This window comes from Triplophysa rosa, linkage group LG15, assembly GCF_024868665.1.
Source record: "Triplophysa rosa linkage group LG15, Trosa_1v2, whole genome shotgun sequence".
Lineage (NCBI taxonomy): Eukaryota > Metazoa > Chordata > Actinopteri > Cypriniformes > Nemacheilidae > Triplophysa > Triplophysa rosa.
This window is the reverse complement of record NC_079904.1, coordinates 4217146-4352188: the sequence shown is the minus strand read 5'-3', so window position 1 is coordinate 4352188 and position 135043 is coordinate 4217146. Positions and strand designations below refer to the sequence as shown.

General features: G+C 38.4%; 1 protein-coding gene across 1 annotated transcript; it reads left to right on the top strand.

Annotated features, from left to right (window-relative positions):
• The first annotated feature begins 49343 nt into the window (after positions 1 to 49343).
• Positions 49344 to 134350, top strand: man1a1 (mannosidase, alpha, class 1A, member 1). The gene is made up of 12 exons (XM_057352878.1): positions 49344 to 50044; positions 70604 to 70700; positions 83873 to 83988; positions 87266 to 87346; positions 108185 to 108279; positions 116835 to 116958; positions 117356 to 117449; positions 121502 to 121617; positions 124595 to 124814; positions 125749 to 125921; positions 127118 to 127233; positions 131892 to 134350. The coding sequence occupies exons 1-12, from the start codon at positions 49544 to 49546 to the stop codon at positions 132016 to 132018; spliced, it is 1860 nt and encodes a 619-aa protein (XP_057208861.1). The 5' UTR covers positions 49344 to 49543; the 3' UTR covers positions 132019 to 134350.
• Positions 134351 to 135043: the final 693 nt, after the last annotated feature.

Here is a 135043-nt window from a genome sequence, read left to right as displayed (position 1 = left end):
ACCAAAATGGCAGGATAATTACAAAAGGCTAATTATGGACGGTTAAACTGATTAAATGATAATTGAGGCATATCTGTCTCTGTATTACGCTCGAGAAATTGCATATAAGCCTGATTTTCCCGTGTAAATATAATTTATTATTCCTTCAATTCGTCGTTAAATCGGCCCTGGCATTTTTGACCAGCTTCGGCCCTTGCGAGTGGTAGGTTGTGCTGCTGTCATTGCCTTTCCTGCATACATGTCCGATTCGCAATTGCATTCGTGTTCCGTGCATACGCGCCCGATTCACGCTTCTAATCCGTCCATCTCTCCGGCCCATGCGTCCGTTTCGGCCCATAAAGTACATCGGCCCACCCGGAAAATGCCCGGTATGCCCGATTACCAATCCAGCCCTGCACTTCATGAAGAATCTTTTTGACTGATTTTTTTGGGTCGAGTGGCACGGTTTGGATTGATGTTCGGTTGTCAGTCACTAAAGATCAATTTAAGGGTCTTTTAAGAAGCATTTTTGTCTCAATTAAGCTCCTGGGGATGAATCGGTGTTCTCCGTATTCATTCTCGGGTTTGATTATCCTGCGATTATAATGCGAGACTGTAGCTCTTCACCCAAAACCCTGACGGTCGGTTTCTCCTGCAAGCGATTGAGACGGATGCGGTCGGTTTTTCTTCCTCCTGGAATAAGGTTTAGGAGCAGACGTTGAACATGAGAGTTTCTTTCTTCACAAGTAGGACGGAAAACGAAAGTGAAAAGTGAAAGAGGCAGAAGATTACTTCACAGGCCCAACACATCCATTTTCTGTCAACACAGAAGTAGCCAATAATTTACAGCGGACGTTTCGTATTGTACACGGGATCTGAATCGTATCGCTGCTCCGCAGAAGCACGCAGACGCCCTGCTAATGTATTTGGAGACTTCTTTGTGTAAGTTCTGTTGGTTCGATGATTGTGACTTCCGTCAGGCCCACCTGAAGAGACCGCCAGGTTAATCGCAAAAGTCACACTAGCGCTATCGTAGCCTACAAGCAGACGTTTGCATTACTAAAATACAATACTTGTCGTACAATACCGTACCAGAACACGGAGAGAGTTGGATGAATAGAATATAAACGAGCATGGAGATGAGCTAGATAACCCGGGCACTCTGCAAATTCTTTGTCTTCTCAGGCCGCAAGAGCACAGATTCCAGATAGTGAATTTATCACAATACATGTGTACGAAAATAAGGAGATGTCTGGGAGGGGAGGCGGTTCTGGACTGCCGTGTGATGTCACAGCTGATGTTCTTTGACCCTAACAGAGGCTCTCTGGAGGACAGAAGTAGACTACAGCTTTATAAAGGTGCAATAGTGCATTCCCAAGAAAGAGCCAGCAACCATTAAAAAGTTTCTCTGACTTGCCACTTCATTATTTTAAAGTACAATTTACCATAGTAAAAGCTGTTACATTTTCCATTAAAACTGCTGAAAGTTTCATAGTTTTTTAGACTTATATATTTTAGACATATATATAGACATATATTTTTAACTGTTGGTCTCATGTTCAACTGATCTGAAAAAAAAGGATTCAAAAGAAAAATGAAATAAAACGGTACAAAGAGCGAGGCAAATGGAATTGTGGGTGTTGTGTGAGAGCAACATACCCTCACATTCTGCGTTGACAGCTGAGAGATTTGTTCATTGTGTCTCCTGGATTCTTTGAAGTGTGAAGTGCCTATTATTGGCAATGATTTTACATAATGTATTGACATCTTGTACTGAATGTAAATGCGGCAGAAACTGAGGAAACCGTTTCATGGGGGTGTGATGGTTGTCATCGTTCCTGGCAGAAGTTCAGGAGGGAGCAGTTGCCAATTCAGTCAAAGCATAAGACATGCGGTTGCTAAGGTGCTGCGGGGTTGCTAGGGCATCCCTTACAAAATCATTATTCAAGTGTGCTGTTAGTAGTATACTTATTTTAATCTAAAACTACTTTCTTAGAAATATACTTAAAATGACACTTTACTTACTGACAGAAAAGTCCCAAATGATGAACTATATACACTATGCACTTAAAGTATGCAGAGTGCATCTTACTGTACCTTCTAGTGTATCAATTTTCAAATGTTCAGATGAATGAGTGCATCATCCAGGTGCACCTGTGCACTTCTTTTTTTGGACTTTTTAAAGTGAACAGACACTGTACTCACTTACTTCGTACTTAAAAGTATAATGAAGTAAGTATACTTGGCTTGTAGTGTTTACTCTTTTGATTGAGTACCATATTAACCAAGGTGGAAAAAGTGTACCAAAATAAACTTAAAGTGCTCTGCTTTGTATTTAATATACAAAAAATAGTCTTTAGTACTTTTTAAAACTTTTTAAAACCTAACACCGTCACACGGCTTGTTCTAATGGGATTGTCGCGCTACGTCCGGTGGGACGATATAATATAAAATTTAAATTTTTAATTATAATGGGTTCTAATGCGTTCTATTGTCTCTTGTCACGTCGCATCGCGCTGCATCCGGTGTAGACACGGTGTTACAAGTTACACGGTGCTAGTGGCTAGTAATATAACAATTTATTTTAAATTTAAGTTTATATTTCATAACATTCATTTATATTAATATTCTATTGTATCTTATTATTTGTTTTTAATTTAAACTACTGAACAGATATTAATTATTTGCGAAGATCTACCGGAAGGTTAAGTTTGGGGGCGGGCCACATAACGTTTGTTTATAATGTTGCCGATGAAACCGGCTAGACCTACTACATACTTTGAACTTTATTTAAGCGAAACTGAATGAAACAAAAAATGAACTGAAAGGATTTATATTTTGTACGAGATTTCTAAGTGGTATTCTAGGGTATCGCTGAAAGGTTGTTGTTTCAGGCCCAAGTCCTGATTATATTCTGGTCCCTAGATATGCCTCGGGTCCCTCCTCCAATGTAAATCTATCAGATATTTTACAGTCCACCAGGTGAAAGTCTAATCGCTCAGAAAAGTAATAACACCCCTCCAAAACAAGCCGCAAGATTTAAAGTGTCATTCATGTCTGAAGCACAAACAGCGCTAGATAAATTACACGCTGACGTTTAATACGTTGGAGTTTGTTTAAATGAGCGGTAGTTATAGTGGCGTGCCATTTTTTTGCCACCCAAACTTATTTAACAATGTAATACAAACCCACATACAGTAACTCAAGCATTTCCAAATATAACTAGGATATTATTATAAATGTTTGTTAAAAACAAACATGAGCACTGTTTGTTTGAGTGCTTTCAGACAGCATGGAAGGAAAGATAAATGATGGGTGTAAATTGGTATGCCAGCGGCTTCTGTGGCTTCCTCCGCTGAGCTGATCAAACAAGCTTCTGCTTAATGCTCTTCATTCATCAATACCAGCCCATCAGCCGACAGGCAAGAGTCTCGCAGGAGCGCTCGCCCCGAAACATTAATGACCGACATCACGAGTAGGACAAAGACCAGAGATCAGATCGACGACAGCGATCCCACACACATAGGCCTACCTACCCACATACCGTCGCCTTTAAATTTAGATGCTAGACTGGATCATTTTCTCAACCCAGAATGAAAATATACAAGCCGACGTTACGAACGTTGTTTACTACGGCTCCTAAATTCTTACAAATGGCCTCCCTGGTTATTTCTGACCGGCGCTGTTCGTTCATTTCCCGTTGTCGGTGGCACGGTGCTAAATCATCTCGGGTTATGAATCCTTGGGATATAATCATTAGACTGTTTTCTGTGATTAGACCTATGACTCAAAGAGCAATTTTCTTGGTTTAAAGAGGGCCTGGAGCCTCGCGCTACAATAACTGACGCAAAAGCTCCTCAATAGGAGAAGCCTGTGGGACGTTAACCACCAAGTGTGAAAACGATAAATTGTCATACGTTAAAGTGACGCTTCGTTTCATTTCCTCAGCAGTTGGATGTGATGATACATGTTATGAGACCCGGTCCGACGGTTCTCAGGGGGGAAATAACTGCAGATACGTTCAGGTACTGTAGAGCAACTGGTCTTCAACTGGTTTTGCTTTTGGACATACAGTAGTGTAATTGGACATGGAGTGGTCAGCCAAAACTTCACTGTATTTTTGTCAACAAAAATGTTTTGAATTAACCATGAACTCTATAAGCCCAACAATGTGATCATTTTTTAGTAGTAGACTGAATAGAACAACCAAATTATCATCGCTGTCCTTCTGAAACTTCATATGTCCAAATTTGCTGTGGTTCAAGAACTGGAAAAAACACTGTATGTTTTATATGATTAAATAGTTGAAAAGCACTTTCAAATACTTTTTATTGGTTAAATGTTTGCAAAACCCAATGACAAACATAAAGGGTGACTAATAATTATAGAACAAACATGGGCCAAATATTGTGTTGGTATTTGTTTTTCACCAAAATACCATATAATTGGACGCGTAGCATTCAATGTCCAAAACAGAAAAGAAACAATAAGCCGAATTATTTTGTTATCTTAACTATGCACGATTATACGGTTACTTGCATTTATAATCTTATTACCTTCTGTTTGTAACAGAACAGACCAATTTTAAAATTGTGATCCATTGGTTAATAGCCACTAAACTTAACCTGAGACCATTTAAAGCTGGAAGTTTAATGGCTGTACTGAGAAATATTTCACCACCGTGACCCATAAGGTGCAGATGAAACCGTGAGAGATTGCTCGTTACATTCAGAGACGCTGTTGCATTAAACATGAGCCTCTTTAAGAAGCTCTCTGAAGGGCTGTTGTCACCTAGTCCTGACATCTGACACTGAAGCTGTTTTTGGTTAATATTTTTTGTTGTGTTTTTATGTCTTCCGGTGCTCCGCCACAGCGATTACCCCAAAAGCTGCACTTTGTTATTCGAAGCATATTTTGTATGCATCGCTTGCGTGCTTGTGTGCCTACACAGTAACTTCGTGATGCACTCGAACACTTAAAATACACTTATAATGTATGAGTGTCATTGGGTAAACTATCAAAGCAAGTGGCATTTATTTTCTTAAGACTGCACGCGAACACTTTAAAGCGAAGTCATTAAAACCGAAGTGAACAGGTAAAATCAGTTATGTAAATAGTTTTGAGAAACGTTTTGCCGTTGTTGGTGCGCAGATGAAATGCAATCCATACATTTTTAAGTGTTCAGATGACTTTGGGGTCACTACTCAATTACAACTTTGACATTGAACTTATTTAAAGTAAACCGTTTATTGCATTTTATATCATATTAAAAACTACAGGATCAGTGGCCTCACAGTACAAAACTGAATCATGTCTTAATGTGCATAAAGGAAATATATAGTTGTTCAGAACATATTGTCGCTTTGTCCCTCTTAATAACACTTCTTACAAGACGTGAGTCATTCTGTACAATTCTGATTGGCGATATTTTTATGTTTTTTTCCATAGATGATCATTACTGAAACATCATTTCTTATCATTTAAAGTGGACAAAACCTTAAAAATAAATAAAAAATACAATTTGTAAATTGTAACTTGGGGCCTTACGACAGTACAAAGTTGTTTTCATTCTCATCTAATGAAATGCCTTATATACTGAAAGCATATTAGTCCTATACAGTATGTCTAGGAGCATTTTCTCACCCATCTACACCTCCAGTTTATCCTATAACGCCATGACACAATGGATATATCAGTGAATATCAGACTGCGAGAGAGCCGAAATGGCATCTTTTTGTAATTCAACTGATTTAAATAACACATTGAAATGCATACATTTGCATTTGCACAATACACATAATTACTGAGAAAATGCAGGTGAGCAGATCCTAATTTCAGCCCTTCTTGCTGAATGACACATTGTCACCTGGAGGTGAAATACTCACACACGGCCATGTAAGCATTCATTTCATAAATGATTCATAAAGTTTTTCTATGCCAGAACAGATACTCACAGATTTACAGTTCAATCTCAAGGTCTCAGGGTCTCGGTTGCACAGTTAAAGACATAGAGAGCGTCTAATGAGGGTCTTTCAGTCATATTCCTCAATGTTCCGAGCGATATGTTGCCTGACTCAAATCTGAAAACCAATTACTCCGCAGAGTGCCTTTCTGCAGAAGCGTCTTGCTGAACTGAAAGTCAAGAATTAGTTTCATATATTTAAATGTGCTTCAATAAATCTTTGATTTGGTAAATCAGAGTTTGATTTACTTTGGTTCTTCGCTTTGGGATTTGAAGACCGGCGGGGTTTTGCAGGTTATGGGAAAATTGGTTGAATGAATGTTGCTATTTTCAATTTATCCATTTTCAGCGTTCTGTTTTCAAATTATTTTTTCATCCCCTGAAGATCTCTGAAGAAATTGTGCCTAGTATATTTGCCTGCGCTGGCTGGGTTGCTTTAACTGTTCATTCATGAAGGGCTCTAGAAATTGGGTAATGATGTTGAGAACACGCGTCGAGAAAATCTGTGCTAAACATTTGTGGGCAGTAATGCCACGAGGTTAATCATACTATTGTATATAATGCTACAGGTTTTGTGAATCATGCACAATCTGTGTTTTAGTGCCAGGTTTAAATGGATATTGTGTATTTGTGTACATGTTTTGCTATAGACCGTTTTATCGGACGCAGGATGATCAGTCTGGATAGTGGATAATAATATAATTTAATTTATTTTAATGTTATATCGTATAATAATTATATTACATATACAATTGGTTGAATGTGTTGTGTAACTTTGTCCCATTTAAATGTCGCCAAGTAAGGTTCTCCTATACTGATAACCCCAAATAATCTGGCTAGACATACTATTAACTTGCTAGCTAATGTAATTTACTTGTTTTGTTTTCTTTTTATCAGAAATAATCTACAGGTCTTTATTCTTTGCGGATGTGTGCGTGCATGCGCAGTGATGTTTCTTTATGTTGTTGTTGCTTTGAAACCGTCTATACTTGCATGGGCCCAAAGTTTGCAAATGTCCTCAACATGTCAAAAACCAACCTCAGGGCCATTTAATTGAGTTAGGTTCATGTGAGGGTGAGAGGTATGATATGAAAACAATGCAAGTCTTTGAAATGTCCTCACTAATACAACAAAACAACCTGTGTGCCTGCGTGTGTGTTTGTGAGAGAGCATTTATGTGCCTGTCAGCCCATCTTGTTGAGGTGAAGGTTGTTCTTCCTGTGATGGATGTGTTTCTATGACACCCAGATTATTATTTTTTCATCGGTCTATACAGAGGTATAGCAGGTCTAATGATAATGCTCGAGGGGCAGGTCAGGGCTTTCTGTTCAAACTGTTTGATGCTTTTACCCTTTTTATTTTATTACCGAGCTCTGCCGAGGCTGATATTCTTACACCTTTCACAAAGCTGCCTATATGGCGTGCATGTCATTTTTTAAGGGACAGTTCACACAAAAATGAAAACTCTGTCTTCATTTACTCACCTAGTTGTTCTAAGCCTGTATACATTTTTTTGTTGGGTTGAACAGAAAGAAAGATATTTGGAAGAATGTTAGCAACCGACAGTTCCAAGGCATCATTGACTACTATAGTAAAAAAAAATTAAATAGTCAAAGGTGCCCCAGAATGGTTTGCTTTCCTAAATTTATCAAGATATCTACTTTTGTGTTCAACAGAACAAAAAATTACACAATCCTTTTCCTACTATGGTAGTCAACGGTGCCTCAAAACGGTCTAATATTCTTGTAAATATCTTTCCTTGTGTTCGACCAAACAAAGAAATGTATACAACTACAACCAATTTTCATTTTTGGGTGAATTATCCCTTTAAGATCCAAGGTTTAGATCCAATTCTCTGCAGTAGCGGATCTAAACATTAGATCTGTAGACGTGTTTGTAAATATCATTTATAACTAGGGTGGGATAATGGACCAGGCCTGTGGCCCCAGACCACCAGGGACCTCCATAGCCTCAAGCTGTTCTGGCCAAGATGCCAAGAAGACGTAGTGTTCCAGTCAAAACGCTGCCTTATTACTCGACTGATGGAGAAGGCCCTGTTTTGTCACCTTGTGTGAACAAACACAAGTCCTGTATAGGGCTTTGTTATTCACTATTAGATTTGTCAAAACATAACAGCAAAAATCCATTTTCATTTGCATGAGCTCCGCTGTCGCCGCCTCATCGAAAATCAATGATCTCTGGTCATTTTGTCACCACAGATCTCCGTCAGCGCGAAACGCCTTTTACAGTATAAACATCTTTGTTGATTTTAATGGGAATGTTCCGGTTGTCACGTCGGGGTGCCCGCTCTCAGTGTGGACGTTGTGTTAGTCACTGCTAATGAGCCAACGTCAGTCTGTGTGTGGGAAAAGTTAGGGGAAGACGTCGCTCGAGAGCGATAAAGTTTTTGATCAATTATAGGCTAGTTTCTAATCTTCCGTTTTTGTCTTAGATCTCTTCCGGCTGGGTTTGTGGTGGCTGGTGGTCTCCAGTACTGCCATAAATCTGCCTGACACCGGTATACCAATAAAACAGTAAGAGGAACGTCCGGCCTGAAGCAACACTGAGTTTCCACCATTAATTCACCCAAGTCTGTAATCCTGCCACGTTCTCCGAGCGTGTGCGGGCAAACCTAACAAAGACATACTGCACTGTACGTCCACGGGTTTATAGTTTATTTTAAATGAAACATGTATCATCGCAGAAGAATAAATGATTTTGGAAATTGATGCGCATTGAGACGTACTCTGTTCTGAACAACCGGAGGCGAAGTCGTTTCTGGGAGTTTTAAATCACCGGCAAGTAAAAAATGAGGCTTGATTGTGCTTGGATAAGAAACATTTCCACTGTGTGTGCTGGAGACAGATTCATCTCTAATGCCAAATGCACACAACAAGCCCTGTGCACAGTCAAAAAAGACTCATTTTTAGGGGTGTTGGTACGCACGCCATACTAAAAGAATGTTGTGTTTAACAATCTTGGTTTCTAATAGTTAATTAAGCAATAAAATAATAAAAAGATAGAAAAAAAGAGAAAATATAAACATTTTCATTGTCTGTACATGTTCTCTGGCTTCTCCTGAGACGGATTTCTTCCCGTTAGATACATTTAGATACAGGTGATGTTGGCTGCTCTGTTGAATTTCAGATGCGTTTGTTTAGCTCCAGGTTAACAAAGAATTGTAAAAGTAATAATGTTGCACGCAAGAGTTTATATAAATTAAATCTTAATGTTTTTGATAACGGATTATGAGAACACAATTTCAGAATTTTTTCATCATGTTTTGGAGCCTCTGATGTGACTGACCATTGCATTCACATGAATGATAATGTGCAGTGTTGTAATACTCGGATACGAATTTGGGATAGTTCACCAAAAAGTAATCTTGATTTAATGGATCAATTTAATGTATTTGTCTCTTTTATTTGTGTAACTCAAAAGAAGATATTTTGAGAAATGTGGTTTTGTGTCCACACAATGGAAGTCAGAGGGGTCCAATATTGTTTGCTTACCAACGTTCTTCAAAATAACTTTGTTTGTGTTCTGTAGAAGAAAGAAAGTACTAGTTTGAAATGTCATTGGGGAATAAATTATGAAATTTTCTTTCATTTTTGGGTAAACTATCCGGTAAGCCTTTTTGTGAGAAGTTTGCTCTTTTTTCTCTTGCAATATATTTAAAATATATTTTTTAAAACAAAAAGTCCAGTGTACCAGGCAAAACAGATTATAAAAGTGTTGTAATTCATTTTGAACCACATAATCCACACAAGAAATCATACATCTTATTCTTTTTAATGTAGTGAGTAAAACGACTTTCTGTAAGAACCATGGCAGCCTTTCTTTAAGTTTCATTGGCTATTTTTCTTCCACAAAGTTGTGTCTCAGGAGACCTCCAGGTACTGATTCAGGAACAGCAAAGCAGATCAACTCTGTGCAAAAAGAAGATGGATTGCTTTGACAAACATCCCAAGCGGCAAACCTAACCAGTTTTTCTCCTTTGAAGCATACAGTATATGTTCACAAATGAAATATGAATCTGTGATGACTTTATTTGTGTTTACAGGTTGATTTTGACATTTTATCCAATATGTATCCAAAACCTGCATGCATCCATGAGGTAATATGCATGAGCTACAACACACATGCTTTATGCATGAATAATTTATCTTTGTTGAGAAAGAGAAATAGTTTACTTCAGGCTCTCTCAGTTTTTGACACCGGGTACCTGAGATTATTAATCATGTTATCAATAAAATAATCAATATTAAAGATCCAATAATAGTTGTTTCAGGCCTTTTAGAAGGCAATAAGCAATGCATGATTTCAGATTTGTGATGCATCCCTTAAATCTTTCTCAAGCTCAATGATTCTTGTGAAACAAGGTAGTATTGTGAAGAGTTTGGGGAAGAGATTTCACTTCTCATTAAACATACAAATCCATTCAGGAGCCAATTTCTTTCATTTAAGTTATAATGCATGGTATAATACGTTAAGTGAAGGGAAAAAATGAAATATTAATATAATGATATAGAACAGAACAGAATTATTACTTTACTTTACTTTTATATGATTAATTACGTTTTTCAGGGTAGAAAAAAGCTGATAACTGCTAATATTAATGGCTATTTTGTTAATTTGCTTCTACTTTTCCTCATTTTCAAGGCAATTTTTATTTTAAGTAGTTCCTTTGTTTCCAGTTTAACATTGACCTAACATGAAACATCCAGCCTCCATACGATAAGCAGACCAGGGTGAAAATCTGATAAATGGGAAACCTAAAGATGTTGGACAGCAGAGAGAGAGACAGCGATCATCATTCAGCGCACTGGGAATGCAAACCATAATAACACCTCCTTACTGTTCTTATAACTGGTAATATCTGTGCACATAAGACCGCCAGCTTCTTTGGGCATTTCTCATTTCAGTAAATATGTTATCCGGCCTCATTAAACAGGGACGTGCTCCTGCGGGAATGGGAGTTTCTGTGAAGAGATGTGATATAGAACCCCGGTGCGAACCTAACTGCATGGGGGTCTCACAGGGTGTAAAGGTAGCTCATTTTTATGTCTGTAGCTTCTTGTCTTTACCAACAGTAATATGGCACTGCGGGGAAATAATATGTGCACATTCACACACGCACAGAGAGCAAATTGCCATATCTCTTCCTAACAGTGGTGACATTTTATTTGACATTGCTCTTGATAGAAAAAACACGTTATATGCTGAATCAGGGTCTGAAGTGAACTTTTTACCTGTTTCGTTTGTGCTTTTTTTACAGGTAGCTTACCTGTATGTGACAGACGACATAGATCACTCACAGCATCAGGTATGTAGGTTTTGACCCTTACGAATATTAACTACAATATGGTTTAACTATAATGCTGTGTTCACATCAAACGCGAATTAAGCGTTTTGCATTACTAAATGACATAAAAAGTCAAATCAATGACGCAAATAGATGCAAATTCATCTTGTCTTCTGCACAATCCGCGCCTACTGTTTGACACATCCGGACGCGTGATGATACCCCCAGTCGTGCGATGTCTTCCACATCACATGCGCGAAAAGTAATCAAGAGCAAGGAATGCGATCGTTCGCGTTTGGTGTGAACACAGCATAACAACCATACTCTTTTATTGTTTGTTTGTTTTATTTATGATAAATAAATAAATACGTTTACCATGGTCTCACTATAGTAATATAGTATATGTGTAGTCGGGTCGGCTGGAAGCGAATCTAAATACACATCTAATGGATACATTTTCGACTGAGGTAAATTATTTTCTTCTTCTTCTTGGGGGTTTGTCATTTTTTCAAATCGCTCAAGTCACTTGCAAACTTGCTAAAGTTCAACTTCAATTAAGCTCCGCAAGTGTTCATTTGGACCCTGCGCGCATCCCAGCATGCCCTGGTGCAATCCACAATGAGTGACATCATTAATTATTTGCCTCGGAGTTCAGATGAAATAGCAGGTGAGGAGGGAGGCGCACGTTTCACTCGCGCCTCGTGGACTAGCTGTTCAAAAAACGTCTTTCATGCCGACCTGACAGCGCGCGTTCGAATCACGGGCTCATCCAGGTCTGAAATTGCGGATAGTTCACCAGCTGTGAGCATCTGGGTGAGATGTAATGTGTTCAATGTGAAGCTCACCGAGAGAAAGAGATTAGTTAAACGACATGATATATGACATGGATCTGTATTGACAGCGGTATAATCAGAAGGCCTGGAGGCATATTGAATAGATTCAATTGGATTAATCGAGTAGTCTTTTGAGAAATGCCTATTGGCCGGGTGTCGTCTACAGATTTCTTACGTGGAATTCGTGAACTGGAGAATATTTTGAAGTGCTGCTTGTTAAAGCAATAAGGCAAGCTTTTCATTTACAAAATAATTTAAGTTAATTTACAATGTTCAAAAAGAACACTTGCTTTGATTTTTTTGTAATTTCTTAATACATCTTTGTACTGTTTTTGGTTGAACCAGTGATTTTTACATAATTCTCACCCTAATGTCATTCCAAACCTGTATGACTTTCTTTCCTTAGCACAACACAATAGTAGATATTTTGAAGAATGCTGGTAACCAAACAACATTGGACCCCATTGACTTCCATTGCGTGGACACAAGAGACGTTTTTCAAAATATCTTATTTCGTGTTCCACAGAAGAAAGAGTCAAATACGGTATACTGGTTTTGAACAACATGAGGATGAAAAATGTGATAATCTTTGGGGGTTAACTACACCTTTAATATGTATTGAGAAAAGATGAATGAGGACCGGTAGAACAGTGGTCTAAATATTAAATCGGATGTCCTTATAAGGAACACACGACTGTAAACCGTAAGTAAAACCATTATACGCAGTGTAAAATGATTTAAATACACTGTAAAGCCCTCGGGATTTCTTCATCTTCTTTGTGCAATGATCCTAATAATAGGTTCTTCATGCAGTGTAATTTTAATCTCAGAAAGTTACCGGATTTATTTTGGATCCGCATGCCGATAAATCTATGGGAATTCTTTGTTTGTTTATGTGTTCATTCAGTTGAATAAAGCTATTTGCATTATAAATGAATAAGCCATTGACGGTTCTGAGGGACCGGTGATTTTCCTCCGTGCTTGAATTGCTGGCAGTAATCACTGTTACACTGGGATTGCTTAGATTTCGCACGTATATTTAATTATTGAACAGTATAGAGTTTAATATTTCTGCGCGGTGGTGAGAGCTTTCATAACTCAGTGATGCTTTTAGGTCCCTCATATTTCTCCCCTGGCTGATGTAGGCTCGGAGCTATCTTCAGGCGTGGTATAAAATCTCTACGTGAGGCGCTTAAGTAAAAAGATACGCTTGTACAAGAACTCCCACCGGCCTTTGTTCCTATTCTGGTTATCGTTGCGTAAGCCACTTCAATTCAGCCTGCACGATATTTCGGGGGTTTGCCAATTCAAAGATTTGCTATTTCAGTGTCATTGATAAATTCACGGCGTGACTTTTGGGGGCTCGCTGATAAATTCATGTTAAATGTTAACATTTACCTACGCAAATGAAAATTTGAATGGGTGACATTTACCGTAGAGAGAGATGCTTTGCTGAAGACGTCAGCGTGTGAGAACGTAGATCAGGTTGCCAACAGACCGAAAACCTGACTGATTCAACTCAAAGATCTGTCAGACCTAAGCTATATCGCCCTTATCTCAGGTGATTATGAGTTCTCATCTGGGCAGCCATCCGCTGGGAATTCCCTTTTCAAAAGGTAAGATCAAGAGTCACACTCCACCGGTTCCATTTACAACACCGCTTTGATCTGAGACTTTCCATCAAGCTGTTATCATTAGTACATGACCGCCAGGGCAACGAGATGTGAAGGCTGTTGTCATTCCAGTAGTGTCTTTATACAAGTGTTTCTCATCTTTTGTTTGGAAGCAAACAGGTTTCAGACTAGCCGCAAAGCCCCATTGGTAAACCAAAGAAGTGCAGTTGGTTGTGTCGTGAGGGGAAATCAGGAAGAGGTTTCGGTTTTGGTGGACGTATGGGCGTGTAATATATAATCTGTATGCATTATTCATAGAGACATATTGGTTTTTGTGCTTGTACAATGATCTTTCATTTGGAAAACAACAGTAGTCATGTTGTCATACATCATACTGTCAAAATACAGTATTACACCCTTAATAGATGATTTTCTTGATAAAACTGTTCGTTCGACAACACTACATTCTTGCTGTAAGAGAATGACTGTGATATCTAGAATATTAAATTGAAGTTTGTGAAAATAAATGCATAGTCGCATGTCAATTGAACCATCCTCAATATCAGATACTGTGACTTCCATCAACGGTTTGTATTTCTCTTCCCATTTGAACAGATTGTATTGTGGTCATCTGTCTCAGACTCAAGAAGCCTTTGATGTAAGCAGAAGTAAAAAAAAGGTACAAAAGTTGTTGTTTTGTGTGGCTGAATGCCATGAATCCTTCAGAGACATCGTGAGCACCTCTCAAACACAACAGCGTGGAATTAGGCCACAATAATGAACTTATTTTACGGAAATTAACTGTATTTTTACTACAGTTACTCTAGTTCAACTATGGCATTTTTACCATTAGAGATTTGCGTAAAACTTGTACAACATTTTCTAAATGTCGATAAAAAAATTGCAAAATTTACATTTATGCATTTGGCAGACGCTTTTATCCAAAGCGACCTACATTGCATTACACATTTGTTTCTATGTGCAATCCCTGGGATCCTACCCATGACCTTGGCGTTGCTAACGCCGTTCTCCAACCACTGAGCTACAGGAAAGCAGGAAATGACAGCATTTCCGTTCAAGTCACCCTGCGTTCCATTCTAAAGGGCTCATCCCTACGCCCTAATCCCTTTTAAGGGTTTACCCTCCGGAGTGAGAGCTTTGAAGGGTTTAAGGGACCAAACAACTGTTTCTTGAAGTGCCCTTCTGCGTCATGATCCCATGCCCATAAGGAGGCACCGTCACCACGCAAAGAATCATGGGAAATCCCTTCGAAATCCTTCTATACCCAAATGGCCGTTTGAAGTGGCCAGTTTTAAGCACGACCCTTTAATATGGTGGCCGTGCCTCTCCCGATATATCCCGTTTGGATGCGCCGTCATTCTTGCAAAACTTCTTTGGGCTTTATGATGCGTTACGAACTAACGTTAGAGGTGCGTACCGCCACCTACTGTGAGGTAGTGTGAAGAGAGCCCAACCATACCTCGCTATCTTAAAAGAATGATCATGTGACGTTATTCCTTTATAAACATTCCTTTATCAAATTGCCTGAAAAAACACCTCATGCGAGCGTGATATACTGTATGGGAGTTTTCAGTTGCGCAATTTGAAGGGTATTGTAACCACAAATGTACACCATAGTAACAATATTGAACCATGGTATTTGTAGTAACATTATGGTACTATACATCGCAATCAATCTGACAAAAAGAAACGCGTGCTGTACATTTATTATAATAAAAACGTGTTTAATTGTATTAAGGGTTTTCATTTAAGAGCTGTATTTACTTCAGCATGTCCTATGGCATGTTTTTGAGTGCACAGACATTAAAATGCAGTATGTCAGATTTATTTGTAAAGGATCCTTAATTTATTCATGCTGTTTTGGAAATGTCAGCTTTGTGATGCCGTGTGCGATTCAGCAAAACTAACACAATTATATCTTATTGAGAAGAAAGATTCTTCTTAATTGTAGATCATTTTAAAATGCATGGCTTCGGGATGGATTGGACACATTACCCCGGCTAACCCAGCGACTTCGCTGTGATGTATGTAGCCTGCACAATTACATTCATGTGTGAAATTAATTACACACCTAATGGACCTTAATTTTCATGCGGAGAACCCAAATGGTGAGACGGCTGGAGACATCGAGCCGGACTTATTAGCATACTTGCTTATCTGAGAGATTGATTTGCTCTCACTTGCTGTGGGGGGAAAAGAGAGACACTCAAGAGAATTTTTATTTTCTTGTCCCATCATCTGGGAATGAAACGTTCCTTTTAACAGCAATTAAATACATATTGGATATCCATTTTAATTATAACATGCCAGACTATGGAGCTAATGTCCCTTATTTCGGAAGTACTAAATCCAACCACCTGCAAAGCCGTTTACTCATTCCACACAGTCAGAGATGATAAAAGCCAGATTTAGTGAGTTTTGTAGGGTCCTTCGGGGCATTCTGTAGAGATTCTGTTTTACTGAATCACAACTAGACTATGAGGTGGATTATTGTTCTAACACAAACACCAGCTGTGAAACAATTGCCGCCCCTGAAACAATCCCACGAGCCTCTCGCTCTCTCTTATATAGAGTTTTTATTTGCTACCCTTGTTTTTATTTGTCATTATAGTTTCGAGTCATGCTTAAAAATCTGATTTCCACCTTACTTTCTTCCCAGGCCTCGAGCACATAACGTGTGACGGGCGAATTTGGTTCGCAGGCGTGAGATAATTGTCAAATGGGATTGTGAAGATAGAGAGAGATGGAGAGATGATTACAACAGATTCAGAAGTGCCAAAGGGCTTTCAGGTTGCCGTCCCTGATCTCTCATCCTCATTAACAGTGTAAGTCACTCCATCTCAACACCACGGGCTGCCACCTAAGTGCGCTGACACCAGTCTTGCTTACAAAACCCGCAGGAGTTGCGTACCTCATGCAAAATGTAGGGCAAAGCTTTGGGAAAGTTAGGCATTCACAAGTTTGCACATCTAATTACATCTCCTGCAAATCTGTTTTTATAGCTTAAGCTACAAACTGATGCACCGTAGTGGGCAGAAGTGATGTCTGGGGGGGTGTATTTGTACAATATTTGATTTGAATGCCCCCTTAGGTTAGATAAAACCATCAAAATATGAGGTACATGAGAAAAAATGGATATAATGATAAAAGTGGGGGGTATTTTGAGGTATTTTTATAAATGATTTGGCAAGAAAGCAAACTACAGCATTTCAGGGAATATGGGTTTTATTGAAATACACAAAAAATGCACAGAAAAACGAAAACTCACAGGAAATAAAGCATACGTTTGCCACGGTTTTATTTATTAATACCGCTTCTGTCCTTCTGAAACCTCGTAACGCCTTATTTCGTGATTTTTATTTTTTGTCATAAATCATTATTATTAGTCACCCCTTATGTTTTTCACTGAGTTTGGCAACTATCTAACCAATAAAAAGTATTAAAAAGTGCTTGTCAACTTTTCCATTTCCTGAAAAACAGTGAATTTGGACATACGAGGTTTCAGAAGGACAGCAACAATACACCGATTTATTAATGAATATTAACTTAGTAAAACTTGTGTTTTGCCAAGCCACCTTAAATTCTTCATGAAAATGAGCTTTTAGTTTACACTTCAATGAACAACTAGACATTGATCAGTTGTGGTATTGATAAACTGTATAACTGGTCGGTAGCGATAGCCCAGTGGGCAGCGTGTCCGGATGTTGCGCAATAGCATTTCAGTCTGGGCTTGTGGTCATTTTTCGACTCCTGTTCCCCGTCTTTCCCACCCCGCATGGTTCTCTTGTCATCGCTTCATTATCCTGTCTAATGAAGATTTAAAGGTGCAAATGAAAACTGACAGCTGTCCCAGCCAACTGAGTTCCTAGCTAGTTTCACGCCTCTCACATCAGTCAAAAAAGACAAATGTACTTCCACTTTGAAATAAACAAATACTGTAGGAAAAACGCACTCTCACTCCTAAAAACCTCCTAAAACTCCTAAAAATTGAGTGAGGTTTCCTGTGACATCCATCATTTTAATCTTTGTGCATCCTCACTTTCCACCCCAATGATAGTGTTCTCACAAACACTTGTTGTTTTCCGCACAATCCGGCACATTTGATTTCTACACACGTTTCAGAGCTGTTATAGCTTCACGCTTACAGTCGGAAAGAACAATCTCCTCTCCAGGCCTATAGGTGTAAAGTCTCAGAATGTATGTATACACAATCCCAAAACGCTTGCCATTGTAAACCAGGATACATAGAGAATACTTGCATTCTGCTGCTGTCATGGTGGACATTCATTGGGCACATAACATAAAGCAGTCGTAATTAGATCTTTTTTACATTATAGTGTTTGTAATATCCAGTAACTTTTGGCATGCGAATTAGGTTCGCCTCCTCCATCATAGGTCATATCTCATTATGCATTGCTTTGAATAATAGATAGTGTAACATGCAATAAATCCCTCCACTGAGACGAACACCTCATTAGAGATGAATTTGCATTTATGGGGAAAAGCCGGTTCAGCACAAATACTGTATTGGTTCATGTTAATAGATATAAATAGGGATCGACTCAAGCAGATTCCTAGCACAGCAGAATTAGTATTGGCGTATATTTTGCTGCTTTTTAAATAGTAGAAGCCATCAGGGTAATCGTAACACCATATATTTCTTGTGATGACATTTATATAGTACATACTGAGTTCTCTCTAAGTTTGATTTATTTTTAAAGTTTTTATTTGAATTGAAAACCAGATTTTGGATGTTCATTTTTTTCCCTACTCTATAGACGGTTTAAAAGCAATATTAATAGTCCCTCCAGATTATTTCTGATAACAAGCAAAAGAAATAACAAGTAAATTACATTAGCTAGCAAGTTAAAAGAATGCCAAGTATGTTTAGCATTAGTAGAAGATCCATTACTTAATTATTATTAAAAAACGGTCAGTTCTGGTCCTTGATTCTGATTGGCTGGGCGGAGTTCTAAGCCGTTATAAAATACCTCAATATATAACGGCTGACCGCACCACATAGCCTAAATATCATTTTATTTACTTTATCTTATGAAACCTTGCTAAGCATATGGAATAACCATTTTATAAAAGCAATAAGCGCCGCGAAGCAGTGGGTTACAGTGCATTTTATAACAGCTACGGGGTTTTAGGCACTCCGCTTCGCGTCGTTCCACAACGCCCTTAGCTGTTATAAAATGCACTGTAACCCACTGCTTCTTGGGGCTTATTGCTTTAATCAATTACAAAAAATGCAACAAAGTTACACAACCCATTCAACAAATTGTTTATTTAATACAATTATTATTCTATAAAATATTGAAATAAATCATTTTATTATTAGCCACTAGCCAGACTGATAAACAAACACAGATCGGAAGTTAACTTTGGGCCAGGCGCGTGTGTCTGATGAAACCATCTATACTGAGCCTTTGAATAGAACGTATTTATTATTTATCTCTTCTGTTTTGATTGCTGATGAAAATATATTGTTTCAATGTGACAACATAAACAAACATTACTGCGCATGCGCACGTTCATGGACTGCCCTTAGATTCCAGTACACATTCACAAACAATAGAATGCCTGTAGATTATTTCTGATAACAAGCAAAAGAAACCGAGAAGAATTGTTACTTGGCTAAACTTGTCTCTCCAATATTTTGAATTAAGACTCCGATGCCAAGCTCAACCGCTAGATGTCAATGTACCATACGGTTTGTTTAAAGGGGTCACATGGCGTGAACACGTGTTTTTCTGTGTCTTTGGTGTGTTATAAGTCGCCCATGCATGTATTAGACACGTAAAATTGCAAAAATGAAAGTGTGGGAACAAAAGATACATTCTATCTAAAAGTGAATGCTCACCCAGACCTGCCTGAAACGCCTCGTGTAACCACACCCCCACAAATCTACGTCAGTTGGTGGTATGATTTGACTAAGACCGCCCAAATGTATACGCAAGTAAGGTGGGCGTACCTGTCAGTAAAATTGAAGAGGAACCTGATGTTCCAAATATGGTAAGAGGCGTTACATTTCCGTCACACGCTTGCAGTATTCGACCAATCACTACGCACTGGTTAACTGGCCAATCATAGCACACCTCGCTTTTCAGAGCGATGAGCTTTGTAAAAAATCTGCGCGTTTCAGAGAGGCGGGGCAAAGAGGAGATACAAACATGCACGGTATGTGGAAAAACAGCGTTTTTGAACCTTAAATCGTGTATACACATTGCATTACATCTAAAACAAACCATAATATTAGTTTTAGCCGTGTCATATGAGCCCTTTAAATGCGACCAAACTACAGGACCTATTCAAATAAATGTTTATTTAATAAAATGAACAAACTACAAAATTCTACAAATCATTTATTTAATACAATTATTATACAATAAAATAATAATTTAATAAAATAAAATAGAAATAGTTATATTATTATACACTAGCCAATCTAGCCAGTCCCGGTGCGCGCGTCTGATGAAACAGTCTATAGGCATAAACAACAGATACAATTTGATGTTTTTTCCTACTATGGTAGTCAATGGGGGGCAAAATCTGTCTGGTTATAAGCAATCTTCCAAATATCTTTCTCTGTGTTCATCAGAACAAAGAAATTTATACACATTTAGAACAACTCGAGGGTGAGTAAATGATGACGGAATTATCATTTTTGGGTGAAGTATCCATTTAAAGCTCTTATATTCTAGATGTAAGGCCTGTATTATTCCTCTTACTGTGACAGATAACAGGCAGGTAAATCTTTTAGTATGATTACAGCTGTCTCTCTTTGACAGGCATCAATCACAGAGACCACACTGCTATTAGCTAGACTTGCTACTTCTGCTGTATTGCGGATTATAAGCAATGTTGGGGAATGGGGATTGCCATGAAACTGTGAACCATCAAAATGTGATGCAAACATCATCACAAGCAACATCAAGCCAATATAATAAACAAGAATCACACATTTCAAAGATCCTGGGAAACTGGAAAATAGTATATAGGTCATAAAACCAATGGGCTTCTGTACTGATTTTTAAACAGGCGGTGTTATTATAATCAGACAATGGAATCCACCATTGCTATTTCCCTCCAGCAGCAAGATTGCAGTATTTTTGGTAACATAAAATAATATTTGACCACAAGTATTACAAACAATGCGTAACATTCGTTAAAAAGCCTCAAAGCTCTCGTTTCCTGTGTCTGCATTGAGCGCTGATATAGAAAAGCTGAATATCTTTTGTAGTTAGTGCCCATCGAGTCTCTTGGGTCTTTTTCCCAATGATTCATTCAAACTAATTAATCTCTTGGCAAGTTTTGTCACCCAAGGCCATCCGCTACATGAAAGATCACTTGAGAAAAAAGCGCCGGGCCGGAGTGAAAGAAACACTAATTATAGTGCACTGCTGTATAAAGATGAATGAATTTCAATCTTCAAAAAAGAAAATTGAGTTCATTGTTCACACTTTATACTTCATACTTTGTATTCACTGAAAAATCATTCATAAAATTCACATTAGGTTGGATAGCTTAACTATAAAACGGTTGATTTACAGATAAAGAAATCCCTTTTGGGCCACTAGTTGAAAAATAACTTTTTATGTAGAATGTGCATGTTCTTTGCCACGATGCAAGGGTGTGTTGGTAGTTGATATAGTTTTCTGTGTTGTTAGAGCGTTGCTTTAGGGTTGCTAGAATGTTCTAAGCTATAGGTGGTAACTCCCCTACCCAGGTCAAGACTCTATGATAAATTTCAGTCTATTTTATGGTCTGCCATGGTGAAAATGAAAAAAGTCTTGTCACAAGATTTGAGTTATCACTGTGAAGTCAACCTATGAGTGGCTAACTTTATAGGTCCCTTTATATTGAACCTGGTTTAAAGCACAGTTTAATACAAATAATTAAAATAACATAAATTTTGTCACAATTAAAACTGTGATTTTAACTATGAAACCGATGAATCTCGAGTAAACAAAATGCATGTTAGTTTACCACCTGGTTATCAGGGTTCACAGCGGTCCTGACTTTCATCCAAAATAATAACAGAATCTTTAAAGAAATGTGTCACAGCTCTGTCTGACAGTTCTTTCCCTTACAGAAAAGACACACGAAATTCACATGTGCAAAACACGTGATCACATGTTACATGTATATTTATGGAACATTTTTGGTGAATCCATGTGAATTCCCAAGTGAAACCCATGGGATCATATGTAAAAACCCATGGGATCGCATATGCAACATGTTGCACATCTCATCCTATGGGTTTTTACATTGGAATTCAAATGGGATTCACACAAAAAATGTTCCAAAAACACACATTTGATCACACGTGAAACACATGTGAAGTTCATGTGTCTTTTCTGTAAGGGTTTGATTTTTAAATTCTTCGTCAAGCTCGGTTTCTTTATTATGAATACCTGACAGACTTGGGAAATGGGTATTACAGGCAGAAGTGAAAGAGATATATTCAGATATGACTTTAATGCGTCTTCCTTCCATTTGGGTGCGGAGCTGGTGGATTTGACCTCATCGCACAAAAGGTTTTAAAATGGCTGCTGAATTACAAGTAACCCAAAACATCTCTTTGCAGCACAAGAGGATCCTGAACACTGAGAAAAACAGTCAGAATGGATCAAAAGTCAGCACATTTTAAAGGTCCAGTGTGTAATTTTTTCCTGTATCTTTTGGCAGAAATGCAATATAATATACATAACTATGTCTTCAGAGGTGTATAAAGACCTTACATAATGAAGCGTTATGTTTTTATTACCTTAGAATGAGCTATTTCTATCTACATACACCGCGGGTCCCCTTACATGGTATTCGCCATGTTGTTTCTACAGTAGCCCTAAACGGACAAACTGCTCTACAGAACGCGTTTCGTAAATATAATAATAATAATCTCCTTCCGCAAAGAAGCGAAAATGTGACGACATCTTAGTTTTGTGTCAGCCACCATAGTGCTTCAAAAGGGAGGGGTAGAGTTGCAATTCGCATCCTCAACGCTAGATGCTGCTAAATTTCATACACTGGACCTTAAGGTAAGGAGATTTTTATTATGTGATGTTACCGTCCTGTATCCTTTATAATCATGCATTGATTATCGTTCTCATTCGTGAAATATGTTTATGCTTTGTTAAGCAAAGAATTCCCTTGCAGAATGTTCACTTTATTTACTGTCAGTTGAAATAGAATGACAATTTACCAGTAATATGTCTCATTTTTAACAGATTTGCAGAAACTCCGGCCAGTTTTACAACCTACCTATAACATCAGCACAGCTAGTGACAAGAACGCCTACTAGAAACCAACAATCAAGGAACCCGAACTCCTGTTCTCCAAAACTGAAATCCACGTTCAAGATCCAAGCATTAGGCAAAGTTGGAAGACCTTCTCATATCCATCTGGAAAACAAGCACAGTTCTGGTAAGGCAATATGAAACAGCACTTCTGTTAGATGTTGGGTTAGACACTGGTGATGGAGGCACAGCCTTTCAACTTCATTTTTATTGATACTCTTTGTATCCATTGTGATTGTTGTTTCGCTGCTGCTGTTTGTTTTCTGAAAACTCGGCGAGGACGAATCAGACGTCCTCCGCAACTGTGATTCAGGATCTGTACGCAGAATGCAAAAACAAAGTTTTAGTCAATACAATACTTGGAACAAACATGCAACGAAGATTATTACGTTTGTATGGTTAGCAGCATTGGTAACTCTTTAGATAAATGGTAATGTTACAAGCTATGCTAAAACAATGTCCAGATAGGGAACATAACGGCCTTCGGGTTATAGCGCCCTCTGATGGTGAACAGGGAACATTAGCAGACAAACAAACAATGACTGCCATTGGGGAAGACATGAATCTTCTTCCCTGTCCCTTTCCAATCCCTGGAGTGCTCCACATCTTGACCAATGTCTGATCCATAACATCTATTCTTTTGCTTTTATCGTCTTTTGTTCCAGGACAAAAGCACTCTTCATTCAACCTCTTATAGTAAAGACTAAAATGTCAATGTCAAAGACTTTGCAGTGTCACGACGACTGGACAAACAAGTTGATGCTATCATCCATATATTAACTGTTATCAGTCTCTGTGAGTGACAGTTCCGGGGAGCTAGTAGGCAGCTGTAAAGTATCTGTTTAAATAGTTGTATATATCTGTGGAGCTTTGATTGGCAGGACTAAAATGAACGCAGACCTCCCAACGTCAATGTGAACATAACATTTTACGTGGATCAATCTGAAATAGGGGAAACAACAATAATAGACCAAAAACCCATTCAAACTATTACATAGTAGAGTGAGTCTGTGACCAGTGCCACAGAAAACACCACAAAAACTGACACAAATGTATATAGACCCGCTAACATTTTTAAATGCTTTAACCCTTTCATGCATAGATGTCAATACAGTGGATTGGTATAAAAAAGTAATGTGTTGCGTTTGCATGGGTTTTGATGGTATACAATAGTTGCACATCAGAGGACTACACTATCTCCGTTTTAAAAATACAAATGGAAAAGTGAAAAATGTGTAAAAAGCAAAATGTCTTGTGTTTCATATATTAAAAGTAATAAAAACATTTCTAAAAACATTCACATATCATAATTAATGCATTAAAGAGTTAATCCTAAGAAGTGTTGGGTGTAACTAGTTACTAAGTAATTCGTTACTGTAATTTAATTACTTTTCCCTTGAAAAAGTAAAGTAAGGGATTAGTCTTATATTTCTGTAATTTAATTAGTTACTTCTGATGTAATTTGAACGAAATACTGTGTAATATATTCAACAGTGGAAATGACATCAAAATTCTAAGTCTAACTTTAAAATGTATGCTTTAATGTATCCTTCTCACATTTGTATACTTTGGTCAGTTAATAAGTATAATTTATGTAGTTATTTATTATTTATTTGAATGAATTAAATAAGCCGTTCCATGTCTATCCTTGATTCACTTAACTAATCGAGGTTGATATAGGATATAGAAAGTAATTAGTAATAAGTAATTAAATACGTTTTGGAGAGAGTAATTTGTACAGTAATCTAATTACACTATTGAATGTGTAATTAGTAACTAGTAATTCATTACTTTTTCAGAGAAACTTACCCAGCACTGATCCTAAGTGACTTAAAGTGCATAGGTTAAATTTGATCTATATGGGCATCGAACCTGTTACCTTTGCATTGCTACCTGTAACACAATGCTCTACCAATTGAGCTGTGTAAGTGTATGAAGTGCTTGAAGTCTTACTGTTTTATGTGTGTAATGTACGTCAGATAGTCAGGGAATGAACGGCTATGTTGCTATTCATTTTATTTTTCTAGAAGCAGTAGCCGAAAGTATGGAATTATGATATAGCACTTGCTGTTGCATTTCTAAGTTTGTGTAAAATAGGCATTAACTTGAATTCATTCTTCATTCTTTATAATACAATAACACCATCATTTGCCATGACTGTAAATAGTAAACATAATTCAAACAATAAGCTTATTATGCAAAATTGTAATGTGCATAAATATGGATGGGAAGCTGAGTAACCATAGCAACATTCTCATTAAAAAAAACTGGCACTGTTATGTTACAGTACATTTTACAGCATTAAACAGCATTAAATGATTTGTCAGTCACGGTAAATATTGTTCCTCATTATGTTTCGTGCATGTGAGGATTTGATGGCATGCCAAGTTTGCAATAATCTAAATTGATTAAAACTCCACAACACATAAATGTTTACTGTAACCGAGTGACGTTATATTACTGCTAAAACGGCATATGACAGTCGAAGGAAGATAATGGACATTATAAAAATTGGGGTCTTTATACAATGAAATTGATTATTAATTAAATTGAAAGATTGTATGTGAATAAGTAATGAACTTTGGCAGAAATGTGCACTGTCACACAGAAAGCTATTACTAACAAATGTGCCGTAGCACAGCTCCATCCATCTCTATTCACTGAAGCGTGTATAACTCAATTCTCATCACAATATCAGAATGTATCAAGTCATGTTTTTTATTCTGAGTGAGATTCATGCAAGTCAGAAGTGACAGGAGGTTTAAGAAGAATTGTGATGTTTGATTATTACTTATTTAGGCTGATATGTATGACAGTGCACAGTTTATCCCCGGTCACGCTGTTAACAATTATTAAGAGAATACAATCACTGCCAGGAATCTGTATTCATCACTGACGTCTGGTGATGTCAAACAATCACACAGAGTGATCAAGTGTTCACGCAAAGCTGCTCATCCCGTGTCGGAGCCGTTTGCAAATGAAGAAAATTATGAATTCCATTAGGATTTGGAAATGGCTTTCCAGCAGTCCGGGCTTGCGTGCACGTCGATGCACATTCACAGCTTTTAATTAAACTCAGTGATTATGTCCCAGAATCAGCCAATACTGAAACATTTAGAAGCCTTTATTGGAAATCCGAATGAGTCCTAATGGAAGGACGGTCACAGCAGAGCTTCCTTTTAAAATCCGTCACACTTAAATGGCTACAGCGTGGAATGTCCTCAGCAGAAGACCGTGCAAAACGATCCGGCTCATTTCTTGGCCAAAGGGCCAGAATATTCAACAGCTTGAATATTCTTTTACTGAAATGTCATGCTTGTATTTGAGTTTCGTGGTATTAATTCAGAGCAGAAGAACGCGTCGAAGGCAACAAAGGCAACAGGATTAGAATGTAGCTACAAAAACACCGGACTCTCTGTCTGTCAAGCACTTGTTATAGAGTTGGTTGGTGGTACCCAAAATGAAAGACAACAATATTATTTTCAAGAATATATCTTAAAGTTTGTTCTTCTTACTCCGTTGGCAAAATGTTTTTTTTCTTCTTTTTTTAAAGTATAAACCTGACAAATTTTATTTAGATGTCTGCATGAAAAAATACCACGATGATGTAAAAGAATAGACTTCTAAGAAACTTCATACAACTGTAAAAAATGTAATCAAGTGGTGATTTAAGAGAAGTTTATTGAAAGATTGATTAATTAAAAGTAACATTTATTTATTTATTTATTTCAGGGCAGTAATATGTATTCATGGTGTGTTCTACAGAATGAAGACACTCCAGTTTTGTGAGTAAATATGACAGAATGTTTATTTCTAAATAAACGAATGTTTTAACATCCAAAGTCATGTGAATTCGTCACCTCAACAGATGGCCATTACAGAACCTTCTTGTTATTTAAAGGCCTCTTTGTTTTTCTAGATTTTCTCTCCATTGTTATTAACTTGACACTGTTTTTCTAGGAGCCCTGTGATATGAAAGTACTTCAAGAAGCGCTTTGAGATTCACCTTCGACTGTGCACTGTTCTAATCTTTTTTTTCTTATTTGACAGACAATTGAAGATTTTCCTAACATTGTCATTCTGACACCATCAGGTCAGGGCATATAGATGACTTTAAGCATGATTGACACAAGAAAACAATACGTTTGATGGAAATGAAAGAATGAACTGTTATTTGGCTTGACATTCTTTATATGTTAAGAGTGTCATATTCCCAACACCTCCCTCAGCTCCTCACACTCCTTTATAAGAGCACTCACCTCAGACAGTCCACGTGTGATCTCCGTACAGCTGTCGCTCAACAATTTACTTTGTGCACCTGTTTATTATATTTATGAATTTGAGTTCAAAGTGACTTAAAGTGCAGTCAAGGTATTTTTCATGTGTGTTGAACCCATGACTTTGCGCTGCTAATGCAATGATCCAACAGTTGAGCTACAGAAACACTACATTAATGTTTGGAATAAGAGGTGAATATAATATTTAAATGTATTGTAGACGTCAATTTGATGTCTGCTTTTACATCTGCCACAGCAGTGCAGTGTTGGCTTGCTCACCGGGAGACTGCATTTATTTATTTATTCATTTATTTATTAGATATTATTTATTATAATGATCTTGCTTGGTCTATAAACACCATGCAATGTGCTGTGTTTTACCTTTCTGTGTTTTTCTTATTTGCTCCTGTAAAGCTGCTTTGGAACAATGCACATTGTGAAAAGCGCTATATAAATAAAATTGAATTGAAATTGAATTGAATCTGCAAGGCTGTTTATTGTTTTATTGTTTGCTTATCTGCAATAAACGTCTCTAAGACGTTTCTTTTCAGATGTCATTTAGACATCTAGAAGATGTCTGTAAGATGTTTATGATTTAGAATGTACTGTATGTAAAACTGCATTTTCTAAGACGTTTATGTCTGCTCAAACATTCTTTTTTCAATAACCACTAGAGTGTTTTTTAAGAGTGTTTATGGGTTCATATAAACAGACTAATGTACCTCAAACATACTGTCACTTTGGAATAAAGCGTCTGGCAAATTCATACATTTAAATTTCCAAATAAAATTTTGATTATAGCTCAGAAGAATTCTAAGTTTTGCTCTATGATATTCACATATTGTCATGCGTGTTTACAAACACCAATTCAGTATTCAGTAACACCCTGAAGAACAACAGTAACATATTTAATTGATAAGACTTCAAGATAGTTTGCTTAATTTCTAGATTTGCAAGAAGACTTAAAAATGGTCTCGCTTAACTGTGACTAGGTGCAAAAAAGTAACATTATTATTGGACTGTCTGTGGCCCTTCAAAACAGAAAAACACTCCGAGCACGAGGCCCAGTATTTACATGTGCATTTTGAGGACGGATAATTAAGAATTCATTTATTTCCAGAGAAACTTTTCTCCATTTGTTCTTTTTAAACAGCAGAGCAGAAATCGGGGGAGGATTAAATACAGGCTTTAATTTGCAGGCTGTGAAATGATGGTGCTGACAAAGGAAACAAAAGTTTCATTCCTCGCCCGCTGCACAGTTCCAGGAGGAAATAAACTGCATTATTATTTGACTCATACACCCAGTCAAGCCTTTTGTTTTTCAACCATTTGTTCTATTTGCATTTAAATTCACTGGCTTATATAAATTCTTCCCTGGCACTTGGAACATATCATGCCTGTGATTATGTTAGATGGATTTTTCGCTCTGCAACAAATAATATGAGAAAACGGTGCACGCATACATGCAACAGAAAACATGTATGTAAAACGCCTCGGGTAAAATGAATGATGTGATTCTACTGACATGGCTCTAGTCCTTTAATTTAATTGGCAGAGAAGCATTGCAAAGATTTGCATATTTTTAATATAATAGCACTGGGATGTGGGATGCTTGTACCAGCGTCCTTGACTCGAAAAACTTTGCATATGTGTTGTGTGACTTCATTTTTTTTGTCAAGTCTCCTTATATTCTTCTCAATACTGAGCTTCAGTTTACACTCCAAGCACAACTACACACCATGCATACAAAATGTTTAATACAATTTTTATATATTAAAAAATAAAAATAACTTTTGGCCACTACTGTACACCCATGCTGCCATCTTAATATTGTAAACCTGTGTGCAGTAAACCTGTCGTTGCATACATGCTCACGTCATTTTCTTTAATCACAGTCCTCATTTAGATGTTTAATCACAATGATTTCCAGTGCGTTTCGTTTTAATTACATTATTTGGGGTATTTGGGATGGTTCGATTGTGTCATTAGCAGGCTGATTCATTGAAGAACAACCTTTTGTTTTTTTAACCTTTCAGCTACGTGATTCACATCAGAGGCCGAAGCGAAAGACCGTGTGCAGGGTAATGGCTTTGAGTAATTTCCCCGGATTCCAAACTCTGTAAGTCTATTAACAATGTCTGAAATTTGCCATTATCTGCTGCGGCCGACTGGCCGAACCCGACTCGAATTAAGCAAAAACGATTAAGAATGTATCAGTGGCTCATTTGCACAATCCGGCGTGTCAGCCGCTCTCCCTCAACGAGGCGAAGATAAGATGCATGCCACTCATTTTTGTCTGTCAGTCATAATCCAGCCGAGAAATGACATTCACTCAACAGTCGTTCTGTGAATACAGAGCAGAGACATCAGCTAACAATACTGAATATAACGCATGGAAATAGAGCGACGGGTTACAGTTCTATTAATGATTCTTTTAAAGGTCCATGTGACAGTCAGTGAGTAATATTCTGGAGCATCTATTGACAGAAATGCAATTTAATATACATAACTATGTCTTCAGAGGTGTATAAACACCTTACATAATGAAGTGTTATGTTTTTTTTTACCTTAGAAAGAGCTATTTCTATCTACATACACCGCATGGAATTTTCCATGTTGTTTTTACAGTAGCCCTAAACGGACAAACTGCTCTGAGCGCGTTTCGTATATGTTATCTCCTTCGGCAAAGAAGCGAAAACGTGACGTCATTTTAGTCATGTGTCAGCCTCCGTAGTGCTAAGGTAGGGGGAGGGGTGGAGTGGAGTGAGCCGTTGGTTGCAATTCGCAACCTTACCACTAGATGCCGCTAAATTTCATAGACTGGACTTTTAATAATTTTTTTGCACATTTTGCGTACAATTTCCACATTACACAACTAATAATAAAGCTTCCTAAAAGATTCTTTACAGTTATTACACGGCTCTCTGGAATACTTGACTCTGATTGGTCAATCGTGACGTTATTTGATGTGGGTGCTGTGTGTGGCCTTGACTTCTGTGCGGTGAGAATTCATCTGTTTATTATAATCTGTTCAATTTGGCATAAACCTGCATCCGGACAGACAAACCTTAATTTGAGGGTTATTTAGAGAGTGACGTGTGAACCGTGTGTTGATATACAAGTCATGATTGGACTGAATACTTTTAAGCAGACACTGTCACACAGATGGTGCAACATGTGTTAGGAGCAACAGAAAACATCTGTGTCATTTTCTCATAGATTTACACATGAAGTAGTGTCTGCAAGATAGTCTTTCCGGTAAAGAAGCTCTGGATAAGTTAAAAAATGTAAGCACACAAAGAAAATTGCAGCCATTTTGTAGAAAGGGCCTGGATTAGTTTGTACTCGGCGGATACTATTGGATTATTTTCTGTTTCATTTGCTCTCTGCATGTCACCGTCATGTTAATTGTAGCTACTTGTACTACTTCTTGGGTAAATCATTGAAATTATCTTTTTCTGGTCCAAATCTCAAAGCTCAACCTTTATTCTGGATGCGATTAATCGCGATTAATCGTTTGACAGCCCTAATATATATGTATATATATATATATATATCAATAAATACTCATGTCTCGCATACAAAATACAATAAATAATATGTCTCCAATTTGAACACAAGCTCAAAAGAAATTTTGCTTTTTACATTATTGTAGTAGAGGACGTGAAGGTGAAACAAAAAGGTTATGTAGATTGTAGCATAGACAGGAATATTTGACAACATTAGAAGCCCAAAAGACAAAACTTAATTGCCTATAGTTAAGCAAAGCCAAAGTCGCTTAAAATAAATGGACATGGCAACACGGTCAACAATGCACAGGCTTCAGGCAGTACTGAAAGTTCAAACATGCTCGAAGGCTTTTATAGTCTTGGTCATCGCCCTCCACACATCTGCTGTGTAAACTTGTGTGTCGCTAATGAATGCTTGTGCAGTTTTATGTTCATGAAGACGGCCGGCCTTTCACAAGGCGGAGTGTGAGTATTCTGTAGTGTTTGCTTGTTAACTGATGATGGGATTGAATGTGACAGCATTTCAACTGTCAGGTTCAGAGATCTGACCAATGACCCCAACAATATGACATTAGTATGTGATTGGATTAAAACTGTAGAAAAGTCCCTGGACGCAAGTATTGAGATGCAGTTGTTTCAGTATGGCTTACACACGACTCTTCTGAATCATTACAGATCCCTAGTGTGATCCCCAGAGATTTGAAGTTTTATTTACATAGTTTTATATAAATATTTTTTGAATTAGCCTTTATTTTTATATTTTTGGTATTCATGATAATTTTTGTTTAATTTTTGACAACTTTGTTATGTGCTTTTTCATTTTACTATGCATTTGTTCAATTTTATATTGCTTTTATTTTTATTTTGTAATTATAATTTTTATTTTTATAATTATTTACTTGTATTATTTTTATTTCAGTTTTACTTAAGTTATTTAGTAATCATTTTATTATTTTATTATTAATATTGGTTGTATTCATTTTAAGTTCTGCAGTCTCTGCTGATTTGATAAGCTTTTTTGTTGTGGCAATAATAACCATGACAAGCAATAAAAACAAATAATAGCATCAAAATATTTAACAACACTAAGATTTTCAGCAATACACCAGACTGTTAAGGTGATCATATGCTTTTATTTCAGACATTTTTGACAGTGATGTGTTTGTAGTTGAAGTCTGTGTAATGAAAAGTGACAATGAGTTTTTGTTAAATTTAAATTAAATCAATTAAAGACAAATTACATTGACAGAATGGTGCTGTAAAAGGTTTTCCTTATTAAAAGTTAATATAATTATGAGAAACTCTCTTTTATAATGTCAACACACTTTATCTTTAAGTGACAATGGCTTGTTTTGATAGAGGAAGGGGCTAGTCGTCAGACTTTTTAAGTTAATTATTTTTAAAGAGTCCATTTCTATTAGCATGCCAAACAAGAGTGCCAAAGTAAGCAGACATCAGTTCTCTTCTGGTGACGTACTTTCTGCATGAGAAATAGGACTCAAGTCCCAGAGAGAGCAGGACTTCCTTCTGTGGACTTAAGAACGGTAACTTGATGTAAATTTTCTCCGATTACTCCAGCAGAAGACTGTCTCTCTTTCTCTCTCTCCAGTTTTATCCTGAAGAATAAAAGCATCAAACGTTCAATCGCCGCTGTCTTGGGAATATTCATTAATTCAATCCTTCCAAGCTCCACACAAATTTAATGAGGTCAACTCAGTAAGTAATGAGCTTGTTTTGACAGCGATGTGACCTTGCATCAGATGCCATGTTTTTGCTTTGAAAACCTCACTGCATGTAACTGAGATAAAGGTCATGTCTCCCAGGCCAGCGTGTGATAGGACTCGGCCCGTATGGGTCGAGGGTTCATTTATGGGTCTTATTCCTTACACACGGCCTGTTCCAAGAGCATTGACCTTTAGTGATGCTCAAATGACTTCATTCTGCCTCCAATTAGAGATGGAGGATCATGGACTGTCTATGGCATTCGGCCTTCGTCTCGTCTTAAGATCCCCTCGATGGCTTTTGTCCCTCTAAAAGGTCTTCTGCACTGAACTTTAACAAATAGGGTGGCGTCAAAGATGCTCGCTTTGCCACTTCATCATTTCTGCCTCTCTGTTCCATTGGTTGATATAATGGTCCTTTGTGCAAACATCATCATGTTCGCAGTCAGTATTTTGTTTGCAGGGTTTATTTATTATTTAAGGAGATCATTAACCTTTAGAAATACACTTTATTATATGGACAATTTTGACTCTGAAATCTGATTGGATTAGACACATACTCAAGAATGCGCTATTTCTACATTCACTGCGGGTTCCCTTACATGGAATTCACCATGTTGTCTCTACAGTAGCCCTAAACGGACAAACTGCTGTACAGAATGCGTTTTGTAAATATGTTATCTCCTCCGGCAAAGAAGTGAAAACGTGACGACATCTTAGTCCTGTTTCAACACCAGCGCCCTGCGTTTCCGCCATTTTGGGGTGAAAGCGACTCAGCTTTTTGTTGTCGTGATGGCAATATCAGCTGCTTTGTTAAAACAATAAAAACATTCAAGCTGAAATTCAACCTGAATGATTATAATACATGATGACAAAAGCCTTGGCTCTCTAGAAACCAAGTCAGTTATCAAGCATTTTCACCCCTAAATGGCGGCCGTGCTGTTTCCCAAAAAGCACCAGAGTTTCACCTCTTGGTATCTATACTCTTTGGTGGAGTGAGCCGTTGGTTGCAGTTCACAACCTCACCACTAGATGCCGCTAAATTTCATACACAGGACCTTTTAGATGGTCCAGACACCACCGCTTTAAATCCAAAATCAAAAGCTGTACAGTATTTCAAGCAAAAAGCAATCAGATTGACTTCTTACCAAACTGTTTTCACAGAAATATGGCAGTCCTCATCAAAACATAAATTAAATCAGCTGTAATATGTCAATGCTCCCGTTTATTATGCTTGCAAACAATGTTTTGTTCTGCGGCTAATCTGTTTATGGTCCCAGTGCAGTACTTTGTATAAATCCAGGCGTTGGTCACCTATTACACCCTGTTCTCATCCATATGTATCTTTATCCAGCATCTGTTTTGGCTAACAGTAGCTCAAAATAATGCTAAGTACCAGTAAATGTTGTTCTTTTCTCAATAAATAAACAGCACAGCAGCTGTACCATGAATTCGCTTTGACATTTATAACACAACCTTGGAGATTTAAATGATTCAATGCACATGCTTTTTTAAACATTTAAAAATGAATATTAAACATTTTTTATATTCTATATTCTGTTGGTTTATGGTGGTCAGTGTATTGTATTATCTAGTATTTCATGACTAACAGATTAAATCATCATCAACTGTAATTAGATTAAAACGAAGAAAAAAATACACAATCAATCCTTATCAACCAAGACTTTACGTTATCCGTACTGTAAGTGAACTAGCAATGTACCTTGTGTCATTATAACCGGCAGAAAATGAGATCCAGATGGCATCAAACCAGAGGACAGCTTTATAATTAAACCATAAACTGCTATGGGATGGGAGTTCGGTTCATTTCACTTTCAGGCATGAGCCCCATCAGACCAAAAGGCCTGAAAGAAACACGCATGTTTGAAAAAATTAATCGAAGATGGCAACAAACGGGGAGTACAAGCCTCCCGCATACAAGAGTGTTGTATCATTAACCGGAGACGTGTCTGCGGATCACTTACGGCTATTAAAATCAATGAGCAGTCCGCCCACAGACCCGTCATTGCTGCGTGCCTGAATTAAAATCTAATGAACCCGTAAGACTGTCACGAGTCTGAGCCAAAGACTCGCTCATAATGAACAAAATAAAACGCAACATGTGAGCGCATGGAGATGGGTTAGATGGGTTGGATTTCGCTGTGCTAGCAGTGGCAGACCTCCTTTATGTTCTACTAATGTGCAATAACATCCGCTGATGTCCAAACTCACTGAAATTCATATTAGTTAAAAAAATCCCATCATTTTAAGACCGCTGGGATCTTTGATTTAACCGACCCTCCAACAAGTGGCGTAATAAAATAATAATAATGTTGTGAAAGCAGAACGTGAAACACAGCATCAATTGAAAATGGTTAAAAGCACCAGTGCTGGGGTATAAAAATGATGGATGCGGGCAGCAGATGGGTGTTTTACGGCCTGACCCGGCATTCCATTTAGGCGCTCTTTAAAATGATTTGCTGCTGTAGGTGACCCCTGTAACCACGTGGAGTACACTGCTCTCCATCAATATCACAGAAGGAAAGATTTTTGAGTAAACACACAATGTGAATTCTTGTAAGTCGCTTTGCGTGCCTCTCTAGTTGCCAAAGTTTAGAAATCTGGACAAAGATGTCTGATCTTTCTCTAATTATTTAGCAAGTGTTTAATTTTATTGGCATTATTCTGTGAGCCTGTAACAATAAATGCCAACACTGAAGACCTCATAGGCCTCACAAAACATTTACAATTGTCCAATTGGCAGACGCTTTAATGTAATCCAAAGCGAGTTATGAATTAGTAAACCCATGGCTTTGGCATTATTAACTCCATACTCTGCCAGCCGAGGTAGAGGAGTATGGGAAAGAGAAACCTTTTTGTAGGGGTGTATCATTGTAAAAAGTGAACTATAAAAGTGAGCAGATATTGTAACAGATATTGTACTTGGTAAGGTTTTCAGTCAGGACACCTTAGCAACTGCATAGCAACACTGGCAGTGATAGTTTTGCACAGGCAAGATTTAAAATCAAGGTTTAAAAATCTAGTTTCAAGTATTCACCCCCCCAAAAAAATGTAATTTATTCACCCTCATATCATTGATAACCTGTAAATAATATTTTGAGAAATGTCTCAGTGGTTTTGTGTCCATACAATGGAAGTCAACGGGGGCCCAAATTGTTTGGTCACTTACATTCTTCAAACTATCTTAATCTGTGTTCTACAGACGAAAGAAAGTCATACAGGTTTCGAATTATATAAAAGTGAGTAAATTTTGAAATTATTTTAATTTTTGGGTGAACAGGTAGTTTAAATGGTTGCAGATTCCTTGGTCAGGCATAGGTCTTATATTATGTTAGAAACAGCGTCTCACAGCACGCATGAATCACATGTTACATGATGGCTATTTCTAGCAGTCTGCTGTTAGAGCTGGAGGCGCTCAATTTGAAATAGATGGATGCCCCTTCCATGACAACCTGACATAGTTCATCTGACAGCAAACGTCTTGAATTCTGCAGAGGCCGTGTTAAAATTCAGCGACACTGGCATTGACTTTATGTAAGTAATGTTGATAACATCTTTGTTTCAAGACAAGAAAACAGTAATGAGCTTGACTGTTGCACTGCAGGGGTTTATCAAATGATGATTTTCTGTGCTGTATTTTTCTCCTCGCTTAGACATAGAGATTAAATGCAGTATATTAAATATATATATATATATATACAGTATATATATATATATATATAAATGTATTTCCATGCAATGTGTGTGCGTGGGTGCGTGTGTGTGTACTATACATATGAACTTATTTTTTAACTATGATATATTATAAAATAGCTTCAAATGCCTAAGCCAGATCTCATATTTGTGAGCATCATTTTAATGTAAAATAAAAATATTATAACAATAATATTTTGTTTTTTAATATTTTTGTTGGTGTTTAATTCGATTTGAGGAGCAATTAAACACAAGACAAGCCTTAACAGTGTTTTACTTTTGTATGTGTGATTTTGATATTTCCATTGCTTTTATAACACTTTTTCATTTCTGACATCAGTAACTTGCCCTGGTGTAAAATCTTTGTATTTCCATGCCAATAATTATTCAGAGTATTCTAAAACTTTTCTCTTTTCCATTTGCTGCATATACTGTATATTAGCTGTCAGTTTGATTTAAAACGCCTTTAAATAAAACACCTTCCTTACTATACTGTATTTGCTCTTTAGATTACAGATTCAATCGAGAAGATGAAATGCAACGCCACACTTTTTTGTCCCAGCCAGACTGCTGTTGATTTCTCATTCATACGAATCGTGTTATTTCTAAGAAGGATGCTTTTCGATGTCATTGCTCAGAGTTTCTTTTTATTCCATTATTTTGCAGCTGTGCATCCTCAATGAGGACAATCAGAAGTGTGTGACAAAAGGTCACGTCGGTTTGCGTTTGGATGACTCACTTTTTTCTCGTCTCCCCTTGCAAACACCTACAGCGGCCTCAACAAGAAAATTATTTCCACTTATTGTGTCCTTTTATAAGACATCTCCTTGGATGCACTGAACCAGCTCTAAAGGAAATGGCTTTTCATGCTCCGTGTTTCGTAACGGGTTCTGACGCTCACAGAAGCGTGGTGAGGTTTCTAAACCGGGCTGTCTTGTGTTTTGGCTTTAGGTTGACATGTCTGTTGGCGGTTTACCGTGATGACGTCATCAAAGTTGCCATTGCCATTGCGTCTGATGCGCCATTGTGTGTTGACGCGGGTCAGGGGCAAAAGGAACCTCGCCGTGAGGTCTCGGAGAAATAAAATAAGAGTACAAAGTTTGAAGCAAAGCAGATGCTCCACTAGAGTAAAAGTGAAGATCAAGTCAGCTGGACACAAACAGCCAGTCGTTTGAGATGACCGGGGCTGGACGCCAATGGTTCTGGCCATCTGCTCTGGTGTATTTGGGCCACTTTATCCCTCCATATCTAGAAATGACGATGGGGATGCGAGGAACGTGATAAATAGAACAGCTCAGAGCCTCCGCAGCACTGAAGTCCTTCACAGAGGGCCTGCCGTAACCCCTCATATCGTCGTCTTCTGGACCCAGATCTGTAATGAGCCAGCTCGTATCTTCGCGAGCCAAACTTCAGTTCTGTTTCAGCCTCGCTGAACCGAGTTGCTGATTTATGGCTCAATTCAATTAGCCTCATTTTGGCTCATCAGTCAAGATGGCTTCTGAGATCCAACCTGCTGTCACATCGACTCCTTCTGCAGGGATGAAGCAATATCACACGTTTCTATATCAGATGGGATACTCACACCCCGTTCACACATGGTGGGAAGAAGCGGGCCAGGAGATCCAATCACATGTGGACGGTGCTACACATGCTAAAAGAAAACAGGAAATTAAATGTTTATAATCTCAATTGTTTCTCACAGACGCCAATAAGGATTAACGATGAAGACTTTATATGATTCTCTTGTTAATGTGACTTCAGTCAATCTTGTTTTTATTTTTTTTCTGTGGACATTTTTTTCGCCAAGATAATAAAGTTGTAAAAAAATGGGTTAGTTAAAAAAAATTCACCCTTATGTCATTCAAACCATGACTTTTTCTTCTGTGGAACACAAAAGAAGGTATTTTGAGAAATGTCTTGGTGGTTTTGTGTCCGTACAGTGGAAGTCAACGGAAGCCAATTTTGTTTGGTTACCAACGTTTTTTCTAAATATCTTCTTTTGTGTTTTGTAAAAGAAAGTAAGTCATACAGGTTTGCATGATGAGTTTAAGGAAATGATAAATAAAACGAATTCGGTGAACTATCCCTTTAAGTAGGCCTACATCTCATATAAACAGTGTGTTGACTTATTTGAAGCGTTATTATTGTCAACATGCTTTTCTCAAACATTTGTTAAAAAGTCATTGCAGTATTATAAATGTACTTGATCAACACCTCCTCCGTCCTTTAATTTTGAGTAAACCTTTACATTTTGTATGTAAATACCACGGAAACTCACTCTTTGTCATTCTAAGCATGTACTGTTTTCCTTCCTCAATTTCTCCAAATATGAAATAGTCATTCTCCTTAGTAACTTTGACAGGCTCAACCACCAGAGAATGACCAGCTGCTAATCTCTCCTCTTCAGGTATCCAAACAATTCTTGCCGGAATCTTGGAGACACTCACTTCCACAGTTGAGATGCTGGGATACAGCTAATAGAAAATGTTATCAACTCTGCAGAGTCATAATTTGGGAAGAGATGTTTAATCTGGGATGGCGACTCAAAGTTTCGTTTGACCTTGAACCAATATTATAACATGCAGTGACCTTCTGCAGTGTGTTTGTTCTGTGACAGTAATGCAGAGAGACAGTCTTGGCGGCAGGGCTTGAAAAGAAACTCAGCACATTTGGAGTGAAAAAAGATTATATTGCTCAAGCATGAAATGCGAACTGAGAGGTATTTTTTTGAGTAGGACAGGACACAAGGTGATTTAACTCCTGCTATATCCCCAGCGGTATTAAGCGTATAGCACTTTAAGTTGTGCTAAAATGACACAACAGCTCTGGGATTTTCAAGATTGAATATAGCAACTCTATATATGGTATTCTCCAGTGAGGATTGACTACTTTTTGTTCAGTTTTGTTCATATACATAAACTGGTTCGCCGGATTTTGGGTAGTAGATGATCTGCAGTGTTTGCTCCATCATATTCTTGTGTTAGAGCTATTTACATTTACGCATTTATCCAAAACGAATTACGTTGCATTATACTATACATTCTGATTCTAAGTATGTGCAATCCTTGAGATCGAACCCATGACCTTGGCGTTGCTAACGCCACGCTCTAACCACTGAGCCACAGGACATTTTATGTAAATCTCTTGGTTGTTTTCGGCTGTTTTTCATCCACCAAATGAAAATAATAAGCCACATTCCTTAAAAAAGTAACAGCACACCTCTTCACAACAAGCCACATGACTTTAGTAAGATTCGTGTCTGTAGCACAACTGATGAGGTATGCATTTAAATCACACATTAATTTGAACAAAACATTCCATTTGAATGAATGTGTTGATGATTTTGGCTTTCACTGACCATTGTCACATTATTTTTTTATCTGCTAAATTATGCAATGCATAAAAGTGAAGATTTTGAACATGAACGTTTTGTTCATCTAATATGTGATTTAAGTGTTCCCTTGGTTTTTTTTGCAGTATATTCAACATTAGGTGTTTGTTCAATTTACAGTGTGTTCACTAAAACAGAATGTGCAATAAGGCATCTTTCTAGCCTGCAATGCATTATTTTATACAGCTGTTGTGTTTATCTATGTGGGGTTTTTTATTCGCTTAATATGCTTAAAGCAAAACTGACAATATTCCCATACGGCTTTTCCTTCACTCTCTCTTAACAAATCAAATAAAGTCAATATTACTCTGAGCTAGTCATCTATCTGAATTCAATTCAGGCTTACCGAAATCATTGCCATAACCAAATCCCAAAGTTACCGTTCTGCTGCCAATATGTCTAATTGCTAACATTTATCGACCATAAATATTTATTTTATACAGGTCGTGGGTTTGAATCCCAATAAATGCACATATTGATAACATACACCTCTGAATGCACTGTAAATTGCTTCGAATAAAAGCTACATAAGCAAATGTAATTTTTCTTGCTTTGGGATGTTCAAATTCCATACTGTTATTTCTCATGGGCTAGTGAGCAGACAGACAGAGAGACAGACAGCGCTGGGTTCCGGTGTCTGATTGAGCTTCATGTGAGGTGAAAGCGCAGACCGTTTGTTATCTTTCCCACCGCATGCGCAGACAGCTCCTCCTCTCACCAGCAGACGTGTGAAAGCAGTTTTCTCACCTCAGCTGTCACAAACCGAATCGTCATCCACTTATTTTTATGCAAATGTTTAGATATCACATTTAAATAAAATGCTGGATTAAAACACACATTTACCCAAATTATTGTGGGTAAAATGTACGTATATGCTGTATATATATACAGTGCCCTCCACTAATATTATTGGCACCCTTGGAAAATATGAGCAAAGAAAGCTGTAAAAATAAATCTGAAATGTTTCTGGTTTTGATCTTTTATTTAAAAAATCTACAAAATTCCAACATTTCATTCAAGTAAAACAATTTGAAGTGGGGGGAATGTCACTGTCATGTAATGCTGGCTATATAGAAAGCGCATGACAATGAGAAATATTCCACAAAGGTATTTAATGATAATCCACAAATGTAAATCCGAAGGAGAGAACACAGGAACCCAAAACAATAACCGACAATGAACTAAAGGAACAGACAGGCTTAAATACACAGGGGGAACATAATCAGGTAAAACAGAATCAGGTGAGGGACTAATTAACTAATCATGAACACAGGCGTGGAACACAGAAGACAAAACCAAACAAACTAAACAGACTAAAACTGTGACAGTACGCCCTCCCTCCCCGAAGGCGCATCCTCGCGCCGTAAAGGTCCAACTGAGGAGGAGGGAGCGGGTGGGGGTTCAGGAGGTGGACAGTGGGATAATCCAAGGAGAAGCCCAGAGCAGGAGGGGCCAGGTGGTGGTCCAGAGAACAGCCAGGAGGAGGCCCCAGGGCGGTGTCGAGGGCGGGAGGAGCCGTGGTGGAGCCTGACGGACGACACCCTGGGGACGAGCGATGGAGACTGAGCCGATGAGGGAGGATTCCAGGGTGGACCCTCGCAGACAGAGATCCAGGGTGACACCGCGGGGTCTGGAGGGCCAAGGGGAAGCAGACGGCTCAGGTGACCGAGGCAGAGGTGGGGACCCGGAAGACCGCGGCGGAGCCAGAGCGACCGAGGATGAAGGTGGAGCCGGAGGGAAGGACGCCCCTGCCATCCCAATCTCCAACATGGCTCCTCCCTCCATCGACACCCCCGTGGTCCGTCACCCTGCCTGGTCTCTGGACCTTCATCAGACTCCTCTTGCTCCGGGCACGCCCCCCCTGGCCCCTCCCACCATCCTCAGTTGGTCCTGTATGGCGCTAGGACGCACCTTCCGGGAGTGGGCGAACTGTCACATTTTTTATTTGTTTGGTTTTATTTTCAGTTCCTGTTTTGCCTGTTTTCCCTCATTAGTTTCCCTGATCTTTAATTGCCCCACACCTGTTTCTGTTCTCCCTGATCATGTTCTCCATTGTATTTAAGCCCTGTGTTTGCCTGTGTTCATTGTCCGGTTTAACTTGTGTTACGTGTGGTTGTGTTCCCGTGTTTTCTCTAGTATACTTTGTGAATTCATTAAATACTTCTTGTGGAATGTACTCCGTCGTGCGCCTCAATACGCTACTTCCCGTGACAATCACATTGTGAAAAAAATGTTTTTCTCTAATACACCCTGGCCACAATTATTGGCATCCCTATAAATTCTAAAAATATCTCCCAAGTATATTCCCATTAATATTAAAATTTTCTGAGCACATCAAGGTGACTAGAAACATGATGCCCATTCATGACTTCTTGTTTCACATGAGAATAATATTAAGTAACACAAAGCCCAAACCCCCTTAATCATTCATCACAATGGGTAAAACCAAAGAATATAGTTCTGACGTGGAGCAACAGATTGTTGAGCTACACAAATTAGTGTATTTAAAAGGAAATGGTTGGAACAATAAAAATTCCAATTTCCAACATCAGGGCAATAATTAAGAAGTTTTAATGGACTGGAGATGTTGCAAATCTGCCTGAAAGAGAATGTGTGTCTACATTGTTTTAATGCACAGCAAAGAGAATATTTTGAGTGGCCAAAGACTTTTCAAACAGCACAGATGGAGAATTACATGTCCATGTCCACAGTTAAATATACCACCAGATCTTCATTGTTGTGAACCTACTTTTATACCAGAGGTTCTGGACATCTTGATCAGATACATGGCTTCATGTATTATATCAAATACCAACGGATATAAAAATCAAAACCTGACTTGCTCTTATAGAAATATTATAATGGGTCGTGGTTAGATCGTCCATCAGCACATTGGTTCAAAACAAACATCCAAATCAATAAAAAATGGGTCACTGAACACAAAATAAAGATCCTGCCATAGCCATCCCAGTTCCCTGACCCGAACCCTATAGAAAATGAGTGGGATGAACTGAAGAAGAGGGAGGACCAACATTGGAAGGATCTGGAGAAATTCTTCATGGAGGAATGGACTCGGATGACTCTCAATGTGTTCTCAAACCTCATCAGACTGAAAAGAAAACACTTAGAGCTGTTTTTCTAATAATTTGAGGTTGCAGAGTGTATTAAATACAAGGGTGCCAATAATTGTGGCCAACATGTATGGAAGAAAAAATACATTTTACAATGTGATATTCCCCCTACTTCAAATTGTTTTCCTTCAATGAAATGTTGGAATTTTGTAGATTTTTTAATAAAAGATCAAAATGAGAAACAATGCAGATTGATTTTATAGCCTTCTTTGCTCATATTTACCAAGGGTGCCAATAATAGTGTAGGGCACTGTATATATTTATATTTAAGAAATCGTTCTAAATTTTTGTTTAAAGTAATCCAACAGCAATGGGAAAGACGACAGCATGACAAGACACATGAAAATTGAAATAAAAGTCCAGGTTATCACATAAACAAAATAATGTAATAAAAACATGTAATATTACTGTTTTATTGATTAAAAGCGCATTTTTTCTGTTATTTTGACCTGTCTCTTAGTTTTCATTTTCTGAAAATAAATGCAAATAAAAACAATACATTTATTGACATTTTGTAGAAATAGCAGTTCACAGAATGAAACAAAAATGCAAATTTGAAATAAACACATACCAATAAATAGTAAAAAAATATTTTAAAATGGTCTCTTATTTTTTCCTACGGCTGTATATACTGTACTTAATTTGGTCATATTTCAACTGGTGATATGACCAAACACCACAATGCAAATGCTGAAAACCAAATAAATTTCTAGATGTGCATCGGAAGAGTGCGGCCTGCAGCTCAGTTATAGATCATTGTGTTAGCAGTGCAAGTCTGGGTTTGATTCCCAGTGAACACACATACTAATATAGAAACGTACAGCCTGAATGCACTGGAGGTTGCTTTGAAAAGCAGCATTTGCCAAATGCAAATCATAATCGTCATGTGACTTAGCCTGAAAAGGATTAGTCTTTGCTAGTGTTCACACAGACGGGAAGGCGAGATGAAAGTGTGTGAAAGATCACATACAGGGTCTTAAAGGACACCTTACATGTGCTTTGCTTAGAGCTAAAATTACAAGCCATAGATTTGCTTACATCCACACTCATCATAAAACTGTGAAACTTGTTTGACGGGTATCGGGGTTGAAGCTTAACCTTCAGGGGGTTAGTTTCTTTAAGTTAAATTGTACATACAATAAACATTTTTTATATAAAAATATCTATCCAGAACATTGATTCGCAACCTGAACCTGCTGCATTTCAACCATCTCCTAAAAAATCACAATAGCACATTAGTAGCATCTTCGTTTACACTGTTTTGAGATCTGTAAATGGGAAAGCTCAAGCACAGTTACAGTATAGTCAGAATAAACGGTATCTAGCAAAGCCGGAGAAAGCAACATGAAAATAACAGCCTGTTTTCATGTCTGGTTCTGGTATTAAATGTCCTGACAAATGGCTGTCGCTCCGCATGCAGCGTTAGATTCTGACGGGTTGTGACTCATGACATGTGATGCTTTCAGAAAGCATGAGGAGGACGTGTGTTAGGATTTGCCATTTGGCTATCTGTTATGAAAAATGCACATATAAGCTCAAACCCTAGAGGTACGATTCGCTTTGTAATCACGTTAGTCTAATTTAATCACTTTAATGCTTGAATAGGTTTTTGAATATAGATGTATTTTATTTATACAATCATAAAGAAACATAGTGGGTCCATATTCATAACAGAGAGTGTCTTGTTTGAATAAATCATCATTGAGATGTGTATTTGGCTTATTCACACCAATTTACCAAACTTTTTTAATAGATGCGGGTCTGTACACCTTGGAGACTCACCTTGGGATATTTATTCATGATGATAAATAAGATGAAATGTTTAATTTGAATCTTGATCAAGTTTGACCCTGCTGTGTCCCCGGGATAAAATCTCCTCTTTGGGATTCCAGACTTGCTACGGCTGAACATTTCAATATTGTGATCATTTACTGAGTTTGTAGTATTTCTTTGATCGTTTTTTAAACAGAAAAAATAGAATAGAAAAGTCATTCAGCTTTAGTTATTCGTTTATTATTTACTCAAATGCATGCAATACATTAACTTTTCCCAGTAATAGTCCAACTGCTGTAATGTTAATATGTCATTGTACAGCATGCACAAGCTCGATAATTAAACTCAACTCATTTGAATTCCCCATTTATGGTTTTACAATTGGGCTGGTGTGAACAGAAAGCAGAAATATATCTGTACTGATCCTCAATAGACTGCTTAACAAACCAACAGGCCATCTCAGAATTCAAAGGAATGCAAATGAACTCGAATGAATTGCAACTTTTGATCATTTTGTACCGTATCAAAGCTCGGCATATCGTTTTGCACCTGCACTCCTTCAATTGCTCGATTCATATTTGAGCACAGCTCAGACTTCCAGCAAGCACAAGCCTTCGAGGTTTGTTTTCATTGCCGTACACGTCCACCTTTCCCTCTGAATAAACCGTTACACCGTGCCACTCATCATGCCGAAGTTAATTTTGTGCTATCACAATGAAAAATCACAAGCCATGGGCAACAGAGAGAAGAGCAGCTCTTTAAATAAAGCCAGGCTACAGGTTCATATAGGGGAAAGACATACCTGATAAGAGAGGTAAACACATCACGCCGCCTCTGGAGAGAGCGACAGCATGTCAGGCTATCAACTGTTATGCCGTCTGTCTGTCAAACCTCGTGCCTGGACTATTTTCAAAATCAGAAGGACAATTCTGAAGACGGTCATGCATATGGTGTAGTTGAATGGAATTGAGATGTTCCATTAAAGGTTTTCCGTTCTTGACATGCTGTGCGATGTAAGATGCACTCCGAACACTTTATTTCTCAGACATTGGTTACTGTTCTTTCATAGTTTGGTAGCCTTCTGAGTTTTACTCAAAGGGATAGTTCACCCAAAAATAACCAAATCTGTCGTCATTTATTAACCCTCATGACATCATTTAAAACCTGTATATGACCCTTTCTTCTGAGAAACACAAAAGAAGATATTTTGAGAAATGTCTTAGTGGTTTTGTAGTCATAAAATGTAAGTCGATGGGGTCCAATGTTGTTTGGTTCCAACGTTCTACAACATATCTTGTTATTTATTTCTCAGGAGAAAGGTCTGACACTTACACACGTCCCACTCCATACATTCTACTGAGACACAAACAGATAAAAGTGAACTTTGCATGCCCTGTACGTCACTTTGGATACACAGTAAGTGTCCGCGAAACGCATTCACGTAAATGTAAAGAGTAATGTGAATGCAGTCGTGATTTCTCTACAGGTGAATACAGGCAATGTTGGGGTTATTCATGGAAATAATACCTGCTTTGTGTTTGAATATAATATTTGCTCTTAATTGTTTTCTCCTTTAAACATAAAACGGCCCATTTTATGCGTGCCTAACAAAGAGTTTCACCTGTTGCTACACAACACTAACTTCAAACAGTACAGGCATTAGCACCATTGTGAATGAATTGATATGGCATGAATAGAACTAAGAATAGGAGTTTGTTTCTCACTCAAGGGGGAAAGTCATGCACATGCTGATGTATTGTAGTTCAGTGTATTATTGCTTATTTGGGTGGAAAAGGCAAAAATAAATGATTAACATTAATGTATGCTTACATCGTGTTTCATGTACCTCAACTTATATTGTCAAAACATTTCAAAATGATTCGTTATTTTGTTAAAAGTCCAGTGCATGAAATTTATCGGCATCTAGTGGTGAGGTTGCGAATTGCAACCAACAGCTAACTCCACCCCTGCCTTTTGAAGCACTACGGTGGCTGACGCAGCACAAAGATGTCGTCACATTTTCATATTTTTTGCTGAAGGAGATAACGTATTTATGAAACACACTCTGCAGAGCAGTTTGCCGTTTAGAGATACTGTAACAACACGACGAATTCCATTTATCTGGACCCGTGGTGTATGTAGATAGAAATAATTCATTCTAAGGTAAAAAACAACATCACGATTCAGTAAGGTCTTTATACACATCTGAAGACAGCTATGTATGCATTTCTGTCAATAGATCCTCCAAAAACTTATACACTGGACCTTTAAGGAATGTCCAAGATGTCATGCTTATTCGGGGATGTGTCTGTGAATCAAACAATTAGTTTCTGTGGATCATCTCGTTTGAATGGGAAATAATTTCCCTAAACACACTATAGGGCGTGGAACGCAAACGTGTTATGCTGTCAAAGAAAATCATATTATATGATAGAAAGGTCGATTTGAAAACAAGAGTTTTCGTATGCAAATTGTCGTAACGGAAATGAAGTCTATCTGAATATATCCTTCAAGAGGGGGGCTGCTGGGGGTATGTGTAATTTTTAGCTGACTTGCAGAAGGGTTTCTTAGTAAATGTTTATTAAGTAAGGCTGCTAGTCAGCCTTTTTCAATGCTCTATATGTATGTGTGTCAGGGGTATTCAACCTCTACAGACGAAGCCCCCTGGCCCACAGCTTCATACATTTCAGGGGAACTATGGCTTATTTATAACTGGAATATGAGAAATATAAATAAAACATGTACACACATCACCTTTAACATTACCACATTACAGTATATAATGCCGAACAGATGATTGGCAATGTTCATTCAGAAATGTCATTAATGTATCCAGACTCACTGGAGTACCTTCATAGACCTGTAGGGGTTGATAATGCAAAAGAACATGGTTACAGCTTTTTGGTTCTTCATCATTTTGAAAATCATAAAACTCATGGAAACAAGGTTGTCTGCTCACATTAAAATATTTATGTGGCATGCTGATATCCAAACTCTTAAGATTTTAACATTATGAATGGATATTCATATTTCATTCACTTTTTATCACTTCATTTCTAACGACCAGAGAGAGAGAGAGAGAGAGAGAGAGAGAGAGAGAGAGAGAGAGAGAGAGAGAGAGAGAGAGAGAGAGAGAGAGAGAGAGAGAGAGAGAGAGAGAGAGAGAGAGAGAGNGAGAGAGAGAGAGAGAGAGAGAGAGAGAGAGAGAGAGAGAGAGAGAGAGACTTGTCTCTCTTTGTTTGGCCAGTGGCTATTGCTGAGTGAAGCATGTGACATTGAAAATGAAAAGCCAAAATACTGTCTCATAAGAATTTGAAATTTATTTTTCGCCTCAGTGCATTCTGATTCAATTTCTTTCACGCTTACTTTACTTTTTATCTTTTACGCACACTGATAGTTTCACTGTTTAGTCGAAAACTCTATTTGTTCAGCCAAATGAATGCTACAGCATTTAAATTATCAATAGTTTTGCATCTCCACATTTGGCTCTATAAGTTGAATTTACTATTTTATTATCCCTGAATTTCCATCATTAATTTTTACTTACTTGCCCACAGCTCCCTTTTCAGTTAGGAATTTTACAGCTCTACCTGATGAGCTCTGCTGTATATTTTCTTATTCAAAAGCTGGAGGGCTCTTTTCATTCGCATGCCTGGCGTTTCTGAGCAGGTGCGCAGATGCCATATGGCTTCCATAGAAATTTCCTCAAAGGCGGCACAAACATAGACTAATTTGAATTTTCCTGTCTTATTGTGCACACTATAAATCAAGAAAATGTTTTTAAGCTGTATGATTAAGGTTCTTTCATACTGTTTCAGAAAACACACGCATTTATAAAGCTTCATTCCAGCAATTGGTGGCAAATGATGCGCAAACTGTGAATGATACAGTTTCATTGAAAACGGTAAATCAACTAAAGCAGATTTTGGAACCCTGTGCACGGCAGGTGGGGCCGCAGCCGGCAGGTGTTGCGCTTTAGACATCCCCCCCACTGGAAACTCCTAACCTCAGGAACAGGCTGAGCAGAGAGGCTTTGGAGTTACTTATGTTAAATGTGCCTCATCACTGTGGGTATTGACAGCAATGCACCCTGCTAAAGTTGATATTTCACTGGGAGAGGAAATGAACGACTTAAAACACTGATCTTGGCATTTATCATCAAAATATCAAAAAACAAATAATGCCTCAGCTCTCTGGGTGTGAGGAGCGCAGCATCTTGCTCTTAAGACAATGAAACCTTCAAAGCAATGACATATCAGTCTCTCAGAACCCTAAAATCATCAGGCATGAAGCAGCTGTCTCCTCTTCATCTTGTTGGCAGCATGCTTAAAGAACATGCTGTGTGCTTTCAAAATAAAAGGCAAAGCTGAATTATACCAGCGTTTTGTTTATTTTGCAATCACGTTCCAGGAAATCCTTGGCCAGAAAAACCAGTCTTGCGCTATATGCAGTTTATCAAGTCTACAGTCTATAGTATATTGTGCTGTGTTCCCTCTTCTCTGCCCACGTCGCATTGTTAAATATTAATTGTTTTTACATTTACATCGCATTAAATGTTTGTATTTGCAGAGTATTTACACCTTTACATCACCATAACGATTCGTATGTCGTTACAATCGTCGCTAAATAAACCGATTGAGTTTGAACAAGATATCACGCGTCTGCACTTTAAGTCCGGAAGACACGCCCACAGCGAACTTGTGCACGGGGGCACAAAGCGATTGGCCAAGGCACGCTGTCAATCACGCATCTCTGCCATCCCTTCCGCTCGATAATCCGTCCACCAGCGAGACTTCACACAGATGTGTGTGAGGCGTCAGGCGTGCTCAGTTGAGGCGGCGGGACATCGTGCGCATACTGGGATCAACTTCTTTCAAGGGATCTACAGCGTCCTATTCAAACAGCTCGAGTTCAATGTAAGCCTTATTTTAAGGAATATAGATCAGAGTATCGGATAGTCACTTTCGTTTAGATTTTAATATATATTGAGGTGCTTTTAAACGCTGGAGAAAATGCCTGTAGCGTCTCTTCTACCTTTCACGGTTACCCCGAATAGGAAGTCTGCCAGCCCGACCTCCTTCAGGCTTACGGAGAAATTTATATTGCTTTTAGTTTTTAGCGGCTTTATTACTCTGTGTTTCGGAGCTATCTTCTTCTTGCCGGATTCTTCTAAGCTCCTCAGCGGAGTTTTCTTCCGCTCGTCCTCGGTGGAGGCAGAGACGCGCACAGGTACGGTCAGCGATCAAAACCCCGGGACGGGCAAGGATGAGAAGATACTGGCCAAGATTAGAAAAGATCACGAAAAGGCACTGCTCGAAGCCAAGGACACCCTACAGAAACGACCGGAAGAGATTAATCAAGACATTAAGCGCGAGAAGGAGAAAGTTGCTGGACAGATGAAAGGCGTAAAAGCTGACAGTTTGCCCCTCGTTCAGTACGTGCGGCCGCCCGGTGCAACAGGGCACGAGCCGTCAGATCCTGATATTAAAGAGAAGAGAGCCAAAATTAAAGAGGTATTTTTCTTTCTCTTTATTATTGCTTTCTCACAGTGTGTCAATTTCTTTTACAGGTTTCCGTTTACGTAAAAAGTCTGTTACGTATTATTGCGAAAACAACTTTTTAACGTAATGTTTAACGTCACGTCAGTCAGGATTTATTTGGTTTTTATAATATTCAAGTGTAAAATATTAGCATGGTTGTGTTGCGTAATAAAGGTAATGTTGTTGTTATTATTATTAGTGTAATGTTGTCATTGATATTTTAATTTACTGTCTGAATAATATGACTCGGCTGTTGATAGTGTCAGTTTAAAAGGCATTTGACTTTTTGTTAAACCAAATGTGTTTTAATACGAGTGATTAATAGACGAGCAGTTGTGAAACCAGTATGTTCTCACAGGTCGGTTGATTGACACGTAGCTCCCGTCACTCAGAAGCGAGCGCGAGCCCATTCATCATTCTTCACACACTGGTTTGCATTGTTGCTGAGAACTGACGGATAATATTTCTGTATTATCTGCAAGTAAACTGCATTTTAGTATTTAATTGAGCATTGTCCGCATTTTCAGTCCCTATTTCCTGTTTTTCTATTGTCATTATTTCCTGCTTCATTTATCGTTGTGTGTAGGATAGTTGTGTCCTTTGACTCATTATTTCAGTACCTCTCTTGTTCAGTCAGAATTCCTGTTGTTTTACTCTGTATACTCTGTTTTTACCCAATATTTCAGTTAACGTTAAATGTATTTAAATCAGTGCTGTTTTGTTCAGTCAGTATTCATTTTGCTTTAGTCAGTAATGTCTATATTATGATCACTATTCCGTGATTTTTTTGTCAGTATTTCTTAAATTGTTATCTGTGATTTTGTCTGTTCAGTCATAAGATGTTCAGTAGGTTTTTACATGAGAGCGTCCTCCCGGTGTATACATGCATTACACATAGGCTATTTTTTTCTGTCCAGCTCTGTATAATGTTGAACCTATATTTGTCAGTTTTTAAACTCGTTCTTCATCCCAAAAGTCTGTTTTCCCAAAGTTTCTAACAAGATACAAATCAACAACATAGGTCCAGCTCAAAGGCCCATTAGCGCTATAAGATACCTGTGCAATATTGTGAATATAGTTACCGCTTAAGGGCAAAGCAGTGTGCCTGCATCCCCTCTGGCCAAGAAGACTGTATTCACATTCTTGTGTTACAGAATACAGTGTTGTTCTTTTAATCAGTTCTTGTGTTACTTCTATTTTGATCTTTTAATACTGCTCTATTAAACCGATTTGACTGGTTTAGTTGCATACAGGTTGCCCCACCCTAAACTTACACAATTTGATTGGGTCACTGTTGGGATACCTGTTGGGTCAGCATGCTCATATAAACAGAGCATTAGTTCAAAGTGCTAAAGGCACCAAACAGCCACATTGTTTACACTTTTTAGGAAGGTCAGTCGTGGTCTAATGGTTAGAGAGTCGGACTTGTGAGGTTGCCAGTTCGATTCTCGGGGCCGGCGGGTAACGACTGAGGTGCCCTTGAGCAAGGCACCTTACCCCTACTTGCTCCCCGGGCGCTGCAGTGATAGCTGCCCACTGCTCCGGGTGTACGTGTGTTCACGACTTGCTGTGCATGTGTTCACTACTCTCTGGATGGGTTAAATGCAGAGGGGTCACAATTCGGGTATGGGTCACCATACCTGACAAATAGGTCACTTTCACTTTACCCATTGCCTTATAAAGAAGCATAGGCAATTCTGTCATTTCTTGGGTTTAAAGTTTGTCAGTATGATCAAATCTAGACTTCGTGTTGACTTGATTAAAGTAAATTATGCTATTGATTGAAACTCTGTTTTGCTCATTTAAATCAGGGCTGTCTGTTGTAAAGATGTAGATGAAAACTGACAGCATGGCATTCAGTTTAAGGCGTAACATTTTCTTTCAGTTGAATTGACCTTGTTGGTTTTTTTGTGTATGAGGAAATGGTTGGTTTTGAACATTGTTTGTGCTTTTTTCTGCAACGCTGGCAGCCATGGTTATTTCACTTATTTGCATACAGACATTGTGTCTATGTCCATATGGTGTCCTTAAAATTTACATAGATTGTGCTTTTTTGCCTTTCTTAGTTATGTCAGTTTATGTGTTAAGTTTTCTGGTGCTTTTCCTCCACATTTTGTGATGCAGATCAATAGTTGGATTCAGCTCAAAGGGTTCAGAGGTCATAACACCAGAGATTGGGAAACCCATTACTTTAGTGCCCTTCAGACTGAGCAAAAAACACGAATCCCAGAGCAAGTAACTTTGCTAATATGTATTCAGCCAGCTGTCATTTTGGTCAGTTAAAGAGTGTGAGAGAAAGGGTATCACAACTAAATCAATGGGAACCTGTTGGAAAACCTGTTACTATTGTGACTTCTTTGAGTTTGTTGTAGTTTGTTAGAATTGGGTGAGTTCTCATCTCTGATATACAGTTAAGAACATTAGTGTATGCGGATGCCTCCACGTTTCCTTCGTAAGAGCATAGGTGTGCCTGTGGATCTGACAAGCCCCTCATATCTTCTGCTTAATGCAACAACACAGCATGAGAACAGTGATAATTCACCCTTGAATAGGATTTCATCCATTGACCGCTGGCATGAGGGAAATAAACAGTCACAGCTGGACATTGTACGGTCTCTTTTGTGAAACATGGCAGTGAGCACTCTGCCTCAGCCTGTCAGAAAATCTGACCTTTGAGCACTATAGAGTTGTTTTATAATAAAAAAAAAAAATTGATTTCAAGGTTGTGATGTAAAAAAGGGTTGTGTGGAATTCTTTTTTTTTGCTTTTATAGACGATAGTTGTCAACACCTACAATGGATAGGCCATGCTGACATTTAAAAGGCTGTTTTTGCCTCTTTTGAGTTCGTTTTTTCCACACGTAAGGCATAATCAGAGCTAGGCCATGGTGATGTAATTAAATGGTTTTGATTCAAGTGCCTCAAACTGTAATTCCACCTTTTTTTGTTCCTTTTAGCCATTAGTAAGAGACAGATAGAAACTGAGGTTGGGCAGTATATGTCTCATTAACATCCACTCCTCAACTGTTTAGGCTTCGCAAAAGTAGTTTTGTCGAGTGGAACCTGTTTGCAAGGTGGCAGCTGCAGGATATGTTCGCAGGCCACATCACACACCTACCTGGGCTCTGAGCTCCTCTCATTCATTATAGATGACTGAGCTCTCCATTCGCTCAGACCTGATTGCACTTATTATTAATTATGCACAATTCAGGCTAATAAGAAAAATTACTTTTCATCAAGATGATTACATGTTATCAATGAGGAGGGCAAAGTAGTAAAACATTCAATTATGTAAATTAAAGTTTAAAATCTATATGGTGGAACAAAGTGTGGAGTATGATTGATTCAGCTTGGTGGTTGTTTTGAAAGGTCCTTCGTTTAGCCATATTCCTGCCAAAGCAAGAATATTATCCCTAAAATATTTTGTTCCTTGCATGTAGGGCTGTCACGATTATGAAATTTGATTGACGATTAATTGTCTGATAAATCATTGCGATTATGCCGATTAATTGTCTGTTTTAGGGCTTTGATGATTATGTCGATTAATTGTCTGTTTTTGAGCTTTGACATTTAATTCTCATACATTTTTGATTCAGCGATTGAAACGACCATATTGTTCTGAATACAAGACTATGTTTTTTTCTTGGAAATACATCCGAAAAAATTGGGTCATCATATATTTAAGGTTTAGGCTTTTACCTGTCAACCGCCAAATACTTGTAAATTAAGAAAATTGATCAGGTGTGAATTGAAGCCACCATTAAAATACTATCAGTCATAGAAAAGCTTCTAGTCTGTTTTTATCTCACTTGCAAGACTACAATAAAAGTTTACTTGTGTGTTAATGAAATTTTGATAGACTGGTTTTCACACTGAGATTTGCTTAAATAATATTAAATTGTACTGCAGGTAATTTGTATATGTTTTAGTTTTTTTTAAGTGATTGTGTTGTGGTGGTACATTTTACAAGTATTACCATGCTTTAGTAACAATATATACACTAAAATATGCAATATGCAGATGCACTACAGCGCCCCCTAGTGTCTTCTATAGAGATGTGCAATAATTGCGATGATCTGAAACCATCGCGATGAGGTCAAACAATCGCGATGAGACGATTATTTAATAATCGCGACAGCCCTACTTGCATGTTTGTTTTGCAAATTTGATTATGCTTTTAGATGTGGTTTGTTTAACTAAATTTACCATAAACGCATTCTTCCAATTTTTCAACATAGTGAGTAGGGATGTAACGATTCACTCAGCTCACGATGCGTTGCGATTCACGATTCTGATCTCACGATGCGATTTATTCACAATTTACTCACGATTTATTTTTACAAAATGAGTTGAAACAAATTAGAAATGAACAACTTCCCTTGCATTATTTCTTAAATGCTTCACGTTTCTTTGTATAATAAAATTGTTTTATTTCAATTAGCAAAACTAAACTGCAATTTTATAACAAACTAATAATAGAAAAAGTCTCTTTAATATAAACTAATACTGTCTGTGCTTTTTTTTTTGGATTTTTTTGCATTTAAGAAATATCAGCATGTCCACGTTTAGGTTTGCAGTGAACATGGCGGCCCCTGCTGTTCAAAAAATGTATTGCGATTCAGTTCACACTTCAACCGATTTGAATCGTCACACATTATAATCGATTTTCAACCGGCTCACGGTGAATCGTTACATCCCTAATAGTGAGTGTAGAAATTGCTAAAACAGTTGGCTTTGGCTGTAAAACAGTCTAGCATTTTTGTGCCCTGAGCAAGCATCTAAACATGTCAACACTTTTTCTTCGTGCCAAGAAAATACTTATACTTGCAGCATGTTGCTTTTGAATCTAACATTTCTTCTTTTGGTTGTGGTTCTTATTTCAGGTTTGTTTTCCATCTATCACATAGTGACTTTTCTCAAGAACGCTGAAGTGCTGGTATGCTGAATAATTCAGGGTGCTTTCTTTTATTTTTCGTCTTGTAAATAAGGCATGGTAGTTAAATCTAATGGAGACGAGAATGCTCGGTCCTGATACAACCTTTCGTCTCGCACAAAACCCACCTTCACCCTTACAACTCCAGCTGTGATCCACGGTGGGCGTCTGTAGACCGAAGCCCGCCCTCCGATTATTTAGGTCAATCTCGCTTTAGCCAGAAGCAGCTTGACTGACCTGAGGTACTGAGAAATGTAATGCATGCCCCCGAGCAAGAACACAGCTGCTGCAGGCATGGTTAGTCCCCAGCCTGTCTCGTCCTTTTCTTTGTATTTTCTTCTTTCTGCTATTGTGGTTGTTGGAATACGTTCTACAGTGGCCTTACCTGTTTGAGATCTGTTCGAGGCTGGATGGCCATTATATTAAAGCGCTTTTGACAATGAATAGTTTGGGAACCTTTGAAGAAATGTGGAAGAAATCAAAATTTAACACAAGAACAGCGTAAACCCTGTGCTGGAATTCATGATGTATTGCATTTGTTATACAAATTGCATTTCTGTCTTTTCCCACACTAAAGTACAGATTAAAGTTAGCAGATTAAAATGCATTTGTAATGGCTCGCGACAGTAGCTCAAGGGAGGTTCAATCACTGCGCTTTCAGGGGAAAATTAAGACTCTTGTACTGCAGTTGTGATTGCTTGCTTTTCAAGTAATTGAATACTCGGTTTTGGAGTAATTGAATACTCCAAAGCAGAGTCCAATGCTGATTAGATGAGCAATCAGCATCAGCCCTGACAGATACATTGATCAGGAGACGTAGAGAAGTTTCCGGGCGTGTGTGAGCCACATGTTTTTTTGTGCCTGGTAACGGCTGAGGTGTAAAGTGACTTGTCATTGTCTCATTCTGTTGTTACATGAACGGGACTCTGTTAGAAGGATCTGTATTATCTTCATCCCGCCCTGACCCACCCCGCTCAGCTCTAGAGTATTGTTGGCAGCATGAGGTGTTCCTGAACGTAATAAGAAATGCACTATTCTAATACGGTGTTGGCATCAAACTGATCTTTTTAATCACATTAGGTTTCGGTCAGGCGTGACCAAAACAGTCTAAATTCAGATACTGTCTTTTAGTTATAGTCATACACACAGATGAATATAAATTTTGTAAAAAAAAAACATACATACATTTTTTAATGTAATCTAATGTATTTTTTCCTTCTTTTATAATGAAATGAAGGACGTAGTCGAACATGGTTATACACATATTAGAGCAAAATATTTAAATATTAGTGATCCAGCTCTTAGGTATCAGTTTTGGAAAATTAAATGAAATGCAGCCATACAGCTACAACGTTGATGATTTATATATTCTAATGTAAAATTGAAATAGCCTATGAGGCATGTCACCACCAATGCCATTGTGTCTGTCTTTGCTTCTTATACCAATTCCATTAAAGAACAGTTGAAACGTTTTATGGCTGACCAATTCGCTTTCATTGAAACATAACAATAAAAACCAAATGATACAATAAAGCACAGATATATTAAGAAAGCTACACCACAAAGTTAATTCTGATTTTAGTACAATGTTCTAAGTCATTAATCCCATTTAAATATTTGGCCTTGTCTGTTTTACTGCACTTCTTCAGTCTGTTAAACAAATAATGAATGGCGCTGCCTCTTATTCTCTATTGGAAGGGAGGAAAGAAATCGATTAGATTTTCGCAAGGTCTTCATTAGTTTGCCACATGTCAGCTGGAGAGGGTCAAATCTTGTTCTTCTGTTTTCCATCACTAATAAAAAGGTCATGTCATTACGTGTTGTGGCGGTTTTGAATTGCTCTCATCAAAGTGCTGTTGAGAATACAAAGGCGAATGTCTTGTATCTAGTAGAGATGAGCAGCGGCAGTTGACAGTGATGCGTTTTTCTGTATAGGGACTGTGCTGTCCAGTTTGTTTCATTCTGGTTGAAACTATTGTCAGAAAGTCTGAGGACTTGTATCAAACTTTTAGACCGGCCTCTCTTTTTTTATCTGTGAAGCCAAAGGGATGAAGCAAAAATATAGATTTTTTCCCCTTCAGTGAGTAGAAGGTTTTCTTTTGTTGTCAAAGTCAGAGATTCCTAAAGCTCTGGCTGTTAAAGTTTTTCCTTCTTTTTATGACAACATAGCAGGTTTATCAGTGACCATAAATGTCAGAGTAAAAAAATTTGATCTGATTTCATTTGCTACCATTGAGGAGAATAATAACAGAGCTCCTCACTGCCCACGTAGAGATGTATGATTGTGAGAATTGGCTTAATTGTGAAACATAATAGGCTCTATTTAAGCTATATAAATTTGTAATAAATAATGCAGGACAGCACGATCCCAGTCATACAGTATGCAGTACAAGAATATTTTTCTTTCCAGCATATTTTGTTCGTGATAAAAAGCAAAGTGCATGGCAGTGTCATAATCATGGGATATACATCAGCAAAGTTGACTGCACTGCACAATAAATGTCCTATTTATACTGTGGCTACATCTTGTTGAAATGGTTATTTGGGTCTGTTTAAACAGGACATGGTCTTGCGATGCATAAGTTTGTTCCGGTATAAATTTGTCTTTGTACCTAACAATTTGAGAAATGAGATTCAGATTTATAAAGGATGAAACTGGAGGCACGTCATTGTCCAGCCATCACGGTTCCACTCTTGTTCAGAGTGCCAGGCAAATGGCTGTAACTTAACTCTGCCTCCCTGTTTTCAGCTGTGGGACTGGGTTGTCTCCGGAGAGTGGGTTTTGGCAGTAGATCAATGTGTCTGTGTGCCTGACAGAGAGATAGGGAGCATGTGTGGTAGCGTGAGCGAGGGTCCTGCCAGGCTGGCCATTGCTCCAGTGCCAGAGAGGCACATGTCTGCCCACTTGAGCAGCACCTGTTTTCTGGCATGCGGTATGCAGGTGCTTTTTATGTGACCAAGAAGGGCAGAGATACTCTTCCACAGCATTTTCTTTATTGTAATGTGCGGTGTCTTCCTTCAGGGGACTTTGCTTATGTACACGCAAAGTTTGTTCTGGGTCATTAACCTTCAGAGCTGCCTTTGGCAGTCAGTGATTTGCTGTCAACATCAGTATGTTGGTAATGTGTGGCAGCAATGTGGTTGTGTGGCTAAATCTCAAATTTGCTTTAAAAACCTTTACGGGGACCCCACACTGGGCAAATACTTTATCTTCATAGCATGTGGAATGCTAATTCATACTTTTCACGGCCTCTGCATAGGTTCAATACACAATAAGCTCTATTTACAGCATGCTGTCGATTGAAAAAGAGAATTTCATTAGTTTGTAAAATCGAGCAAACTTTGTATAGTAAAGTAGTTAAAATGGACACGACATTTGGAAACGTTGAAACGTGAATATGTGCATTTTTATTTGTGCTTTTGCTTCCATTGTAAGTTCAATATTGTCCATATAATTTCTGTTTTGATTTGGTGAAATTAAGTCAAATAATTTTTCTATACTGTTCTGCTGCCCTATATGATCTGACACAATCTTCAACAGGCCTTTTTACAAGAGAAAGCAATAATCATATTCTCATTCAGAAACCCAGCCTGGACTCTTTACAAGCTGCAATCTGAAAGAAATCCATCTTCCTCCCTTATCTTTCTGCTCATTAATCCCATGGAGATCCTCGCATGGCTCCCTTTACATCCACACTGCTGTAATATACAGTAACCACACTGAAGGATCCTATCACCTACTCCCCAGTCTCGGGTAACGTATTTTATGATGCCTGTATTTGCTCTCCTCAAGTCTGTAGTGATGTTTTGTGCAGAAACAGGCTTTAGCGTGTCTTGCATGTCAACCGCTTTTGATCACAGCAAATAATTTCACTCTTTGCTGACACTGGTTGCTGTAAAATTCAGAATAATTTTTGTTTGCTGTTTTTTACTTCTGTGTTTTGGATGTTACATGATCTATACTTCTTTTCAGTTGCAGATCACAGACAGTCAATTATAGATAAAGGGCAGGTTCTGTTGTAAATACTCCTAACGTGACTTCTTTTGGGTCTCTTAAATAAACTTTAATTCCCTGAAGCTCTTTCTTCATCTCTGTAATGCTGTGGAGCAGCAAGAAGTGGAATCATGTCCGGCAAAGGATAATCTATGGTTATAGTTATCACCTGACTCTAGTTAGTTGTGTTTTATATGATCCATATGACTTTGTGATGACAGACATTTACAATGTTTTGCTTGTTCATGACGTGCGTTTTCTGCTGTATTATAGACATCTAGATGGAGTTCAGTCTCATCATCAACCCCTGTTGACTGAATGACATCAAGCTCATTACTGGCTCAACCTCTGTGCCTGTCATATGATACCGCATTTCATTTCCCATATCAGCTCAACATGACACTTGTTCGGCCGTTTTGTGAATGCACCGTTTTCACCCTGGCACAGCGTAGATCGCAATGTTATCATAATTGTGCTTTCATATCTTTAAGGTATGCTTTTTAAGTGTCATTACTATTTCCAAACAACCTACTATTTCCAGTATAATTTACAGGGCTGTATAGAGAAGTGAAATTACAGGCGTGGCACTTTCATAATGGCTAATTACAGCATCGCGCCTCTTTGTAAGCTTTCAACTTTACAGCTGAAAAAAAAAGACACAAAGTTTCAGTCACTCTTGTGGACACAGTGTAAGTCAATCATTAGTTTATGCATTAGACCCAAAGCGCAGAATTAGCATACCGTTGCCTGAGGTTGTAATTCGTAATTCATCTCCGTTGATATTTTATGTTGAACAGGTATTACCAAATTATGTTTAGGTCATTTCCAGTCATCCAGCCTCAAGAAATCAGTCACAGCTGAGCAAACAGCGACTCGTAGTAATGCGCTCACGTTGTGTGTGTGTAAACTTGTCAATGACGTCCTAGATTGTGCGCGTCCGCGGCAGCGTGAAACATCAGTGACGCGGGTGACCCGTGCAGTTGACTATCGCAAAATGCGACCATTTAGTTGCAGTCTGGAGTCCTGGCATGCATGTGTGCCTGCATCTTTCAATGTGTTTACAGAACAGTTCGTCAACATTTACCTAATTTTCATTTGATTCAATTTTATTTATATAGCGCTTTTCACAATGTGCATTGTTCCAAAGCAGCTTTACAGGAGCAAATAAGAAAAACACAGAAAGGTAAAACACAGCACAGTGCATGGTGTTTATAGACCAAGCAAGATCATTATAATAAATAATATCTAATAAATAAATAAATGCAGTCTCCCGGTGAGCAAGCCAACACTGCACTGCTGTGACGAGGAACCAAAACTCCAATGATGAATAAATGGAGAAAAAAAAAAAACCTTGGGAGAACCAGGCTCAGCCGGGAGGGCCAGATCTCCTCTGACGTGTCATAGCTGCACTCATTGACCCCGACCAAAGCCACCGAGCAACGTCAACGAAGAACAGGGAGAGCCCACGAGCCGCGACCCAGGAAGCCCCACCCGCCGAAACCGTGCAGGTCCAACCCGGTCCCATTCCGCGATCAACAACAGACAACAACCTTTTTACCAACATAAGCCATAGCTTTAAAGATCAACCGAGTAGGATATCTAATATGATAATCCTTTGTTAATTAAATTATCGTTAAAACCTAGTTTAGTATGGTCTCATTTATGAATAGACTCTTCCCTCAGGCTATTGCTGAATACAAAATACATTCTTGGAATTTACTATTCTTCCGTGGGATTCTTGTGTGCCTAATCGTAGTACTGTGGAAATAGTTTGCCGAAGGTAAAAGGGTAGTGGAGTAATCATGGTGAATATTTGATGTTTGTTTCCATGCATATTTTTTTAACTAATATTGCCCACAGCCCCCTGCAGTGTGGACGAGAAAGACAATTCACAATTTAATTTATTTTTGTAGCACCGTTTTCACAATATATGTAGTAGTTCAGCAGCTTTACAAATCCTGCAACCCCCAGTGACCAAGCTAACAGCCACAGCGGCAAGGAAAACTCCCAAAGATAATTTAGCTACTTGCTAAAATTACATGCAAATTTAAAGACTATGCAAACAAATTAATGTGGCTTGCTATGTGCTCAGATGTATGTACTTCATCACCAGTTTCAGTGCGGAGTTGATGTGTCTTATGAGTATCCACAGTTCAAGGACTATCAGTCTTTTTGATGTTGGTTCATCATGCCAAGTTCCCAGAAAGTGCATCAAACGTAATGCAAAAATGATAAAACTCAATTAGATAATCAGTTGCACAAGTACTTCGCTCAAACAAGTTACCCACACTAGACAGTTTAAAAGTTGTTGAAAGGCGAAGCTGCATGTTTCCTTTGAAAATGCATTCAAGTTCCAAAGAAGCTTATCCCGTCCTCCCTTCTGTGTGAACTCTTTGGTGCTGACTGTGCAGTTATAGACAGTCATATCAAACTTGCCTTGTCATCTACTTATGAGTGCGCTCTCTTGAATACTAAACCTGAAGAGCACCGTACACTCTCTCTCACCCTCTCTCCGCTTTCTGAAAAACTGCATCTGTTAAAAGAACTGTTTCCTGATAATCTCGTAATGCTTTTATTCAATGCCATTTTAAGTGATGTCTTATTTATGTGTAATTTTTTCCGGGTGCCAGCTTTCTGGGACACGTCAAACATGTTCATATTGAATGTACAAAGCTGGCTATGAAAAATTACTTATCTACTTGGTTTATGAGGTGACAGGCTGGGAAAGTTCATCATTTACTTAGCCTCATCTTATTGCAAACCTGTATGACTTTATTTCTTCCACAAAACACATAAGATGACATTTTGAAGAACATTGATAACCAAGCAACATTGGCCCCTTGTTGACTTCCATTGTCTTCTTTTGAGAAATATCTAGTTACCAAAATTGATTTTGTATTCCACAAAAGAAAGAGTCATATACAGGTATTGAATGACGTGTGTGAATAAATGATGACAGATTTTTTCTGGGTGAGCTATCCCTTTTAACATTTTCCAGCATTCTTTGTGTTAGCCAAAGAATGTGGTAGTTTTTTATACTAGTGCTAAAATAATGTTCTGTCCTTGTCCAACATGCGCAATTACAAAAAATACATTGAAAAACACATTTGACCAAAACGACTTCATGTATATTTGTTCTTTTAAACAGTATCTGTTATCCTACTGTACAAGGAAAACCAAAATTGAAATGTGATGTGAGCTTCAATAAACATTTCCTGTTAATTACGCTACTGGCAGTTTTCTGTAGATCAGTATCACAGCAGACCTCTCAGGCCCTGAGGTTGAGTAAACAGTCACATTTAAACAGGAAGTTCCTTCTCAGTTTGTCTTCCCAAAACGAACAGGGACTGTACCTTTTTGTTGACACGACCAGTTTCAGAACTCATTTTTGCAGGTTTAATTTGACTAGTCATTCATATTTCGTTCTTCCTCTGATTTGTCAAGGTCCTGTTTCTCTGAGAAAATACCAGTGTTCTTCCTCCTCACAACGGCTGCCAAGGCCACCCGTGCTGCAGACGGGGACATGAGTAATACGTTTCATGGGCCATGCGCTGTGTTTCTCCGAGTGTTATTTTTGAGAGATGGAGGTACTACTGCATGCCAGAGCTTCCCCCTGACCTATTATCTCTTAGCATCTCTCCCATAGCGAGGGAATACTAATATCTCCACTGGGTTGTTCAGACCCCAGTGGATGCGTTTTGGTAAGTTACACCACGCGATGAATGGTGTTGCGTCGTCTTCATTGATTTCTTCCAGTTGATTTTAAACACGGCTCCAGCAGGGCGGTAAACAACGAATTGTAAATGAGAATGAAGCCGAGTGCCTGCAGGGAACAGATTGTGCGTGTTGTGAGAAGGGATGAAGATCTTACCGAACGATAAGCCGCTAAAGAATCTGTGACTGTGTAAGAATATACAATCGGGCAGAGAAGCAGAAAGACTCAAGTTTGTAATCCTAATTCTCTGAGTAGCAGGCGCACAATCCCTCAGATACTCTCTCTTCTCACAGTGGCGCTTGTAATTATGTAACACAATCTTTCTGGATTTTAAACCATGGATAGATAGATAAATGGATAGATTTGTTGGATTCGTGGCGAGATGTTATGAAAATGCTTACATGTCTCTGACACTTGACACCGAATGGTTAGTTATTTTACTGTCGGCAACTTGCAAGTCAAATGAGATGCGTTGAAAGGTTACACTCAAGAATGGATGAAATAGTGCCAGTGCGATTGAAAGTAGAGGAGACGTTTGTTTTGGGCTGTTTCGTTAAGAAAACAAGCTGGACAAAACCAGGCTTGATGCCCAGATAGAGCTGATTAGATTTTTATGCTTAAGCAACCCAACATTGGCTATTTTGATCATATTTACCTCAATGTCTTGTCACTGTGCAAAACTACATGTTTTAAAAAATGACTAGCCTGTGGGTTGCCTGAATAACAAGTGCCCTAATCAGTCTTGAGGACAGCTCGAGGTGTTTTTGCATTTGCAGGTTGAGCACAATGGAATGGGACAGAATGTAGGGTCTTGACACACAGTTGGACTATTTTTAATTTGACACAACCTCTTAAAAATGCAACATCAAGGACAGACATGATGTCTGGTGGTTGTTGGAAAATCATCTAGCAGCTCAGCATGCAGAGTTTTGCTTTTTAGAGGTTTTCGTGTTTTTTTCTGCCTTTGGCCGGTTAACATTAACAAGCTTCAATATCTGGTATTGATTCGACTGGCTGATTTTACACAAACTCACTGGGCGTTCATGCATAGCAGAGCGCAATTCCTGAGAACCAGTGGGACTGTCAATGTTACTTCTGGGAACAAATGTAGATCCATGACTTGTTGTTTTGAAATCTTAAACTACTTGCAAAACATTGGTTGCTCATTGTGTAATAAAAAAACAAAGTGTTACAACGATTAGAACTGAAGGGTTGTGGAAGAGACGCAAATAGAAGGGGTGGATTTTTAGAGTTATGGGCCAGCTCGTATAGTTGAAATAGAAAGTATTCAGAGCAAAAGTGTGTAAAAAGTCCAATTTGATCAATATCAGCGTAAAAGATGTGAAGACATGTGGTAGAAAGGGTGTGAGACCTCATGCATTTTACAAGGTAGTGAGAAGCAACGACAGGCTGTGGTTTTAGTTTTTGCTTGCATGCATGATGCATCTATTGCTTTCAGATTGCAGGATTCTGTCTCTCCTTCTTTCACCCTTTATGAGGTTCAAACTGCAGCCCATTTTGCTGCCATTTCATTCTGCCAAGATCACACAGTCCATTTCCTGTTTCTCATCTGACCTAAACACAACCCCCCCTAAATCTCTTCTTGGATGCCATGCCAACCCCATTTCCTTGTCATTTCCCTCTAGACAGGAAAAGCCTTTAACCATTTCACCCAATGCAATTGAAACACAATGGCAAAATATAAAACCGCAAAATAGTTTGTTTTTATATCCTTGATTTTTTTTTTTTTTTTTTTAATGTAAGACTATATATTTAGGGGAACACAAAATGATATCCGTCTCTCCCCTGAAAGAGTACAGTGCTCTGATGGGTACAGGCCTGTGTGGGGGGAAAACAACATGAAAACTTTTTTGATAAACTTAAGAAAAAAATCTGTTCCAAATAGGACTGTCAAACAATTAGTCACGATTAATCGCATCCAGAATAAAAGTTTGTGTTTACATAATATATGTCTGTGTACTGTGCACATTCATTTTGTATTAATAAACGCAAAAACATACACAATACACATACACTAAAAATTTACCAATAATTACATTTTTATATTTTTCTTAAGTATATGCATGTATGTCTATGTGTTCATGGATACAAAACGAATATGCACAGACAACAGACATATTTTAGATAAACGCAAACTTTTCTGAATATGATTAATCGTTTGACAGCCCTATTTCCAAGCACTCATAACACACTGAAAAAATATTACGCTGAAGTTACTTAAAAATATAGTGCATCATTTTTGCGACCAATTTTTTAAGCCAGTTCTACATGAAATTTTAAGCAGCATTACCTTAAATTCTTTAGTAGGCATTGCTTAAATTTTTGAGTAACCCTAACCCTATTCCCAGCAAGGGATTTTGCTTAATTTTTTCGGTTGGTGTGACTCACAATTTTAAGTTGTTTTTTTACTAACACATTTTTGTTATTTCTACCAAAAAAGTGAAGTTTACCCTCATGATCAAATGTAAGCTCATTTAGAAGAATAATTTTATGTTCTTAACACCTAAAATACAGAAACAATGGACAGCTGTGAAATGTTAAAAGCTTTATTTTTTCACTGAATAATTTAAACATGAAACATACAGCAGTTCAGAAATGTAAATTTCATTGTACAACAAAAACAAATAAACGATACTAAACAACAGGCATTCTGACAACATTATAACAACAGTAACCATCAACATGGCTAAGGCTAGTGGTTTTTAATATTTCTGGTGTTGTATGCATGAGTGTGTATGTGCATTTGATAACCGTGTAGAGTTATGTTATTTATATAAAGTTTGTGTGTGGTCTTGTATGCTTGCATGTTACGTGTGGTGTTGATCTGAATATGGAGATCTGGAGATCCCCCTCTGGTGATTACTGTGTGCTCTGCAAGGTTGATTAACTTCACCATTATTGTCCTGAAACAAAACAATATGATATTAATGTATAATATAAATTTAGAATAGTATAAAATATAGACATATGCATACTGATAATTAAAAGAATGTAAAGAATCGATATGAACTGGTATGTTGCACAGGTCTGCTGCATCATACATAATGGAACTTTACCAGAACTTCACAACATTGCCATAGTGTAATGTCACACTAACAAAGTTGATTGTACTTAACACTACTGTGTGTTGTTCACTTACACTGCTCAGTAAAAAATATGCGTTTATGACACACACAAACAATTATATAAGTACTACAATAAAAGAAAAATTAATCACTAGCCTTAGCCGACACAATTCTCCTCTATCGTGTCTGCAAAGTGACAGTGTGCCGTTTTAAGGAGGTTTCTAACCAACACGATGCATAGAGATTTGAGCCCGCTGTTCCAGCCTCCGCCTCGCACTTCTAGCTCACGGTAAACGGTCACACCCTGTCCCTCAAGATGCCACATGACAAAAGCTAACAGAAACCATTAACAACAAGGCGTTTGTCGCGATGCATCGCAACGCTCGCACGCGGTATAGATAAACAGATGAAAGGTTTGAAATAAAGCAATGACGGCTTCGCGCTCTTTTTAACTCACTTAAAAACGTTGTCTGTTAATGTGGCGCGTTGTGTCAAATTGAAACTAAAAAGCTCAAGGAGCTGGACGGCGAATATAACTATCAACTTGTTTTCAATGCCTTCATAAAAGTAGGCAATCGTGATTGTTTACCATAAATCTCATTTAAGCAACGTAAATAAACTTTCTTCTCACAAAAGTTGAAGTGGGCTGTGCACGCACGTTTCTGTACATTTGATATCTAGGAGCTTATTTAAAACACCAAGAAACGTGCAGCACCACAATTAAACTTATTTCAAATGAAAACACTAAGAAACATGTATCTTCACACTATTGGTGGGATTTATTTTATGAAACATTTTAGTATAAAACAAGTTAAGTTTACTCACCTTTATCGTCTGAGGAGATGATTTTCAGAAAATGGCCGCTGCTGTGTCACATGATCTAACTGAATCTTAAAATGTTTTGTCAAATTGACTAATAACCAGATTCATGTGACTTTACTAAAAATTACTTGCTGTGTTTACTCATTATTTTAAGCAAACTGCAATCGCAATAAATTTAGTAACATTTATAGCAAGAAATTAAGTAATGTGCAAAACTTATTTTTTTGAGGAAAATCAGCCTATTTAATTGAGCCATATTTACTAGGGCCACGAATCATTTTTTATAGTGCAGGTTATATGGCACCTTTCCACGGTGTCTGACATAAGCCACTCAGAGTCAGTCCCAGGGCATCCAGACCTCACCCTCACCTCTGCTTGTGTTTAAGCCTCTCAAGGATGTCTGGGGTTGTGTGTACTGTTTGCTCTAACCTGGCTCTTTGGGCACCGCCACCGCAGTAATCACATGTAGACTATAACCTTGTTGCTTGTTGACGTCACCGGCGCCCGCTGCTGTCTGAGAGATGGGAATCGCTCAGCCGAAGCACTGCAGACAGATGGCAGGCACATTCACACATTATAGGATTATGCTAGACATATTAGAATTTGCAGGTATTAAAATCCTCTTGGAAAAAGCAATTCACATAAAGCTATAAATAGTTTTATGTAGTGCTTTATTTCTCTCATTTTTAAACACGCCATAAGCGAAAACAAGTTAACACTGATCCAGTGTGTTGTCGGTCCAAGTTTAATTCACACGCATTTGTGGATTAAAACATTTTTAAGACTTTGAAGTGTCCATCAGCTCTCCCTTTATTTATAAAGGGAGTGATGTAGTTTTGTTTTGCCGCAGTTGAGTTGTTGTTAACACCAGCAGATTTTAGGCAACAGTGTTGAGCATTTCTTTCTGTAAAGTTTCAGATCTATAATAAATAATAAACAAAAGAGTGATTTGTCCACAAACTTGACATCAATAGTTGATGTTACTCTGTCACGCTGTTTGTTTGTTGTGTTGCATGCTAACAGAAAAAAACAATTCAACAGACGCAGACAGTCGTTCATTTCACCCTGTTCATTTCTGCAAGCTGAAAATATAATGAGCCAAAATAGATTTTTCTTTTGATCGTACAATTCAGCCGCAGTGCCTTGATGCTATTCCATAGAAGTTTAGAAAGGTAAGAGAATAAAGGCGTCTTCTCACCCGTAATGGCCCAGTTGGGCTTATCTGGAACCTGAACCCTGCGGCGAAAGACTTCGTTACCACTTCTTTATCTTTTCTTTTTCAATCAGTGTGTTTGGTGTTGAGTGGCTATCTTTGAAAGCAAAGAGAGTTACATGATTAGGATACACTTAAAGTTAGGCTAGCAGTCGATAAACTGATCTAATTTCACCGGAGCCAGTTGGCTGATATTTGAAGACTGCTGCGGCTGCAAATTACTTCATCCAGCCTTGAGGAGTGGCGAGAAGCTTTCCCCCTTCTTTGGTGCTGTCTAATGCTCTCCGGGGAGAACAGCGGGTCTGTTTATTTTGACCTGCTAACTGGCACCCCTGGGGCGAGCGAGCGCTGTGGTCTTAAAACACTTTGTTTGAGATCTAGAATGAATGAACTAGAGATGGATTATTTAACACGCAAATTACTGTGAATATTTCACCCTTTTCCCCACAATCATTGTTTCTGTAGGATCATCATCATCTTGTCATGGTGAATAATGAGTGCTGTTTATTTCTGCTTATCTTTGTTTTCTTCACACAGCGCTCATCATTAGCAAATACTGCAGTCGTTTATCTTTTTCTTTTTCTTCCACTTAAAGAATTGTAGTTGTTTTCAGTAAACAAAAATACAATTAAAGAACTCTACTTTGACTGTGGCCAAATTGAGTCAATAAAAGATTTGAAAGCTTTCCAGTTGCAACTAGGCCTCAGTGATCCTCTCTATGTGATGTCTGCGATGTCAGAGCCATTTACAAAGTTCCCTGTTTGCCTGTTTTCTTTAGTACTTGTTTCTTTTTTGACAGCAATGTCTCCATACAGTAATATGTAACTGGCACCAAAGTGATAGACAAATGAAAATACTCTGAAGACTCTGTATGAATCTGTATTGTATTGCGCATGTGCACATATATAAAATATAATTTTGTTGGTCTATGTACAGTAATATTGTACTGTGTGCAGAAAAAGTATTTTCAGCAATTACAGTGATTTTGTTTTAAATGTAATATGGTAATGTTACAAAACTGTCTTTACTGATGTTTACATTTTGCCTTTGACACTTTTATCCAATAGGGCTGTCACAATTATTAAATAATCGTCTCAAAGCAATTATTTGACATAATTGCAATTATTTCAGATAACCCGCAATTATTGTTAATCTTTCGAAAACAAGGTTGATCTGCAATATTTTACATCCACCGTCCTTGATCTGCACTCACTGTTACGTTCGAATGACATTTCTTCATCACTTGAGTTGGATCCGATTTGATTTTTTTGTGTTTATGAGTTTTATTAAAGTGATTCCAGATTTCATGCATCTACAAAGCAAGACGACATCATCCTCATATCTCCGTTTTTTCTGAAAAGGTCACTCTAAAGAAAATGTGACCAGTTATTTACAAAATGTTTACATTTCTTAATGTATCTATATTTTATTCATTGAATTAATTAATTGTAATTAATCATTATAATTAGTGATAAATAAAAGCTGAAATATCACGGTCACTCTAGCTGTTATCAAAGGATGATAAGGATGTAAGCAAGCCATAAAAAAGGCTAAAACTAATAAATATAACAAGAAAAACTCAAAACCAGCAGACAGAAAATGTCTTTGTTTCTTTATTGTCGGAGATCACACGCATTGACTTGTGCGTGTTTTAAAGCCGAACTTTAAATGCAACCAACTCTTCACATGTGAATGATCAGCGGAACGATCTGTCAGTAACTGATGATGTAGCACACGTGGTCCGGCAGGTGCTGATATCACTGATGCTCATTTTAAGCCTGTTTACATGAACAGACTCGCTGCCCCTCTGCGTGTTGTTTTCATTAAAATGAATTTGCACCATATATCATTTTTTTATTATCAAGAACTGCTGAGTTTGACTATAACTTGACTACTGTTATGCATATAATAATTCTTGAATAATTCTACAACTGCAATGTTTAGATGATTAGTAAAAAACGTTATATTTGATTCTGTTGCAATGACCAAGGAAGAATAATCTATTTTGTATCGTTTTAAAATATGTTTTTCTTAATTTGTGGGGTTTTAGTGTGTGTAAATAATACAGTTATATAAAAACTATTTTTAAAAGTAATTTTCGGTTTGCGGCCAAGTGCACCATGAATTTTCGGTATCGGTTTCGGCCCCGAATTAATCGTCAGCCAAATTTCATAATCGTGACAGCCATATTATCCACTGTAAGTCAAGGTACATTTAATCAGTATGTGTGTTTCCTGGAGATCAGACCCACCACCTTTGTGTTGCTAACACACAGCTCTACGGAAACACAACTATAAGCCATTCATGGGTGGACTTCCACATTTTGAACTATAGAAGTTGAATGGGCAGTTTTGGAAACCTGCTTCACCTGTTTGGAAACATTCTTTAAGTTGTTAATGACTTTCTGTATCACAGTTTTTTTAACTTCTGTTTGGTGTTGTACTTCTTGAGTAGTTGCTTTAAGCAACATTTATCATTATAACTTTACACATCTGTGGTTTTTAGATACTTAAATAATGTGATTTATTCAGAAACACAAACCTTGTGGAGAGCTACACTGGCAGCTCTGTTTTCAAGACTTTATTTTTAAACCCAGCTTGATTCTATCAAATATTTACTGACAGGGAATTAAACCATAGTACATTGTACATTATTATCAAAATTTATTTTCATGTCTGGGACAAGAGGTCAGCTGTGTTTTGCAATATATCTGTCAAAACGAGGCCAAAATCACAAATGTAACCTCTCCTTTCTGTCACTCTCTCTTCAGATGATGCAATTTTCCTGGGACAATTACAAGCGCTACGCCTGGGGCTCCAACGAACTGCGTCCTGTCTCTAAGCAGGGCCACTCCAGCAATCTGTTTGGTGAGTATGTGTCTGAAGTGCCTCCCTGACCATGAAACTATGATTCATGCAAGCACAGCGGCCGTCGGCTTCACATTTCTTACCAACAGTAAATTGGTAAGCAGTCAGAACTGTCAATCAGTGCTGTGCAGGTGTTTTTTGGGTGACCTCCATCAAAAGGCTTTCAATTTATCTCAGAGTTAACAAGCTCGGTCTGGGTTTGTGCTCGTGCTTTTCTGTTTTCAAGTGGACAAACACAACGATTTCTGGTGAAAATGTTTGACTGCATTGGACGCACACCACACGCGCAGTTTTTAACAAAACCTTGATCCTTGGTGGTGGTATTGACACATTAATGTGGCTTCCTTCCCTCTGAAGGAACATTGTGTGCTGCCTTTGCATGTCACCCTCTTGACCCACTTATATTTTGAAGTTGAAAAGCGCAGGTTGTGAGTGGGCATACTAGTCTGAAAATAAAGGATTTATGTGAGGACGTTTCATCTTTTGAGTGGTTAGTAATATGCATAAATAACTCTGAGTAGGCAACAGTTGTTTTCACACTATATGCATGCTGTGATATATGTGTGTATATGCACTTTTAGCTCCTCCTTTTGCAGCTGCCAGGCAATTTAACTCTCTGTATTTATAGATAATTTAATAATAATAATAATATAATTGAGTAGCATTTGGTTAACTTTCTCCAGTTGTGTTCTCTTGAAGGTGAGGAAACATTTCTCATGGTCAGACAGATTTTGACAAACAGTAGATTTTGACATTATGTAATTCACCACATAGGCAATTTTCAGCATAAATCACTCTAAAAAATGTTGGGTTATTTTAACCCTGCATTGGTTCAAAAATGGAAAAACCCAACTGTTGGGTTAAATTAACTTAGAAGATAGTTTATAACCCAGGTATTGGGGGTTTTGTCCAGTTTTGACCCAACCATTGGTTGAAATTACCCAACATTTTTGTAGAGTTTCCTGAATGTTAAACTCTTAAGATCTGATCATGATTGTGACAAAGCTGGCCTAAACATCCCCGCTGGGCAAGCACACTGGCACACACACACACACACACACACACACACACACACATTCACAAACATTACACTCACCTCATTCAGCTGCTATTCCTGCCATCGGAAGACGGGTGCACACACGTTGTCCGTTGGCACATGGACATGTCAGTCATTTTACACTCTTCCTCTGGTATCCATAACCCTGGACATTTCATACATGCACACTTTTTACTTTGTGTGTTTGTTTGTTTGTGTTGTACGTCATGATGACGTCACGTGCTGCGCCGCACTTGTGCAGTGCACCCGAAGGCTGACGGAACCATGGTTTATTTTTATAGGGGCGCCTGTGTGCTTTTGTCATAATTAAATGTTATTGTGAAGTATTATATCGGTTATGACTATGTTTGTTTATATTTTCACTGTAGGAAATTTGTTTATTATTGACCAAAAATGTGTAATAAATGTTAAAGTAACAGAAGTACTTGACCTACTTTAGGTCACTTGCCTGTATTTGGTAGGTTCCGTTGAAGGGAAGGGGTCTGGCCTATAAAAGAGGAGGCCAGACTCACAAAGTGGCTTGTTAACCAAGTCGTGAGAGTGCAGTTGTGGTGCCATCTCAAAACCTCTTAGCGAGTATACTGTGGATACCGTGATATATTTGTTTGGTTGGATTTTCCCTTTTTATTTCCCTCTTTGTCGTTTCATTGGTATTTTGGCTATTTTCTTTCTGGTTCATCTGTAAATACTTCACCTGTGGACTGTCACTTTGGCACTGTAAATAAAGAACACCCTGTGCAATAGTGCGATTGCGGAGTGAGCCATCATTTATTTTACATCACACGGACACTTACCACGTCCTCAAGCAAGCGACCAAGCTTGCTTCATCACAATGATCAAGACATGGTTTTATGAATTGATCTGATGCTTCGTGCTACTCCTGTGTAGTAAATTCCACATATTGCACTCAGCTGGAGGGCAATGCCGGGGATTTAAAGCGTAGATTTGATTAACCCTCATAATTTACCTTACGTAGAACGGTCTTCATTTATTTGGCTTGCATACAACCAGAATGAAGACATGCCGATGTATCAAGTTCATAAGACTTTTCACATCCTCTCTTTTGCACTACAGACAGGGCCGTCAATGCACGCAACTTCAATGTCCTTTGTGGTATAGCCTCCTCATCGAGCCTACTCATAAAACTGTGGCCTGTAAGTTTTAGCGGCGGCCATGGCTACAGCCTTACACATTTTAAAATGCCCTGTGTCGGTCAGTGCCAGACAGCTTTCACACACACTATTACCTCCAGACCTTTTTTCGGGCCATCCATTTCCTGGCAGTTTTGAGTGCTTGTCAATTTCTCAAATAGTGTTTGGCCCCGCGAGGCGTACAGCCACAACAGAGACCACTGAACACATGCCTGGCCAAGGCTGCGTTTGTCAGGCAGGGTTTAGCATTATAAATTTAGAGGCTGGGTTAATGGTACATTGGTTCTAAATAAAAGATGATCTGGAATTAGCTGGTGAGGGTTTTGTACCTGACCAGGCAGCTGGAAACACTGTTTTGTGCCTCTCTTTTGAGTTTTGGATCTTACAGTACGTGAGACATGAGCCAATGATACCCGCCGTTTGGAACACACACTTTGACGTAAGACTTTACTGGAAGTCAGGATCACCAGGGCGGTCGCAAACAGCCACTTTACGACCCACAGGGATTCATCTTCCAGAAAAAAATGAGGCTGTGGTTCTTTTTTATAACAGATGCTCAAGGAAGCACATTACAAACCATATGGAAGTGCTTTGTCAAGACATTATGCTTGCCTGGTGTGTTCCGGACGCACGATTATTGCCACGTGTTCTTTTTTTATGTAGCCTGTGCCATGCTAGATGAGGTATTGGTTCAGTTTCTATGAGGTGTGCAGTAGCCTTTGGAATATTTGAGCTCGGTCGCATTAAGTGCATTAGATCTTGTGTGGTATCCTGCAGATTTTCTGATGAATTAGGTTTAACCATCCGTGAAAAAATCATTAAGCCTTTTGAATCTGTGGAATAGAAAGCGTTAGAATATTTCACACACAGTCAGCGACTGTTTAAGGATTTTAAATCCCCTCGGTAGTCTTGGAGAGACACAAGGGCATGAGGGCTATAGGATAATAGAGAGAAGTATAGAATAGGCTTCTTTGCATTCAAATAAGTTGTTTGTTGATGTATTGATGTCAAATAATCGAGGCTGACCAGTATGTAACATTATGAAATTTGTTGTGAGAGAATGTTGCTGACATGCTGTCAGAGGTAAAAAAATGTATCTCTGTGTAATAAACCAGTAGAAACCGAGAAACCCATTGTACTGTACAGTGTGATCAGTCTCCAGGTCTTTTACATCCACACCTCTCTTCCTCTAATAAAACACATGGGGAAATAGTCCTTCCCTTCCCGTTTTCCTCTCCACAATGTGCACCAATGTCTGGCTGTGATGTGGAAGTAATCGTATCCCAGATGACCTAGTGATCTCTGTGTTCCGAGATCGTGTATGGCCTGAGATGTGCAATTAAAAAAATCACAATCTTTTGAGAGTGCAGAAGAACACGGATAAGTGGTAGAAGAGGGAAAAACGCAGAAGAACACGTCTGTCCGGTTCTAAGCCCTTGTGTGCTCATTTAGCCCAGTGACTGTTGAAGCGTGATGTTCTGTCAGTATATAGCTACGCTTGTATTAATGACCCAACAAAAGCCGTGTACTGAGCAGTGTGTTTGGGTCTCGGTCAGCAGCAGCATAAAATAAGAGTGTGGGAATTTGGTTTTATAGCAATTAACATGAGTCTTTTTTAGAAAGCTGAAATGTTAGAATGCCTTGCATTTCCACAAATATGATAAATAATCTATACTACTTTATCAGGGTTTTTCCTGCATAGAGGAATTGGAGGCGGCCGCCTCCGTCAAATGTCGTGCCGCCTCAGGCTCTCGCCAAAATTATGTTGCGAGTCTTCACAAGAAATGCTGCGTGCATTTATCAGACTGTCATTTGTAACTGCAGTTGCGACATTGCGCCACATTGGAAGCGCTGTTTCGTTATCAGCACACTGAGGCGCTAAAAAGAGTTGCAGAACAAGAGCCAGCCTGTGTTTCACGGCTGTTTGTTTTGCATCCAAGTACGTTTAATTTCTTGAAATTTATTAAATTAACATGATGCACATCATTGCAATGTCTTTAGCTGTGCAGTTGGATCGTTGAATCAGCGTATACTGTACAAAGCGAGTTCGCCAGTGAACGCACATTGCGTTTAGAACGACTCGCACACGAATGACTCATTTGAACCGATTCATTTAAACTATTGGACTTTTCAGTTACTAGCGAATATAAGAGATCCTTGAATCATTTAAATTGAACCACAGAGAATGCAAGATGTGAATGAGCTTTGCTCATTTAGAAAGACTGGTTAATTCAGTTGGCTATTGTGGGCTGAAAAGTTAGTTGAAAATGATAAAAAAAAGCTTTATTTGATAAAAAAAACATTTCTGTTTGGTTGAATAAAAGTAATGTTTTATATAACTTAATAATTGTCATCTATTTTCTAATTTTCTAGAACTTTTAATATGTCAAACTTGAAGTCACTTTGGTTAAGCCACTTAAAGGTACGGTAGGCCTACGTGTGTGTACAAGATCAGGATGGCACCACCTCCGCCTCATTTTGAGCCAGGAAAAACCCTATATATTACTGCCTTTTGTATATATACTGTGTAAACAGATAACTGCTCCTTAAGAGCAATATTCCACTTCCACTGCTCCTATAGTGTGCACTATAGTGCCTTATTATATGTACATTTTATTTATACATGTATATAACACTACCTCTACTTACTACATTATCCATTTGCACAATGTGTACATACAATCTGTTAATATGTATATTCTACTATATACTACCCTGTACAATGTCTCTTATGTTATTATCCCCTATTTTCTGTAAAATAGTCTTTATTTTATATATGCATATTTTAGAATCTTTTAGACTGTAAATCTTATTTTATTGTATTGTCATTGTGTTGAACGTCTGTACTTGAAGCCTCCAACACCAAAGAAAATTCCTTGTGTAAGCACACTTGGCAATAAAGCTCTTCTGATTCTGATATATATATACCCCGTGAGACTGGATTGGTATATTACTTGCACCTTTGATGGTTCCTGTTATGCTTACTTTCTTGTGTTGGTGATAGTTCTTTTAAGATTCAACAACCATGTTCAATATCGCAGAAATCTATATTTTTATATGTATAAAAAATCGATATGGTTCCGTTCGCAAGGCATAAAAACATCATTTACCAGACTGTGCTAGTGTCAGTTCCATCAGCTGGCTGGAAAAACTCTTTAGACTGGCCCAGGGCCTGTACTTGTTGACCCCTGACTCATGAATTCAAGTTAATGATTGCAGTGTTTGTGTGTTTTCTTTCTGCTGGCTGGCAAACACAAATCGTAGCTTCTTCTGAACTAAATGGCTTGAGGTGTTTAGGGTGAAGCAGACGGCTGTGTATCACCAGAGTTTGCACATTCAGCCTTCTCCGAGTCTTTATTTTTCCCTCAACCAGACGGGCAGAAATTTAGCCTGGTTTTGATAGACATTGGTTTACGGTAGGGGTTTTGTTTGTGTTGTGTCAAACCACTGTCCGGTGTCACAGCAGGCTGTCGAATCTCCTGAAGAAACAGCTTCTCACTGAGCAGTCTCTTTGCCTTTGCTGTAATCACCAGTTTAATCTTATATTTATGATAAGACACGTTATGTATTAGAGACGTAGAATAGAGATTATGTCAGTCCACAGATTTTACAGATAAAACCTTTCATATTCTTTTTTTCTAGCCCAACAATTTAGAAGATACACATTCAGCACTATTAAATTTAAGTACTGTAAACAAAATGCTTATAAGAGGGAGAGGGGCCTTTCTGTATCTTAAAGAAATTAAATTTGGTCCACAATGCATATGAAATTTTATAAAATATTAAATAAATAAAATGCGATGTCAGCTAATGGGCACATGTTGTTGTTTATTTCTACAAAGTATTTACCTGCCATCCCCAAACAAACATTTAGCATTTTACCACCTTGCAGGTATTGCCAGGGTCACTTGCCAGGTTCTCTTATGATAATGGTTCTCCTTCAGAGCCAAAATATACAACCATCTGCCACACATGCCTTGCTGAGATAATCTCCACAAGTGACGTCAGTGTTTGTGTGTTGGTTGTTTCCCCCAAAAATGCCATCTTGAACAATGCAGTTGTTGGTCTCATGGAGTATGTTGATTATTCCAAAACAAGCACCGGGATGGAAGACTGTTCAATAGTTGATTGTATGTTCAGAACTGGATTGTTATCGTGTTCGATCTACAACCTCCTCAATGTTGGTTGAGATTGAATCTGTGTTGAAAGATTAAGCAGATGTTTTTCTTTACTTTGAAGTAGACTCCCATCACCCCTCACCTGAGATCACAGTGCTCTCATGGGATCAGCAAAGATTTGTGGGTGGCTTTATCTCGAGTCATTGAGTGTCCAGTTTGTAATTTACCAGTGTAATTGCAATTGATAAGACTTTTGTATAGTGCCCAAGAGTCTCTTCTAATCCTGTGCAATGGACGTCTCTGTAGATAAGTGTGTACTGTATGTACAGCTTACTCGAGGTTTGGGTCAGCATTAGCGGTTGGGAAAATCAATAGAATTGTGAAATTGCTGTCTACATAACTGTGATGTACATCATGCGCACTCAGGGACATTTATGTTTATTATATTTTGCCGATATCTTCTAATATCTTTATCTAGCACCAAACGCGCTTCATTTAAACCCTTTCCGCTCCGTGAACGCTGATTCTCCCGCCAAAGACGTGTCTCATATAAAGACCTGCAGACACCAAGAGCAGGTAAATAAATGGACACCTTTACTGTAACACTTAAGTAAACGAAATGCAGCAGTAATTAAGTATTTTTAGCTGTCAGTCAGTTTACTGTTTGCTATCTAGGTTTGTGACGGAATGAACCCTTGTTTGGTCCCATCCCCCCTCCCATGTTTGTTATTTTTGTTGTCCCACCCAAACCCATTTGTCACTATTACCTGTCTGCCCCTGATTGTAATTGTCTATGTTCTTCTGGTTCTTGTCACTGTCCCAGTCGGTCTTGTCTTGTTAGTCGGCCCCTTGGTGAACACCTGGGGATGTTCATTAAGGGGGGGGGCTCTGTCATGGTCCTGCCTTCTTGTTCAGGATTTTCTAGTCTTGTGGCAGGATCGTGACGATCCCTTATGTTTAGTGTGAGAAAGTCATGGTTTGTTTATCTTTTGACATTCCATGTGCTTTCTCGTGTCTCGTCATTGGCCCCGCCCCTCTCGTTTCCTGTATTACTTCCCGGCCGTGTATCATTACCCTCACCTGCCTAGTGTTATCATCCCTCGTTTGTGTTCCCTATATAATACCCTCGTGTTCATTGTCCTGTGCTCGTGCGTTGTACTTATACCCTTTTGTATACCTATTTTGATTATTAAATCCCTTTTTTAACCTCTTCACCTCTGGCTGCCTGCAATTGGTTTCTTCTCCACACAAACCGTGACACATGGAAAGGCTACTTGTTAGTAACTTTGTAAGTACTTCATGATAAATTCATTTCAGTTGTTACATTTTGTTGTCAGTAGTTTTATTAAATATTAAAATAGGCCACTAGGACTTCGCTTTAGCACCAGAGCCTACAACACATTTTCTCAGTTACCAGGCCTTTCTATGTTTCATACATACTGTGGGTATCAGAATATAAAATAAACGGCCTGATAAAACATTAGATGTTAACTTTTTATATACAAATTGGACTGGGCGCAATTGATTAAATATTATTTATTTAAAAAAGTATTGTCCGGACATCCGCCACAAAGAAAATATAGAGACCGCACCCCCCATAGAGACGTTATTTGGTAAGGTCAACATTCTCATATTTTGCAGCCACACCCTCGTCCAAAACAAAGTCTTTTGTTTTCAGAATATATGAGGGTGTAACTTCTTGTCTCTCTGGTCCAACAGTGCATCATCTTTTGTTAGTGGTTTGTAGTTCTCCTTCTCCCATGAGACCTGGTTTTCAATCATTGTAATACTTCTTAAAATGTTTGAACTCTAGCGAGTGCTATCTTCCAATAACACATAACACATACTTTCACTCTCGGCTGCACTTGAGTAGGCTCATTTACAAAACCCAGTTTGCTATGATGTGCTGTGAGGAATGTTTTAGAAACTTACATGTTGACCGTCAGTACCCTATTCTCTGCCTTCAGACTGTTAAACTTCAACGCTTGAGTTTTTGAAGCCTGTGTCTGTTCTCTAGTATTTTAATATAGTATGGCACACTCTCATTTTCATGTTTCCTTTGAAAAGTGTGGCCTGCAGTACAGTAACTTCTGATTTTGATTCGGGGAGAAGAGTTGTAAGGTAGAATAATGGTTTTAGACCGAAGCAGAGTTGAAAAGGCCACGTCAAAACCCAAACCATAAAACTGGAGCTTTAATGACGGGGCCATTCAGAAGTCTGTTTTGCTTAAAGCACACTTTTGCTGTAGGAAACCAGAGCAAGGGCACTTTGCACAGTTGTATGATGGTTTTTTTCTTTGGTTAGCGCATCCTGTTTCCTTTTCCTGTTTCTCATGACACGTTGTTGTCGTTCTCTTTCGCTTCTGGATTAGAGGAAATAAGATGGCATGTCATGCCTGCTGCTCCCACATGTTTAAAACCAATCTGAAAGTCTTTTTCTCGGATTCTTGAGAGTAAGATCCACATTTTTCCAAACTAGCCACTACTTTGAAAATATGTCCTCTGTGACATTTCTCTAAACTACTATTTTGTTAGTATTTAAGAGGGTCTGAATCTTAAAAAAAGCAAATTTGCCAACATGATATCTTTTTCTTTTGTAAATTTTGAGTTTCAACTTCCAACCAGAGTAATGTATTGGCTGTTCAGTTTGCTTATTATTTGTACTCTAATTTAATGGCAAATTTCTTTTTATAGTGCTTTTCACAATTTTGCAATGTTGCGAAACAGTTTAACAAACAGTAGACACATAAAGTGAAATCGTGTCAAAAACGAAAAGCACACATGACCTATTGTTAACTTATTTGGTAATTTCTTTGGCTCTTGTCAAGCAAAATAAAGGTGTGTGAGTACTCTGCAGGCAGTATTTGATTTAAGGTGCTGCATACAAACATTGCACACAATAATTTTGTCATGTTGTGTCTTGCACATCAGCAAACAGAGCCAGGACAGCTAGATGAGCATCACAGCTGGTTGGCAGCTTTGCATTTCTTCAAGAGAGTTGCTTGCAGTGCCAGACTTCAATAATTAAAGCAAAAAAGCAGTCGTCAACCTGCTGTGTTAGTAATCAGTACAAATGTAAAATCTACTAGTTTGTTGTTAAAAAGTGTGCCGGTTACCATATGCTCATTGTTTTCTTGTCTTTTTCAAGTTTGTGATTCATATTAGCATTAGAACCTTAATTTGCTGCATTATTTTTTTCTTTCTTTTCATGCCGTTGCATAATGTTTGGTGAAAAAAATCTGTGCATAATTCTGTGTGAACCTGTAGCTTTGAGTTGAAAATACAGTCAGAGTCATAGGGCCCTGTGAAATCTGTTTTATTTTTTTCCTAAATCCCATTTCTTGTTCTAGATTCCTTGTTTTCCATTTTTTTACTGTACAATAGTAAGTAATATATTTGCCCACATAAAAAAAAAACACTTCAGTAAACTATAGTATTCACTTACAAACTATATTAAAACCCTACAGTGGATACTTTTTAACCATACAGTACATTCTATTTTTACTTTTTTTTCCAGGTCTACTTAAATTTAAGTACTATTTTTAATAAAGTACTATTTTTATAATTTTACTAGCACATTAGCTTCCATTTACTAAAGTAAATAATTCTAAGTGGTCGAATTATAAAGAAATCTAAGGGGTAAATGTGGGTGTTATAACTTATTCAAGTTAACCATACTTTTATTTTGACGGGTCGCCGCAAAGGTTGTTTGACAGGAGCTTCAATGCAGTTGAAAGCTCCACACGAGCATTACACGTGCAGTACACGCAATCTAACCACTTGAAATACAGACACGCAAAACAAGCAGATTATTTAAACCGCATCTGAATAATTCTTAAGTTATTCATAGCACTATTTGCATTTTGTTAGCTGTTCAGCGCTACTTTGTGATTAAGAATCGGGGGTGCAAACTTGTCACCTTTCGGTGAAATTCGCCGTTTTCACCTTGAAATAGGTCATTCACGTGAATCGTGTAGATCTGTAAAAAAAATCGTGGGGGGGTCATCGGTCGTCGTCGTCGTATCTGCGAGTCATCTGTCTCATGTCACCTGTAGCGTTTTTTTCCCCTGTTGGCAAAGTGATGGACCCGCCCTACTCTGCCTCTGATTGGCTCACCTTAATGTTCTTTCCCTCATCATCCAACCAATCTCACTCCTGAAACCTCACTTTCAGACGCTGCAGGCAACTGTCCATATTTCCAGAGGCTACGTAAAACCAGTGTTGCCAAGTTGGCGACTTTGTCACTAGATTTAGCGATTTTCAGACCCCTTTAGCAACTTATTTTTCAAAAAGCGACTAGCGACAAATCTAGCTACTTTCTGAATGAGCCTTGGCGACTTAGCGAAACATTGTGCTTCTCGTCTATTGCTCCGCGAGAGCGAGTTTTTGCTTTCCCAGCGCAGCACCGCCTCTGTTCAGTGAGCGGCAGGGAGAAGCAGCACATTCAGTTCAGACCGCACTGACGCGTGAACGAGAGAACGAGAGAGGCATGTACAAACAGTGTTTACAAGAACTAATCACTTATTGACCTTGTTTGAGCATTTATGATTTAAAACGCGATGACTGTATGGACACATGAACACAAACGGACTTTAGCTGTTCAACGAAAGTGACTGCTAGTTTTAAGTGGTTGAGTTCACTCACTATTACAGAGTTTTTTATGTCTGCCAACAGAAACAGAAAAATAAGTCATTAAGAGCCTATTTATTGTGCATTTGGGTGTATTGTTTTAATATAATACTGTATACAACCGCTCAGAGAGTAGAGATATGAAGCAGACCTGAAGCGCTTAGCTTGTCAGATAATACGTGATGACGTCACTGATATGCAAACTAGCGCGTGACGTCATCTGGCGACATTTAGCGACTTTTCAGGTAGGCTTTAGCTACTTTCCATTGAAAAGAGTTGGCAACACTGCGTAAAACATGAAGGAACAAGCTAACGGTAAGCAACTTATTTTTGAAGTAAATGATGGTTAGATTAGCCTGTTTGTAGCCAGCTAAATTAAGTTCGCTAGAGAGCTGGACGGAATGCATTTGTATCTGCTGTAAATTATGGTGTTCCAGTTTAAATTGTGATTACCGCGTGAGGCTGGGGTTATTATTTATTTATTTATTTTTTGGCGCGAGGCTGCTGTTGTGATAGCAATGAAGATTGTAAGTTACGTTATCGCCACAGTAGGTCGCTAACGTTACCCTTTGCAAAAATGCTTCTCAGTCTCAACCTTAACATTTGCCTCGCATATCAGTAAGCTATTACTCTGACATGAAGTCGATTTGAGAACTGTTCGACCTACAAGTAAAGCACAGCGTGTAATGTACAGTAATATTAGTATCACTCAGCTCAAGTGTCAGCCTGTAGCAGCCTGTTTCATGATGGAGAAACACCTCACGTTTAGCCCGTCAGCTGCTTCAAAAATTTTGAGTGCTTAAATGAAGATTTACAGTGGTTTATTTGCCCTGACTACGTTCATGTAACATCTTAACAACAATCCTTGTTGATTTTAGACCGTAGTTGTCGCTCAAACGTTTTTTAATCATATAAAGGTGTTTATTCTTGAATGGTGCACTGCAAAAAATGCTTTCCTACTTAGAGTTTTTGTCTTGTTTTCTAGTCCAAATATCTGAAAATTCTTAAATCAAGAAGCATTTTCTAGCCAAGTAAAAATTATTGTCTTGTTTTCAGGAAAAAAAGTCACCATTAAGTGAGTTTTACCTTAAAACAAGCAAAATAATCTGCCAATGGGGTAAGCAAAATAATCTTAAACAAGATTTTGACGTTTGGTTTATTTTTTTCTGAAAAAAAAAGATTTGATTTAAGAATTATTAAATATTTGGACTGGAAAAAGACCAAAATGTAAGAAAAGCATTTTTTGCAGCGTGTTACATTTTCTCCCTATAAACTTTGTTTGACTTGCCTTTGCGTGTGAAATGTGCTATGTGAATTAACTTGCCTTTACCTATGTTGGCATTTAACTAGTGGGGCGGGGCTCGGGGCGGGGTTTAGTTTGTCACCTTTTTCACCCCTGACGAGTTTGCACTCCTGAAGAATACATTTGCCAGATTCCCAGCCATTCCGTGTTATACAGCAAATTCCATTTTTATGCCTGGATTCCGCGATTCCATTCACGCTTTCCGCATTGCGGAAATCATTGGGTCCTAAAATCATGAGTGTTTGGCCCACATGCTTGAACACTTTAAGCCGCGGTGTTCGCCCCAAACCTGTTTTTTTGCTTTTACTCTCTTTTTGCTAAAAATCAGTTCCCATGAGTAATGCTTCTTTTAGTTCACAGCTTTTCTGTGCTCTTCACAGTTTTCTCAGGCCAGAGACCAAAGCTGCTGACACTTAGCAGGAGATGTCTTCTACTGGCTAATATTTTTACTTGGCCTGCCAACATTTTCACTTAGAATTTAGCTGTTTTAGCAACGTATTTAACAACATATTTTTATTTTAAAAGCATAAACCGGTTTGCAAAGTATTAGTGATTCGACAAGTTTTTGTTATAAAACTTACCAAAGAGTGAACCAAAAGAGTGTAAAAGTAAACCATAAGAGTGATTGAGCATTTTAGTTGCGTTTTATGCTAATGCTGAGTCATCTAAAATGGTCTATAATCTCCTTATCTTAACACAGACTTCCCTTCACTTGCGAGAATTGTATTTGCAGCCATGCTTTGTTTGCTCTCTGCAGAGTTTTCCTCCTGGCAGAGGCATTAGTGACCATATCTCTGAGTCTCTGAAGTCTTTATCATAAAGCCATCGCTACATTAGGCTACAGCTGGGTTCTAATCCTAAAGGTATACCCACAGGATGTCTTCTAAAATGATTTGTTGTCATATTTATCCACAGGAAGCCTCAAAGGTGCCACCATTGTGGATGCACTGGACACGCTCTACATCATGGAGATGTATGACGAATTTGAGGCTGCCACAGAGTGGGTGGAGAGGAACCTGGATTTCAACATGGTAAGACCCATCTCAAGATGCTTCTTTTTGATGCATCCATCATTTGTTAGAATTTTTGATTGGTTTTCATTCTTATGGCTTCTACTTTGCTTTAAATAACTTGAATAATAAATTGGATTCAATCAGAATAATGACTTTTTGGTGAGGGTTTTATACTTGAATTTATAAATGTGAATTGCGCTCCAGTCTGGATGGAACAGGTCAGGCTTAGCTCTTCTGGGAGAGTCAGGCCTTTTAGCATCACTGCTTTTTATTCAGCCAATAGGGCTCTGACTTATGGGTCTGGTAATGCGCAAGCAGACTCTCCACATCTGCCAGGCATCAAATAATATATCTGCTTTTTTCCCTTTTCGCTTGCTTCATTTGTTGGTACGAAATTGTATTTCCACACTCTCTGACACTAGTCTTTGTATTCATGAATTTATGACTTACAGTTCAGTCCAGATGTTTTTTTGTTTTTTAACATTATGATATGACCCACTTATATCATGACGACAAAGAATCACATTTTCCTTTATTTAATAAGATAAAAGTACTTGATGTTCTATCCAAAAAGCGGCTGTCAGAACTTTATAGTGAGTCAACCCCTGTTGAAAGCAACTTTTGATACTTTGTCAGGCATGACGGATAAAGACATAAATATAGTGATGCCTTTTAGATATTCAGAAACTACAATTCAATCACAATGAGGTTGTAAAAAGCAGGTTAGATGCTATTTTCACTAAACATTAAAAGATATGTTTTGGCACAAAAATTTACCTAAAAATATGAAGTAATAAATATTTGTGATTGATCCTGTTTGCATCTTTGTGTCGTTTATGTAATAATCCCATGAACACAAAACGTGCACAATGAAGTAATTTTTCTTCTTCTATTTGATATTATCTATTCTCTGTATTAAAGTAATTTTCATTTTTTCTGTTAGTTAGGAATCGGAAATCCTCGTACATCATAGCGATTCGATTTAAGGCAAAAAAAGTAGAAAACATAGAGCCCAATGCTTTAATGAGGAGTGTTAAACAACTTTTAATTGAAAGGCTTTTCTTTCTACCCTCAAGCAATTCCAACAATAAAAGAGCCAACGAAAAGCCCATGTGAATCAGTTATTAATATTCAGCTCGTTTTTGGAATACTAAACAACTCATGTTTGATGTACAAAATTCTCTTCAGCAGAGAAACATTTGCCGTTGTTGCCAAGTTTAGTTGTACGTTCTTTGTTTGACCTCTGCTGTCATCGGGTTATCTGTCATCAGCTAAAATGTGTTAGCGGTTATCGGTGGATCAGGCTTACATTATTGTGTAGGCTTTCGTCCAAAGTACTGATCCAAATCAGGTCAAAGGTTTTCTTGAAGCTTTCCAATTTGTTTGGTTATTTTAAGAGCTATGATTAATCTTTGCACAAACTTGAGGTTTGGCAAGCCCAATATTTTAGTGTCTCCGTCCAACGTTTGGATTTATCAGGTCATTCCATTTTTAGAGGTAGCTTCCTGAATCCTTATTAGCACCATCAGTTGTTTTACAAGTTTTGATCAGATTGCATTACAGTGATATCATACCCTGGGCCAGAAGTAAGAGAGTAGCTCGCTTTATCAACAGCCCCGATCTCTTTTCTTTTACACTGCGGGTTTGTTTTATTCCTGTAAGAAGCCAGCATTCATTGAAGGTCAGATTCGCTGAATGCTTTAAAAAACAGCTATACTTCAGTGACCACAAATCCCAACTGGACACAACCCGGGTGAGATAACCTTTCAGAGCCCTAACAGATAGAGACATTATACCGCTTGTGGATCGAAGAAACTCATCAAAAGCTTATAAATAGAAACTCTCGTCTCTTTTTATATAATAAAATCTTACCAGACAGACACATGCCATTAGACACTGAAGCCAAGAGGCTTGTTGCCCAATAGCTACTTCACTAATGGTGCAGGCTATTCATCTGCGCAATGTGTCCTGTTGCATTCATTTATTTTCTTTTTACGTATTGCAGATTTGTTACAGATACTGTAAGGAGCTACTGAAATAGCCATATCTTATTCTTCAAGTGTTATTTTTCCTCCTCAATATCGGATTCAGTTAACTTTTACACTGAAGACCTTCGCAATTCACATAATTGCAAGTCTGTCGATTCCCCATTGACTCTTGAATTCCCATAGACTTTTTACATATTCATGTGCACAGGGGAAAGATTTCACATGACTCATAAGTGACCTTCTGTAGCACCTCGGTGAGTTTTTGCCAGATTATTCGGGGGGATTTTTGACATATTTTTTGTTTTACACACGTCAGTCAAACTGACTGCAGGGCTCTGGGAGTTTACCAGGTTTTACTATTTACACCAGCGGGATCTTCAGTCTGTACGACCGAGGAGCATTGTTTACCAGAACATTTCAATTCCTTTTTTTATTCAGCTTCCCTTTTTTCCCAAATTTGACATGTACAAGGAAGCATTTGTCTTTGATTTTCGGTACCAGTTTCTGACAGGTCCCTCAAAGACGCACAAAAAGGTCACAGGATCACTTTGGAAACACCCGGTGCCCAGTTGCAGTTGGAAACGTTTAAGCAATTGAGAAGAGGCTATCCATAACGGCTCTAACCACCCCGAGACAGTGGCCATTTATCTTTCCCAAAGTGCCTGATCTGGTCCCAAACCGGATATTTACAAATGCGATGCAAAATGTTTCTCTGCTGTGCCGTCCATGCACCTTTAGGAAATTGTTTCGATGGTAAACGATAACACTCACCTACGCGAAGCGATAAGCGGGCTGTTATGGTTTGGTTGCCTGGAGACGGGGCAGAGATGTAAATATCTTACCTCATAAACCATTAGGCAAGACCGCAGATGTCTTGCTGTGGTCAGACTGTTTAATGGTATATGACAAAGGCTAAGTGAGACTAGCGGTTTTTAATTCACAGTAAGTGACGTACTGCATGTTGCTTTAATACTATAATATTATTAAATTCCTCTTAATTTTTTTTGTTATAAAATAACCCTTTAATCAGTAATCATGGTTTTCCAGATCCACAAAAAATATCTAGACTTACATTTTACTCCACTGTGAGCTTGTTTTTTTCCCTCAATCCCAGAAGTCTTATCAGCTTTTCAGTTTTATTGTTTTTTTGTTGCTTTGTTTTGTGTGTGTGATGGGTGTTTTTTGAAGTACACTCACTTTATTCTTTTTTTACAGTTTGCAGTTCAAGGTAAGCCAGCTGCAGTGTTTTTATGAGCTTAAATATTCACGTCCTCTTTTGTTTTCCTGTTTTCCTTTTATTACCTCAGAATGCTGAAATCTCGGTCTTTGAAGTGAACATCCGTTTCGTCGGAGGGCTGCTGTCCGCCTATTATCTCTCAGGCAAAGAGGTACGTAAACCTTGAGTGCAGATACAGATATTCTTCAATGCTCCGCCACAATCAATGTGTGTGCTCTTAGCCAGAGCTTTTGATATGCAAGCTACCTTCAGGCAGCGTGTCAATTATAGCCGGCGTGAATTTGTACTCAAGTCCTACACACTTAAACACTGTTTTTTTCTGAATCTATGTGTGCATCTGTTGGAAATATGTGACATTTAAAGTTGGGAGGGCATGATACACCTCTCAGGAGAGGCTTGAAGGCCGCAGGTTGGTCTGCTCCCGGTGGTCCGGCTGTTTGCCCGGACATTGAGCCAAGTCAAACAAACACACACACTCCATCTTCCCACTTAGAGTTCATTCCAAGTCCCCATGTATCCAAAAAGCTCTGTGTGCACTCTGATAAATTGAAAGCCTTTTGAAAACAAAAGATGCCGGAAACTGGACTGTGACCTGTGAAGTGCACACGCGAAGGCAATTCCAAGCGTTCATTGAATCAGGCTAATGCAGAACTTCGCTCATATTTCCAATCTGCCCTCTTGTAAATTAGATTTTCCCAGCAGCATCTGGCAGAATGTGAAGGATCTGATTCAAATAGAAAGAGTGGCATTTTTGGACGATACTCTTGGCTTTATCCCTGTAGCCGACAGCAAATGTACTCTTAGTGATAATACAAGCTCTCATTTGTGCGGTGCAGAAGAGAGATTTGTCCAGGGGAGGGGGGACAGGAGCATTGTGAGAGCTTCATCAGGCATGTACTCGTGTGGCATTACCATAGTGAGGCAGACCCTTCAGCAGAACATCTGTCTTTCATCTCCACAGTGACCCTCCCCTTTGCTACCACTGAATAGCTGAAGTAGCGCTGCAGAATTCCCTCTGTGTCAGTAACGTTTCCCTACAGGGGACTACAGGGGACTTTGTGTGCCGCTTTTAGGAGCTATTACCAAAATAATGAATTTGCTGAAGTATTTGCTTTTAGTAGTAGAAGCTTTTAGTAGTTTAGTGGTGATTAGCTCCCTTAAAGGGATAGGTTATCCAAATCATCATTTATTCATCATCAAATCCATCATGTCATTGAAAATTGGTATAGACCACTTTGCAAGATGTCCACTTCCGGTTTCAGTTTTTATTTTTTATTAGTGTTCTTTTTTTAGTCTTACATGTATAATTAAACCGTAAAGATATTTGTTTAACATTTTAAACCAGTTATAAATATTCTGTTTGTTGTATTTTGTTCAAACACTGTAGTGTTAAAGAACTGAAACAGGAAGTTTTTCTGGACCAGCGTTGTTTACATCATCCGAAGAGGTCTATGACTCTTTCTTCTGTGGAACACACAAAAAATTCTCTCTGCTTTTGTGGTTTGTACTTTCTTCTGGAATATCTTTTTTGTGTTCTGCAGAAGAAAGAAAACCATACAGGTTTGGAATGACTAGTAACTACTGAAAGAATTTTCATTCATAACTGTCCCTTTAAGGCGTACTTTTCCATTATATATTTTTTGTATTAAATTGTATTTCACAATTTTCTCGTAAAAACCTTTTTAGTCTATTATGTTCTATTCTATATTAATATTTTTTCTTGACATTTTCATCAGTGCAACATGTTTCTTGTTTAAAGCTTTAACTTTTGCCTTTATATTGTTTGCACAGAGCGTCAGAGGAAGCACATGTGACAGATGACATAACACATGTTTGCTTCTTTGTTGACAGCCAACAGTTGATTGTTAGATGTTGCTTCAGTTAACAGTTCTGTGTTCTACGCTCCCTCGATGTAAATAGCTTAACCGTGATATAAATCTTTAAACGCTACATTATTGTTCTCTCAGCAAGACGCACAGGCCCGTTTCATCACAGTGTATTGACTTGGAAGGCATAGCATACCTAATCGCTGAATAGGGCAGCACAGAGTCCAGGTTTCAAGCACAGGACTGATGAAAGTCCTTCAGTGTAGTAATCTCAGACACTCAGCATAATGAGACGCCCTCCTACCTACCTATCATAATGTGTGCCCTGAAGTGAGAAATGTTGATTAGAAAAGATGGGCTTCAGGTAGCCCGTCACATTGTTAAGCCACAGAAGGATCTTTGTGAATGTGTCTGGCTTAAATTCTAACCGGGCTTTGAAAAATGTAATCTTTTGGAGACCGAACCCATTATAGGATTCCGCTAAAGCTGCATGGCTAAGTCATCACTGGAGGATGAAGTTGTGTTTTTTTATTGCTGTGCCTTAGATATGTTCCGCCTTTTTGGGAGGCTTTATATCGATAACATCAAAGCTGTCAGGTCAGAGAGACAATGACGTAGCCCGTTTCTCATTGCCCCTTGAATTCACACGCACAAAACGAGTAGCTTGGTTTAGTGTAGGTGGTGGACGGAGGGTTAAAATTAAACAGTGATGCAATTTCTTCTCTGATGACTCCAGTGCCTTGGCTGGCACTCAAAGCAAGCCTCGGTGCTTTGATGAATCTTTCATCGTCTTGAGAGACGGCCTTCATGCAAATCCTCAAAGCGCTTCAGAAACCGACGACGTTTGCCGTGATTTAGGCCTGCTCCGGTTTTACTCCCCTCCACGATGAGAGGATTAATCCTGGTCTGATATATTTGTGCGTTATTTACGCCCGGACGGTTTTCCATCACTGACGTGAAGATCCCGTGACAGAGCCACCTGTCAGAACACAGCACTTAACTCCTTAATGGATCACGTATTGATTTTTTTTCGTTCTTTTGTGCTGTAATTCATTTTACATCAATCTCATCTGTGGGCTTGTGTGCTGTGTACATGCAGGGGTGGTATAGCTTTCTTCTTGTCAGAGATCAGGAATGCCACAAATGCTTATTTTCATTCCAACTTTATTATAGTTTATGCTTCTTCACATTGATAATTAAGAACAACATGAGCGTTTATCTTAAATCACTAATTCACCCAAAGAAGAAAATGTTCTTTTTTTATGTCATTTTCTCATTGTCTAAGTGAACTTGGCATTGGAGGTGTGAGTTCATAGAGTCCCGTTTTCCACACACATATTACGGTTATTGAAGCAATCAAAACTGTAAGAGATTTATCTCTAGAGCCTTGATGAAAGAACCACTATTATGCCTTATTACGTTTTTGAAATAATATGTTTATTGCAAATTTGTCGTATAGCAGAGCTCTCCAAAGCCAAAGTCATTAAATGATTATGTGCACAGCTGGAGTTTCAGACCTGAAGACAGCTACACTACGGGTGACTGCCATTAAACTCAGTTATAGCTCTTGATCTTTAATGCTTGAACTAAAATCTCACATGCAGGACTCCAGTCTCACGTGCAGTTCTACAGATGGTAGCACCATTGGGGTGCAATTACAGAAGATATTGCATATATTGACCTGAATTGAGACTCCTAAGCAGATTGTTTTCCTCTAAATTCACTTTTACAACAGAACTGTTTTACACAGAAGAAAAGCTGATAGTTTGGTTCACATAACTTTCCATTTTGCTTGTGGCATATTTGCACATGTCACAAGGCGCCTTTCCTCCCTCTTTTGCAGAAATTGAGAGAATGGTTGGAACTACATATCAACTGTTAAATTGCTAGTTTAGTTAAGTTTTAGGTTGTTTTTGGTAATATGCAAAGGACATGTTTATAATTTTCCCAGTGCTAGCCAGCACTGAAAATCCATACTGTTGAGCCCTGCTGATCTGAGGTATAAACTGGCGAGTCGTATAAGTTCTTTTATTGGGTTATAAGTTTTTACTAAAACTATTCGACTAAGCCCACAACCTTATAGTTTGTCATTGCGTAGCATATTCCAAACAGTGTCAATCTGATATAGCTGCTTAAAAGACATAAATGGAGGAATTCTGAAGTGTTCGCTTGCGCTCTGCGGGCAGGGTATTGCTGCATAAATGATGCTATCAGTTAGGGCTGTGCAACAATTAATCGATTAATCGCATTAAGAATATGTCTGCTGATTTTGTATTTATAAAGACATATATGTACACGTACTGTATATATTTTAAAATGTATAATAAAAATCTATAAATGTTTATATATATTTTAAATGATATATAAATATAAATAAATGCATCTAAATATTATAATATTTGTGTGTGTATATGTTTATAAATACAAAATTAATATGCACCTTACATAGACATACAGTATATTATGTAAACGCAAACTTTTATTCTGGATGCGATTAATCGTTGCAAAGCCTTACCATCAGTACTAATAATCATAACATCTGTTTCATCATAACTATGGTCCAGACATGCCCGCAGTCTCCTCTGCATCTCTCTGACACAGTCCATACATTCTATAGGAAAGGACCGGGGTGCAATGTGTGTATTATGTGCAGTGTTGAGTAAGTTACTCTGAAAAAGTAATTAATTACTATTTACTAATTACACATTCAATAGTGTAATTAGATTACTGTACAAATTACTCTCTACAAAAAGTATTTAAATACTTATTACTAATTACTTTCTATGTCTTATATCAACCTTGATTAGTTAAGTGAGTCAAGGATAGACATAAAACGACTCTCAATTCATTCAAATAAATCATATAAAACTACATAAAGTACAATTATTAACTGACTTGTATAACAAATGTGAGAGATACATTAATGCATGCATTTTAAAGTTAGATTTTGAATTTTAATGTCAATTCCACTATTGTATACATTACACAATATTTAATTCAGTTACATCAGAAGTAACTGTAATTTAATTACAGAACAAAAAAGAGTAATCCCTTACTTTACTTTTTAAAGGGAAAAGTAATTAAATTACAGTAAGTAATTACTTAGTAACTAGTTACACCCAACACTGATTATGTGCTGTTCTTTCTGAGAGGTTTCCTCCATTACCAAGTGTATTACAACTCATTAGCAGTCACTGGGCCGATGGGTCATTATGTTTTTCCCTGAAATGATTAAAAATGCATTTGACTTGTTTACAGTGAGGCAGAGGAAATTAATCATCTTAACTCCAAGTCCAGAGTCGTGCGTTTCTGTCAAGAGACATCGCTACTGTAAATACCTGCCACACACTTTTGTCGTCCGTTAAACAATACATAAGTCGCCGCGTACATCTTTAATGCCGGCACGCTGTGCTGAGTGACACTGCTATTGTGTACGGTCCGCATAATGCGAATGCCATTCTTCGCCTAACAAAGAACCGTCTATGAGGTGTTTAATGCGGCATTTTCAATTACGCAAATTTGCCCGTTTCTTGGTTTCAAATTGTTTGCGGCACTGTATTTAGCGTGATGGAAGTCATATGGCGATTAACACGACGCCTGTTGCCAGCTGTGCTGAGCCACAACAGCAATTTGACTGCAACAAGCAGAGAAATGAAACTTTAGGGAGTGTCGCATGAAAGCAACATTATTCACTTGATCTTGAATGCATAATTTTTCTCTTGCTCGGAGGTAAATTACTTGTTTTCCGCTCGTTTCTGCGAATACCCCAGACGCCGGTGCACCTGCTATTAGCAAAAGATCTTCCCTCCTCTGATAGAGCATGACAAGCAATTTCCTCTGTACGATATGGGGCCCTGCAACACGGGGCCTCATGTTGGCTCACAAAACAAGACAGTTTGCTTTATTTCCAGCTTCTAGCTGGGACCACTCGGTGTAAACTGTGGTGTAGTTATTTTGTGCGTGTCACAAATGAGAAATAAACACAGAACTTTGTTGCAAAAAAAGCCATTTCTATTGAAGCTTAAAGGCCTGTGAAGCCTTTAAAAGGCAGCACATGGCCTCTCACGTTAACCTTAAAAACGTGAGCGGCGGTGATAAGTGGCGATAAGTGCCGGTATTCTGGTCTGTGATCTTGATCCGCCTCTCCACGGGCCTTTTTTTAAACGGTGCATTAGATGTAAAAAAAGTGCAAAGAGCTCCAGCTGTCAATTATTTTCCCCTCATTTTAGCTCTTCCGGCTCAACTACAGCTAGATCTATCATTGTCCCATCAAGCACCTCAACTCTTTCTCCTCTTTTTACAGATGGATGCAGTTCAAAGTGAGATCTGTTTCTACTGAAAGATCTTTGTTCTTTTTGAAGCAGCACATGCACTTGCACCCAGAGGTGATTGACAGAGGAATAAATGTGTACTGTGTTACAGAAAGATAATTGATGTTTGCCGATGCATATTCGGAGACTCGTGCCTCGTGCCTTCTGTGACATTCGGTGTGGCAAGAATTAGCTCAGTTGGCTCTGATGTCACTCATGCTGATAATCATTATTACAAATGCTTTGTTTTGTTGTACATATTGCACATTTAGCTGCAAAAATTGAGTGTCAAAAATATGTGAGTTGAAAAGAAAAGAGTGCCACTTGAGACTTGAGTTTTAATCCGGTAACGACCAGGTACGTTGAAGGGTTTCACCCACATAATGGCCTGTTTGTGTTAATAATGTTGTGAGCTTGGTCAAGCAGTTAATCAGTGTTATAAAAGATGTTCCTGAGCATTGAGCAACCTAAGCCAAATCAATTAGTTTTTCTATATTAGCAAAGATGAGTTGCTGCTCGCCCTCTCGCATGGCATTTCGGTTCCCTGCGGGTTGGCTTTTCCCCTATTAAAAGCAAGGTCAATTTATCTACACCCCCATGGAGTTTCTTTAAATCAGCTTGTTGGGTTCAGAAATGTAAAACAGGGGCCATACATAAAGAAAATGATGTTTCTTTTACAGCGTATGGCATCCGAGTGCTGTGAAAACATATTAGACTCATAAGTGTATGACAGGAATAGTATATATTTTATGAATTATGAAGTTGAGAACAAGCCTAGCAGGGGAAGAAAGCAAAGCTAAGAGAAACCTCAGGAGAGGGATATGCTCTCAGGCTTTGTGCTTCTGTCGGTCTCTAGTACATTTGCAGCGAGAGGCAGGGCTATCAACACTGAGAGATGAAGAGCAGGATTCTGGCCTCCGTGGATTTCATCAGATTGCTGCCTCATCGTGTTTTCTATAGGCAACAGATGTCAGCACCGGGACGTCCTAATTAGGTTATCTGTCATTGTTAATAAGCATTCATTTTAATTGTGCTGCTTCTGATTTTTTTTGCTAAAATAATATCCCCAGTATGCAGATTGATGTGTTGTACCATTGGCATCCATGACAAATTATTAGCATTTATTTATTAGCATTTTATCTGTGAGTTTGTCTAAGTGCTAAAATAATTGCAGATCGGTCCAACAGTATTAAATAATTGCATTTTGGCAGAACAATTTAAAATAACTATTTTGAACAAATTTGAAAATTCTGTTATTATTTAATCCAAATATTTAGTTGGGTATATATTCTGCCAGCAGGACATTAAACAGGAAGTGTTTGTCAGAACTAGCAAAATGTTTTGCGAGATATCTCACAAAACTCTTGCATTCTCTCGCAAACATATTTGCGTTATCTCGCAAAACTTTTGCATTCCCTCGCAAACACATTTGCGTTATCTCACAAAACATTTTGCGAGTTCTGACAAACACTAGCTCCGTACATAAACTTTGGTCTATAGTCGAAGATTCCCGGACCAATAACTCGTGAGCTAATTGTTCTTATAACACAAATGACACCTCATTCTATGTAACGTAAACAATGAATTTTAACTTAATTTTCCACAAATCGAGCCTTGTATTGATCTCAGGCGGGAGCTGAGACAAGACCGAAGGGATCGTCTGTAAAGTGCAAAACCCGAAGATCATTAGGCTACGAAAAATAGTCATTAACTTCAGTGCTACATACTGTAGTATAACTAAAACCAGTTTAAATTCAGCAGGAGAGCATTAATGTGTAAACTGAATTTGCTGAGACCACAGTGTGTAACACATAACAGTGTTAAGTTATTAATGACTATTTTTGTAGTAACGCTTTTCGGATTTACAGTTTCTTTGGACTTGTCCATGTCGCCTGCTCATATAGAGATCAATTTATATTCTCGTTTTGAGGAAGACTAGGTTGTAGATCATTGTCTAAGGAATTATGTGTTATTTTTGTTATAACAACGTTTAGCTCATGAGTTATTGGTCATTGTTAATGTACGGAGCGGGACAACAGGACTTTTGAATGTTTTGCGAGATAACGCAAATATGTTTGCGAGAGAACGCAAAAGCTTGAAAAAATTGTTTCTCTTCCCTTTCATACTTTTTCCACCCCATGTCCCTAAAAGGGCTCCGTAGTACGGTTTATTTGTCAACTCCCCAAATGCTCATAGAAAGTACAAACCCGATTCCAAAAAAGTTGGGACACTGTACAAATTGTGAATAAGAAAGGAATGCAATAATTTACGAATCTAATAAACTTATATTCTATTCACAATAGAATATAGATAACATATCAAATGTTGAAAGTCAGACATTTTGAAATGTCATGCCAAATATTGGCTCATTTTGGATTTCATGAGAGCTACACATTCCAAAAAAGTTGGGACAGGTAGCAATAAGAGGCAGGAAAGTTAAATGTACATATAAGGAACAGCTGGAGGACCAATTTGCAACTTATTAGGTCAATTGGCAACATGATTGGGTATAAAAAGAGCCTCTCAGAGTGGCAGTGTCTCTCAGAAGTCAAGATGGGCAGAGGATCACCTATTCCCCCAATGCTGAGGCGAAAAATAGTGGAGCAATATCAGAAAGGAGTTTCTCAGAGAAAAATTGCAAAGAGTTTGAAGTTATCATCATCTACAGTGCATAATATCATCCAAAGATTCAGAGAATCTGGAACAATCTCTGTGCGTAAGGGTCAAGGCCGGAAAACCATACTGGATGCCCGTGATCTTCGGGCCCTTAGACGGCACTGCATCACATACAGGAATGCTACTGTAATGGAAATCACAACATGGGCTCAGGAATACTTCCAGAAAACATTGTCGGTGAACACAATCCACCGTGCCATTCGCCGTTGCCGGCTAAAACTCTATAGGTCAAAAAAGAAGCCATATCTAAACATGATCCAGAAGCGCAGGCGTTTTCTCTGGGCCAAGGCTCATTTAAAATGGACTGTGGCAAAGTGGAAAACTGTTCTGTGGTCAGACAAATCAAAATTTGAAGTTCTTTTTGGAAAACTGGGATGCCATGTCATCCGGACTAAAGAGGACAAGGACAACCCAAGTTGTTATCAGCGCTCAGTTCAGAAGCCTGCATCTCTGATGGTATGGGGTTGCATGAGTGCGTGTGGCATGGGCAGCTTACACATCTGGAAAGGCACCATCAATGCTGAAAGGTATATCCAAGTTCTAGAACAACATATGCTCCCATCCAGACGTCGTCTCTTTCAGGGAAGACCTTGCATTTTCCAACATGACAATGCCAGACCACATACTGCATCAATTACAACATCACGGCTGCGTAGAAGAAGGATCCGGGTACTGAAATGGCCAGCCTGCAGTCCAGATCTTTCACCCATAGAAAACATTTGGCGCATCATAAAGAGGAAGATGCGACAAAGAAGACCTAAGACAGTCGAGCAACTAGAAGCCTGTATTAGACAAGAATGGGACAACATTCCTATTCCTAAACTTGAGCAACTTGTCTCCTCAGTCCCCAGACGTTTGCAGACTGTTATAAAAAGAAGAGGGGATGCCACACAGTGGTAAACATGGCCTTGTCCCAACTTTTTTGAGATGTGTTGATGCCATGAAATTTAAAATCAACTTGTTTTTCCCTTAAAATGATACATTTTCTCAGTTTAAACATTTGATATGTCATCTATGTTGTATTCTGAATAAAATATTGAAATTTGAAACTTCCACATCATTGCATTCTGTTTTTATTCACAATTTGTACAGTGTCCCAACTTTTTTGGAATCGGGTTTGTAATATAAAAAGGTAACCCATGGCATTTTATTCCAGGTGTTCTGAAGCCATAGGAAAAATTATATCTTTATTTTAGTTGACGATAAAATTATAGCAGGATTTCGATTTTCGTGTGAATGAAAATAAATTTATATTAAAAAACTGTACGATATATTGAGCATTTTCTATCGCTTCTTCACACTTTTTATTGTTCAGTGATTGCTTTAGTCCAGTTTGAGATTCCTTTAGTTATTTCTATAATTGACATTTACACAAATGTTTTTTCGTATTGTTTTTAGGCTGCGAGCCCTGGAGTTCTATTTTCACAACCATCAATGGCTGAGATCACAGTTAGGCAAAACCTGTGATTCTGATGGCCAAATCAAAACCAGACCCGATTAGTCCATTATTATTATCTGTGCTAGATGAAAGCTTGCTCCAGGGAAAAGCGCAGTCATTACTATTACCCAGTAATCAGAGAAAAACTTTATTGACTGATACTAAAAAAGAAAAACACTGCAGCTGTCTAAATAAGTACAAGAAGCAAGCGTGTCTGTCCATGAAAACCAGAAATCCATTACAGTGACAAATAGACTTGCTTTCGGCGAGGGAAATGAAGTCCTGCTTCATGTGCATGCTTTAATTATTCCAAGCAGTTTTTATGAAAAAACAGTCCTTCGTTTACCCTTTCCACAAATGGCTTGTCCGTCAAGCTGCTTGACCTCTGAGTCTTCATGTTGATAAGGGCAAAATTTGCATCGGCAATCTGCTCTCACATCTGGCCCCTTCAGTTTTCATACAGGGCTTCACAGTTTAGATCAGTAAATTACTCATTTCTGTTGTGTCAAACTTTGCTACTTTATTTCATATGTATGTGATTATTTAGCACTGTAAGGGGTGAAATGGCTTTGTGTGATGGTTTCTAATATGCTTGAAATAGTCTTTTGTCATCCCGTTTCAGCGCTGCTGGCGGCAGTTTTGGGATTTAAGGTCAGACGCGGTGCCGGGACGGGCAGTTTGAAGGATTCTGACTCATTTCACAGTGGAACTGGACGACGCTGAAACAAGCTTTACTAAGCTGCAATTTCACACTATAGCGGCACCGTCACAAATGCAATAAGCAGTATGGGTCCACATGCCTTTTGTTACAGAAGTAAAATTCATTACATGAGGTTTTTGGACAGCATAAATTCTGTTATTGCTTTTTAATGTCGCCTGACTCTACCAACCTGTTGGCGTCTGAGATCGCTCAAAAACGCACTGCTCCTCAGGTGGCTGTCTGGAGAGGGTTTGCGAGGTGAAAGGTTTGCATTCTGAGTGTTTGGCCTGTCTCTCTTGGCTCTGCAGGTGTCTGATTGGACATGAGCCGGCGCTCATTGAGGCAGAGAGACGAATCGCTCACAGTTGGCCAAATCTCTAATTCGAACATGCTGAATCCAGCCCCCTTGCACTGCGAGATCAGTTTATTGTTTTTATCTGGCTCTTATTGCATTTTATACGTGACTCGTTGCTTAGAAGAATTCCCCCCTCGGGCTCTGCAGCATTTTTGCGGATGACAACTGAAATATTATCCCCCCAAATTCGACCCCATTTGTTACAGCATCTCCATCCCTCTAGACATGTTCAACAAAGCAAGTCTTAACAGCTATCACTGTCAAACTATTACTGTTGCATATCTCAATGTCAGCTCATCATGTTACAAGAACAAAACCTTTCATTATACGTCAAAATTCGATGAGGGCGCTACTTCTTGTCTCCTAAAAGTTCCATTCTGGCATTTTCTGCTGCTTTTGCTCTGGCCATTTAGCCTTAAACTCACATAATTGGATTACTGAGCCCTGGCCGTTAGAAGCCACTAGCATAATCTCCTGCGTTAATAGGCCGTGGTATTTTCAAATGCACCGTGCCATATTTGGGTTAAGCACGATTACTGTTGCAATCTGTTTGTTACAGACACATCCCAAATGACACAATGAAAGCTCAAATCTCAGTGATGATGTACTGTATCTGTAAACCGCATTGTTTTAAAATACATTCCCATGGTTGGGAATGTAGCTCCCTGGGTCTGTAATTCACACGTTTTTGCACCATGCACCATGGGATACCCTGGCAGGGTGAAAATTGGTTTATGTGGTAGGGTTGACACGTCGCTGGATGTTTTGGAAGGATTATCACAGCTTGAGCAGTCTAGGAAACAGATCTTCATAAGTTTCTTGGCAGGTTGTGGTGCAGTAGTACCTTTGTCATTATCATTTTGTGTTATGGTATGCCTTGACATCTGCATGTTTCAGACTGTTTGATCCCTTGAAAATGTTTACTTTAGACAGGGCTTGACATTCAGTATTGTCATGTGGTTGTCCTTCGGACAAGTAAATTTGTCATTCACTTGTCCGAGTATAAATATTACTTGTCCGAAGAAAAAAAAAGATATTTCATTTGAAGTATCAATATACTGTAATTGTTTCGGATCTTGATTGGTCAAGTTTGCTTATAAGCGTTTTACCTAGTGTCCGATGCGGGCCACCTACATTTGTTAATACTCTCCATGATTGCTATAGAACAAAGGCAAGCAGTAATTATTATTAGTGTCAGGACTGTACGTTGACTTTTTTTGCACATAGCACTGGTGCTACAGAGGCTTAAAGTTTTGTAGTAGGCCAAACAGTTGTAGCACAAGTATAAAACGTCTGTTGTCATTATTAAAAAAATATGCAAGTGCAGTTCATCACATGAATAAGCAGTTAACTGACAAATGACATTAATGTTACATACAGATGGATAAATTAGGGCCATATAATTTTTAGTTTACCTAAATTTGTTTTATTTTTCTAAGTTCTTTATATTAAATCTTTTTACTATACAATAGAGGTATATTTGTCCACATAAATTACTGTAGTATACTATAGTGTTATTTACTATAGTAAACTGCAGAAACATTCCTAGATACTATATTGTTTTTGAACCTTGCTATAGTATAATACAACAGTGTTTACTACAGTTTATCAGTTTACTACAAGGGTACTAGAATTTCCTTTAGCAAATACTACAGTATTTTTTCGTCCGAGTGTTTAAGTTAGGACTTTTATTTTGACGGGTCTTTGGGAAGACGCTTGAGTTTTAGTGTGTTTGACCATAGCTTCACTCAAACAGTAAAAGGCTGGTAAATAACCTCTCAGAGCGACTCTGGAGATGAAGTTTGTGTGTTTATATCCTCATACGTTGCAGACGCAGACAAATCCTCGACCATCACTCGTGTAGTATGTTAATCTGTGCACCTCATTCACTCAGACACGCAGAGCAGCCAGATGACATGTTTAAATAACAGGGTTCTATATTGTATGGACTCAATGCGGTGCGCCATTGATTATTGTCACACATTAACAAGCACAACCACGACAAACGCTATTCACACAAACACGCAGCTCTGTCTAATGCACATATTCTTATTATTCTTAGCACAGACTGATTTTTTTCGTAGCACTGTTATTATTATTTTTTTTCAAGTTACTTGTCCGGTCGGGCAGGTAAAATTCTCTCTCACTTGCCCATACAAAACATTCACTTGTCCCAGACAGGCGGACAAGCGGTAATGTGGAGCCTTGCTCTGGAGTCAGCATTTGTTTTTTCTAAGCTCTGTCACTTTATCGACTTTTGCATTATTTTACTTGCCAAATAGTTTGTTTGAATATGTGAGTGAGGCTGTTTTTTTAGTTACAGGTCATTGATTTTTGTAGTTTTAAGAGCAAGTCTCTTGAGAAAATAAAAAGCTCAGGTTTCTAGTTTGGGCCCAGCAAGATTTGCAGTGTTAAAAATGTAACCATTTGTGTAAAAGTTTAGCTCAGAATGTTATCTTAATACTTATTCACTATTATGTACTATGGGGATGTTTTGCTATTAAAACTAGGACTGATAATGTAAACAAGTGCACATTTAGTTTTATTTATTTATTTTTTTCCACTTAACGCTGGATTTGACTATGTTTGATGGGTCAGTGCCATTTATGTCTAGACATTCAATAATATTCTGCTGACCATCCTCGGCAAAATCCAATGGACAAAGTTCACATGTTGTGTAAAATTGTGTGAAATTTTTAGAGATTAAAAAAATGTCTGATACCTCACAAATAATATGCTTCTTTAAACTGTTGAGTAAAAGCTTAGTTTTTTAGGCAATGACTGAACCTGTCCTGAAGTGGATCAAATCCCTGCCGCTAGGGTACACTAACATGGCTTTCCTCAGCCAATCACAAAGACGCCCAACAGACTGCATAAATCAATGGCAGGGCGCCGGTTGAATTTATGCACAGCTGTAAATCTTATTTATTTATTTTCAGCTTCTGATGTATTTGAATAACTGCTTCAGTTCCCACGTTTCCTGATGCCTCTTATTGGTTCTCTAAAGGTTAAATTCTCTTCAGCTATAACACACAATATGGAAATCTTAGAGTTTCTGCATGAGAGCAATACAATGGCAATCTCAATTGTTTTTTCTAGAAAGGTCACAGTTTATTTTCAGATTTATTTTGTATAGCGACAGTTAGGGAGAAATTGTAATGCCAAAGTTAAAACACTTCCTTTATAGGAGCTGTATTTCCATTATGGATTTTTAAATACAATGTATGGTTTATAAAGAAATCCGATTATAATCATTCTTATATGACATTTTTTTCCTTTTTCTGTTTAAAAACCAAAGGATTTCTTTGTAAGCTATGTGTCCGCTTACTGTAGATCACGTTGATATAAAAATGAAACGTGATGAGTGAACAGTAATGGTAATTCTAATGCAGATGAGCACACTTAAACCTGTTTTGGTCACTAAAAGGCAAAGATAACAAAGATTTTAGATTCGCAGGCCTAGGTCACATAAAGTCAAGAGAAAAATATAATTCCAAGGTTTTTATGATCTCCGAATGAGATACTATCGTCATTTTAGCCGTCCTTTAAATCCATATCATTGCAGCTGCATGCAGAATGTTTTCAGGAGAAACTCTCGAAATTCCTATGCAGTTGCCAAGTTGTTGCTTGAGGTGGTTGCTTACTGGACCGAGTCAAGGAGCTCACCCCTAAATCTCAAACCAAAACGTTGGATGTTTTGCAGAGCTCCAACAATGTATAAGTAGACCATCAGCCTCGAGGGCTGGTTGGTCTTTGGCAGATCTTTGGCTGATCTTCTTTCTTTGTCATGTTAACATTTATCTGAGCCAGACAGAGGAGAGCGAGGGAGAGAGAGAGAGAGAGGAGAAAGGAAAGTGTGATGTTGACATGTCTTTTCACAGAGTGTTTTGACAGGTGTACGCAAAGCTTCTTTCTTTCCTGGTTCTCTGTGACTGCCCCTATCTGATCGCTCTGGTTTCAGACATATTCATCGTCTGGTAGGAGCAATGCAAGTGCGCTTTTTGTGGAAGCTTTAAGTAAAGGTCAGCAATAAAGTATTAGATTTTATCTTTTGTGCTGTTGGGATTGTGTGCTTGATCTCGCTCAGGTACTTTAATGCTTCAGAAAGCATCACTTGTATATAGATAGTTGGATTGGGTCGATACCAAAATTTTGGCTTCGGGATGATACCAGCCTCGAGTGACTTGGTGTCAGTATTGAATCAATACAGTGTGGAAGATCTAATGCTATTAAATTAGCGCCATCAATAGTGCTAGCAATTCATTGTCAGTGCTTTTAGTTTTTAAGGAGTGTATATGTATCCGCATTATACGCCACAGTTCCTGTTCTTTCTTTGATGTAGCTAGCGCTGGATAACGTTCACGGTCAATATGGCTTTACGTTGTCACCGTTCCCATGATCTGTTCTGCTTTATCAATAAGCAAAGGTGCGTCCCAGTGGCCTATTTCATCACAATGCTGAAAGCCTTTCTCCATCTATCACTCTTCTTTGTCGTCTTTTCTCCCAGCCCCTCATTGTCATCTGAATGGCAACGGTGTGGCCACATGGTTGATCCTCAAACATGGCCTTAGCAACTAAACGTTGAGGCAACAGAGATGGCAGAATATTGTTCCAGGGCATTTTAGCTTGCTTTTATAATTAGACTTGTCGATTTTTACCTTTTTTAATATGACAGTGTCAAGGACACTGCAGTGCGTCTAGAAATAGAAGCTTCAGTGTCCCATTGAAAAAGTTGCAACAGGATCCACCGCTGATAAATTCCACTTTCCATTCCACCTAGCTCTCTATTCATCCGCTCGTATTTTAAGCACAATGGCCTTGTGTTAGCGTATATCCATCCTATTATAAAGATGCCTGCTCAGCCTTACGGAAATTAATTTATTCCTCAGCAGTCAATCACACCACTGCACATGTTCACTGCATGCACAGCGTGCCACTAATGCAGATTTAATTTATTAAGGAAAAATGCACCAGTGGATCTCCGTTTCTCTTGTTTACATTGTTTGTTAGTCTGGCTATGTTGGAAGGTGAGCTTCAGATTGTTTAGATTTGCCCAGCACTAGATTCTAGAAACATATTTGTGTGTTGTATGGTTGGATTGTACTACACGCAAACCAGATGCGAGCAAGCTTTTCCATTATTGCCGCATGTCTTGTACCGCAGCCAAAAGGAAGCCGTCGCATCTCACGCAGCCTTTGGCTACAGCTCTGGGTGTAATTTACGGACTGCATTCGTATAAGAGAGATGATTCTTTCTCCCTCAGATTTCCAGATCCAACCTTGGGGAAATATCTCAGACTTCATTATTCATTTAGTGCGGTGCTGAAAAAAGGTTCTCTCTGTACATATCTTTAATACATCACGTTTACAAAGTTTTCCCTAAAGATGAAAAAGATATTGCATTAAGAGATACGGGTTCCTTTTCATCACGCTCGTATAAGCCTGTCTCCGAGAACATTACTCGTTCTCCAGTGATGGTAGAGAAGATCAAAGCCCCATAGTTCTTTGCGTCCTGCTATTAGTTTTGTTCTGGCTGGGCTGAACTTGTCAATACTGCTGTGAATGGACTTGTGGTCGACCAGCGGGGGTTTTCAATAGCTAATGTCAACATCCAAAGAAGAGGATAGCTGTTGGCTAATATATTGACTATATGCATACATGGTTTACACATTTGGCAATGGTATATTGAATTCCTGCCATACAATTTTCCGTAGACATGAAAATATATTTAGCAGTGTTCAACTGGCCAAGCAGGCATGATATTATCAGTCAATAGTGATAATCATGTTTCCATATATCGCTCGATCACTATAATGGACACTCTCTTCCTGTCTCCTTCCTGACCTTAGTGTATTACTCTTACAAAACGACTACAAGAATGTGAGCTAATGAAGACAGAGGTCACGATTTATCTCTTAAATGACACAAGTTGCTTTTACACATATGCTTATCCAACCGCCACAAATGTTGATGGTCGCTAATTTTCCTCTAATGAGATGACAATGACATAAACCTCATCCTCCAGCAGATTACTCAATGTCCAGCCGGCCATTGTGTCAAAGGCCTCCGGAGGAGCAGCGAGTGTAATGGTGCCGTTCACTTTCACTCCAAACATCGTTTCTCATTGGTTGGATTTTCTTCTCATCCATCTTTTTGCTGTTGTTGAAGCCAAAGGCTCTGCCTCGTGGGCTGGAGCTGTCTCGCTCTGCTGACTTAAGATAAATATGTAGAAGTGTGCAGAGTAATTGCTTTCAGGTGCCTCTTTCAAAAGTGTCTCCTGCTTACTTTGTGTGATGTACTGCACTAGATCTTAAGTAATGGCAAATGATGTGCGCAGCTGTGCATTTAAAAGTGTTTAACAAATGACTCCACGTTTATTGTTTTAAGATTAGCATATTCCTGAAGTTTATTAAAATTATAAATTGTGATTATGTTCTACCTGCTACAGTATTAGACCTAAGAGGTCAAGTGAATTCTTTTCAGTTTAGGTCTTGGCAAAAATGTATATGTCATGCAGTGTCACACGGGTTTGCAGAGAAGGGGACTTTTTATTTATTTATTTCTCATTTATATCTCATTTAATAACCATATCTGAGCATTGAGGCTTGTAAATTTGGGAAAATTTGAGTTTTGTGAATCGTGATGATGTCTTAACAACACTTACAATGCTGAAATGTTGTAGCACTGGATAAAACACATTTGTAAATTCTGATTGCTTGTTTGAGATTAATACAATAAATTAGAAACAAATTTCCTATGATTTTATAATGAAATTAATACGTGTTTGTATTAATATTGTGAGCAATATTTTGGAGTATTTTTATCAGAACTATAAAAGTATGCTTTTTTAAAATCAGAAAACAAGAAAAGAATAGAATAGAAAAAGAAAAAAGGGAGAGAATTATAGAAAGTACAAATGTTGTGTGGGTTAAAACAATTCATGGCCTTTTAAAAATGCAGTAAATTCCTTTTATTTGCTAAAAGGAGTTCGGCTGGGCTTTTGGGCTTTGTGATTTTCATCAGGTAATGCAGGTTGACCTTGTTTTGTGTGGTAGATGGTCTGTCCGTTTTACCTGGGATTGATCTGGTAATAGCTTCCCCTTCAGAGCCATTAATCTTTTAGACCTACATCGGGCCTCCACAAGTGTCTGTGGAAAATTCACTCGGTTTAATGAAGTCTCAAATCATTATTCCCATTTTGTAATAATGTAGTGCTCCAGTAAACTTACAAAAATCACAAGGACAACGTCACTGTCTGTTTTGCTTGCATTAATAAAAGACTTCATATTTGCATATTTTCAACAGTCTGTTAGTTGGATTGTATGTGACCCGATTTGGAGTCCAAATTAAATCACATTTGCATTCAACCCCTTTACTGTTATTCTAGTTTAGCCATATTTCATTTCTCATAGACATTTTTTTCCCTCCCCATGAGTTTTATTGGCTTCTTGGCAGTAGAATCGCCAGCCTTTGTCAAAGCTGTCTTGAGCATTAGGGCTTTGGTTTCATTGCTTATTCCGGAAAGCTTGTGTCGGCTGGTCTCCGTCTCTAGTCCAGATTGCTCTTTGGGTCCGTGTGGAAGGTTTTGTAGAGGTTTAAAGAGTCAAGGTGCTCTCAGCAGCTCTGTCTGGTCCATTCCCTGAAGTCGGCGCTGTAATCTGGGTAAAGGCCCATGAGGTTCTCCAGTCACCATCCGCTGACAAGGCAATATATCTTATTTAGTGTGCGTCCAGCGCTCGGCCTACAGCCGCATTGTGTCTGGCACATCCTCGTACATGCTTGCACTTACTGTACACCTCTCAAAGCGGCACAGAAGTCGAACTGTTTGCTGTCCTAGATTCTTCAAAATGTCTTCTTTTGCGTTCAACAGTAATTTTTTCGTACTGTGGGAGTCAATGGGGGGCCAAATCTGTCTGGTTATAAGCAATCTTCCAAATATCTTTCTCTGTGTTCATCAGAACAAAGACATTTAAACAGATTTGAAACTCGAAGGTGAGCAAATGATGACAGAATTTTCATTTTTGGGTGAAGTATCCCTTAACATATGGTGGTGGAGGTGGCTGCCCTCCTCGTGGTAAAGCACACCCAGACAACTTGCAACATTTCTGAGATGCCCGTCAGTGAATTTACTTGGACAGGTGAACGGCTCTCCTTGTGTTTGAAGTGTCAAGGACAAGCACACAGACTTCATCCAGGCTGTCTAGGCGCTAGGGAAAACACTAGAGCTATGCCTATGCATACTTGGAGGTGTTGACCACCATGTTAATATGCATACCGAATGATGTACGCAGAGGTAAGAACGTCCTCATTTAGATCTCCAGACAGGCTCAGCTGTGATATCAGTAAATTTAATAAGATGTGAAAAGGATGTGTTATGGCAATATAAGAAGCTTTAACCTTTCTGGTGATGTCTGATGTTACGAGTGTCCATGATCTCTGCACACATTTCTCATTTAATTCCAGTTTTTATTATTTTTGTTTTATGGCTGCTGAATAGTGAAGCCCTTTTATTCTTTTATCAAACTTGACACGTCATTGGATTGCGGTTGTATTTCTGCCCGTTTGCTCTCCTCTCGTGTTTTGAAAGACACTCGCGCTCCGTTCTGTTCCTGCTCAGGGGACCTTTTCTTTGTGGCCTTTCTGACGCACAGGTTGAATTACAAGAGGGATGAGCTGATCTCGGAGATCGCTTAGACAGATTTGCTTGCAGGTTTAGCACAGCGTCGCATCCCCTTCACCAAAAGTAACAGCACGCATCTTTTATTAAAATACATGCAAAACAATAATGAAAAACAAGATTGGGTTTAAAACACTATGCAGTTTGTTGAAATTGTCATTTAGGAAACAAATGGGTCATTGATACTGTTACATTATGATGTCAACCGTGAGAATATTAACATATGGTCCACATATTACACTCTTTTGTATTCTGCAACTTCGGTCACAAAAGTTCTTCCTGCATGCAACCTTAAAAGGGACCGTTCACCCATGTGCTTTTTATTATTCACCCTCACGTCTTTCCAAACCTGTATGACTTTCTTCAGCAGAACGCAAATGAAGATTTAAAAAAACTTTGTGAACTAAACAACAGGCGTTGTTTGACCACAGAACGTCTAAAACATCAAAATCTGTATTTTTTGTGTTTTAAAGAAGAAAGAGTCATATGTGACATACAGTAAGTGGAGATAAACGATGACACCATTTTTATTTTTAGGTGTATTGTCCTTTTAGGCCACCACTTAAGCTGAAGGCATGTCCTGTCTAAGCCGTGCATTTTAAAGCATTTGACTCCGTCTGATACCATCTCGGCACCAACAGAAATGCACCATATTTGCCGGCCCAGGGATTTGTAGCATCCCCGCTGGTTTAAAATGTCAACGGAGTAAAATGAAGGGCCAAGTAGCAGACAGAAGATGACAGGCAGGCAGCAGGTTTACAGCAGGATGTGTACTGTGCGCCCTCATCTTATCTGCTGTTATCAGCTGCCTCCAGGACCCTGCCCTCAGCAGAATATCAATGCTTCTCTGTCTCTCAGCTGACTCTATAGACCATGCAAATATGACTGATAAAATAAATTTGGCGAGTTTATGGAGAGGCAGGAGCTGCCCGAGGTTATACGTTTCTCGTACGGCTGAGGTTAAGCTAACCTAATCCCCTCTCTTTCTGTCTCTCTCTCCCTCTCCAGGTGTTTAGAAAGAAAGCTGTTGAACTGGGAGAGAAGCTGTTGCCGGCTTTCAAGACCCCGACCGGCATTCCCTGGGCTCTCCTCAACCTGAAGAGGTCAGTGACGCACAAACATGATTTTACAGGGTTGTCATTGAGGGATGTGTTTTCTGCACGTCTGGCTAACTCCCAAGGGCTGAATCTTCAAAACTAGTAGCATGTAACTGTGACCTATGGATAGCTTTGTCAAATATGAAAGCAAATACAGTTTTGCGGGTCTGTTTTGGTGTAAAAGCCATTTTCTGCCTTTTTTTTTAACAGTCTTTCTTTGATACATGTGATGTGCTTTGAATTTGGCACATTTTAGCTTGCTTTGTCTCAGAAATGTTAAGAGCTTTAAATCAGATGCTGATGCTCGAAAGACATCTACCTATAACTCTTCTATTGTGGTATTCTGCGCAGAGATTCTGAGAAAAGCGACATGTCGGAGGTTGATTGGATGAGCCGTCACCTCGCTTCCCAACACTTGTCTCTTTACAGCCTGGAATCGCTAGTCAAGATGATGCAAACTCGCTAGTGAAGACGATGCAAACCGAGTGGGCAGCACATAGCAGAGAATTGAAACATAATTCACTTTTTATCAAAGCTCTTTCTATTAGTTTGAGTATCCAGGTTATAAGTCCTTCTTTAAACTGGTGTAGAATAGGCTTGAAGCTCTCAGTCAAACGCTCTAAATAGAGCATTCACTATTTTATATAGAACGGCTAATAACATGGCTACAGGACAAATTGCCTTTAGTTCCTGTCAGTAAATACAGCTTTCCACCATATCTGCACTTAGCACAAGTGCTCCTATCACCTCCGGTGAAGGCGAGTTCCTCTTTCGATGTGGGTCACTAGCTACATCATTAATTCTGTCCACACCGCTAATGTTGTTACTTTGCGCTATTGTTCTCTTTCGCTCGACCACCTGGTGCCGTGATTATGTAAACGTGTTCATGTGTTGTTATGTTGTACCGTAATGCTTTTTTGCAAGATGTTCACGGTTGAAGGCATTTATGAATGCATATGTTTTGAATGGGATTGTGTGATTTCCAGTGTTGGGTAAGTTACTCTGAAAAAGTAATTAATTACTAGTTACTAATTACATATTCAATAGTGTAATTAGATTACTGTACAAATTACTCTCTCCAAAAAGTATTTAGTTACTTATTACTAATTACTTTCTATATCCTATATCAACCTTGATTAGTTAAGTGATTCAAGGATAGGCATGAAAGGGCTCTTTTAATTCATTTAAATAAATAATATTAAACTACATAAAATACTCTTATTAACTGACCAAAGTATTACAAATGTGAGAATTATACATTAAAGCACAGATTTTAAAGTTAGACTTTGAATTTTGATGTCAATTCCACTATTGCACACACACATATTACACAAAGTATTTAGTTTAATTACATCAATAGTAACTGTAATTAAATTACAGAAAAAATAAGAGTAATCCCTTACTTTACTTTTTCAAGGGAAAAGTAATTAAATTACAGTAACTAATTACTTAGTAACTAGTTACACCCAACACTGGTGATTTCCAACAATTGTGGGATGAAGTCAACTCTCACCTTCTCAAGCGTGTGCACCATCGATTCCCACCATTCATACGATTTTTTATATTAAAATACGAATGTAAAATATCATCTGCCACAAAGTCAGGGTTTATGATAGCTAATGGCAATTATGGCACCATTTTTTCAGTCCTTCGGTTAGGGTTTATTTTCAATTCAAGTGAAGTTTGAGTAGGTGCACACTTGTAGTTGCAGTTTTCACTAAATATGGAAATGGGCACGGTTGATATGCTAGCGTACTCGCTAGAGTTAATTGCAAAACCTCACCCATAAAGTAATATAACATTAGGTAGCGGGAGCTTTTAAACACTCGGTGACAAGCTGTTGTTTGTTAGAGAAGTCCTCAGTGGCGCTATCATGCTTGATATAGCCTTGCGTGTTAAAAGCTCCAGAGAGGAGATCATAATCAGATTCAGCGTCTGATGAGAGCATGAATCACAACCATCTCGAGTTTCTATGATATGAATTTGTATTCTCCTCTGAATTTTTTTAATTGTGTAAATTTGAGATGATCTCATGTAGTAGAAAATGATACGTTGCGGGGTAGTTATGAAACCCACGTAAGGCCTTTATTAGGAAGGGATGATAAACAGCCCATGAATCTAAGTTCGAGCAGTATATTTGGACAGATTCGTCTGAACGTCAGACAACTTTATGGACTCGCCGATGTGGGTATTAACCCACTTGCAGTGGGAGCCAGCTTCTAGCCAACCGATGTTTGAATTTTTGTGACTTATGTGTGGCGTTATTATTTTGCCGTCTCTGCCAGAGTCCCCAGAGTTCCAGGCAGCAAATTAGAGGAGAAATAAGACAGAAGAGGCCTAATTTTACAGACAACCTTGACCTAGATTTGGCTGGAGCAAGACTTGAGAATCACTGTGGAGGACTTTTCCTTTACAGTCTGCTTCTTTTTGCACATATACAGTATTCCTGTAGCTCGACTGGTACCGCGTGGCGTTGGCAATGCCAAAGTTAAGGGTTCGGTACCCAAGGATCGCATGAATTGATCAAACATATTGGCCTGTCGAAAAATGCACCATGCAAATGCATACATGTAAATGTTATGCAAATGGACATTCATAAAAGCAATTTCCAGGGTGAGCATACAATTCACACATTGTATTATCTCCAATTGTAGCATAAAATTGAAATGTTAAAGTTTAGTGGCATGACTTCCACGGTGTTTGAAATGATATCAGCGGGAAAAGTGTCATTATTTGCTTCTTGGTTCTTGCGAGCAGCCGTTTCATTTGTTCTTTCTCTGATAGCGCTGTAACAGTGGTTACCATTGTTTAATGCCTGATTACTTCACTTTTTATCACTAAAACACATGTCAGTTCGCTCTTGAAAGGATACATTCATGAGCCAATCCGTTTCACAGAATTTGAAAGTGTAATGAGCATTTGAAGACATCAAAACATTGTTCTTTGGAGAAAAGAGAATAACAGTAAAGGAATGACCAGTTCTTTTCATAGAGAAGTTGAACATTTGCAACACGTATACGTACACACTTTTCAACTCTGATGGTCTGAGTGAATGAATTTGAAGAAAAAAGCGAAATAAAGCCCTTAAAGCGACACTATAGAACTTTTGCTCATGGTTCCCCCATGTGGTTGATAAGCGCAATTGTCTGTTACCTGTGGGCAGCGCAATACACCTGAATTTGTTTACTAAGCTGATGGAACCGGCGAATGCAGAAACGTTGTTTGGAAACCATGTGGCACTCTTCCGCAGGCAGGGGATGGGCCGGGGCTGTGTACCGACCCGAACGCAGAACTTACAGCGGCAGTAGTATTTGTAGTAAAGACATTATTTTAAGGTCGAAAAACTACAAAGTGTTGCTTTAATAAAGCTCTCACAGTTGCAAAAGTCCTTACGATGTCGCGGCTTATAATTTGTTAAGATAAGTTATGATTTGCACATTGCTAAATATCTGTGTGTTGCATCAATATTTGTAAAGCATAACCCTACGAATACTTCAACTTTGGTATATTCTGTTAATATTTGAAGTCAGCTTTTTGGATCTTGAAAGCACATGATAAATTGTTACGACTTAGAGCCAAGTCTTGTCTGCAAAACTTCTGCTAAATTATGTACAGTGTTATTTTCACATTACCGTATAGCCCCTAATGGGAACTTTATGTTCTAATTCAAGTGAAACCCGAAGAACGGCTAGTACAACCTTGATGTGTGTCTATTCCTCACACCCGTACCTGCCCCCTCTTACGGTTCCTCCTACGCCCTCAAATGCGGATTTACGTTTCTGCAAATTCCACATTTGCTTCTTGTTAACTATTCAAGAGGGGAAAGTTTCCCTCATGCATAAACATAAGTGCTTCATTACATGTTTTTTTCCCTCTATTCCCCTTGCTTAAAGTCAAGCAGCCTAAAGCATTTCTCTATTTTTACTTCTGCATCCGACTCTAAGAGACTTTATCCGTCTCTTAGAGTCGGATGCGTTTATCAGTTAAAGTGCGGAATTAAGTTTCTCTACTTTCCCATACTTTTCTTAACCCCTGGTCCAGTCAGCCCATCACATCATAGTGCGCATTTGTGTGTGTGTGAATGTTGACCCGTGTTGCTTTGCTTTAACATCCTCTGCTCCAGTGACATCTTTCTCGTGGGCATTTCTTGCATGGTTTAAGTTTATTCCGCACCCATCTTGTTTGTATTTTATAAGAACTTGAAAGACAGAATAAGGATTACCAAAGCCTCTAAATACCAGTGTGATTTCTTTATACACGTCAGTTAAAAAGTATTTTTAATGGATTTTTGATGCAAAGCAATTTTAACCGATTTTTCATAAAAGCTGTTATTGTACTAAAATTGTAAGTGAGAATCTGGCAATACAGTCATTATTCTAATATTTTATGAATTGTGAATAATTATCTAAATGAATTATCCCCACAACCACATAGCAATGCACTAAACTCCATTCAAAACACATTAGCAACCACATAGCACTGCCCTGGCAACCGCCTCCTGCGCTGGCATCCTGGCAACAAGTTTTGCATGGTTAAGCATCCCTCTTGTTTTGTTTGGAAAATGTAAAAGTCTATGTATTCTGACAATGCAATCTGACGCGTAGGCACGGTACATGCAACAGTGAGTCACATGGATGACATAAGCACGCATGCATCAATAGGCAGCGCTCAAACGAACCGCGGGCGTGAATCGACACTGATTTTCTATTGAGGTGGGTAAATGTGCCTTTCACAATGTATTCGCCTCATAAAAAGGCAAGACGGTAATTGCTTGATGGTTGCACCTCGCTGCGATGCTCAGCGTCGGTTCAAAATGTAAGCTTAATAACAGAGTTTAGAATAGACGTCATGCCGCGTGCTGTTCTGCCATCATTTTCCTCTCCAGATAATTGATGTCCTCTAAATGGTATTTTACAATTGTTCACTTTTATTTCAGCTACTCATCTATTACAGATATGCCAATGGGTTATATAACAAGCATATTTATGCCCGATAGATGCTTTAGACGGGATTGATGAGGCCGGAGCTTTTAGTCGTGCGCCCGAAAAGCAAGAGGAGGGATCGTGAGGTCAGATCATAATGAGACATTACTCTCCTCTCTCCCTTCGAGAGCCGCAGCTCTGTTTGATCCATTTTTAAGACGCTCTTGTAACCCCAGACAAAATGCACAATGATGGAACATTGTTCTGCTGTTTCATTGAGCTTTGCATTAAGCAGATGTCACAAAATAATAAACTGTACAAACATTATTTTTACTAATTTGTGTTTATTGACAAACGGCCTGGTCGACTTTGAGCCTAGAGCGTAGAGCCATGAGACCCGTTTAAAAGACTTGTGGGATAATATTTTTTAGGAATATGTGGTGTGATTGGCCTAATTTTAAGGGTAATTTTGGAGAGACCAAAATAGAGGTCAGTGCTGTTTTCATACAACACAACAAGGGTTAAACCCGATTTCTGTTTGTGCTGTTGGATCAATATCAGTGTTTTGTGAAGTAAGATGGCTTTATAGATCTCTGTAACGTAGAGCATGTATGTGTAGCCTATGGCCTACCTAAATCAACTGTCTGTGTGACCGGGAGACTGGGAGAGCATCACTGGAACATGTCGATGTTAAACATAAAAGTCTGGCTGTTTTATCAGCCTGAGGATACATGAGACTGTGTTCGGTTGGCCGAGTTCGTATTTCACTCCAGCGCTGGTTAATTATTCAGGCTAATGGTATTTTCTCTGTGCTCTGTCAGATAATTTGTTATATATCCCATACTGCTCATTAAGTGTCTGTCTGGGTTTCTACAGCTCACTGTTTCTAAAACAACAGTCAAAGAATGGCCATTTAATGTTAACAGACTTAAAACACTAACTTGACAATAGTTTTATGACAAAAAAGACATTATGGAAACACATTACATTACATTGTATATATTACATGTTTTTTTAATTAAAATTATAATAGGGCTGTCAAAAGATTAATCGTGATTAATCGCATCCAGAATAAAAGTTTGTGTTTACATAATATGTGTCTGTTTACTGTGCATATTATTTTTGTGTTCATGAACACATGCACATACATGTTTACATATTTAGAAAATATTTATATGTATATATTTATAATTTAAATTGTTTAAATTGTTGTTTGATATTTTTATATCCTTAAATATATGCATATATGTGTATGTTTTTATGAATTCTAAATTAATATGCACCGTACACAGACATATATTATGTAAACACTAATTTTTATTCTGGGTGCGATTAATTCTAAATTACAATACATTTTTCGTTTTTCATATTCGTTTTTTTTTGTTCAAAGTTTCGTATTTAGATTTCACAATTTAGATTTTTGTTGTAAACATTTATTTTATGATGATATATAAAAACACTACACCTTTCATCAAATTTTTTTTTTTTTCTCACCACATGATTGTTTGCCACTATAAAAACTCCCAAAAGTTTTCCAAAAGCTATTCAAAAGCACCTCTAATACAATAATACACTGTAAATATTACACTTTACCTATATATACAGGCTTGACTAAAGATCCGATCAAAGAAAAGACCATTCAAGAGTTCTTGGACTTTTAAATATGTTCATTCTGTTGTTTTGCTTGGCATCCTTTTTCTCTGTTTTCCTGAATCCATGTTACGTGATTTAATCATCTGTGTAATGAAAAACAAATTGGTTTGGCACATTATCATCCGCAGCCATGCTTTCATTTTTAGCGTGATTCCTCTTTCTTGCCTCGGACCAGACGTGTGTTTCAAAGAGAGGTTTGTAGAGATCAATGCAGTGTAAAATATGATGACACCGGTAGCAACTCTCGGAGGTGTTTGCGAACGTTTCCTGTTGTGCGAAGGCCTTTATTTCTCTAGTTTTTATCATGTGAAGAATTAGGCACTCCAGGCTAAAAAACGTCCTTGTGGCGACAATATGCCGTACATTAATTATACAAACGTGCGTTGGATTGTTTGCCTTCCAGTTGCATCATAACGCATAGAAATATGCATGTAAATGTATCTACTGACTCTTTTGTCGTATTCTAGCGTTACTGCTGCTAGTTTACTGTCGTAATGACTTTAAAATCCTTCGCAGTCTGTTTTGTACAATGAAGCTGTAAAAGTAAAGTGGAGGGTGTCGGTCTTGTAAAACCGTGATTACGTGCTATTACAGAGAAGTAATTAATCTTAATAATTGCCATCGACACAGAGGCCCACATAGGGCAGATCTGCAGGCGGGTGATGTTGGAGTAACAGCTGGCCAGGAGACATCTTAAAGAGTTTAATACAGCTTGTCAACTTTTAGTTGAGTCCAGTGTCACTAAAAGTCAATAAAGATGCTCTGATCGTAAGAGGAGTTGAAGGAAAACATGAGCACTAAGTAAAATAAGGCCATGAAATCAGCATGGCAGCTGTGTAATGATTTCATCGGATTAATTTAAGTTTAAATAAACTGTGAATTGTAACAGATCATAAGTCCGCAAACATGAGTAAATAAAGAGATGGCTTTTAAAACTGTGAAAGTGAATTCACTTGCCAACTTTGCTCACTGTGTTTAATGTATTTAATGTGATGTGTTTTATATGATTTATATACAGTAATGTATCATTTTATCCACCAGTGCTTGATTGGATTGTTATGTGACGTGTTAAAGCATATGGCAGAATATGATTGATTTATTGTTTTATTTTCACATCCAGTTATCAGCAGAAAAGAAGTCGGTGGATAGCTGAAGAAAGTTATTAAGTTACATTTTGATTACAGATTGTCAAAGCAATATGTATTTCGAAAGGTTTACACATCTTGCAAAATAAAACCAAATAGGGTCATCTTTGAATATGCAGCCACGGAAAAAATTAAGAGATCATTTCAGAGACTGTTTTTCTGGTTTTAAAATGTACTATTTATACGTATGCGTTTAGGTAAATTATTGATTTTGCTTTATTCTGAGAACTACTACTAATATATTTTTACCAAATTTCAAATACAAATATTAACTACGATATACAATAAATACAATATTAACTACAATATTTTAAATACAAATATTGTTTCTGTTTGCATTTATTTGCAGAAAATGAAAGCTGGAGAAACAGGTCAAAATAACAGAAAAGATGCGTCTGTATTTTCAGACCTCAAATACTGCAAAGAAAAGTTCATGAAATGAAAGTTCATATTCACTTTTAAGCAATACAACAGTAATATTTGTACATGTATTTAGGAAAAGTTCAAAAATATTTTTTAATGTGATAATCTTTTATAATCTTTACATTTTAACGTGATCATTTTTATCCAGTTTTCGTGCGTCTTGTCATGCTGTCAGTCTTTCACATTGCTGTTGGATGACTTTGTCACTCCTGAGGTTTGATTTTGTTGAAATACAACATACACTGGAGTCTGGAATGGCCACAATACATCTAGAAATGCTGATTTGAAATGAAAATTTGGAATTGTTTTCCGCGGCTGTACGTATGTTCATTGGGGAATGTGTTGAAATTTGATTAATCATAAATTGCATTACAGATACACGACTTATATCTCTTCCTTTTTCTCTCTCCTCATGTAGTGGGATAGGCAGAAACTGGCCATGGGCGTCAGGAGGAAGCAGTATTCTCGCTGAGTACGGGACGTTGCATTTGGAGTTTATGCACCTCAGCGCACTTTCCGGGAGGCCTATATTTGCTGAGAAGGTGAGCGCTAGTTCATGCGTTACGCCTCTGCGGCACATTAAAGACCTTTTTCCACACTGACTGAACTATATCTGAACTGCAGTACGTAACAAGAGTGACCACAGTCACCCGGTTTGACCTCCGCTCACAACCCAAGCAGTAACACTGAGGCTTTCTTATGCGGTCTTGTGAAATGAATCGGCTGACCTGACCTGCAATATAGAAACAAGACAAATGACACTATTACTCTCTGAATGAGGCTGTACAAACTGTGAAAGTGACCTAGTCTGTGGATTTATGAGTCCCGTCTCCGCAAAGAAGACATCAGCCGTATCAAAAAGGCCATATTTACAGCGTTTCTAATAGCTGCGCTCGTGTTTTGCCAAGGCGTAAACAATTGTTTGTCTTGCCGTTGCAGGTAATGAATATTAGGAAAGTGCTGAATCGCCTGGACAAACCTCAAGGATTGTACCCCAATTACCTGAACCCAAACAGCGGACAGTGGGGCCAACGTAAGTTAAAAACACAATACACACATACAGCTTTTTAAGAAATGCTAAGCAGTTGTGAATCATTAGGCCCGATTCACATTTCGCGTCTTTTCCGCGCACATATTCGTTATTTTAAATGTAGACGCTTGCAAATAGGGGGCGCAGTGCAGCGCGTAAATTTTTCTAGATGCGTCGGCGCCACATTGAGATGGAAATTGTTCAACTGCGTTTTCCGCGCAGTTTTAGACGCGAAGTGCGAATCAGGCCTTAAAATGAACTGAAACAATCACACGATGTGCTTGTGAATTAAACAGCATGCAGTAGGTTTGTTTATTTTCAGTATATTATTTGGCAGCGCCGAACCTTCCTCTCGTCAGATACAATTTGCTTGTACACGACTCTTTTTGTAACGCCATTGCAGATTCAGCAGCGTTCCGAAACACGCATATATAATAATCTCTAGGTGACGGTATGTTTTTCCTGAAATGTCCAATTGAAGCAGTCATGATTACAATGATTTAGCTCAATCATCTTTTTCCATCAGACGTCCAGCGAAACGCTTTCACTTCATGGAATTGATTTTCAAGTGCTTCTCTTACAGATAGGGAGCTGTTTCGTAAACACAACTCCATCTCTTACTGATTTCCTATGATGACATTAGAATCCCAGAGAATACAGTATTTGCCTTTGACTGACGGAGACTAAACGAAATCGTTGGTGTGCGTGTTTGATACCTCTGTTAGGTTATTGAGTTGAATGAAGTAGAAGGTTGTACTGGTCCAATGTGTAATTATTTGGAGGATCTATTGACAGAAATGTAATACAATATATAAAGTACATAACTATGTCTTCAGAGGTGTATAAAGACCTTACATAATGAAGCGTTATGTTTTTACTACACACACCGCCATTATCTCCTTCGGCAATGAAGCGAAAACGTGACAACATCTTAGTCCCGTGTCAGCCACCGTGGTGTTTCTAAAGGGTGGAGTGAGCTAGATGCTGCTAAATTTCCTACACTAGACGTTTAACTGCATTAGCGGTTTGCAGAGAGAGAACCAAATATACCTGGTTCTGCTTTTAGATCATCTGTCTTTGTTTCTTACCTTTACTGTTTTTTTGTTGGAATTTTTAGATGAATATCTAGAGCTGGTATCGCTAAAACAATAATGTTGCGTCTCCACGCACTTTTCGAATTTCATCGTCCATGCAGGATTAAATATGCAATAAGACTCTCCTCCTCGCGCAGCTGAGATGCGACTTCACTCAGGCCTGCGTTAGACGTCCTCGCTCTGGGGCATTTATTGGCTTTTTAGTCCGAGAAGAAGCGCAGTGTTCATGGTCAGCGTTGACGCCGGCGCCGATGATGAAAAGCCGCAGGAGAACAAAGACGCCGCAGCGCGTGTAGTCAGAATAGCGCAAGAGTGCGTTCTGACAGACGAACGCGGCCGGAGAGCGAAACGAGAGGCTTTTGAGCTGTCAGAATGTAATGGTCTGAAACGAGGTTTCTTTACGTGCATCGGAGCAAGATCGCTTTAACAAAAATGCGTTTGTTTAGAAGATCGTAGGCAAAGATGATCAGAGATGGCAGCCGGCCACAGGGAGACGAGATGATAACGTGCATTTAAAAATAGCTGTCAGGATTTGTGCCGCACACGAGTCGCCAAGAACAGTCTTGAAGGGCTTTCCATATGGGTCAGTTGTCTCGTCGAGGGGCTAGTAGCTCAAGGGCTGACCTTAATGAAAGGACAATCTTTTATGTTCTACCATCTTTTTTCTCCCTCTCTTTTCTGCCTGTCTGCTGTCTATATATCAGAGAAAACACTAGTCTTGGTGCTACTCGGAAGCGCGTTTTTACGGTTGTCTGCACCGTAGCTCGATTTCTCTTGACATATCTATCACACAAACAAGTGTTTAATGAGGTATAAATATTCATGAAGTCTGATCATCAATCAGACATTCACACAACTGCTCCCAGACCCCCAGATTCTCATCTCTCACAAACAGTGAAGTGGACAGCACCGAATGACCTGCACGTTTGGGCGTGCCACCTGGAAACACACACACATTTGTTTTCTCTTTATTCACACCGGTATTCTGTGGTACGATTCCTGAGCTAAAGATTGCATAACAGACTTTTTATTTATTGTATTATTGTAAATGGATGGTAGGATGGTTTAGTGGTTGAAGATTTGTCTAGTAGCCCTCACAGGTTGTAGGTGCCAAACTTAAAAAATGATTTGTAATGCGTCTTTCATGTCAAGCTACATCTGTCATTCTTTTACAGCATTTAATATTTATGTACAGTATATTCACATGTGTAAGCATGTGTATATATACACAGTACAACTGTGGAAAGATTGATTTCAGTTGAATTTACTATATATAGGTATGTGTTTAAGTCAAATTATCATTTTTGTTTCATTCTGTGAACTGTGACAACATTTCTCCCAAGTTTCAAATAAAAATATTGTTTTTTATTTGCATTTATTTGCAGAAAATGAAAACCGGAGAGACTGGTCAAAATATTCAATATTTGCACATCTTAAATACAGCAAAGAATGTTTAATGTTTTAATAAACATTACTAATGTTTTCACATGTATTTTAGGATAAGTTCCAAAATGATTATTTTTCACAACTTTCATTTGTCTGCATTCTCTCAGTCTTTCACATTATTGTTTGGTGTGATGTTATGTCACTCCTGAGGTTTGTTTCAATTCTTTTCAGTTTTTTTATCTTAAGTTTTTCAGATTCCGTTCTTTTGCTTCTTCTTACTTTTACAATGTTTATCATTTTATTGCATACTTTGGGGAGAGTGTTGAACAAAGGATTTTCGTGATATATCATATGTGACCCTGGACCACAAAGCCAGTCATAAGGGTCAATCTTTCAATTGATTTAAACATCATCTGAAAGCTGAAGAAATAAGCTTTCCTGTGACATAAAGTCTGTTTGGATAGTACAATATTTGGCGGAGAAACAACTATTTTAAAGGGGTCGTATGACACGGCTAAAACGAATATTATGGTTTGTTTTAGATGTAATGCAATGTGTGTACACGATATAAGGTTCATAAACGCTGTATTTTCCACATACCGTGCATGTTTGTATCTCCTCTTTGCCCCGCCTCTCTGAAACACGCAGATTTTTTACAAAGCTCATCGCTCTGAAAAGCGAGGTGTGCTATGATTGGCCAGTTAACCAGTGCGTAGTGATTGGTCGAATACTGCAAGCGTGTGAAGGAAATGTGACGCCTCTTACCATATTTGGAACATCAGGTTCCAATTGTACTGACAGGAACGCCCACCTTACTTGCCATTACATTTGGGCGGTCTTAGTCAAATCATACCACGAACTGACGTAGATTTGTGGGGGTGTGGTTACACGAGGCGTTTCAGACAGGTCTGGGTGAGCATTCACTTTTACATAGAATGCATCTTTTGTTCCGACACTTTAATTTTTGCAATTTTACGTGTCTAATACATGCATGGGCGACTTAGAACACACCAAAGACACAGAAAAACACGTGTTCACGCCATATGACCCCTTTAAAATCTGGAATCTGAGGGTGCGAAAAATCGAAATATTGAGAAAATCGCCTTTATAGTTGTCCGTCAGAGGCGCTGTAGCAGGCCATTGCTAAGAAGAAACATGTTTGTAACTCTCTGTTGGCTTACCGCTGTAGATGAACCCGAAAGCGGAAATTCTAAGCTTTACATAGATACATGATCTTTACTAAATATCCTAATGAATTTTGGCATAAAAGAAAAATCGATCATTTTGACCCATGCAATGTATTGTTGGCAGCTATTGCTACAAATATACCCGTGCTACTTATGACATATTGTGAACAGGTATGTAAGTGACAAATAAACTTGAACGCTTGTGCAAAATTAAATCAACACCAAAGTCAACAGTCCACATCTCAAGACTTTTACTGGGGTCATTATTCATCAACCATTAAACAGACAAGTGTCTCCTAAATGTGTGTGTGTGTGCACTGAGAACCTGTTTATGTAGCAAAATGTATGTTATTCAGTTTAACCCTCTGTCATTTCTGTTGTGTTGCAGATCACGTCTCTGTAGGCGGCTTGGGCGACAGTTTCTACGAGTACCTGCTGAAGGCCTGGCTCATGTCAGACAAAAGCGATGACGAGGGGAAGAAACTCTACTATGATGCCCTGCAGGTAAGGTCCACCATTACAGACATGCAGTAGGAGAGGTGCTACAGTCTGCTAGCGGTGCGATCAAATGAGCAGGCAGTTGCCGACTACACAACAGTAGGGTTGACATCCATGTTCACGGAAGATACCGTCAGCGGGAAATTGAAGATACGGAATGCTTAAGCCTGGGGAGTGTTTGTTTCTCCACCTGCTGTGACGTCTTGTCGAGCTTTGGTAGTTTAAATCTGAAACTCGAACTGTGTTAAGGCAATAATGTATCATGATTATTCATTTAAAAGTTAATATTTGAAGCAGATTTGCACTCGGGACAGTTGTGTGCAGATGTCTGCGTAATTGCAAAGGTTAAGGAAGGCGAATAAATCCCACTGTAAATAAAAATAAAATGCTGTGAATAAGCTAACGACAATTTGTTTCTAGCACATTTTACTTGCATTTGTTTCATGAATCAGCACTGTATTCAGCCTGTAGTGTACGCGTTGACTCTGCTTTGGTCCTAATAGATGCCATATTTAATTCCACACGGTTGAAAATGACAGGGTGGAAGTACAGTCTGTACCTCGATGATGAACTTCTTCTGTGAACACTTCTGTTAACCTCTCAAAACATTTAACACAGCTGAACTATTCTTTCACTGTTGTACATCTCATGTCTGCTCCGCGTGAATTGATTTTGATGAAGTATTCATCGTTGGATTTATTTTTATACAAAAGCATCTGCTTTGTATATGTAAAGGTTCTGGGTTACTAATTCCCTATCTAACTTCTTTTTCGAGGTGTTTTTTAATCCATTGTCATTTGGAAACATTTTTATAACAATCCAGGTACACGTCAGCGTTACATGATGTACAGACTGTACTTTTGTACCACCCCACTCATTCACGTCACATTAAATATTATGTCTGCTGTGACTCAGTATGTTTAATAGAATAACAGAAGTGTTTGTTCTGTGTGATTGTTTCAAGGGTTTTATTTTTTATTTCAAGTTTCCAGCTGTTCCAAGGTCAATATAGTGTTTGCATTGAACATTTTTGTGTTGCTAAGCATGAATATCAAGAAATGTGTTCTTAGCTGCTCTTTGGGTTGTGAATCGGATTTCCTCGTACTATCCACTTATGCCATCCACTTTATTTTCTGTAAAGAGTAAAGTGTGTGTGTGTGCTGCCACCAGGATTCGGCTGGGGCTGTAGGTGAGAGCTTGAGAAAGCTGGTATAGACTGATTGTTACAGACCATGAACTCAATCCTCAATTTCATTAGAGAGGAGCATCTGAACCTGCCTACGATAATGCTCTCCCTCTGGTCGCCTGTCTGGGAGTTTCCCAGGAGTGTCTCTGGCTTTACAAACACACACACACTTGCAATTGTGGCCACTCATCCAAGTAAAGCAAAGTTTATTTTATTGCTCACCTGCAAAGAATGCTTATTTTATACTAGGTCCATCCACATATTTGTTGAAAACACAAAAATGTACATTTTCATAATTTACGCTCCCTCATGTCATCCCAAACCTGTATGAACACAAAAGAAGATATTTTGAGAGATGTCTCGGTGGTTTTGTGTCCATACAATGCATGTCAGTAAGGGTCAATGTTTTTTGGTTACCAACATTCTTCAAAATACTGTATATTTGTCAAATATATTTAGTGTTGTGTATATATATGTGTGTATTTTAAATATATTTAGTGCAGAAGAAAGACAGTCATACAGGAATGACTTGAGGGTGAGTAAATAGTGACAAAATTGTATTTTTTGAGAGAACTACCCCTTTTCAAGCTGAAGTTTTATTTTACAGTTTGTGTTTCTTTGTTTTTATGTAACATTCAGATTCTATAATTTATTTACTAAGCCAGAGGATTATAAATCGAACACAAAAATCCAGAGGTCTTAATTAGACCGCTTAAAGGAATAGTTCACCTTCAACATAAAAATTCTGTCATCATTTACTCACCCTGTTGTCATTTTGAATCTGTGTGATTTCTTTCTTCGGCAAAACACAAAAGAGGATATTTTGAAAAATGTCGGTAACCAAAAACCGTTGGTCCCCGTTGACTTCTATTGTATGGACACGAAACCAATGCTAGTCGATGGCAACCAATGGTTTTCTGTTACCAACATTTTTCAAAATATCTTCTTTTGTGTTCTGCAGAAGTAAGAAAGTCATACAGGTTTGAAATGACAAGCGAGTGTGTAAATAATGACAGAATTTTTATTTTAAAGGCGAACTGTCCCTTTAACAGCAAACTGTGTCATTGTAGAAAAATCTACCTATTTTGACATGAGTATTATTCTATATACTCGATATTTGTTTCTGATGAAGGAAAAGAGGGAGTTCTAACGTGCCTTGGGTAACTGAGACTCATTTCTACAGACAAAGATCTCATTTCTCATGTATGTGATTGTTTTGTAAACACAGCGCTGGCACACAGCTGTGACCCTGATCTCTGCTCTGATCTTCCTAACCCGTGGCCTTGAATTGTTCTCATGACGTTTTTGATTGAATGATATCACTCTGAAGCGTTCATCGTCCCGTTTGTGACAGACAAACAAAGCAAACAAACGCAAACAATGTTCTTTTCAACCCACACAGTATTGAGTAAACACAAAGTGGGAGAATTGACATAAAAAGAACTTCTAGTGAAATGAAAATTCTGTCCTCATTTGCTCACCCTCTTGTCAATTCAAACCTTCATGACTGTCTTTCATCCGCAGAACACAAAAGGAGATATTTTGAAAAATGTTGTTAACTGGACCCCATTCGCTTCTATTGTATGGACACAAGACCAATGCAAGTGAATAAAAAAAACATGGTGACAACATTTTTCAAAATATCTTCTTTTGTGTTATGCAGAAGAAAGTCATACATGTTTGAAATCATAAGAGGGTGAGTAAATGATGACAGAATTTTTATTTTGGGGTGAACTATCACTTTAAAGAGACATTTTCAGTTCATATCAGTTAAACTGGGTTGCTTTCTGTGCGCAGGCTATTGAAAAGAATTTGATTCGCAAGTCAAGCGGAGGGCTGACGTATATCGCAGAATGGAAGGGCGGACTCCTGGAGCACAAGATGGGTCACCTGACGTGCTTCGCTGGTGGCATGATCGCTTTGGGGGCAGACGGAGCCCCTGATGATAAGACGGGTAACCAGATGGAGCTGGCTGCTGAGATCGCCCGGACGTGTCACGAGTCGTACGCTCGAACCAGTGAGTGGGAACTCCACAAATGTTTTTTATGGTAGTGCTTAAAGAAAAAATGATCGTTTTTCAGGTCAAAAATAAATGTGAATAATCCTTAATAAATAATACAGAATGGCTGTAAAGGCATAAAAAGTAGTGGAATTTTATTGCTTAAAAATTGTGGGACTATATGAAGAAAAAAAACTCATTTTTTTTCCAAAAAGAGACAACTTCGTTTTAAAATAAATTCAAAAAACATGTTTTTTTTATTGTGCGTTCCAATTAATATCAATCAAACTGCAGTTGGTTTGTTTTGATTTAAGCAATAATAACTCAAACAATACAGCTAACTAACACAATAAAAACATGATAACATGATTTTTGATTTTTTTTTTTTAATGAAGTTGTCTCTTTTTGGAACAAACACTTCATATATCTTTATATTGGATAAATTAAGGCAATTATTAGTACTCAAAACAGGCTTTATTTTTTTGGGGGGGGGTTGACTATGACATATATTGTAGCTTAGGTTTTTAAACTTTTTAAAATGAATTTATGAAGTTTTTAACATTGGTTCAGTAAATACATTTGACAAAATATGTGATTTTATTTTTTTAACAAGTGCTTAACAATTACCAAGTGTTCACCAATAAGTGAATCTCTTCTGTCAATAACAGAGTCACATGTCCATTGTAGACGGTCCTTAAATCCAGTGCTATTAACCTGTCACGCACACTCACAAATCCTCCCTGACATTCATAAAACACACAGAATATTCAGCCGCCGGTTCATAGTACATAGGTGTTTTTATCAGAAACAGATGACCGAAGGTCCAGATTATGACTCAATCCCTAATCCATGTCCAGAAAACGTTTCGGTTCATCTCCGAAACATTATAATCCCCTAATCCCTTGTTAACATGGAAGTTTTCACGATGATTTTGTCCACATGCGTGTTACAGGTATGAAGCTGGGCCCGGAGGCGTTCCGCTTCGACGGCGGCGTGGAGGCCATCGCCACACGGCAAAACGAGAAATACTTCATTCTGAGGCCGGAAGTCATCGAGACGTACATGTACATGTGGAGGTTCACCCACGACCCCAAATACAGACAGTGGGGATGGGAAGCCGTACAGGTGAGGGCGCTTGAATGGAAACACTTATTATGTCATGTTTTCTGCACAGAGCGAGACTGGTAAACATGTCGACACATTAGGCAGGGGATTTAGGCCAGACACAGTGAGTCATGGTGAGGATTTATCCCTGCCCTCAGACGGTCCCCGCACTTCAGCACAGCGGGATTAGAGACAATACAGACGGCTCGCATCTCAGAGCTATGTAATTGTATCATAATGACTCCAGATTGCCAATGTGATGCGGCTGGCTCCCTCAGGCGTGTTCCTACTGTCTCAATCTATCTCTCTGCCACATGTTCCTCTTTCACTAAAATGTGCTTGCTCAACATTTGCAGAAGAAAATGCTTCATTTTTCTTTCTCCCCAAAAAACCTACTTTGTCAAAGCTTGACATTTATTGCTATAAACAGGAATAATTCAGGTTTTTACTGTGCATTATACTAGGTGTGGGAAACAGAAAATCAATGTTTTAAAGTATTGTCAAATTCTACCTCACAATACTGTATTGATGTTCTCACGCTAAGACTCTTTGTAGTTACATTTTCCGTATATAATGTTTGGAGAGGAAATTTCCCAGATTATTTTCTGTTCAAAGTGCTAACTTTAACTTTAAAATTCTGTCGTCATTTGCTCACCCTCTTGTCATTTCAAACCCGTGTGCCTTTCTTTCTTCTGCAGAACACAAAAGAAGATATTTTGAAGAATGTCGGTATGCGAACAATGGCGGTACTCATTCACTTCTGTTGCATGGACACAAAACCAATGCAAGTCAATGGGTACCGCTGTTGTTCGCTTACCAACGTTCTTCAAAACATCTTCTTTAGTGTTCTGCAGAAGAAAGAAAGCCACATGGGTTTGAAGTGACAAGAGGGTGAGCAAATGATGAATTTTCTTTTTTGGGTGAACTTACCCCTTTAATGTCAGTGCGTAACTCAAACAGTGCTAGTTGTGCTTCAAATGATGAGTCTTGTCAAAGAAAGACATGCAATACGTTTCTAAGCATACTTTGTCTGGCAGATCATAAAGCAGGTGAAAAATCCAGGGACCCGAGCCATATCCTGGAACCAAAATACCGAAGAAACATATCACAGTTTCTTTTTCTTATTTTGTATTGTCTTGTCTCTTCAAAACAAATACGTGACCGTTGCCAGAGTTGTTTGTTTGAGATTGACAGGTGAGTTTATTTGTGTGTCACAGGCTCTGGAGACGCACTGTCGGGTGGAAGGGGGTTACAGCGGAGTGAGGGACGTCTACGGCAGCACCCCCAACCATGATGATGTCCAGCAGAGCTTCTTCCTGGCTGAGACACTTAAGTATGTACTACACACGCAGACAGCTTGAAAAATTCATATTACTTTAAAATTGCCAAGCTACTCTTAAAGGTCCAGTGTTTGAAATTTAGCGACATCTAGTGGTGACCAACGGCTCACTCCAGGGCTACTGTAGAAACAACATGGTGAATTCTATGTAAGGGGAATAATGTAAGGTCTTTGTGCACCTCTGAAGACATAGTTATATGTGTTATATTGCATTTTTGTCAATAGATCCTCCAAAAATTACACATTGGACCTTTAAGGGATAGTTCATCCAAAAATACGAAATATTGTAATTTCCATGCAGAATAAAAGAGGATCAGAATGAGGAAAACAGCATTGTTGGATATGTGTGTGTGTGTGTGTGTGTGTGTTTTTAAACTGTCAATTCATATCTGTTGTTTTGCCAACTACTCAAACCCAAGAGTGTAGAAGTGTGATAAAATGAGAGGTTCGACATGTTCACAAATCACACACTCGTCGTAAAGACAAATGTCGATTTTATGATATACAGCTACTGTACACCCACACAGTGTGGAGCGAAAAAAATCTCCTCCCAGACTAATGCTAATATTTCCAATCCTCTGTTTTCTTTTGAGATTATTGGCTCATTAGTTTCATCTCTGTGTTTGTTAAGCACATAATGGTGACACTCAGCTCACAATGTCAACTCTGCTTTCATCAAACTTAGATTTCAGCTTTATTTTTAGTTTTCATGTGACAGACGTTTTTAGTTCAGTGGAATGTTTTCTACAGTTTTTCTCGGCAGGTTGTTAAAGCATTGAGATTTAGTGTCGTCACCTTTTGCCCCGTGTACAAAAGTGAGCCCTTAGTCCAACATGTTTTCAGCTTTAAATCTTTTACTTTTGTTGAGTTTTACAAGGCCAGACTTTGCTGAAAATGTATTTGAGATACTGATTATCTGTAACTCTAAAAACAAAGCATATTACAGGCATCTAGACTGCAACTAAAATAGTCGCAAATGCAATCGTTTTTTTATAACGTGCGAGGTAAAATTGCACAGGGTCGCATTGGTGCGAGTTGCCCCGCCAAAGATTTATTTGAACATTTAATGTAATTTATGAGTGGTGAATGACGCGCTTGTGATAAGTGCAGGAAAGAGCGAGCAGAGAGCTCGTGCACTCCCTCTGTCACCAACTAAAGTGTGCGTTTGACTTCATTTGGTGTTGCGCAGACCGAAAGGCATAAAAGCATCGCGGGGCAGACTCTGCGCCATATGCTTTTAAAACGCTCTGACGGATAATTGATGTCATATTCCGATACCCCAGAACACAAGCGTGCTTAGACCATTTAACAAGGGTGTAAGATTAGTAAGATTTAGTGTTTAAATTTTATTAACGACAATGTACTTTACGTAGTAAAGTACATGTATAATAATTTAGTTCCGAGTTACTTTTGAGTTTTAAGATAGCTTATTCAATTTAATTTAATGTGGTAAAAATAAAAAGACTGTTATTTAAAAATAAGGTCTGGCAAATGAAGGCCAGTGTCAAAATGACACCTTTTTGCAAAGAGGGCAACGAAAGAGGATTGTGAAGAGTGACAGGTTATAATTTGTATCATTTCATCGCCAATATATAACTTGAAAGAAATTCATTATGGTATGGTCAAGGTCAATATGATTAGTATAAAAAATGGTGCGACCAAATTATAAGTTGGTGCGACCAACTGAGAAAGTGAGTCGCACCAGTGCGACCAGTGGGAAAAATGAGTCTAGAGCCCTGATATTATGCTTATTAGTATTTACTGATAAGTGTATCTGTAGTTCACCTAGTAGAGCATATCGTCGCTGTTCGTCCGAAACCTTGGGTGTCCAAATTCATTTTTCAGGAAATGGAAAAACACTATACTTTTAAAATGATTAAAAACTTTGTTTTAAAGTACTTTTGAATACTTTGTATTGGTTAGATATTTGCAAAACCCATTAACAAACGTAAAGGGTGACTAATAATAATAAAAATCACAAAATATGGAGATTTAACCTTTCAGAAGGACAGCAGTGATATGTAAATGTACTCTATATGCACATGTATAGAATATACAGCCACAACATTTTTTTTCATTTAATTTCAACTTTATTTTCAGTTTTTCTGAATTTACTATTTATAGGTATGCGTTTAGGTAAAATGATCATTTTGTTTCATTCTGTGAACTTCTAACAATATTTCTTCCAAATAAAAAAAATATATTGTTTCTATTTGCATTTATTTGCAGAGAATGAAAACTGGAGAAACAGGTGAAAATACCAGAAAAGATGCTTTGTATTTTTCTCAGACCTCAAAAATACTGCAAAGAAAACAAGATCGTAATCACTTTCATAAGCAATAACAGTAATATCTGTACATGTATTCAAGAAAAGTTACAAAAAAAATGTTTACGTTATAACCTCAACCTCAGTTTGTATGTGTCTTGTCATGCTGTCAGTCTTTTACATTGCTGTTGGATGACATTGCCTGGACTGGAATGGCCACAATACGTCTCGAAATGCTGATTTGAATTGGAAATTTGGAATAGTCTCTTAATTTTTCCACGGCTGTAGATACTAGCAAAGATTTGATTTACATTTTGGGTATTCCAGTGTCCGTTGCTTCGTAAGATTATAACAACCTGTGGTCTAGAAATGGCAGAAAAATCAGACTGTCAGATTACATCTTGCAGTTATATGAGTGAATTAGACGGCCTGCGAGTGGTCTGTTGGCATGTTGAAAGAGGAAGAGACTATAGCAAAGGGAAGCAGAACGTTGTGAATGGAGCCCGTGTCACTGTCAGAGCCGCAGTCTTTAGTGTCAAGGTAAAGTGACAGCGATAGAAAGACTGTGATGCTTAGAAGTCCGTCATGGAGTCACCTGCTGTTCCACATTTATCATTGGAGACACAGATGAATGAGCGCAATGAATGAGAGACGAGAGTGAATATCTTTTATACCGTATGGAGCCAAACGCTTGTGAGGTCATAATAGGCTTTCTGGTTTCTTAGTCCAAGCTTATTTGATTGTGTTTTAAAAGGAAACCACTGTCTTTAATACTCTGGAGGAGTACTTGGCCTTTTGGCTGGGTGTAACACAGCACACACACACGGAGAAAGTTAGTATTTCTGTAAGACAGCAGACAACTTTTAGTTTTTCCCACGTTCTTATTCTGCTTGTGTTTCTCAGGCTGTTGTTGCTTCGGGCTCGTGTCCGCCCTCTTGCACAATAAGTGCGTATTAAGTAACGATTCTTCCAGAGAGCGAGACTGTCTGGCGGGCTCAGGGATCAGAGGATCCTGTTGGCAGAAATGCGTTTGTGGGCAATGCGATGTTTTTTAACATTCTTATTTCAGTCCACTACACACGCAACCGTTTATATTCGCTCCCGGAGCCCAAAAACCCATGCTGACGACTCCAAATACATTTACAGTGGGACAGATTTGTTCATCTAAAAGCACTCGCGGGGTGAAGGCCAAGAGCGGATTCCCTGATAGTTGCTGGTTCAGTCTTGAGGTGTGTTATCTTTATTTATAGCCACACAAACGGGACAGAATTTATTAGGGACTTCAATGCATTGCAGGTATAGAACACAACCATGAACAACCGTATGGTAGTTCTCGGCCACCATTGACTACCATAGTAGGAAAAATCGCTTTATAACTTTCTTTGTTGAACGCAAAAGAAGATATTGTGAAAAGTGTACACTTTGGAATACCATTGTCATTTTTCCTACAATGCTCGTCAATGGTGGCCAAGAACTGTTTGGTTACAAGCATTCTTCCAAATATCTTTCTCTGTGTTCATCAAAACAAAGACATTTAGACAGATTTGGAACAACTCGAATGGTGAGTACAAATCCAGTTCATGCGTCCAGCAGCGTTCCATCCGTGCGTGATTCAGCTTGAAGTATTTCCTGAGACCTGAGGTCAACCGCTTTCATTTTCATAGAAGAGTCTTTCATCAGCAGATACGTCCCTCTATGAATCTCCAGCCAATGCACGTCCCCTGGGGAGGGGTTGGAAAACGTATTATCAAGGTCACAGCTTCATCAGGAAGCGGGTGTCAGCATCACTGCCTCCTGCGAACTTTATAGTCTTGTCATTTTTAACGAGTGTCACCCGGCTTTCCAAATAAAGATGCATCTTCCAAGCAGTTTTCGTTGTTGATGTTGTTGTTGCTGCTTTTGGGTCTAATTTATGGTCTTCACCTCCTCGAGCCGTGGCAGTCGGCCACTACTAACAAAGGTTACTTTCTCAGCCAAAGGAAGCGTAACGTTTTGTAGTTTTATATCTTCATCGTTTATTTACATTGTCTTGTAAGCTCTTTGCCTGGCAGAGACGGTCTTGAGATGCTCTTGTGTTGTTTGCGAAGTAAATATTCGTTCATCGTGCTTTAATATGAGACGATTAGGTGTCGTTGCTCATAATAATTATTACCACAGATTGCAGAGAGCTAAGCTTTTCTAATACAGTATATAACTATAAACGAACATAAAATCCCATGAACGGATTATATTTAGGGAACAGAACATCACAGTTTGGGTTCAACAATCCACAAGCAATCCAGTTTTCACATAGTCTCTAACTTTGATGTTTTTTAAATTAAAAAAATGAGCAATCTCGGTGATTTAACTCCATATTAAAGTAACTTTCATTTTTTCTTTTTTACAGGTATCTGTATCTGCTGTTCTCTGATGACGATCACTTGGCCCTCGAGCACTGGGTGTTCAACACGGAAGCCCATCCTCTTCCCGTCATTAAGAAACCGAGTCCGGAGTTAACCAATCATCTCAAGTAACCCCAAACCTTCCCGAAGCTCCAACGAAACGTGACTTCCTGGACGTGCTCTGGCATTGGGTGAGAGATATGAACTCAGAGTCCCACTGTGGCTGGAGACGTCCTGACCTCCTGGAGCTTCAGGTCTCCTGTCACAAGCCTCAGTCCCGGAGCGCTTACCCCTGGCTGATTGTCCTCCGCTATCTCCGATGACGGGATTCTGCATGCCGCCTCCATCCTCTCTTTGTCCCCGACGCTTTGGTCACATCTCTGAGTCGCAGAGACCGGAAGGACCGTATCTCCTCTGTGAGGAGACCAAATGTTTTCCACCGCCCTCTCTCACACTATAAAAAAAGCCATAGGTAATTCAAGCGTCGTTTTTCGTTTTTTGCGTCGTATTTGAGCGAGGATGTGAGAAAGTTGCTCAACTTTTGTTGTTGCTCTTGCTGTCGTTTTGTTTAAAATCGCTTGTTTGGTTTTGGTTCGGGGCTTTATGTGGCAGCAAGGTAGTGAAACAAAGTCAACTAGTGCCTTTTAGTCTTGATAAACGTAACGTTAGTCAAACTATTGAATTGATTTTCGCCGTCTGCATTTACGTGTGTCCGAGCGTGTCGGCCCTCGCACATTCTTTCTGGAACTGCTGTGGACGCGTGAATCGTTGGAGTTTTTACTTCTTCCCATTAGCTTGCATTGAACGTTGCTGAAAAATGTGTACAAAATGTGTTTTGTTTACTTCACCATCGGAAGCAGAGACTTTTTCTCCTACATGTGTAAAATAAGAGTGCTATGTGTTAATTTATTACTTGTAGAGGGCAGGGAGCTTTGCGAAGTTGCTTAGATCTTTCTGTATCTCTCGGAGGGTGTTGGGAAGACACGGGCAGCATCCGTCAAACGGGGAGGAAATATCTGTATGATGAATGTACCACCAAATGTGAATCATATTTTGGCCTAGTTGTTGTGATTTTATGATTTTATCAATTCGTTTGTTTAATGTTTATTTTAATACGAAAGCACAAAAAACATGATTCAATATATTTGGGTTCACCCTGGTGAAAATATATAAGGGTTTTACTGGAGGACATCCCGGAAGGAAAACAAAGCAGACCACTACACTGGACACTAATAGGAAAAGACGAGGACGTGTCACGCTGGTGGATCTCGCACGCCGGTATGCATATATATATATATATGTACATCCCATAGGAACAATACATACACTACATTCATTACACAAGAAATGACTGTATTACGATTCATGGTGGAATATACTAATTCTTAATCTATGTATGAAACCTCTGATATGAGGTTTGCATGGAAAGACATGCTTGATGACAGGTTTCCTGTTGCTTCAGTGTGATTGGTTAGTTGTGGAGTGAGGCTGCTGCTGATGCGATTGGATGCCACACCTCGTCTTTTGTTCTCATGTTGTCCTGTGACACTTCTTTAAGGCAGTGTTCCTAAAACCAAGCCCACAAATATTCACATCTGGGTAGAATTGAACCACCCTGCTTGGCTAGTATGTGAGTAGGCGTGGCCGTTTAGCTTTAACCAATGGCGATGCATTTCATGGATGATGTATTATACTGGTGGATAAAGTGATATTTTTTCATAAGAAATACCTTCTAGAACGATTGAAACACTTGACATGGTATTTTTTGGAATGCTACTGAACAGCAAAGGAACCATACATGAAAGTAACGTCATGAGCCTGGAGCTCCAGGGAGGCCTGTCATGCAAAAAAACACTGTGACACACTGTAGATAGGACATGGCATTCACTGTATTCACGATACACCCACTCTAAACGACGTTTAGCTATAGAGCGGATTAGCGCGAACTTGCACTTCGTGTCGTCTGTTTAGTTCACGTGATTCCTCAAGCTGTGAGTTTGCATCGTAGCGGTAAGAATCCACAGCTGCTCTTCGGAGGCAGACGTTTCCTCGCAGAATAGAAGATGTGCTTTTCAGAATTCTGGATTTAAAAAAATTGTTGATTAAATATTGTGTTGATGATCTTGCATAGCAAATGCCTTTTTAGTTTGTGATTCTTGTCTTTTGTTATTTCTTCGTGAAACCACCTCGGAAATGTAACTGTACAATATTGCTGATAATCATTCCATTGCACATAGTCTGATTTTTTTCTTTACTATATATGCAATTTATTTTGTCGGAATTTGTCGTTTGGTTTTATTGTTTTTTTCTTAATTGTACATATTTCATTCTGGCACAATGCCAGCCATCATTTATATGAATCTCATTGATCTTATGTAATAAATTATATTAAAGAGCAGCAAAAGATTTTGATAAACTATATTTGTTACACTTCAATTGTGAATAAAACGATCTTTTAATATAAGTGAGTTAAGTGTGTGTTTTTACTGAACTGGAATGAGAGCGACTACAGTAAAGAAAAACGAGTAGGATTTACTTAATATTTTGTTTATTTAGGTAATTTTTGCATTTTTTTAAGTAAATTTACTTTTACAAGAAGTTGTGGCAAGTTTTTGCAGTTTTGTTTTGTTGCAAAAACTTGACACAAAAAATGTAAGTAAATTTACTTAGAAAACTGTGTGCAAAAAATTAAGCAAATTAGTCACATTTATTAAATTAATTAAACAAGTATTAAAAATTGTGTAAATCCTACTATGTTTTGTTAAGTGTACAGTACAATGAAGCAGGACGCATATTTTCAAATTTGTAAATTAGTGCGAATTCCAGAAATATTTTAGCAATTTTTTGCTTTTATCATTTTATTAGCCTATTTATTTATTTTTTGCTTTGTGAGTGTTTTTTTTTTGTTTGTTTAGTTTTATTTATTTTAAAAATAATCATTTTAGTGCTCCAGCTTAAACTTAATTCAGTTTGTTTAGTATAAAAATGTCAAAAAAAAATGTAGGGCAATATTTAATTGAAGTGAAGTAAACTGAAATGTTAGTTTAAATTTTAAGTCATTTACAATAACCTCAGTGAATCAATTTGTAGAATACGGTTGTGACTCCCATAAGAAAACTGTACAGATTCAAATATATTTTTACAATTCACCCCGTTC

Bases quoted from the DNA above. Each gene is read 5' to 3' on its own strand.
- man1a1 (XM_057352878.1), top strand. From the start codon at position 49,544: ATGCCTGTAGCGTCTCTTCTACCTTTCACGGTTACCCCGAATAGGAAG. The intron at 108,280-116,834 runs GTCAGTGACGCA...CTCCTCATGTAG, and splicing joins GCTCTCCTCAACCTGAAGAG to TGGGATAGGCAGAAACTGGC. The intron at 124,815-125,748 runs GTGAGTGGGAAC...TGCGTGTTACAG, and splicing joins CGAGTCGTACGCTCGAACCA to GTATGAAGCTGGGCCCGGAG.